At 48.8% G+C, this 119,812-nt stretch overlaps 5 protein-coding genes and 1 pseudogene across 6 annotated transcripts; 4 read left to right on the top strand and 2 right to left on the bottom strand.

The window, feature by feature from the left end:
- Nucleotides 1-15,941: 15,941 nt before the first annotated feature.
- Nucleotides 15,942-23,477, bottom strand: LOC113876127 (cytoplasmic tRNA 2-thiolation protein 1). The gene is made up of 3 exons (XM_027514987.1): nt 23,312-23,477; nt 19,531-20,075; nt 15,942-17,263 (listed from the first exon to the last, which is right to left on the bottom strand). Exons 2-3 carry the CDS (start codon nt 20,036-20,038, stop codon nt 16,728-16,730), a joined length of 1,044 nt encoding a protein of 347 aa, XP_027370788.1. The 5' UTR covers nt 20,039-20,075; nt 23,312-23,477; the 3' UTR covers nt 15,942-16,727.
- Nucleotides 23,478-25,726: 2,249 nt separating this feature from the next.
- On the top strand, nt 25,727-26,099 carry LOC113876113 (annotated as a pseudogene).
- A 7,348-nt stretch (nt 26,100-33,447) lies between these two features.
- On the bottom strand, nt 33,448-41,129 carry CEACAM18 (carcinoembryonic antigen related cell adhesion molecule 18). Its single transcript, XM_027514514.1, has 6 exons — nt 41,078-41,129; nt 39,517-39,873; nt 38,084-38,353; nt 36,166-36,441; nt 34,569-34,704; nt 33,448-33,550 (listed from the first exon to the last, which is right to left on the bottom strand). Exons 1-6 carry the CDS (start codon nt 41,127-41,129, stop codon nt 33,448-33,450), a joined length of 1,194 nt encoding a protein of 397 aa, XP_027370315.1.
- Nucleotides 41,130-58,944: 17,815 nt separating this feature from the next.
- Nucleotides 58,945-61,654, top strand: LOC113875760 (myeloid cell surface antigen CD33-like). Its single transcript, XM_027514447.1, has 3 exons — nt 58,945-59,454; nt 59,661-59,939; nt 60,164-61,654. Exons 1-3 carry the CDS (start codon nt 59,409-59,411, stop codon nt 60,403-60,405), a joined length of 567 nt encoding a protein of 188 aa, XP_027370248.1. The 5' UTR covers nt 58,945-59,408; the 3' UTR covers nt 60,406-61,654.
- Nucleotides 61,655-86,527: 24,873 nt separating this feature from the next.
- LOC113876126 (myeloid cell surface antigen CD33-like) lies at nt 86,528-95,630 on the top strand. The gene is made up of 6 exons (XM_027514985.1): nt 86,528-87,007; nt 87,214-87,492; nt 87,760-87,804; nt 89,430-89,526; nt 91,161-91,242; nt 95,139-95,630. The coding sequence occupies exons 1-6, from the start codon at nt 86,947-86,949 to the stop codon at nt 95,307-95,309; spliced, it is 735 nt and encodes a 244-aa protein (XP_027370786.1). The 5' UTR covers nt 86,528-86,946; the 3' UTR covers nt 95,310-95,630.
- Nucleotides 95,631-100,321: 4,691 nt separating this feature from the next.
- LOC113876125 (sialic acid-binding Ig-like lectin 13) lies at nt 100,322-106,848 on the top strand. Of its 2 annotated transcripts, none has more exons than XM_027514984.1 (8): nt 100,322-100,838; nt 101,027-101,305; nt 101,494-101,541; nt 102,072-102,293; nt 102,378-102,662; nt 102,940-103,027; nt 103,668-103,749; nt 106,380-106,848. In XM_027514984.1, the coding sequence occupies exons 1-8, from the start codon at nt 100,373-100,375 to the stop codon at nt 106,560-106,562; spliced, it is 1,653 nt and encodes a 550-aa protein (XP_027370785.1). In that variant the 5' UTR covers nt 100,322-100,372; the 3' UTR covers nt 106,563-106,848. The 2 variants fall into 2 exon arrangements, with proteins under 2 accessions (XP_027370785.1, XP_027370784.1); XM_027514983.1 differs by having other exon boundaries at nt 100,323-100,838; nt 102,036-102,293.
- Nucleotides 106,849-119,812: the final 12,964 nt, after the last annotated feature.

Genomic DNA, 119,812 nt, shown 5'->3' with positions numbered 1-119,812 from the left:
GGCACCAAGGTTCTGGCTGTCCTGTCTCCCACACGTCCTCATTCTGTGGTCCTTGCGGTCCTGAAAGGTAGGGCAGCGAGAGTCAGGGCAGAATAGGTGCCTCACAACTCAGGCTCTGCAGAGAGGTCAGGGAGAGTGGGATAGAAGGACCCAGAAAGAGTTGGGACTGAGACCCAGGGAGAGGGGGTCAGAGACCCAGGGAGAGCAGGAGAGACAGAGTGATGAGATGGGGAATGGGCTTGGGTTTGGGGCACCCATCCTAACTGTTGGGCAGGGCCCCGCCACCCTCAACTCCTCCCCCAGCCTCTTAAATTCCCTAATGACTGCAATTTGTCTCAAGGCAGTCAGTCCGGGTCTGGACCACCTCACGGTGACTCAGGAGGTCAGCTGTCTGCACTCTCCCCACTGCCCTCCAGTGCCCCCTCTCCCGGGGGTCTGGCTCCCATACCACTTTCCTCCCCTTTCCACCTGGACTGCTGCTCCCCCGCTCCCTTGCAGAGGCGCTCAGCACCCCCTTCAACTGTTTTCCCTTCAACTGGCTTTGCAGAGAAGCCACACTGCTTCAGGCTGAAAACCTTGGTTCAGGCCCTGGTAGACCAGAAGGGTGAAATGCACAAATAGAAGCCTTTCTGCCAAGAAAGAATTCTCTGTGGACAAGGTGGCGGTGGGGAGGGGTGGGGAGGAGTGGGGTGGGGTGGATGGGGTGGGGGTGGAACAGGCAGCTGCTCTGGGAGGGCTCAGATGCTATAGTGCGTTTTGTTTTTGTTTTGGCATGCAGAATCTTAGTTCCTCGACCAGGGATTGAACCCCTGTCCCCCCTGCATCAAGAGCATGGTGGTTTTTTGTTTATAATTTATTTTAATTTTAATTTCATTTGCTGTTTTACATTCCATTTTATAATTTATTTTTAATTGGAGGATAATTGCTTTACAGCATGTTAGTTTCTGCCTGTATAACAACGTGAGTCAGCCTTATGTATAAATATATCCCCTCTCTCTTGAGCTTCCCTCCCGCCCCTGTCCCACCCCTCTAGGTCATCACAGAGCACTGAGCTGAGCTCCCTGTGCTATAAAGCAGCTTCCCACTAGCTCGTGTACACGTGCTCAGTGGTGTCTGACTCTTGGTGGCCCCATGGACTGTAGCTCACCAGGCTCCTTTGTCCTCAGCATTCTTTAGGCAAGAATACTGGAGTGGGTTGCTGTGCCCTCCTTCAGGGAATCTTCCCAACCCAGGGATCGGACCCCTGTCCTCAGCATTGGCAGGCGGATTCTTCATTGCTGTACTGCCAGGGAGGTCCCAGAAGGCTGTAATTTGAAGGACTCACAGGGATCCTCTGCTGAGCTGGAAGATAAACCTGAGATCTCTTCCTAGAAAGAATACTCAGCTTAAGCAGAAGGCCTCAGTGAAACCCAGGGAGCCCAGGACAAAAGTGCTGGGGATGTGGCCACAAATAGGGCTCGTTAACTGGCTCACCCCCCTCCTATCCCAGCCCCTCGCCCCCTCAGCGTTGCTGCCAGGTTATTCTTTCCCTTCCAGCCACACTCCGTTCTTGGCTGCCTTGCTCCCACTCCACCCATTATGGGGGTCCTCAAAAAATATTTGATGAGTGAATGACTGGACATACGGCCACAGTCCTTGCCTTCCGGGAGCTCACAGTCTGGCAGGAAAGGTCAAAGATGCAACGGGAAACTCAGTCCAGTGTGATGTGTGTCCTGATTGGATGGAGAGGACTATTGAAGGTTCTGATGAAGCCCCAGGAGTAGGGAAAGGGCTCCCAGAGGGTGGGCTTTCTAAGTCGGGCACTGCGGATGAGTAGGAGTTCACCAGGGGGATGGACAGAGTGAGGAGAGCAGCTCTGAGTAGAGCTCTTCAGATGGGAGGATGGTGCAGAGCTCAGAGTGCTAGAGGGAGAAGAGATCCCCCAGTGATTCTGAGCAGCGGAGAGAAGAGCCCTTAGGGTCCTCACTGCAGACCTGGGCTGCCTCTTAGGGGAGCTGTCTCGTTAGAGACAGCAGTGGGGGGTCGCTAGCACTGACGGAAGGTGCTGGAAACCAGAGCACTGTCCCACTCACATGGGGAGACTGAATAGAGTGAAAAGACCCGGGGCGTCTGCTCAAGACCCCAAGGAAGATCCTTAGCTTAGGGGGCAAAGGGCCGAGAAGGAGAAATGGAAGAGCTAAGAAGGAAACAAGGAGAGGATGGCGTCAGGGAAGTTGAGATGAATTTTAAGAAGAGAAAAAAAAAAAAAAGAATTTTAAGAAGAGAGTGGCACGAGGGTTGGACCCAGCGAGGTGGCCACTGGGACTGGGAACTTTGTTTCTTGTCTTTTCTTTTGGCCTTTGTGGCATGTGGCATCTTACGTCCCCGGCCAGGGATCGAACCCGGGTGCCCTACACTGCACTCAACCACTGGACCACCGGAAAAGTCGTCATTACATCACTAAGTGTACAGTCCAGTGGCGGAAATCCCTTCACTTGGTTGTGCAACCATTACCATCATCTGTCTCCAAAATCTTTTCATCTTCTCGGACTGCATGTCTGTCCCCATGAAACACCAGCTCCCCATCCTCCCTGCCCCAAGCCCTGGTAGAGTCCATTCTACTTTCTGTCTCTCTGAATTTGACTCTGAAATAGGTATTTCATGTTTCAGTGAGCATAATGTTCTCCAGGTTCACGTGACATGCTGTAACACATCAGAATTTCCTTCCTTTTTTCTTTTTGGCAGTGCTGGGTCTTCAGTGCTGCACGCGGGCTTTCTCTAGTTGTGGCGAGTGGCGGCTCCTCTCTAGTTGCGGTGCGTGGGCTTCTCATTGTGGTGGTTTCTCTTGTTGCCGAGCACGGGTTTCAGGGGTTGTGGTGCATGGGGCTTAGTTGCTCTGTGGCGTGTGGAATCTTCCCGGACCAGGGATCGAACCCGTGTCGCCTACACTGGCAGGTGGATCCTTAACCACTGGACCACCAGGGAAGTCTTCCTTTCTTTTTCTTTTCTCCTTCCTTTTAAAGGCTGGATCATACATCTTTGTATGGATGGGCCACATTTTGTGTATCCAGGTAACTATTTTTTAAGAGTTATTTTGGGCGCAGGTTATTGACATTTTAGGGACAAGTGTTTATTTGTATTTTTTGGCCGTGCTGGGTCTTTTCTGCAGTGCGTGGGCTTCTCATTGCAGTGGCTTCTCTCGTTGCGGAGCACGGGCTCTAGGCACGTGGGCTCAGTAGTTGCAGTTCCCACGGTCTACAGCACAGGCTCAACAGTTGTGGCGCGCGGGCTTAGTTGCTCCGTGGCATGTGGGATTTCCTGGTAGTCCAGTGGTTAAGAATCCACCTTGCAATGCAGGGGACACTGGATCGATCCCTGGTCTGGGAGATCCCAGGTAACTTTCTTAATGTGGGTTAGTTTCTTTCATTCCTCCTTCCCTGCCCCCACCTTCCTATCTCCCTTTCTTCCTCTCCCTCCTTCCCTTCAATAAGTATTTCTTGAGTACCTACTATACATCAGTCACGGTTCTAAGTGCTGGAAAGTGGAAAGTGTGTTCAACTCTTTGCGACCTCAGGGACTATATAGTCCATGGAATTCTCCAGGCCAGAATACTGGAGTGGGTAGCCTTTCCCTTCTCCAGTGGATCTTCCCAACCCAGGGATCGAACCCAGGTCTCCCACGTTTGCGGGTGGATTCTTTACCAGCTGAGCCACAAGGGAAGCCCAAGAATGGAGTGGGTAGCCTATCCCTTCTCCAGTGGATCTTCCCGACTCAGGAATCGAACTGGGGTCTCCTGCATTGCAGGCGAATTCTTTTCCAGCTGAGCTATCAGGGAAGCCTTCTAAGTGCTGAGGATATGGCAATAAACAAAGTAGACAGAGATCTCTGCCTCACTGATACTTAAACCCTGGAAGCAAAAGAAAGTTAAATATAATATATAATATCACAAGTCATGAGTGCTAAGAAGAAGAAAGCAGGGAGGGGACTTCCCTGGTGGTCTAGTGGTTAAGACTTCACCACTATCTGTAGGGAGCAGGGGTTCGATGCCTGGTCGGGGAAGAGCTAAGATCCCACATGCCACACAGGCAAAAAAACAAAAACAGAAAACAGAAACAATATTCTAACAAATTCAATAAAGACTTCAAAAATGGTCCACATCAAAAAAAAAAAAATCTTAAAAAAAGAAAGCAGGGAGGAGGTCAGGGGGAAGGCACTCTTTGAGCAAAGACCTAAAGGTCGGGAGTGACATGGGGGTGGGGAGACCCTGTTGGGGGGGATGGCCTCACCTGCAAAGGTTCTGGGGTGTAAGGGGTCTGATGTGCCTGGGGACCAGCAAGAAGGCCAGTGTAGCTGGAGAAGCTGAGCCAGGGGAGAGAAGAGAAGGGAATGAGTGCAGTGAGGCCGTGGAAAGTCCACCTTCCCTGGGCTAGGTACTATCCTGAGCCGGGTTTACAGCCTGAGGAAGGAGGCTGGGGGAGTGGGGAGTGACCCGTCCAAGGTCAATCAGCGGGTAAGCCCCGGAAGGCGGGCGGCGCACTGGGCTCCCCGACCCTCTGAACCCTCACTATTGTCTCCGTGATTTGAGCGTCAGTTTCATCTGAGCCCTTACTTGTGTGTCCAACGCTGTTTTAACGCATGTTTCGTCAATTACCTCACCGAACCCTTCTCACGGCCTCATGAGAAAGGTGCTCTTATTATCCTCCGCACGCAGGTGGGGAAGGGGAGTCGCCCGTCCACGGTTACGCAAAGCGGAACGGTGGCACCGTCGTCCGAACCCAGGCGGCGGGCTCTTCCCCACCGCAGGGAGCCGGATGCCTGAGAACGCAGGGGCGGAGGGTGAGCCGCCCCGGCGCGGGAATTAGCTCCAGACGGAAGGAAGGACGCCTCTCCCATCGTTCGGGAAGGAAGCAGGAAGGGGTGGGGGTCAGGTGGCCAGGAGGCTAGGGCCTGCTCATCCGGTCTCCAGGGGGCACCTGCTTGGGGAGGTAAGGGTGGCGGGTAGGTTCCCAGGTAAGGTTGGCGACCAGGAATTAAACAGCGGCGTCTTCTGAGCAGCTGGATGGCTCTTGTTCCGTTTGCCTCCAGCAAAGTGCAGGGCTGGGTGATTGGGAGGAGGGATGCTGAGAGAGGGGAGATTAAGACAGTGGAGGGGCGGGGTGGTGGGGGTGGCGTTATGAGGGCCGACTGTGAGTGTAAAGGAGGCGCAGACAGAAGGGGTCGGTTGGTGGAGCGGTCGGGGTCCAGGTCCTGCAGAGCTCTGGAAGCATGGGAGGGAGGCTGTGGTCAGGGAGTGGGATGTGGGATTTTGTGGGTTTTTAGAGGTGGAGCTCCTCTGGATGCAGATAGAGGCCAGGGTGTGACTTTGGGAATAAGTGATGGGGGAGGTAGACTCTGGCCGCCTCCGGGGACTGTGAAACCCCGTGGGGCGGGGGTCCTCTCTCCAGGGGGCTCCTGACTCCCTGTCAGCAAATGCCTGTCTTGACCTCCACTTATAACTACAAATCTGGCAGGTTGTCTAGGACTTTGCCTGTGTTATCGCCTTTAATTCTTGCAGGAGCTGTATGAAGTTGGGGTTAGGGTTAGTGTTAGGATAATGTGAGAGATGAGGAAACCGGGTTCTCAGACAGAAGTCCCTTGTGCAAATGGCGTTAGCTGGGGTCAGAATTTGGGTCATCTGGCTGTTAAACGCTATGACATTCAGTCTCCAAATCTGTCTCCGTGCCGCCATGGGCAAGGAGTTCTCAGCTGCATCCTTATCTCCTGGTATAGCCCCAGAGAGTGCCTGCAGAGAATGGTCTGGAATGTGCAAATCAGCTTTGGGACTTCCCTGGTGGTCCAGTGGTTAGGACTTAACTCTTTGATTTCAGGGGGCATGGGTTTGATCCTGAGTCAGGGAACTAAGATCTTCTTGTTCAGTCACCAAGTCGTGTCCCACTCTTTGTGACCCCATGGACTGCAGCCTGCCAGGCTTCCCTGTCCTTCACCAGCTCCCAGAGTTTACTCAAACTCATGTCCATTGGGTCAGTGATACCATCCAACCATCTCATCCTCTGCTGCTCCCTTTTCCTCCTGCCCTCAATCTTTCCAGCATCAGGGTCTTTTCCAATGAGTTGCCTCTTTGAATCAGGTGGCCAAAGTACTGGAGCTTCAGCATCAATCCTTCTAAGATCTGCAGCTGCCAGACAGACAAACGAGCCAGTCCCTCAGCTTTGCCTTCTGTCCCCCATCAGCTTTTGGTTGACAGTTTCTCTAGTGCCATCCAAGCGCCACATCTCACTTATCCCCTGCACCAGCCCTAGAGGTGCATATAATCACTCCCATTCTACAGATGAGGAAACTGAGAGAAAAGAAGGTCAATTGCCCAACAAGCAAGAGGTGGAGCTGGGACTCGAACCCCAGCCTGTCTGACTCCATAGCCCTCTGCTGCTGACCTCACATGTCCCTAAGATTACCCAAAGTCTCTCTGGATAATCCCTTAGATGGCTCTGAGTCAGCACCTGTATCTGCTACGTGCCAGGCCGCTTCTGTGTGCATGCCTGGGCGCCCCTGATGCTCTGTCAACCACCAAATATCTCTGCCCCGCCTCCCTCTCCTGTCTCCATCATCAAGCACTTGTTTCCATCTGTAGGTGACGACACCACCCTCTCCCCAATTGCTTCCTTCAAAAGCTGGGAGTGGTCCTTGATCCCGCCCTCACTCCCACTTCCCACTTTGGCAATTCCTGTCACCTTAGCACCAAAATAGACATCAAAGCCACCCACTGACTTCCTCTCACTCATCCTCGTCCAGGCTACCCTTATCTCTCACCTGGACGGGTGCCGTAGCCTCCAAACTCGTCTCCCTGCTTCCAAATTTGAACCCTGTTTCCACCTCCCCCCTACGCCCACCCCACACTAAGTCCATTCTCCACTTGGCAGGCAGTGCGTTCTTAAAATATAAAATGGTATCATGTTAGAATCTGCTTAAAACCCATCTGTGATTTCCCACTGCAGTTATAATAAAACCTCAACACTTCCAAGGCACTCTGTTGTCTGGCTTTCTGTCCGTCTCTCCAGCATCAACATTCTACCATGCCCTGTGCCTCAGGGCCCCCTGGGCTTCTTTGATTTTCCTGACACGGTACGGGGCCCCCCACCTCACTGCCTGGCTTTGCTGTTCCCTCCACCTGGGACACACGTCCCATCACTCTGCCCAAGGTCACTTTCTCTGGAGTTGACATTCCCTTCTGGTTTCTGTCTCAGCCCCTTGCTGCTTTCTTTTCCTCATTTTAATCTATGATGGCCTTCTGTGTTTGCTGCCTTATTTATTGTTGCTCTTGTTTTCTTCTCTGTGGCATTTATCACTGTCCAATGTCCCTCATCTTTTATTTACTTCCTTTTCTGTGTAGTCTGTCTCCCACAGTTTGAGTGCCAACTCTGACAGGGAAGGGGGGTTTGCCTGTTTTCTCTGCTTCTTTTCCCTGGCACATAGTATGTGTTCAGCAAACTTTTATGGACTGAAGGAACATTTCTCTCATTCAAACCAAGGCTTCATGAAGGCAGGGACCCTGTCTAACAAGTTCACCGCTGAATTCTTAGAGCCCACTCTGGTCCCTGACATGTGCAGTGGCTCTATGAAAACAGGCTGGATGAGATTAAGGGTATCGAGAGACTTCTCTCCAGAATCTCTGCACCCAATGCCTCTACATCTTCAGACCTGACAGTGGTCTCCAGTTACACAGTCCTGGGAGAACACACACAGTGGGGAAGATGGGGAAGCCCATCTTTCTGAGATTGGGTCCCATCCTTGCAGGAAAGAATGCTTCTGACTCCAGGTGGTGGTACCCTAGGGCATGGGAATTTCTGGCTCACCAACTTGGGTCCTTTCCCAGACATTCAATAAGTATAAAGGACCCCTTGTGTTTATGTAGGAGCTGCCTCTCCAAGGTCTTCCCTGGTAGGCTAGCTGGTAAAGGATCTGCCTGCCATGCAGGAGACCCCAGTTTCATTCCTTGTGAAGATCCTCTGAAGAAGGGTTAGGCTACCCACTCCAGTATTCTTGGGCTTCCCTGGTGGCTCAGACTGTAGGGAATCCACCTGCAATGTGGGAGACCTGGGTTCTATCCCTGGGTTGGGAAGATCCCCTGGAGGAGGGCATGGCAACCCACTCCAGTATTCTTGCCTGGAGAATCCCCATGGACGGAGGAGCCTGGCGGGCTACAGTGCCTGGGGTGGTAGCACACAGCACAGCCTTCTCCAAGGCCATAGACCTCAGAAGCCCCGCTCCACGGTGACTCCGGCTTCTTGTCTCAGCAACACCTGTGCCCCGCCCTCCATGTTTACCACGGCTTTCCCTCTCAGCAAGACTCTCTTGTGATCACCACTGCCATCTGCCTAAGTGGCAAACATCTTTATTTTTGTTTAGGAGAAGCTTCTCTTGTATTTACAGGGTTTGGGGGTTTATTTTGTTTTGTTTTGTTTTTAGTGGGGGGTGTGCATGGAGCGGTTATGCAGGAGCTCTTATGCTTATAAAACAACACCTTAGACTTGAGCAGGATTTCCAGGCTTCTTACATAGCCCTCATATCTGTTCCCACCGTCCCCACCTCCTTATGGTTTTGGCTTCTTCCTGGCCTCCTTGCTTTTAAGTATCTTCCTTCCCCACAGTCCTCCTAGAGGCAGCCACAGAAGGCTTTAAAAAAAAAAAAAAAAAAAAATATATATATATATATATATATATATATATATATACACATATATATATTTTGGTTTTGGCCCTGGCCTGAGGCATGTGGGATTCTGGTTCCCCGACCAGGGAATGAACCTGTGCCCCTCTGCCTAGGAAGCACCGTCTTAACCCACTGGACTGCCAGGGAAGTCCCCAGAAGGCTCTCTTTGAACAAGTCTTGTCAGCTCTAAGCCCTTCTGCCTTGTGCAACGGCATTCTGACCCTAGGGGGTAGGGGCGTCGCCGCCCACCCCCATTGGCCCCTCTCCAGGGGCATCCTGCACCAGAAGCAGCCATTCCTCCGCCGGGGCTCAGGGGTTCATGGTGCGCCCTGGCCTGCAGGCCTTTCCACCAGCTGTTTTCTCCGCCACAGGTGCAGTCGTCCCCCTCCCACCCTTTTCCCGTGCTCATTCTTACTCATCTGGATCCTGGTTTAAACACTACCTCTTTCAGAAAGCATTCCGCGACGCCCCACGCTGAATTAGCTGCCCCACCTCTGGGCTTCCCTGGGCCCTTACTGATCTCCGCCTTGACGCCTATCCCACTCGGTCTTGATTTGCCAGAGTCGGTGCGCACTGCCTCCCCGCATCAGACAGGGAGCCCGTCGAGGGCAGGGATTGGGGCTGACTCAGCTGTATCCCCATGAACCCCCTGCAGGACCCGGCTCCTGCGAGGTGCCTGGGCAGATGTTTGTCTCGTGAATAAAGGATGATCCTTATCACTCCTCTGTTCCCAAATCTCAATGGCTTCCTGCGACCTGGCCCCTCCTTCATCTCTCCTCTGCTCACCCGCCTCCACCACTCTCCTGCCTCCCTTTGGGGGGGGATGTATATAATTTTATATAATGATACATAGAGATATATTCATACCTATATCTAGATATATTCATACCTATCTATACCTATATCTATCCATTAGATCCATTATATCTATATATCCATTGTATCTATGTATGTTTATAGTCAGAGATATAGAAATGGTTCCACTTATATAAAATGCTTAAAACAGTAATTATCATGTAGAAAGTAGTCCATACTGTTGTTGCTGTTCTATTATCAATATCATGTATACACATAGATATATCGACCATCAGTTCAGTTCAGTTGCTCAGTCACGTCTGACTCTTTGTGACCCCATGAACCGCAGCACACCAGGCCTCCCTGTCCATCACCAACTCCCGGAGTTTACCCAAACTCATGTCCATTGAGTCAGTGATGCCATCCAGCCATCTCATCCTTTGTCTTCCCCTTCTCCTCCTGCCCTCAGTCTTTCCCTTGGAGATTGCACGTGTGGTTTCGCAGCCAGCAGAGGTCTTCCCCGTCCACCCTACTTAAATGTTTGACGTGATCGATCGATCAATTTATCACCATCTGAAATGCTACATATTCTACTTATTTTCTTCCCTTTTGGGCCTCTCCCGTGAGGGCAGGCTTTTGTTTTGTTCATTGCTGTCACAAATTGAGTGATCCATAAATATTTACAGAATGAATGGATGGATGGACAGACACATGAGTCTTCGGGTCATGGAATTTTTCCAGTGTTCATATGGGACCTTCAGGTTTCTGCCAGACTGTTTATCTCACCCTTGGATCCAGGCTGGCTGGGGCCAGAGGGACCGGTGTGTGTGTGTGTGTGTGTATGGCGGGGAGGGGGCAGGTGTGTGTGTGTGTGTGGCGGGGAGGGGGCAGGTATGTGTGTGTGTGTGTGTGGCGGGGAGGGGGCAGGGGTGTGGGTGTGTGTATGGCGGGGAGGGGGCAGGGGTGTGGGTGTGTGTATGGCGGGGAGGGGGCAGGGGTGTGTGTGTGTGTGTGGTGGGGAGGGGGCAGGGGTGTGTGTGTGTGTGGGGGGGAGGGGGCAGGGGTGTGTGTGTGTGTGTGGTGGGGAGGGGGCAGGGGTGTGTGTGTGTGTGTGTGTGCGTGTGTGTGTGTGTGTGTGTGGCGGGGAGGGGGCAGGGGTGTGTGTGTGTGTGGCGGGGAGGGGGCAGGCGAGGAGAGGGAGGAGGAGACAGCAGAGTTCACCAAGGCAGGGGTGTGTGTGTGTGTGTGTGTGTGGCGGGGAGGGGGCAGGCGAGGAGAGGGAGGAGGAGACAGCAGAGTTCACCAAGGCAGGGGTGTGTGTGTGTGTGTGTGTGTGTGTGTGTGTGTGTGTGCGTGTGTGTGTGTGTGGCGGGGAGGGGGCAGGCGAGGAGAGGGAGGAGGAGACAGCAGAGTTCACCAAGGCAGGGGTGTGTGTGTGTGTGTGTGTGTGTGTGTGTGTGTGTGTGTGCGTGTGTGTGTGTGTGTGTGTGTGTGCGTGTGTGTGTGTGTGGCGGGGAGGGGGCAGGCGAGGAGAGGGAGGAGGAGACAGCAGAGTTCACCAAGGCGGAGGGGAAGGAAACAGATCTGCTCTAAGGTGCCGGCCACGGACGCACGGTGTGGTCATAGTGACCTCTTGTGGCTGGAGCTGAGAACAGCGTCTTCCTCAGCTCCTCGAGGCTCTCTGGTCCCACTGGCGACAGAACTGTGGTTGAGTCTCAGTGGAGATGGACTGTAAGCATAACATACACACAGGATTTTGAATCCTTAGTATAAAAAAAAAAGGTTAAATTTCTCAAGGTTTAGGGATTAGATTTTATATAGTGCCTGAAGAACTACGGATGGAGGTTCGTGACATTGTACAGGAGGCAGGGATCAAGACCATCCCCAAGAAAAAGAAATGTAAAAAGGCAAAATGGTTGTCTGAGGAGGCCTTACAAATAGCTGTGAAGAGAAGCTAAAGGCACAGGAGAAAAGGAAACATATACCCATTTGTATGCAGAGTTCCAAAGAACAGCAAGGAGAGATAAGAAAGCCTTCCTCAGTGATCAATGCAAAGAAACAGATGAAAACAACAGAACGGGAAAAACTAGAGAGCTCTTCAAGAAAATTGGAGATACCAAGGAAACATTTCATGCAAAGATGGGTACAATAAAGGACAGAAATGGTGTGGACCTAACAGAAGCAGAGGATATTAAGAAGAGGTGGCAAGAATACACAGAAGAACTATACAAAAAAGATCTTCACGACCCAGATAATCACAATGGTATGATTACTCACCTAGAGCCAGACATCCTGGAATGCGAAGTCAAGTGGGCCTTAGGAACTATCGCTACGAACAGAGCTAGTGGAGGTGATGGAATTCCAGTTGAGCTATTTCGAATCTTGTAAAAGTGCTGCACTCAATATGCCAGCAAATTTGGAAAATTCAACAGTGGCCACAGGACTGGAAAAGGTCAGTTTCCATTCAAATCCCAAAGAAAGGCAATACCAAAGAATGCTCAAATTACGGCACAATTGCACTCATTTCACACGCTAGTAAAGTAACACTCAGAATTCTCCCAGCCAGGTGAACTTCCAGATATCAAGCTGGATTTAGAAAAGGAAGAGGAACCAGAGATCAAATTGCCAACATCCGTTGGATCATCGACAAAGCAAGAGAGTTCCATAAAAACATTGACTTCTGCTTTATTGACTATGCCAAAGCCTTTGACTGTGTGGATCACAACAAACTGGAAAATTCTTCAAGAGAAGGGAATACCAGACCACCTGATCTGCCTCCTGAGAAATCTGTGTGCAGGTCAGGAAGCAACAGTTAGAACTGGACATAGAAAAACAGACTGGTTCCAAATAGGAAAAGGAGTACCTCAAGGCTGTATATTGTCACCCTGCTTATTTAACTTATATGCAGGGTACATCATGAGAAACGCTGGGCTGGAAGAAGCAAAAGCTGGAATCAAGATTGCTGGGAGAAATATCAATAACCTCAGATATGCAGATGACACCAACCTTTATGGCAGAAAGAGAAGAAGAACTAAAGAGCCTCTTGATGAAAGTGAAAGAGGACAGTGAAAAAGTTGGTTTAAAACTTAACATTCAGAAAAGTAAGATCATGGCATCTGGTCCTGTCAGGAAGCATTTAACAGGAGGCTTCCTGTGTGCTGTTTTGGATCTGTCAGGAATTCTCTGTTCCTTATTAATTCCTGAATATTCAGGAATTGGGTGGGGGGGGGTGGGGGCTGAGGAATCCAGGCATTTCCTTCGTTAGTTTTTCTATACGGTGATAAGTACACTCTTCCTTTTTATGAACCATATGGTAAAAGTGATTATTTACAACTCTCTCTCTCCTTAATAAGGATTGCCTATGTTTTGTAAGTCTGGAATTTTAATCTTTATCTTTGCTGAGAATAACTACAGTACATATGCCCACACCATGTTGATTAAAACACATTTGCTCCATCAGAACTCTGGTCCCCGTGTCTTTCTTTCTTTCTCTCACTCTCTCTCTCTCTCTCTCTCAGGCTGATCCCCTGGAGCACAGAGGCTCTCTGAGTTCACTTTCCTGCCCGGGCTTCTGAGACCCTCTCGAGAAGGCGCTCTGTGCCTTCACCCCATCGAGAGGGCGCCTGAGGCCTCCATGAACAATAAAGCCCCGTGCAGGGGCTTTATTGGCTTTCTGCGTAAACCAAGGAATATCAGCCTTTTTCTTTCTCCTTTACTTTCTTATCGGTTGACTCCAGACCACCAGGTTCCAGTCCATTAAAGGACCTCAACATGGTCCCATCACTTTATGGCAAATAGATGGGGAAACAGTGGCAGACTTTATTTTTAGGGGCTCCAAAATCACTGCAGATGGTAACTGCAGCCATGAAATTGAAAGATGCTTGCTCCTTGGAAGAAAAGTTATGACTCACCTAGACAGCATATTAAAAAGCAGAGACACTCCTTTGCCAACAAAGGTCCATTTAGTCAAGGCTATGGTTTTTCTAGTAGTCATGAATGGATGTGAGAGTTGGACCATAAAGAAAGCTGAGCACCGAAGAATTAATGCTTTGGAACTGTGGTGTTGGAGAAGAATCTTGAGAGTCCCTTGGACAGTCCTTCCCTTCATTGGAAGGACTGATGCTGAAGGTTAAACTTCAATACTTTGGCCACCTAATGTGAAAAACTGACTCATCTGAAAAGACCCTAATGATGGGAGGAGAAGGGGACGACAGAGGATGAGATGGTTGGATGGCATCACAGACTCCGGGAGCTGGTGATGGACAGTGACGTCTGGCCTATTGCAGTCCATGGGGTCGCAAAGAGTCGGACATGATTGAGTGACTGAACTGACACATTAAAATAGTAATATTTTGGATATCTGTTGTTGTTGTTCAGTTGCTAAGTCGTGTCTGACTCTTTGTGACCGCATGGACTGCATCACACCAGGCCTCCCTGTCCATCACCATCTCCCAGACTTTGCTCAAACTCATGTCCATTGAGTTGGTGATGCCATCCAACCATCTCATCCTCTGTCACCCCCCCTTCTCCTCCTGCCCTCAATCTTTTCCAGCCTCAGGGTCTTTTCCAGTGAGTCAGCTCTTTACATCATGTGGGCATAGTATTGGAGCTTCAGCTTCAGCACCAGACCATCCAATGAATATTCAGGACTGATTTCCTTTAGGATGGGCTGGTTTGATCTTGCAGTCCAAGGGACTCTCAAGAGTCTCCAACACCACAGTTCAAAAATATCAGTTCTTCAGTGCTCAGCCTTCTTTATGGTCCAACTCTCACATCCATACATGACCACTGGAAAAACCATAGTTTTGACTCTATGGACCTATGTCAACAAAGTGATGTCTCTACTTTTTAATACACTGTAATAAAATATATTATTAACATTTCACCTGTTTCCTCCCCTCCTTAAAAATATGGCTACAGAAAATCTTTAAATTACATATATGGCTCATATTATTAATATATTTCTGTTGGTTAGTGTTGTTCTAAACTACAACAGAAGTCTAATCAACCACCCACCTCCTGATGTGAAGGGGGTAACTCGATTAAAGAAAAGTCCCTTGCCCAAAACCACAAGGTGAATCAGTGGCTGATCTGCAGCAAGGGCCCAAGTCCCCTGACTTCCAGCAGGCGGCACGGCAAAAAGGGTGAATAGCCCCAGCTTCTTCACTGATTTACGGCTTTGTGACCTTGGGAAGTCACTTCACATCTCTGAGCCCCAAATTCACCATTTGTAAAATTAGGGATCAAAACAATCTATCGTATCACTGAGCTTAACGCAAGGAAGGAGTGCTCCGCAAGGGCCTGGCAAACTAGAACTGGGAAATGGGCTCCTGCCTGAGCGAGACCTTGCAGGACCCACCCTGGCTACCACCGCATTTCAACTCTTGCTATTCTTCTCCCTGCCCGCTCTGCTCTGGCCACACCACCTGGCTGTTGTTTCCTGGACTTATCAACTCTATTCCCACCCTTGAGCTCTTGTATCAGCAGTTCCTTCTGCCTGGAAAGTTCTTTCCCAAGATGGCTTTATGATTTTTTTTTTTTGGCTGCCTTCAGTCTTAGTTAACTCAGGATCTTTTGTTGCAGCCCAAAGACTCTCTAGTTGGGGTGGGTGGGCTCAGTAGTTGTGGTGCTGTGGTGTGGGTGTGTGGGGGGGTGGTTTAGCTGCCCCCTGACGTGTGAGATCTTAGTTCCCACAAGAGGGATCAAACCTGTGTCTCCTGCATCGCAAGGCAGATTCTTAACCACTGGACCACCAGGACAGTCCCGATAGCTTTATGATTCACTCCTTTGCTTCACTCAGGTCTCTGCTCAAATGTGACCTCCTCAAAGAGGCCATGCCCTGACCCCTATGGACACTGGCACTCACTATCTCTCTCTCTAATCCTGCTTTATTTTTATTTGTTGTGTTAATCACTATCTGACATTATATATTCATTGACTTATTGTCTGTTTCTCCCAGACTGTGAACCTCATGGCAGCCGGGGGTTTTGTCTTTTGCTCACTGCAGTATTCCTAGCCCTTGGCACATGGGCCACAGATGAAGTGCTCAATACGTGTTTGTTGAATGAATAATTAACCTAATGGTCGATTAATTCACAGGGGACTCCAAGCATCTGTTCCCGGCCCTCCAGCCCAATCTAAATAGGAAAAGAGAGACCCAAAGAGTGTGGATGGCCAGAGGCCAGGACCCAGCAGCTGGGGTTTGGGAGACTCCCAATGTCCTGGGCTGGGAAGGGCAGGAGGAGAGATTCAGGAACACTTCCAGGAGGCCCCTGGAGGATGTAAGCAGGAAGATGGGAAAGGAGGGCATTTCTAACAAAGGAGCAGCCCAGCAAAGCTTGGAGGTGGGACTGAGGACATCAAGCCTCCTCAGGAGTCAGGCAGGCAGTTTCTGAGCCTCACACCTATCTGGATTGGCAGGGCAGAAACCCCGAAATCGAGCGCCCCCTGGTGGCCAAACCTTAGTGTGAACAGCCAAGTCTGACATTTATTGAGCGCTTTATCAAACATTCACAACAATGCTTTGGTGGGAGGCCTTGATTCCATTTTCAGCGGAGCAAATGGAAGATTTGAGAGGTTAAGTCACTGACCCAAGCTCACCCAGCTCTGCCTCTAGAATCTGAAGTCTGGAGAGCCGCCCCAGTTGCTCTTCATCCATCAGAGATTCAGGAGGTAGTGGGAATAAGGACTAATTCCACTGTCTTGAAGAGCCTCAGGTGGGGCTCCAGAGAGGTGACCCCAGGCCAGTTATGGGCCTCGGGCTACAGCCAATGAGATCGTGGTGCGGGTGAAATGAGATGGCCCAGCGCCTGCAGTACACCCAGCGCTCACACAGAAACACCATGAGTGCTGTAACTGACATGTCCATCCAGCTGCGTGTTTGTGCTTAGCCCACTACAGGCAAACACGATCATCAGGCGGGCAGTAGGCGATCGAGAGGGGTTAGGGCTATCTGAGCACGTCCAGAACCCCACAGAGGTACAGGCAAGCCTGTACAGCAGCCCCCTAATTCCCACTCACTCAGGAATGGAGGTCGTTTAGTGCTCCCCTCTCTGAGACCTAGGAGTCCCCAGCCCCCAGCCCCAGGAGCCCAGAGCCCCAGCGTCTGCAGGATCGCAGGCAATAGGTTCCGTCTCTCTCCCAGCTGCACACGAAGCCCGGGCTCAGATAACTCGGGTTCATTCCGTGTCATTTATAGGCGGCCCCGTGCCCCCACGGCGCTGGATCCCCGCGGGGAACTGGAGTCTCTAGAAGTCAGGGACCGGCTCGGAAGTCAGCGGTCGGGACGGCTGCGGCTCCCGTGGCGGCCCCTCCTCGTCCAGCCCCCGGCGGCCCTTGCCGATGGCCAGGCGGGGCCGGCCGCGGTTCAGGCCGTCCAGGAGCGCGCAGGCCTGGCAGAGCGCGCGGCTGGCCAGCGCCCCGCAGCGGGAGCAGGCGCCGGGCGGCGGGGGCCGCGCGGTCGGGGCCAGCGCCAGGCGCTCGGCCGAGTGCACCAGGTCCAGCACCGCCGACGGCCGCGCCGCCTCCAGCATCTTGAGCAGGTCGCGCGCGTGGCCGCGGAAGGCCTCGGGTGCGTACACGCACTCCTCGGAGAAGTAGTCCAGGCGGCGGAAGTGCGCGTACAGCACCACCTCCTTCTGCGACGCCAGCTGCAGCGGGCGGCAGCGCGGCAGGGCGCCCCCCTCGCCCGGGGAGCCCAGGCCCCCGCCCCGCGCCAGCCGGCCCGCGTCGCCCCGCAGGAAGTTCATGAGCACCGTCTCCGCCATGTCGTCCGCGTTGTGTCCTGAGGGAGGGGAGACGGGAGCAGTGAGGAGGGGGCCGGGGCCGACGGGGCCTCGGGAGGAGACCCCGGGGCACCGCGGGGTGGCCTGCGGGAGGCTGCTGGGGGACCCGGCGAGAAACGAGAGGGCGACACACCCAGGCTCCCGTGGAGCAACGCGGGGTAACTTACTTACCCCCCACTTATCGCAGACCAAGCCCTCTGCTAGCAGTGAAAGTCCTTTAGGCTACACCTATCATTTCAGAGCTTCCCTGGTGGCACAGAAGGTAAAGAATCTGCATGCAGTGCGGGAGACCTGGGTTTGATCCCTGGGTCGGGAAGACTGTCATTTCAGTCTCAATTAAAAGTGTACTAAAGGGAATTAATTCCCTGGTGGTCCAGTAGTTAGGACCCTGTGCTTTGGATGCTGAGAGACCAGGTTCAATCGTTAGTTGGAGAACCAAAATCCCATAAGGCCAAAATACCACCCCCCCCCCCACCCCCAACCCCCGCCACCACCACCAACAAAAAAATGTACTTCAGACTACACGGAAGTCATTTAATGGAGATGGGAAAGAGGACTGTTGTAGTAAGCAGAATCCCCCACCCCCCCAACCTGAAAATATATTGGGTCCCATGGTGAAAGAGATAAAGATTGCATATAGAATGAGGGTTACTAATCAGCCTAGCTGAGCCAAGTGGGCCCCAGGGTAATGACAGGGGTCCTTAAAGTTAAAGAATCAGGATGGAAGATGTGGGAACACAATCAAGGTCAGACCATGCAAGATGAGGACTCAGCTGCTGGCTTTGAAGCTGGAAGAAGGAGGCCTCCAAGAGGTAGCCTCTAAAAACTGGAAGAGGCAAGAAAATGGACTTTCCAGTAGATTCTTCAGAGGAATGCCAACCAGTGAGACCTCTGCCTGAACTTTAATCTCCAGATCTAACCTAATGCATTTGTGTGTGTGTGTGTGTGTGTTTTCCATTTGTGTTGTTTTAAGCCACTCAATTTGTGGTGATTTGTTACAGCAGCCATAGAAAACTCATAGTAGTTGACAGAAGTGCCTTTGATGGCACAGACTGCAATGTTTTTGTGTTGTCTTTGTTTAGAGGGACCAGGGAGAAAGTAAGGGAATATTTACACAGCATTAAAAAAAAAAAGCACTGGTTCTGACAACCATCGTTGCTCACCTGGACCACCCACAGCTGCCACCCTCCAAGCTCATGTCCTTTGCTCCGCCCTTGCCTCTCCAACCCAGGCGCCTCACCCCTGCTCTACTGTGCTTTTCAGAGCCTTTGTCAGCCATTTCCCCATTGCTCAAAGGATCAGATGTTAACGCCTCACCATCAAAAGGGGAAAGTGGATCTGAACTCCACCCACTGCTCTGGTCTTCCTGGGGCCCCTCAGACTGGCCCGGGCACAGATGGTTCCCTCTGCCTGGAACAACCTCCACCCCCCTCAAACATCACTCCTCTTCACCTCCTCACCCAGAGCCCCCAGATCTCAAAAGCCCTCCCTCATCCCCTCTCTCCACACCATAAGGTCCTCTTTTTGCTCCATGTAATTTTTCCCAGTAGCATTTATGACCGTTTATCATTTTATATTTGTACTGTGCAAAGGTGCGGGCTTAGGTCTGTCCCGGGCATTGCTGTATTCTCAGCCACAGCCCGATGAGGATGTGAGCGTATTTAATATAAATGTGTGTAGTGCCTACTCTATATATTAATAACAGCTTGGAGCTGGCATTTAGTAGAAACCCGGTGGTTGTCTGTTGAAGGAATGGATGAGAGCGAGAGAAGAAAAGAAGAGTTATGGAAAAGAAGAGGTGCCAACAAGAAAAAGAAGTTACGAGGCAGAGAGATACTTTCCAGCGATAGAGATGGATTCTGAAGAGAGACAGCTGGGGGCCATGAGACCAAGAGTATTAGAGACGATTACAGATAAGTAAAGACTCAAAGACCTAATACCCAGAGACTAACTCCTGCCACTCGGTTCTCCCACCTCCCACCCTCCTTGCCAAGCTGTGCAGACCAAGAGAGCGGCCAAGACTCAAAGTCTTTGTGATGCCCAGCCCATCCTGTTTCCTCCTGCCCGCACCACCCTGGCAGTAACCTGTACTTTCAGGCCCCATGCTGGAGCATGCGCACATCCCCTTCTCCGTGTTCGGTGCTTTCCTCTAGGCTATTCATAGTCTCCATTACCACTTGGGCACGCACTGCAGCGCCCTTACAGTGCCCTATCCCGCGCATGCGCCCCTCCCACCATGCCCCCTCTGGGTCGCGCCTGCGCTCACCGGTCACGACGTGCGTGGCTCCCACGAGGCGTGCCCCTTCCTCCAGCGCGCGGCGCCGCAGCACCCCGCAGAAGGTGCAACAGGCGCGGCTGCGGCCAGAGCCGGCCGTGCTGCGGGCCACGGCGTCCATAGTCCAGCCCCCGAAGAGGTCAGCGTAGGCCACGACGGTGAGCGGGAGCTCCCAGCGCGCCGCCTGCCGCCTCACAGCCGCCAGCGCCGCGTCTCGGTAGCCGCCGATGCCCTCGTCCACCGCCACGAGGTGCAGCGAGATGCCCAGGCGCGGGGCCAGCTCACGCAGCACGTGTGCCAGCACCGTGGAGTCCTTGCCGCCCGAGGCGCCCACGGCCACCACGGCGCCAGGCGGCAGCAGGCGGCCCGCGACCACCGTGTGCAGCACCTCGGCCTCGAAGGCGGCGCAGAAGCAGGAGCCGCACAGCGCCTGGCCCGAGCGCGGACGGCGGAGGGCGGCGCGCGCCTTGTGGCAAGAGGCGCACTGCGGGGCGGGCATCGTGGGGTCCTGGAGAGGCGGGAGGGGTCGGCTTCTCCTGGATGGGTGGAGAGGGGAGGCGGGTTACACGTGGATTCCGGATTACGGGTCGTTGCTTACAGAGGGTAGTGTCCCTGCCGAGAATAGTGGGGACCAGGTAGGCTTCTTCCAGAGTAGTTGTAGTACTTAGTAGTTTAGTCGCTAAGTCGTGTCCGACTCTTGCGACCCCTTGGACAGGAGCTGCCAGGCTCCTGTCCATGGGATTCTCCAGGCAAGAATACTGGAGTGGGTTGCCATTTCCTTCTCCATCTTCCAGAGTAAGGGAGGGTTATATGTATACAGTTGACCCTTGAACAACGCGAGGATTGGGAGTACAACCAAATTCCACATAACTTTGCAGTCGGCCTTCCATATCTTCCCTGTTCCAAGTCCAAGGATTCAACTAAACTGCGGATGGTGTAGTATTGTATGTATTTATTGGGAAAAAAAAAAAGTCTGAGTCTCAGTGGAGCAGTTCAAACTCATGTTGTTCAAGGGTCAAATGTTTGACCCTTGAAGGTTTAAGGAGGCTAGTGCCTCCAGGAAGGCTTCTTGGATTACACCCATTACACACCAAGGAGAGAGAAGTAGCTGGTTGGGGGTGAAGGGTGGAGGGGAGAGGGAGAGATAGGCAAGTTAGGTTGGATTCTGTTTGGAGGGATGGAGGTGCATATTAAGGACCCGTTTCACAGTCTCCGGGGAAGCCACCCCTCTTACAACCCTGATCAGAAGGACAGGTCACTGACCTGGGCTTCCAGGGCTGCTCAGAGAGCTTGGGAAGGGTCAGTGATCTAAGAACAGAAGGAGGCAAGGGGACTGCCAGCAGTTCTGTTAGGGGAAGGGGGATAAACAGGAAAGACCAACTGAATTTCACTTTGGTGGGGGTGGGATGCTGTCTCTAGGAATGGGTCCCGACTGTATCCTCTGAAAGGCAGGGCAGTCATCTCAGAATCTCCTGCAAGCTTCTGTGGCCTTATCAAGAGATGGATCAGCCCATCTTTGACTCCTTCTGTTCCCCCCACCTCATTCCTCCCCACCCAGCCACAATTCCCTCCCTTCTTGGACCCACCTGCCAGGGGAACCCATAAGAACCCACCAGACTGAGTCCCTCCCCTCCAGGGCACCATCATCTCCGGGCTGGACTATCATAGTGCAGTAGCTTCTGAGCAGTTCATCCTGTTTCCAGGATTTCCCATAGAGTGTGGAATCATTTTATGTGACTCGCATGCTTACTGTCTATAACACCAGTTAGGTGCCAATGCAACTCAGCTGTCTGACAGGCATCGCAGAACCCAGATTCCTGATCCCCCTTCCCAAACCTGCTTCTCTCAGCTCTGTCCCTCCAGCTACTCAGGGCAGGAGCTTTGTGTCCCAGGACACTGAGCTGCTTTCTCCATCCCTCTTAACTCTCCCTGTAGGTGATTCCAAATTGCAGTGTAAGGTCTCAACCTTTCCTCCAAATGCCCCACTGAGAATGTACCTGGGGCATGTCCTCAAATCTCAAACCCCATACATCCAACTAGAATGGAGCAAATCCTGTTTGTAGCTTCAAAACAGACCCAGAAGCCCAGCACTCCTTAGCATTTCCACAGCTGCGACCCTGGTCTGAACCATGTCTCTCTCCTGGATACTGCAGGAGGCTCCTCCTTGGTCTCCCTCCCCTCCCCTCCCCTCCTCTACACGCAAAATTGTCCACAAAACTGCCCAGGGTCTTCTCTACATCCTCCCATGCATCTCACCTCACCCCTGCCACTCTGGCTTGATTCTCCCTCGCTCTCCTCATTTGCCTCCTGCTCAGCCTCTTTTGGAGAGGCACCTTCGTGGTTCCCAGGTCCTGCCCAACTCGTTTTCCTTGTGGGTGACTGAATCACGATGTCCATCAGGCTCGTCCTTCAAATGTCCCATTGAAGATACCCACCGGTTCTCCAGAATCCTAGGTACCCAAACTGACCAGTCCCCTGCTCCCCACGGAGAAACCTGTTCTTGCCCAGCTGTTCCCTGCTTGCTGAGAGTACCACATCTCCACCCAGCTCCTCCGTAGGACAGGACATAAAGTTACTCTGGACTCATCTCTCTTCTCCCCCTAAATCTACAGTCACTAGGGCCCAGGAACCTGCCTCCTGAATGAGGAAGACTCCACCAGGAAATGAGTCTGCAGATTTTCAGTGGCTCATAGGCCATGAAACAGCTTTAATTTTAATTCTGAGAGAGATGGGAGTCATGGGAGGGTTCTGTGCAAAGGAGGCAAATGATCTGACTTAGGTTTTAAAAGTTTCCCTTTGGCTGCTGTATGGGGAACAGACTGTGGCAGGCAGGGAGGCCAGAGAGGAGGCTATGGTGATCGTCAGTGAGATGATGTTGGCCTGGACTGGGGTGCTGGCAGTGGCGATGACAAGAAAAGGTGGGGTTTTGGATCTATTTTGAAGGTAGGGTCCGTAGGACTTGCACAAGACTTGGATTGGGGTGGGATCATGAGAAAAGAGAGGAATGAAGAATGATTTGGAGGCTTGGGCCTGAGCACCTGGGAGGATGATGGGAACATTTAGTTGTGGAGGAGGCTGACTAGAATTCCATTTGGACACGTCAGATTTGAAACGTGTATTAAGCATCTTCCCCTCGAAAATTTTATAGACCCCAGGCTGGCTCAGGCGCCCCCTCTGGGGTCGCAGAGCCCCTTGTAGGCCTCCATCCCAACCGGATCACGACGCTACCCTTCATGGTGACAGGCCTGTCACCCTTCCCCTGTCCTGTGAGCTCACTACAAGCAGGGAGGGACAGGGTCTGGCTCAGCCACCACTGACCCCCTGCCTTGCAAGGGATTTGGCAAAGGATCGGGGCTCAGTAAAGATCTGTATGCTGAGGGAATAAGCGCCCCCAGAAGGCGGGGCCCAGACCCCAAGTGAGATGCCTCCAGATCGCAGCTTTGTCAGAATGATGGGTAGTGTGTAACATCATTCTATCAAGACGGATTTCAGGACAGTGTAGGGACCTCCTGGAAGTATCCAGTTGGGGGTGAGGGCAGGGAAATGGTCGAATTTCCCCGAGCCCACGCGGGGGAGAGGGGTGGGCGGGCCAGAGACAAGCTGGACCGCAGAGCCCACAGTGAGGATTCCGGTCAGTCGGCCTCTGGGATACAAGCATTGGGACGTCAGAGGCGAATGTTATCACCCCCGGAGAGTTCCTCAACCTTCGCACGGCACCGCAACAAAGAGCGGGCGCTCAGGGGCCGACCAGGTCCGGGAGGAAATAACTCACCTGAGTAGAACGCGGTGCTGGATCGTCCAAACTGCCTAACACGCGGAACTCCTGTACGGAAGTGGCTCCGAGACTACGACTCCCACAAGGGTTTGGGCGCTGTATTGCCTACGGCTCCCATAGCCCCACGCGACGGCTCCACCTGAAGCAGCGGGGGTTATTGAGGCCCTCGGCCTACAACTCCCAGCAGTCCCTGCGGCCCCTTATTTCAATCTGCCTACTACTCCCAAAATCCACTGCGCTGTTTCCTTCTGCGCCTGCGCATGGGCAAGGGACGCGGAGCGCGTACTGTTAACTAGGGTAGTGAGTTGTTACCGTGCCGGACGCTTAAAAGGCGAAGTGGCTGCATTCGATTATCTGCTTTTGTGGGATTACGATAGGCTTTTAGAAAGACTGTAGAGCACATTGGACTTCCTTGGTGGCTCAGACAGTAAAGCGTCTGCCTACAATGCGGGAGACCCGGTTTCAATCCCTGGGTGGGGAAGATGCCCTGGAGAAGGAAATGGCAACCCACTCCAGAACTCTTGCCTGGAAAATCCCATGGACGGAGGAGCCTGGTAGGCTACAGTCCATGGGGTCGCAAAGAGTCGGACACGACTGAGCGACTTCACTTTCACTTTGTTTCATAGAGCACATTATTTTTGCCCTTTGAGTTTGGGTCGCAGCCATGTGAATCTTGTCCTCCACATTTTATTGGTAAAAGCAGTAATGAGCTCAGTCCAGATTCAAGAGGAAGACGTAATAAATTTCGTTGTGTAATAAACGAAGTTTATTACTATTTTGCCTTAAGGAAGTGGTGGGATTGTTTGGAGCTCTTTGGAAACTAGTACCTACAGCTACTTATCTGTCTGTCAACTGCTCCCTCTATTTGATGAGGGGGATTAGCCCTTTCTGTCAGGCATGTTCAGAAAATGAAATGGGATCATATATGTTAAGGGATAGAACAAAGCTTTCACCTTACCCAGTGCTTGGACCAGTGTGTCAACAGCCTAGCGTTTTCCAAAAAACATTCCTGAGGGTGGCCAGAAGGTCAAGGAAGACGAACAGAGATCTTCTTTTCCCTGGAGTCCTTCCTCCCAGGTAGACCTGGCCCTTCCCGGCACGTCTGACATATTGTTGACCCTCCTGAATCCAGACCGAGGGTCCTTGTTCTTTGTGGTCAACCTCCCCTCCCCCTCCCCAAGGCTGCAGACATTCCGAGTCACCAATCAACTCCGAATCAGCACCACGGATAGCGGCATCGCCGTTTCCTAGGGATCCCCAGAAACCAGAGAGAACCCAAGGGGTGCAGAGGTGGGGTTGGTCACAGACAGAGCCCAGAGCTTGGTAGCTGGTGGAGGATCCCCAGCACAGTGGGAGAGTGAATGGGATTGGGAACATGGTACCTGAGCGTCCTGGGTCATCTGCAGAACTCACATCACTTGTGAGACCCTGAAAGTCCCCACTATGTCTGTTTGGCCTATTCCTCTCTGAGAACTCACCCTTTAGTCCAGAGAAGCAAGAGCCCCACCCATCACATGTCTTTGTTTCCCCACCACAGGCACTTTCCCTGTCTCATTGGAATTGTCGGATGATCTGTCTCCCAACCAGATGTCGATATTCTCAAGAGCAAGGGTTGAATCTTTACTAAAAACCTAAAGGTACAGTGTAGTTGGTTGGTGAGTGAATGAAATTTCTTCCCTCACCTCATGGTAAGAGTTGACAATTCTTCCCTCTCATATTAACATACACTTCCTATCACCCAGCCCAATGAACCCTAAGCTGTCAACTGATGAACTGACTTCCTGTGCAATTCACTTGCCCACTCTGGACCTCAGTGTCTTCTTCAGCAAATTGAATAAGTGGGGTTAAAAGTCCTCCTAAACTCTGATGGCTTGTGGTCAAAAGTTCCTCTTTCACCCACCATTGGATTCTCCGTGACTTCCCTCTGTCTCTTCTCCGATTCTTCTGTTTTTGTTTGCAAATTAGGGACCATAGGAAACAGCCCTTCTGAGCACTGAGATACTATAACTACCCCTGCTAGGAGACAGTGAGTCGGTCAGGATAGAGGGGGTCCAAAAAGGGGATGGGGCTGCAAGATGAGATATCAGCTGAAAAGGCAAGAGTTGATGATGGTGTGGGCATGCCCATGTATGCATATACCCTGCACCTTCCCTTCTCAGTGATCACAGCACCGACCCTATCCCAGGTTATGGGTAATGGTTCCACGAGAGGGGTGAGGGGTATAAGATGGGCAGAGGCATGAAGCTGAATGGAAGAAAACATGCATTTTTTTTTTCTCTTTATACCAAGTCTTAAGAAAAACAAGTGCAGGCCCTGAGAGTAAGTGTTTCCAGCCATTCATATGCCCAACCTTGGCTCTCGGTGGTCGGATTTCCTGTACTATCAGGCCAAAAGGGTGGCGGCACCGCTAGGATGAAGCGCGTGAGGTTTTTTATAAAATTGAGTCACGAAACTGTAACCATCGAATTAAAGAATGGAACACAGGTCCATGGAATAATCACAGGTGTAGATGTCAGTATGAATACACATCTTAGAGCAGTGAAAATGACCCTGAAGAACAGAGAACCTGTACAGCTGGAACCACTGAGTATTCGAGGAAATAGCATTCGGTATTTTATTCTGCCAGACAGCTTACCTCTGGATACACTACTCGTGGATGAGGAACCAAAGGTGAAGTCTAAGAAAAGGGAAGCTGTTGCAGGAAGAGGCTGAGGCCGAGGAAGAGGATGTGGCCGAGGCCGAGGCAGAGGAAGAGGGGGTCCTAGGCGATAATGTCTCTCAAGACTACTATTTCAAAGTAGTGGGGCAGGAAGACAGATACATGACAGAGGAAGACTATGAGGCCAAGGCAGAGGAATGAGGAATGTGAAGTCCTAAGCGATAATGTTGCTGGAGCTTGCTGTTTCACAGGGGTGGATGTTCAAGTTTTTTGTACAGGCTTTGTTTGTTTGTAGCAGTTTTTAATAAACATAAATGTAACACACACACACACACAAAGACAAACAAGTGCAAAGCTTAGTACCAAAGGCAGCATGCTCAGATTATAAAACTACAGAGAAAAGCAAGGAACCAGTTGGCATTAAAGTGAGGCTAGGGGCTTATTGGGGCTTTCCTAGTGGCTCAGAAATCAGGTAAAGAATCTGCCTGCAGTGCAGGAGATGTTGGTTCGATCCCTGGGTCGGGAAGAACCCCTGGAAAAGGGCATGGCAACCCACTCCAGTATTCTCGCCTGGAGAATCCCATGGACAGAAGAGCCTGGTGGGCTACAGTCCATGGGGTGGGAAAGAGTTGGACATGGCTGAGCTAACACTTTCCCTTTTTTTCCACTTGGGGCTTATTGAGGGAAGTGGGTGTGCAGTGGGGAGGAGAAACAAGAAGGAGATTCCGAGGGGCCGTCAGCATTCTGTTTCGTGGATGGTACAGTGGTCATGGGGGCAGAGAAGGGGGAGGGACTACTGGGTTCATCCACAAGAGGGTCTCGGATCACTGAGGTGGGGCCCTGGGCTGGAAGCAGCCCTTTCCCACAGCCTGGGAGAGGTCTCCTTCCTACCTGTGCCATTTTCCTGGACAATGGTCACGGTCAAGTTCAGTGGAAAGTCTGTGACAGAGAGACATGGGGGACCCGTGTCAGTAGTGAGGCCTCAGTGGACGTGGGCCCTGTGTCCTCAGGAGCTGCATAAATGGGGAAAGGATGGGGCAGGGATCCTCCTGACCCCCTCCCAGGCCAAATTCTGGGACCTGTGTTCGAGGCCTGTGACCCCCGGTTATGGGTAAGGGCTGCCCTCTGGACCCTGTCAGGGACCCGGGCGTCCTGGCCCAGCTCTCACAGGACACATTGAGGTGGACGATCCTCGCTGCACTCACTTCGGCTCCAGGTGAGGTCACCTGACAGGGGAGCTTGGTGCCATGGGGTGAACACCAATGAGAGGGGGGTCCTGGGGCCCAGGGAGGTGGCAGCAACTGATGTCCAGGAGACGATGGGGGGTGTGCCCACCTCACAGACCCAGGGCATAGAGCAGGTCAGGTTCCCGGGGCAGCCGGGCTCCAGCGTCTCAGAAATAAGAATGTGGGGTGTGTGGTTTAGGGCTGGTGAGGAGATGGGGAGATAGAAGGATTAAAAGCGGGGTTCGAGGTGTGACCCCCAGACAACCTCAGGCTTTGGTCCATCACCTCCCTTGGGCCCCCCTCCTGCTTTACCCCAAGCCCCATTTCTGAAGGAGAGTCTCATTCATACTTTATAATATTGATTTTGTCCCCTACAAATTGGCACTTGCCATCTACCTCGACAAAGATCAAATCCTGAGCCGCTGTAGCTGCTGACCTTTGTTACCCCCTGAAGAGAGTTCAGGGTGGAGATCAGGAATGAGGTATCTGTGTTGTGGGAAAAACTGGCAGGACAGGTCTTCAGACAGTTAGATATTTTCAGGAGATGATTTTATGAGCCCAATTCATGCATCTCCTTATGTCTAGAAAAGCATTCAATTCCTTCCTGGTGATGTCTGCTCCTCGTGACTAGCAGTAACCTTCACAAGGCAAGCAGAAACCTTCTTCAAAAAAATATGTGATTAATTAAAAAAATAAATGAAGTGGCAAAAAAAAAAAAAAAGCTTGCTTGCATGTTCCTAAGTTACATATATACTGACCTTTTGCCCTATCTCTTTGGAGCAGTTTCTTAGACCTAGAAAGGCTGTCTCCAGAGCTATAGTCCTCATTTTGCCCTGAATAAAGCTTAACTCACAACTCTCACGTTGTGAATTTTTTTCAGTTGGCAATGCCATGTTTAAATATTTTTGATATGGTGGGTTAAATATAATACAATTTAAAGTAATTTCGGATTTCCTTGGTGGTCCAGTGGTTAAGAGTCCTCCTGCCAATGCTGGGGACATGGGTTTGATCCCTCGGGAAACTAAGATTTCCACTCGGGAAACCAAGATCCTACATGCCATGGGACAACTAAACCCATGCACCGTAACTCCTGAGTCTCTAGAGCCCTCGAGCCACCACTACAAAAGCCCCTGCACCCTAGAACCCATGCTTTGCAACAAGAGAAGCCACCACAATAAGAATCCTACGCAGAGCAGAGAAGAGTAGCCCCGCTCACCGCAACTAGAAAAAGCCTGCATGCAGCAACGAAGACTCAGTGTAGCCAAAAATAATAAATAAATAAAATTTAAAAGTAATTTCACCAAGTTGTTTTTCTATGGTGGCTATTAAGACTTTTAAAATTACATACATGGCTTGCATTCTATTTCTTTTGGACAGCATTACTCTAGAAGAAAACTTAGAAAAATATCTATGGATGTGCAAAGAATTCTTAAAGGACATCCAAAATACTAAGCATAAAAATACATAAATTAGACTTCATTAAACACTTCTGTTCATCAAAGACAGAATTAATAATATAAAAGGGAAGCTATAAGGTAGGAGAAAATCATATCTATCTATCTATATCTTCTATCTATCAAGAGATCCCTGAAAGACAGGTTGAACTTATATATAAAGAATTCTTACTAGTTGATGAACCAATGTTTTCAAAAAAGAAGTTGGGCCCCAAATGGAGTCATACTTGCTAAGCCCCATATCAGCAAACAACACTTATTACCTAACCTAATTGCGATTTCAGCCTCCCAAGGATGTGACCTTTAACCAGTCCGTTTGTAATTTTCTGGTCAGCACTAGTGAGATGATGTTCCATATAGATCTCTATCTCCCAAAGAAAGATGAAGTAATTCATTCTTCCCTGGTCCCTGCACCCTTCCGATATAAAAGACTTCCATTTTGTACATCTTTCTACTTGTTCAGTGAGATGTTGCCTGATTCATGAATAAGCAAATATCTAATTAGATATTTAAATCTGCTCAGTTGAATTTTACTTTTTACACTGATGACAACCTAATTTTTAAATTGGGAAAATATATATATATATATTTTTGTAAGAGAAGAGATCCAAATGACACATGAAAAAGTGCTGAAAAGATGCCAGAGAAATGAAAATTGTAATCACAATAGATGTTCTATCACAACTGTTATAGTGGCTAAAGTTTTAAAACCTAAGCATACCAAATGTTAGAGGGGATGTGGAGGAGCTGGAACTCTTGTACATTTCTGAGTGTGCTCAGACTCTCAGTCGTGTCAGACTCTCTGTGACCCCATGGACTGTAGCCCACAAGGTTCCTCTGGCTGTGGAATTTTCCAAGCAAGAACATTGGAGTAGGTTGCCATTTCCTACTCCTGAGATCTTCCCAAACCAGGGATTGAACCCGCATTTCCTGCCTTGGCAGGAGGGTTCTTGACAACTGCACCACCTGGAAGCCACACATTTCTGGGGTGGAATGTAAATAGTGCAACTGCTTTGGAAGATGATGTGGCAGTTTTGTGTACAGTTACGCATAATGCATCCATCCTGTGACCCAGCAATTCTACTCCTAGAAATTTACTCTGGAAGAATAAAAGCAAATATCCACACAAACACTTATATGTGACTGTGTATAGCAGCGTTATTTATAACGGCCTAAATGTGGAAATAACCCAAATACTAGAAGAGAATGGATAACCAAAGTATGGTATATCCATACAATGGAATACTAGTCCTCAAAAACAACAACAACAACACATGTAACGAGAATGAATTTTGAATACATGTTGAATGAAAGAAACCAGATGCAAAAGAATACATACCTTATAATTCCATTGATATGAAGCTCAGGAATAGGTAAAATTAATGTGCAGTATCAGAAATTCCTCCTTCATGGATCACAGCCTTGTCCTGGTGAAGGGGCTTGCATAACTCAATGAAGCTTTGAGCCATAGCTCAGGGCCACCCGAGACGGATGAGTCATAGTGAAGAGTTCTAACAAAACGGGATCCACTGGAGAAGGAAATGCCAACCCCCTCCAGTATTCTTGCCTGGAAAATTCCGTGGACAGAGGAGCCTGGTGGACTACTGTCCTCGGGGCTACAAAGAGTCGGACACAACTGAGCACACACAATTGACTTCCAATCTTATATCAGTTTCAAGTGTACAATAGAGTGATTTGACTTTTTTTATGGAGATATAGGTTTAGATACAGACGTAGAACACGTGCCCATCTCTGTCAATGGGAATACGCAATGGTTAACTTGGGATGTGTTTGTGTTAGTCGCTCAGTTGTGTCCAACTCTTTGTGACCTCACAGACTCTGTAGCTCACCAGGTTTCTCTGTCCATGGAACTCTCCAAGCAAGAATACTGGAATGGATTACCATTCCCTTCTCCAGAGGAATTTCCCAACCCAGGGAACAAATCCCGGTCTTCTGCATTGCAGGCAGATTCTTTACTGTTTGAGCTACAGGGAAGTCTGTATCGTGAAAGTGAAAGTCGCTCAGTCGTGCCCGACTCTTTGCGACCCCATGGACTGTATAGTCCATGGAATTCTCCAGGCCAGAATACTGAAGTGGGTAGCCTTTTCCTTCTCCAGCGGATCTTCCCAACCCAAAAATCGAACCAGGGTCTCATGCATCGCACACAGGCAGATTCTTTACCGACTGAGCTATGAGGGAAGCCTATGAGGGATGTGTTTAGTTTTTTATTATTCACATCAAGCAATTTTTGGAAATACTTGCGAATCTAATGCATCTTAATGCATAGATATGACAGGCTGCGGTCCATGGGGGTGCAAAAGTGTTGGACACGACTTAGTGACTAAACAACAACAATGGTGGTTAAATAATCGAGCACAGAGGCCACAAAAAAGGGTTTGGGATGTGTAGGGAGAGCATACAGACATAGCACCAAGATGCAATAGCAGGCACTTCTTTCCAATAGGACTCCACAGGGGAGGGAGCTGGGAGCCTGGCACAGGGGAAGAGGTTTCCATCTCAAAGCTTGACAATTTACATCCGGAAGAATTTCTCATGGCAGCTCACAGTCCCAATTCTCTCCTAACAAGGACTGGGATCCCTGTTGCCTCCTCCTCCTGAATCACTCTTCATAACAACCCTCCCAGCTTTTTCTGAGCCGCTCAGCTGCAATCCTGGAATGACCTGTGCCCGGTGGGTGGATCCAGGCAGTGACAGACAGAAAGCCCCACTCACTCTTTTCCTTCTCCCTTCCTGCACTCAGGATGAAAAAAAAAACCTCATCGCTCCTCCCAGAGGAAGGTCCCTGTTTACCTGACGTGGCTTGGCCACTGTCCAGCCCCACCCAGGATGCCTTCTGGGTTTGAACAGCAGAATTTATAACTACCTCCCACTCCCCAGTTGAGACCAGGCATTAATTCAAAGTTCCCAGAAGCATTGTCACTTCTGAATCAAGCTGGGGAATGAACTGGGGTGTGGAAGGTCGTCTGTGCCCTTGCTGGGTCCCAGCTGGGTGGTGGAGTCTGACAGTAGCTTTCTTCTAAAAAACGATCAGATACACATATGGCTTCCTGGGACCTTTGCCAAGCACCTGGCTGGTGTGAGGCTCTGTGCCAGGTGTGCTGAAGGATCCTAAGGAATGCAAAGTGTCTCTCAGGTTATGGAGATGAGGAACCAGGCTCAGAGAGGTTAGGCAGCTGCCTCGGGGTCACCCAGCTACTCAGGGCAGCATTGGGACTCACGCCCCTCCAGGGTTCTGAGGGTCTCTTCCTCATGGGCTGTTGTTGGGTCAGGCAACCAGCAGACCCCTTGGCCATGTGTTTGCACAAAATAATCTCCCATGAGGACTTTTGATTTTTACTGAAGAAACAGCAGTGAATGACCTAGTGACTTGGGGACAGGCAGATGCAGATGAGGAGACGAAGGCTAGAGGACCCCAAGACGGAACAAGAGGTCTTAAGCAATGGGCCCAGGAGACTGCCTTGTGTCCAGAAATGGCCCTAACTGCTTCATATTTCACTGTTTGAAATACCTTCAAACAGTCAGGTATTTCCTGAGAGCAGCGACAACCACAAAGGCTTGGCTGGGCCTCCACACTCCCATAGATATGGCCAGGAGATCTTTTTCTTTCCCCTCCCTCCCTTCTTTCTATTCTGTTATGGGAATGAGCAAATTTGCTTCGATATTTTTGGACACGTGCATGAAGAGAGCTCAAGAAGAAGTTCCAGAAATGGCATTATGAGGTCTCAATAAACCGTATGTTGTTTTAATTTTATTGGTTCTTATGTTAAATATGAAAACAACGTATACACTTTGAGAAGGAAAAAAAAAAAAAAACCACTTCAGAGCATACGGTAAAGTGCAAAAAGGGAAATTTAGATAGCACCATTAAGAGTTAACAGTTTCTACAATTTGTGCACAGATATTTTTATATATATGGAGATACATATGGTATATCTATATGTGGATATTGTCATCGTTGTTCACTTGCTAAGTCATGTCCCACTCTTTGCGCCATGGACTGCAGCACACCAGGGTCCCGTCTTTCACTATCTCTCGGAGTTTGTGCAAACTCATGTCCATTGAGTCGACGATGCCATCCAACCATCTCACTGGATATATATAGCATATGTGTGTGTGTGTGTACACATACTGTAATATTGTACCTATATCAGTTAACTAATCTATACTTTTCACAACATGGTCTTATCAGATGCAGGTCTGTACTGTGCGTTTCTAACTCGGCATCAAGTTGTGAACATTTCGCACACCAGTGAGTCTCGTTGCCCAGCAGTTTCTAACCATGACATTCATCCGACATGCGCTGTGGTTCCAACTCTCTGTCACTGGCGATGCTGAGATGGGGCATCTTTGCAGCCTCTCTAATGATCCCACCGGGTCTGGTTAAGGGAGTAGAGAAGTTGAAATCCAATTTACTGGCGGGGAAGAGGCGTGGGAATTAGAACTCCGAGCTCCGCGCATGCCCCGCCCCAGTCTGCATCCCATTGGCTGGTTCTGATTGGCAGATGGAATGGTCAGTGTCCATGTGCTCCTGGGGTTCCCCAGCATCCCACCACCCAGTCCTAGGAGCAGACTGTAGACGTTCTCTGGGAGCCTCCACCTCCAGTCCCAGCGGGACTGGCCCGAGTCCCTTGCTTGACTGTCCCCTCCAGGAAGTCCCTGGGCCCCTTCCAGCCTAGCCCATCCCTATGGGGACTCTCACTCCCGCCTCACCTCCTTGCTTGTCCGGTTTTATTCTCCAGGTCTGAGGCAGACAGTCATATAGACCAATTTGCCCTATGGAGAGAAATTAGGGAAGAAGTCAGATCTGGGATTCATAGGAAACTGAGAGTCCTGGGTAGATGAGGGGTCAGCTTCTTCTTTCCAAGGCCCCGTACTCCTAAGAGAGATAAGGAATCTGGGGGCTTACCCCTTACAATGAGTGTCTCCAACATTTACACAGTTTAATATTTCTGAGGTCTTAAGGTCGCTAGAGAGCAATGCTGTGGGGCAGGGGAGAGGGAAAACAGACAGGGTGTTCCTGGAAAAGATATAGGTACTACCTGGCTTGATTATTGATGATGATGAATTTCACACCTGTTTTATGCCAGGCACTATGGTAGATCATGTATAGAAATTGTCCTGAACTCACCAAACAGATACATAAGACATATTTTGTGGCTGAAAGAACAGGTGTTTGCAGAGGTTCCTGGGCAGTCACTTGCCCAAAGTCACACAACTTCCTAGGTTCAAGTCTAAACTGCCTCTTTTTATGAAGCCCCTAGAGTCCTAAGATCAGAGTTGGGGTAAATTCCGGGGCAATAAGGAGAGCTCACATTTTCTGAGCACTTCCTCCATGCCAGCGCCAAGCACTGTAACCTGGGTGACACTACCAGTCTCCGCACAGAGTAAGTGATTGTTATCAGCATCACCTCCACTTTGTTGTTATTGTTGCTGTTTAGTCGCTACGTTGTGTCTGACTCTTTGCGATCCCATGGACTGCAGCACGCCAGGCCCCCCTGTCCTTCACTATATCCTGGAGTTTACTCAAACTCATGTCCACCTAGTTGGTGATGCTATGCAACCACCTCATCCTCTGTCTCCCCCTTCTCCTCCTGCCCTCAATCTTCCCCAGCATCAGGGTCTTTTCCAATGAGTCGGCTCTTTGCCTCAGGAGACCAAAGTATTGGAGCTTCAGCTTTAGCATCAGTCCTTTCATCATCTCTACTTTACCGGTGAGCAGATGGAGCCTCATGTCCTTGTTATCTATTTGTTTGCCCAGATGATCCCTGAATACTCAGTTCCTGGTTGGTCCCTTCCCCATTCTGGCTCTGCCTTCCCTCTCAAGGATGTACTGTCCCTTGAGTTTGAGCCCCCGGCCAGTGTCCCACCCTGGGTCCAATGCAATAGGTACCTACCTGGTAGAGTAATGTCTGAACAGGGCACGGATCAGGACCATAAGGAAGTGGGTGAAGCCCAGAACTGTGAATATGATGAGAAACACCAACAAGGAGCCTGAGATGGTGAAACTTCTGCTGACAACAGGCCGGCGCCCTAGGAGGAGAAGATGCATAGAGGTCAAGAGCACCATTCGCTCATCCCTTTGTATGCTCACACATCTGCTCTTTGATGATTTCTCAGCACCTTCTTCTATGTGCGAAGCACTGTTCCATGTGTTTAGGGGCTCAGCAGTGAACAAAAGAAACTTCTTGATTTGATGGGGCTGACATTCTAGCTGGGAAGTGGAGCAGTCAGCAATTAAGCAAAGAAACATCCCACTTCATCACAGGTAGTGAGAAGTGCTCTGGAAAAGCATGAGCCCAAGTAAGGGGACGGAGGGCAGCAGGGCAGGGTGTGCTGGATACAAAGGGTCATAAACTCATTCCACAGGGATTCATTCACTGAGCTCCAACTGTATGCCAGGTACCGTGTTAAAAATTGGGGACAAATGATTATCAAAGTGCTTGTCCAGCCTCTCTCTGACCTTCTGAAGTTTAATAGTCCAATGGATGTCAAATGGCATGAATTGAAGCATCATTCATACACAAAAGTTGTGTCTGTTCGATCCTTAGTAAATAGTGAGAGGTAACTGAAATAAATGTCTCCAGCCCCTACTCGATGTCCACTCATGTCATTCTGAGCCAGGCTGACGGCTTCTCGTGCCGACTGATTTCTCTTATGCAGCAACCCCATCGACTAGAACCCTCACTACCAAACTGCAAAGGGGAAAACTGGGGCTCAGAGAGGTGACGCTGCTGCCCCTGTTCATGCAGAGGGACAGTGGCAGAGCTGGGATTTGATCTCAGGTCACTAGGCTCCAGAGCTCCTGCTCTTCACGGCCCTGCATGCCTACTCTCTCCCCAAGCCTGTCCATCTCTCTCCATAGTGTAGAGGGTTGGACATGGGGTTCCTGAATAGGTGCCTCCCCTACGTGCAGACTCCTTCCTAACCTGCTCCAGAGGCCACACCATGGACAGCTCCCCACGTCCCCCGTACCACCTCCCCTGGCGTGTTCCCACTTCCTTATCTCAGAGCAGCCCCGCGGATCTGTGGAGGGCAGAGGCTGTGAGGTCAGACGGCTAGGGTTTGAATCCTGCATCCTCTGCCCATGAGAACTGGAGCCTTGAACAAAGTGCCCAAACTCTCTGTGGCTCGATTTGCTCACTGGTAGAGTGAAGGTGATGCTAATAATGGTCACTTTCTCTGTAAGGAGACTGGAGGGTCACCCAGCTTAGAATCACCCAGGTTAGAAAGGTAGCTGCTAGAGTAAATGCTTAGTCAGTGTTGGCTGATCCCACATCCCTGGAATTCACTCCAACTCTAACCTGAGGACTCTGGGGGCTTCATAAAGGAGGCAGTTTGGACTTGGACTTGGGAGGTTGAGGGGACTTCATCTGACTATTGTGAGCATGGCAACACACGGTGAAGAGGACATTTCTGATGACAGGCATCCCCCAGGCAGAGGCATAGAAGTGGGGAGATTTGGAGAGAGCGACAGGCCTCTCCTGCACTCACAGAGTGCCTGGATGTGGACTTCATCGTACAAGGTCAGCTGGGTGGCGGAGTTCTCTGCGATGCACCTGTATCTGCCCATCTGGTCCCAGGTCAGACTTGGGAGGGTGATGTTCTTCTCTGAGAAGCTCAGGAGGGAGCCATTGTGGATCCAGCGGTACTTGGATTCTGGTCTGGAATAGGAGATGCACTCCATCTCCACCTGGGAGCCAATCTCAGCAGACAGGATGCCACTGAAGTCAGTGGGACTGCTCCTGAGCTGCAGACTGTAGGGCCCATCTGCAGAGACAGAGCAGGACCCCTGGAACCATGCTTCTGACACCCGAGGGTCCCGACTCCTTCTCTCAGTCCACACGAAGTCCTCCCCAGCCCCCAGATGCCCCCACTCTGTACCCCAAGCAGACTCCCAGACCCATCCCAGCCAGAGCAGCTGAGCCAACGACAATGACAGTAACCGTAGCATCTTCTGTTGCCAAGAGGTACTGCAGCCCAGCTCCCTGGCTGCCCTTCACTTCATAATAAAATAGAAAAGTAAAAGTAGAAGCAGGCATCACACCTACTGCACTCCCGGCACTGTTTTAAACATGTCACACATTCACACACTCACTTAATTCCCACCCAACCCATGTGACCACAGCCACTCTTGATCCATTTCATGCCTGAGGATAACGAGGCTCAGAGGAGAGGTTTAGGGATTCACGAGTCCCCTGTTGACCTACAAAAGGACCAGGCAAGTACCCTTATGACCTGGGAGGAATTTCCCTGAACACTTGCAGCCCCCGTGTCTTTGGCTTTGGTTCCGAACCTCTGGCCAGTGAGCAGTGTGGGAAGGTCAGAAATGATGACCCCTTTGTCCACAGCTCTCGGTTTAGGGAATCTGAGACACTGCAAGAGTGGTTCCAGATTTAAATGTGATGATGACGCTAGACTTAGAGATGAAAGAGTTGAATCAGTGTGAACAGTCCTGGAAGGTTTCAAAGAATCTGAGTTTCACTGCCTTTCTAAGTTCAGTGTCTTGGATTTACAAGACTTGTTTGAGAATTTGAGCAGGTCTTAGTGGGATACCAACTTGCATTGATGGGCAGCAGAGGACTTTAACAGAGTGTCTATAAAATGCATAATTTAGCTTGAAAACCAAACTCTTTAAAGGAGTATGATCAGTCCCATCCCAGTAACAGCAAAAGTGAACATGATTTTATTAAATTTAGAAGAACTGAATAAAATGATCAGTGGGCTGAATTTGAAGACTCGTGAACAGTTGGGTTTTGAAAAATTAAGAAATGAAATGTCGTTTTAAGAAATGGTTGTAGGGGCTTCCCTGGTGGCTCAGTGGTAAAGAATCCACCTGCCAATGCAGGAGACGTGGGGTCCATCCCCGATCAGGGAGGATCCCACAAGCCTCAGAGCAATTAAGCCCGAGCCCATAACTCTTGAGCCTGCACTCTAGAGCCCGGGAGCAGCAACTACTGATGCCCACCCACCCTAGAGCTCGTGTTCAGCAACAGGAGAAGCTACCACAGCAAAGAGCAGCGCCTGCTCGATGCAACTACAGAAAAGCCTGCACGAAGCAGTGAAGACCCAGCACAGCCAAAAACAAATCAATAAAATGATGTTTCAAACAATTGGTTGTAAGCAGTCCCCTCATGACACAAGGGACAGGTGTCACAAATTGACACTATTTCTAATCTGAGAGGTAGGGATTAGGGCCCCCATTTTAAACTGAGTGGAGACCAGGGTTCTGAGCAGCCAGTAGGGTTCTGAAGCCTAAGGGTTAAATAGTCAAACCTGGGATTTGAACCCAGGGCAGCTGTCTGCAAGGCAGCTCATGTTGCTCTCTCCAGTTCTGCCGGTTTTATTGCTATGCTGTGGGAAAACCCAGAGCCCCACCACAGCTTCACTCTCATGACCCCAGAACACTCACAGGCCACTGTCACATAGACGAGGTCACTTTTCTGAATGAGCTCTGGGAGAATTTCTATCCCGCACTGAAGTGGTGAGTCGAAGCGGCTGAACATTCGGATGATGAGGGTCTTGTTGTCCGGGGAGATGGTCATCCGGTAATTGCTGGACACCGGTGCATGATTCACATACCACTGGACGTGGCTGTCATTGGTGTAGCAAGTGGCAGCCACCGCATCCTCGCCATCTACGACGGAGGTGGTGTTGACCGAGATTTGCGGGATTTCCAACTCTGGGTGAAGCAGGGAGGAGAAGGTTAGGGGTTGGATCTGTCTCCCCACACTCTGCTCCTCTTCAACGGGGGTTTCAGGCTATGTTGAGGGGAGAAGCCCAGAATTCTAAGATAGGATCTAGGATCCTGGCAAGAGAGCATCCCTGGGGCTGAGAGGGACAGAGAAGCAGGAGTGGGCACGAGGCAGTCGAAATGAGGGTTCTCTACTGACCTGTCTTCCAATGCTCTGAGCCATCTCTATGGCTCCATTACAATAACCGTGAATTCTTACTATTTTCCAGTGGCCTGATGGTTGCTTCTGAACCCCCAAACCAGGACACCCCCATCAAAGGAAGTGCAGATAGAACTCAAAGTAACTGACAGTGTTTGTTCTCCATAACGATTCCTCCCATTAACTTTTCCCATTCTTTTTACAAATTTCTGCCTCTAACCTTAAGACAGACCACAGCGATGGATAATACTGCCATTTTACACATGAGAAAACCAAAGCTCAAAAAGTGACATGGTATATAAAGAGTCAGAGGGGAACTAAGTTCTCCCAGCCTTCAAAATCCACACTGTCCTGCCCTAGCCCTGTGGAGCACCAGGATCTCACTGGAGTAGACAGAATTCCAAGATGGCCCCATGATCTCCACTCCATGGTATAACGCCTCTATAATCCCATCCCCTCAATGTGAGTGGAGCTCCTGACTTTGTTGTAGCCTATTGAATATGGCTAAGGTGATGAGCTGTCTGTTACTTCCAGCATAAGCTTTGTTGTATTAGACTCCTCTCTAGACAGAGAAATTTTTGTTGGCCTTGAAGAGGCAAAGAGCCAGGATGTGAAATCCTGTAGACAGAGTCACATGTGAGAACACAGCCCCAGCCAACACCCTGGAAATGGCTGAGCCACATCAGAACTTCTGACTCACAGAAGCGGTGTTCTTTTAAGCTACTAAGCTTGAGGCTATTTGTCACACAGCAGGAGATAACTAATACACTGAGAGGGAACCTGGAGCCCTTGAAGGTAGTGAGGGTCCCATTTCTGGGGAGAAGCTGGGCTACCATCCACCAAGGTTCCCAGTGTCATCTGGAGGTGGGTGGAGACAGGACAGTGTGAGCTTCAAGGGACACCGTTCCCTAAACTCAGCTGCAGTTGGGTGGTGGGGCCACTGCTAACTCACCTAGAATCTCGAGCCAGCCAGTTGCTCTCTGGGTGTCATTGATGGTGTCCACCCTCACTGTGTAGTTCCCCGTGTCATTTAACTGTGACCTCCAGATCCTCAGGGTACCTCTAATGGACACACTTTCCCGGCCGCTGTACATGGGCCCATCCCGCCTGGAATGAGATGTGGCGTTGTAGCTGATAATCAGATTTTCCTCAGTGTCATTTGCACCTCGGTGCCAGCTGTATTCCTGAACATCTTCAGGGGCGTTCTCGATGGCCAGTGAGCTCGAATATCTTTCCACTCCGATGAGTGAATCCGGGGTGATGTAGATTTGGCTGGAGGCCTGGCGGATCCCACAGGCCAGCAGACTGGCTGAGGAAGACAAACAGAAAAAGGCACACACACATACATACATGCACACAGGTTTACACCGCAGATCATGATCCACAGAGACCTTGGAAAATGGGTCAAGGGCTTCTAGCTCCTGAAGGACTTGGCAGTCTGTTCCCCCGCTCTCCGTCACCTCAGCCCCTGCCCTGGTCCATTCTTTTATCGTCCTGTTCCAGGCTGGCCTCCTCCCTGAACTCCAGCCCATCCTCACAGGTCAGTTTTGTGGATCCTTGTGAAGCCTCATAGGTGACCCTGCTCTCCCTCTGTTCATGTATCTTCCATGGCTCCCCAGTGCTCTCACTATAGGTTCAACCCTTAGCATAGCTTGTGAAACATGTAGAGAGAACTGGTCTCTAGGACCCAAGGTAGGCTCTTTTTGAGTCACAGCTACCCTACTTTACCACCTTTGTTCATTCATCAGAAGACACAGCATCCAGACTGTGTGCCCCAGTCACACACATAGCTCTTCTTGACCCACCACACATACTCTTCCTCACTTCTAGCACCCTGATCTCTGCTTTCTCCTCCCCATGTCCATCTTCCTTGTTGACTCACCTCTGTGTCCCCAGCTCCCCAGAGATCAGGGTGGAGCCCAGCAGGAGGGCTCAGAATGGTTATCTGGGGGGATTAAACTCCCCCAAGAGGATCTACACTGTCTTTAATTTACCACTTAGGATTAGTGGTGCAAACACCAATGGGGGTGTGTATCTGTTATCTCCTAAGTGGGGGGACAGGTGTCTGCTGCTATAGGAACCCTAGGCCTTGCCTCCACGGAGGAGGCAAAGACAGCTGAGACCCCCTGCTCCAGGGCTCCAGGTGTGGGCCCTAGAGGTTTTGAAGGACAGTATATGTGGCCACCAGGGCAACATGAGAGTGGTCAGTATCAGGAGGAAGCACAGTGTTTTGGGGGAAAGTGAAGGATTGGGAGGGGTCCTGCCAGAGAGGCAGTGAGGGGATCAGGGCAGAGGAGGTGAACCCAGAGGAAGTGCTTGCTGGGAATTGTGTGTTGGGGTTCAATTTCATCATGCCTTGTGGTGGGTAGAGAGGAATGCTACCTCTGTGTGTGCATGTGTGTGTGTGTCTTGGGCAAGCTGTGCCCGGGTGTGTGAGTTCATGAGAGTTCTGCTGAGGGTCCTGGGTCACTCCCTTCTACCCCACCTGCATCCTGCTAGCCCCACTGTCTTACCCACAAGGACCAGTTCCCTCCAGAGTCTGCACCTGGGTCTGGAAAGGTCCATGAGCTGCTCCGGTCCTCCTGCTGGAGGGATCTTTCCAGGGACCCAGTCACCTCCTGTACCCTTTTACAGACCTGTGTCCTCTCAGGCCCCAGATGTGGTCTCCACCCACTTCCTGCTCAGGGATGGACTCTGAACTGCAAGGTGGGAGGAGCTGGGGAAAAGACACTCTGCTGGGTGGCTGATTATCTTTAGGACTTGATACCCACAAGGAAGGACCTTGGACCCATGGCAATTTAGAATGTCAATAATCATTATGAGGAATTTTTGATATCCCCAACTGACTTTTCTTAAAACTGAATTGGACCACCTGAGAACAAAAAGAGAACAAACAGCTCACTCATCACCTGGTTGTACAAGGGTTCAGTCACTACCTGCTTCAATCTCCCAGCAACAGTGAACCCTGAGAGGATTTCGGGATGAAAAAACAGGATGAAGCACTCTGTGATTTGGATAATCGGGCCCCCATATGCATGACTCAGGAAGAATTTCATGAATTCTTCTGGTGATGAATTTCATAAATTCTGACTGATGACTTCTGCATCTGCTGCTGCTAAGTTGCTTCAGTCGTGTCCCACCCTGTGCTACCCCATAAGATGGCAGCCCGCCAGGCTCCCCTGTCCCTGGGACTCTCCAGGAAAGAACACTGGAGTGGGTTGCCATTTCCTTCTCCGATGCATGAAAGGGAAAAGTGAAAGTGAAGTTGCTCAGCTGTGTCCGACCCTCAGTGACACCATGGACTGAAGCCTTCCAGGCTCCTCCATCCATGGGATTCTCCAGGCAAGAGGAATTCTGCATCAGTCATATGCAAAAAAAAAAAAAAAAGCACTAAAATCATTAACTTGGTATATCTGTTCTTTGTGATGAGCTGTGATCAGTTACCAAGATGTATGCTTGATGACACATTTTTCCCAGCTCCCAAATTCAAATACACACTGGCTTCTCCCCTTCCTTTTTGGAGCCATTCCTCAGAGCTGTCTCCCAGGCTACAGTCCTCAGGAAGACCCTGAATAAAACTTAGATGCTCTGTGTTTTGCTTTAAGTGGACACCCTTTAATAGAGTCAGACTAACTTATCACCCTGGTTTCTCCAACTTATCAGTTAGTTCATATGCTTATCAGTGAAGACTTGCCAGTGACTCCAGCACCAGAGTGAAAGCCACTAACTGGGAAACGCCTGAGAGGTCTCTAGGAACCCAGAGACCAGCCAACTGATTTATTGTACAATCAGGGTTGGGCAATCACTAGATGACTTTATCATGTGCTTTCTAGGGTTTTTCCAAAGCCTGTTCATTGGACAAAATTCAGGCTTGCACAGAAAAACCTGATGAACCTATTCAGGACTATCACAATCAGCCTCAGATTTGAAAGAAGATTCTGATCTTCCTTCAAATGTTGCTTCCAGCCAGGTAGCTTGTAACTCCATGGTTGTTAAAGGCTGAACTGGAACCTCTCTGTCTCATAAGAAGGACCAGGATGGGCTGGGAAACTCTGTTGGAGATTTAGCTAATCTCTTTCTTCCTCCCTCCCTCCTTGTTCCCCTTTCCTTCCTTTCATTCTAACTGCCATGGTGATGAACAAATTTGCTTATATATTTTTGGACACACCCATGAAGAAAGTTCAGAAAAAAGTTTCAGAAATGGCATTATGGGGTCTGAACTAACTTCATGATGTTTTAAATTTATTGGGTTATATTTTCTCTTTTTTTCAGATTTTTTTTTAATATTTTTTTTAACTGAAGGATAATTGCTTTGCAGAATTGTGTTGGTTTCTGCCAAAGTATTGGGTTGTCTTTTCTAACTATGAGAACAAATTATACACTTTGTGATGAAAAAAACTGCACTCAGAATATACAGTAAAGTGCAAAGAAGGAAACTGAGACAGAACTGCTGATAATTATCATTTTACTCAATTTTTGCACAGATCTGCATATTTACTATATGTACATCATGCATACATACGTATGTAAAACGTGGAGACAGTCATACAAACTGTAAAATTTTATCCATATCCATCAGCTAATACATGGTCTGTATTGTGCGTTTCTAACTCGGCATCAAGTTTGAACATTTTGCACACCAGTGAGTCTCGTTGCCCAGCGAAGTTTCTAACCATGACAGATTCACGTGACATGCGCTGTGCCCCGTTTAAGCAATTCTCGACTGTTGGACATGTGCAGATGGTTCCGTCTCTCTGTTACTGGCGATGCTGAGATGGGGCATATTTGCAGCCTCTCTGATGGTCCCACAGGGTCAGGTTAAGGAAGTGGAGAAGTTGGAATCCTATTCACTGTGGGGAGGAGGCGTGGGAACTAGAGCCCGCCCCAGTCTACATCCCATTGGCTGGTTCTGATTGGCAGATGGAGTGGTCAGTAGCCATGTGCTCCTGGGCTTCCCCACCCTCTCACCGCCACCCCCCCCCCCCCCCCCCCGGTCCTAGGAGCAGACTGTAGACTTTCTATAGGAGCCTCCACCTCCAATGCCAGAGTGACTGGCCTGAGTCCTTTGCTTTACTGTCGGTTCCAGCCAGTCCCTGGGCCACTTCCAGCCCAGCTCGTCTCTATGGGGTCTCTCACCTCCTTGCCCATCAGGTCGTGTCCTCCATGTCTGAGGTGGACAGTCGTACAGACCGATTTGCCCTATGGAGAGGAATTAGGGAAGAAGTCAAATCTGGGATCCACAGGAAACTGTAAGAATATAGGAGAGTCGTGGGTAGATGAGAGGTCACTGCTTCTTTCCAAGCCCGCACATCCTGAAGGAACCCCAGGAGTAGGAGGTGATGAATCTAGAGGCTTGACTTCTACACCAAAAGTCCCCACACTTTTATTGATTTTTTTGCCTTTGTGATTAGATAGCTTTCCCCCCATACTTTTAATATATCTGAGGTCTTAAGTTCTTGGAGGAAGACGTCATGGGTCATGGGATGGTGGACTGTATGGTCAGGCCACTCAGAATGGCTGTTCTCTTGCTCTCAGTCCATCCCCTGCCTGATCAGTGCCCGCTTCACCTACAGCCGACTCACATCACTGACCTGCCTACGCCTGCCACAGAACCCATGCTAAGCTGCTTCAGTCATGTCTGACTCTTTGCAACACTATGGACTGTAGCCCACCAGGCTCCTCCATCCTTGGGACTTCCCAGGCAAGAGCACTGGAGTGGGCTGCCAGTTCCTTCTTCAGGGGATCTTCCCAACCCAAGGATCGAACCTGAGTTTCCTGCATTGCCAGGCAGATTCTTTACTGCTGAGCCACCAGGGAAGCCCCACTGAAATGATTGACCCCAAATGTTTATAGCGCTGAGAATGGAAATCTTCGCTCCACTCTGTTTGTATAACTAATGCCAGTCCCTTCATCCTCCACAATGTGTGTCTAATCCCCACATTACCCTCCAGGGCAGTGTGACTCTTCATATCCTCCAGTAGGGGCCGGGAGGACGTGAGAGGAGGAATGCTCTGCTCAAGGTCACCCATCCAGCTGGCAGCAAAGCTGAGTTTCAAACCTAGATTTTAATCATCTCTCCACCCAATCTCTTCCCCTGCACCACTGACCTCTGCCACCCGTTTCCCCAACTTCTCTTGGTAACTAGTGACTACCATGACCAGATACATGCAGGATACTTGGCACGCACCCCTGTTATTCTCACACCTGCCCTTCTAGGTTGACCTTCAATATCTACACTGTAAACACAAACAAACTGGGCTGAAAAGATGTCACTGGACGAAACCTCACTGCTGTTTAGAGGCATGGCTGACCCCAGACCCTTATTCTCCCCTACAAGCCTCTGCTCCTTGAGAACTATTTGTTTGCCCAGATGACCCCTGACAGCCCTGTTCCTGGCTGATCACTTCCCCTTCTGGTTCTGCCTCCCCTTCTCAAGGGTGTGCTGGTCTTAGAGTCCCAGTCCCCAGTTGGTGTCCCACCCTGGGCCCAGAGTGATGGGTACCTGGTGGAATAACATCTGATGAGGCCCAGAAGGATGAGTGTAAAGAGGAGGACATAGCCCAAGATTGACCACGTCATGAGGAAGTTCAGGAGCAGTGTTGACATGGTGACATCTTGGCTAATCTCTAGAAGAAGAGGCATGGAGGTCATGACCGGCCATTCGCTCATCCCTTCATCCACCCACACATCGGTTCCTCGGAGACTCACGAGCCCCTACCACGTGCGAGCACTGTTTCGGGTACTAGGGGCTCAGCAGTGAACAAAGCAAACTTCCTGCCCTAATGGGACTGGCATTCTAGCTGTGAGTTAACTGGGAATTCTAACTGGTGGACAGTTGAGAATTAAACATAGAGACATCCAGATTCACAACAGGCAGCAATAACTGCTCTGGCAAAGCTTCAACCCCCGTCAGGGGAGAGAAAGTGCCAGGGTAGGGTGGGCTGCATGCACAGGGTCATGAACTCTTTCCAGGGGGATTCATTCACTGAGCTCCAACTGTGTGCCAGGTGCTATGTTAAAAACACATTGGTGATCAAAGAACTTGCCCAGCCTCTGTCCTCCTGAAGTTTAACAGTGCAGCATGTGTCAAATGTCATGAAATGAGGCATCATACATACACAAAAATTGTATCATTCGATGCTTAGTAAATAGTGCAGAGTGACTGAAATAAATGTCTCCAGCCCCCATTCAGCGTCCACTCATGTCATTCTGAGCCAGGCTGACAGCTCCTCGTGCCTGCAACCCCATCGACTAGAACCCTCACTACCAAACTGCAAAGGGGGAAACTGGGGCTCACAGAGGTGACGCTGCGGCCCCTGTTCACGCAGAGGGGCAGCAGCAGAGCTGGGATTTGATCTTAGGTCACTGGACTCCAGAGCTCCTGCTCTTCACGGCCCTGCATGCCTGCTCTCTCCCAAGCCTGTCCATCCTTCTCCGTGGTGTAGAGGATCAGACGTGAGGTCCCTGAATAGGTGCCTCCCCCACGTGCAGACTCCTTCCTAACCTGCTCCAGAGGCCACACCATGGACAGCTCCCAACGTCCCCTGCACCACCTCCCCTGGCGTGTTCCCACTTCCTCATCTCAGAGCAGCCCCGCGGATCTGTGGAGGGCAGAGGCTGTGGAGGGCAGAGGCTGTGAGGTCAGACGGCCAGGGTTTGAATCCTGAGTCCTCTACCTATTAGAACTGGAGCCTTGAACAAAGCATCCAAAGTTTTTGAAGCTCCATTTGCTCACTTGTACAGTGGAGGTGATGGTAATAATGGCCACTTACACTGTAGGGAGACTGGAGGGTCACCCAGGTTAGAATGGTGGCTGCTAGTGTAAATGCTCAGTCAGTGTTGGCTGATCCTGCATCCCTGGAATTCACTCCAACTCTGACCTGAGGACTCCGGGGGCCTCATAAAGGAAGCAATCTGGACTTGGATCTGGGAGGTTGGGGGGGCTTCATCTGACCATCGTGAGGATGGTAACACACAATGAAGAGGGCATTTCTGATGACAAGCACTGCCTAGGCAGAGGCATGAGAATGGCAGGATTTGGAGAGAGCAAGGGGCAGCTGCTGCACTCACTGGGCATGTGGGCCTGGACCTGGACTTCATCGTACAAGATCTCGTGGGTGGCAGAGTTCTCCGGGATGCACCTGTATCTGCCCATCTGGTCCCAGGTCAGACTTAGGAGGGTGATGTTCTTCTCTGAGAAGCTCAGGACAGAGATATTGTGGATCCAGTGGTACTTGATTTGCGGTCTGCCATCAGAAAGATACTCCATCTTCACTTGGGAGCTGACCTCAGCAGGCAGGATGCCCTGGTAGTTAACAGGCATGCTGAAGATTATTGCATAGGAGGGTCCATCTGCAGAGACAGGGCAGGACACCCGGACTATGCTTCTGACCTCTGGGGGTCCTGTCTCCTCTCAATCCACAGGAAGTCTCCCTCTTACCAAGGGTATCCCCACTCTGCCCCAAGTGGATCCCCAGACCCACCCCATGAAGGCAGGTGGGCCAGCATAATGAGAGTCATCACAGTGTCTTCTGTTATGGAGACTTACTACAGGCCAGCTATCTGGCTGCCCTTCATGTCACAATAAAATAGGTGTAGAGTAGAAGCAGACAGGCTTCTTTGGTGGTTCAGAATGTAAAGAATCCACCTGCAATGCAGGATACCCAAGTTCAATCCCTGGGTTGGGAAGATCCCCTGGAGAAGGGAATGATAAACCACTCCAGTCTTGCCTGGAGAATCCCATGGATTCCATGGGGTCGCAAAGAGTATGACGAGACTGAGCATGCACTCAGTCCCTTCTTTACACAAAAGCTAGATGTGCGTGCATTCATAGTATTTCTTGTCTGAGAAGTAGGGATTAGGGCCCTCAGTTTAAATTGAGTGGACCGGGGTTGTGAGCAGTGAGGATAATTCTGAAGTCCAAAGCTTCAAACAGCCAGAACTGGGATCTGAAGCCAGGACAGCTGTCTTCACGGTGTCTCATGCCACACTCTCTGCCTGTTTTGTCATGATGTCCCTGGGAGACCCTGAGCACTGCAGCAGTGAGTCGTTGCTCCTGATCCTTTTGATGATGAGGGTCTTAGTGTCTGGAGAGATGGTCACGCGTTCAGAGCTGGACACCTGTGTGTAGCCTACAAACCAGTAGACATTCGTGTCGTTCGTCTGGCAGATGGCAGCCACGGAGTCTACATTCAGTCCTGCGTAGCTGGTGTTGACTGAGATGCCTGGGATTTCAAACACTGGGTGAAGCAGGAAGGAGAAGATTAGGGGTTGGATCTGCCTCTCCAAGCTCTGTTCCTCTCCATAGGGGCTTTCAGAGCAGGCTGGGAAGAAGCCCAGAATTATAAGATGGGATCTAGGATCTCGGGGCTGAGACAGACAGGGAAGCAAGGAGTGGGCGCAGGTAGTCGAGATGCAGGCGATCCCCTGAGCCTGTGGTCCTATGGGCGGAGCCATCCCTATAGCCGTTCATTGCAAAAATGGTGAGTTCTTCCCATAGGCATGTTGTCATGTGGTTCTTTCTATAAAACTTGGATCCTCCATCCATGGAACCACGGGGTCGTATGGACTGAGAAATGGTCTGTGCTCTCCATAACAATTCCTCCTACTCTCTGAGTCCCATTCCCTTTACAAATACTTCCTCTAACCTTACAACAGACCACACTATCTCAGATTCTACTGACAAGAGGATCAGAGAGGGAAGACTACGGCGATTTGTTATATACAGAGTCAGAGGTAAGCAAAAGTCTTTCAGTCTTCAAAATCCACACTGTCCTGCCCTAGCCCTGTGGAGCCCCCTGGAGGTCGGTGGAGTAGACAGAATTCCAAGATGACTCCATGATCTCCACTCCCTACTATAACCCCTGTATAATCCCATCCCCTCAATGCCGGTAGAACTTGTGACTTTCTTGTAGCCTATAGAAGATGGCGAAGGGGGTGGGCTGTCACTCCCATCATTGTGTGCCTGTGAGTGCTCAGTCACTGAATCCAACTCTAGCCTGCCAGGGTCCTCTGTCCACAGGACTTCCCAGGTAAGACTCCCCAGGCAAGAATACTGGTGTAGGTTGCCATACCCTCACCCAGGGGATATTCCTGACCCAGGGATTGAACCCACATCTCCTGAATTTCCTGGATTGCAGGTGTATTCTTTACCCATTGTTATATAAGGTTCCTTCTCACCACTCTAGAGAGAGATACTGTTTTTGACCTTGAAGAGACGAAGAGCCATGATGTGAAATCCTATGGACAGAGTCACCCATAAGAACATACCCCTGGCTGACACTTTGTGAGTCTCAGCACTGGAAATGGCTGAGCCATGCCTGGACTTCTGACTCACAGAAATGAGTGTTCTTTTAAGCTACTAAGCTTGAGGCTATTTGTCCTATTTGTCACGCAGCAGGAGATAACTAATACACTGAGAGGGAACTTGGAGCCCTTGAACATGGTGAGGGTCCTGTCTCTGGGGAGAAGCTAGACTATGATCTACCAAGACTCCGAATGTCATCTGAGGGCAGGTGGAGACTAGACACTGTGAGCTCCAAGGAACACCACTCCCCAAACCTCCAGATTCAACTCAGTGCAGTCGGGCAGTGGGGCAGCTGCGCACTCACCTCGAATCTTGAGCCAGACATTTGCTCTCTGGGTGTCATTGATAGCGTCCACCCGCACGGTGTAGTTCCCTGTATCATTTAATCAAGACTCCTTGATCAGCAGGGCACCTGTAGGGGACACTCTTTCCCGGCCACTGTACCTAGGCCCATTCTGCTGGGAATGAGATGTGGTGTTGTAGCTGATAATAAGATTTTCCTCAGTGTCATTTGTACCCTGGTGCCAACTATACTCCTGAACATTTTTATGGGCATTGTTGAAAATCAGGAGGCTCCGGTATCCCTTCAAACCTGTGAATGGGTCTGGGCTGATGTACATTTGGCTGGAGGCCTGGGTGATCTCACAGGCCAGCAGACTGGCTGAGGAAGACAAACAGAAAAAGACACACACACAGAGGTTTATACCCACAGGTGACGATCCACAGAGACACTGGTGAATGGGTTTCTAGCTCCGAAGGACCCCCGACCCTTCTCCTTCTCCCCGTCACCTCAGCCCCTGCCCTGGTCCATTCTTTCATCATCCTTTTCCAGGCTGGCCGCCTCTCGGGATACTCAGCCTCCAGCCCATCCTCACAAGTCAGTTTTGTGAATCCTTACAAAGCCCCACAGGTGATCCTGCTCTCCCTCTGCTTATGTATCTTCCATGGCTCCCCAGTGCTCTCACACTCTTAGAGAGTGAACTGGTCTGTAGGACCCAATGTAGGCTCTTTTTGAGTCACATCTACCCTACTTTACCACCTCTATTCATTCACTCATGTATTCATTCATTCATCAGAAGACACAGCATCCAGGCTGTGTGTCCCAGTCAGACATACAGATCTCTCTTGACCAACTTCACTTTCTTCTGACTTGGGTTTTTGCACATGCTCTTCCCCATTTCTAGATCCCTGGTGCGGGGAGCGAGCTCCGCCCCTGGCAAAGGTCATGAGGAAGGAGGCTTGGCATACGCAAAGGCGGGATCAAGCCTCAGGAGTCTCCCTGGAAATTCTCGAGCAATCTACCCCCCAAACCAGAGTCTGCCTACTTTCTGCTTTGTGCTTTCACCTACACCTCTGACTTTACGGGGGGCTGTCCCCCACTACCTCTCTGAAAAAAGAGTTAGCTTACAGCTCCAGTAAATAATTCTTGGGTGTGACAGTGTTTCAACCTACAAACTCCTTTGGAAATCCTCTAGCCTGCCTGAATAGGTTTTTCCGGCCACATGTGACTGTTCAGAGCCTCCCAACTGTGAGAGGCAGGAGATGTTCTAAACTGTCTAAATACAGATTCCTTTGAGCAGTTAAAAGATTGATAAGAAATTGTATTGGTGAAGGGATTTTCACTTGTTGGGCCAATGTTTGCTGCTAAGTTTCCGTATCCCTTACCTGCTGTGTCCCTGGCAGTGTATTGATTAATATAATTGGTGTAAGTAGTAGCTTTAATGTTTGTAACCTGTTAATTCTTTTTCTTGTTATAGCCCACCACACCTTTGCTCTGTAGGAATGCAACTTTATCTAATGCTTTTGGAGGGTGGCTCCTGACCAATCACCTTTAGAGAAAAATAAGTTTTCTGAAGAAAGGGTCTTAAAATGTTAACAAGCCTCCGGGCCAGAAGATGATGCAAATCACCTAAGCTTTTGCATATGATAAGTTTGCAGGAAGAAAGCCTGGCTTGCTGCAAGACTCTACCCCTTCCCCCATTATCCTCTATGCATAACTTAAGGTATAAAAACTACTTTGGAAAATAAAGTGCGGGCCTTGTTCACCGAAACTTGGTCTCACCATGTCGTTCTTTCTCTTACCTTCTGGCTGAATTATTCAGCCTCTTTTCTCCACTGAATTTCCTCACTGAGCTATCCTTATTCTATTACTCTTTATATCCTTAATTAACATTTAATTAAGCAGTTGTTTCCTGATCCTCGCCGACGCCGTCCCCGCTTCGAATTCCCTGGATCCACCGGGGCTGGATCCCGGCACCCTGGCACCCTAGCTCTCTCCTCCCCATGTCCATCTTCCTTGTTGACTCACTTCTGTGTCCCCAGCTCCCCAGAGGTCAGGGTGGAACCCAGCAGGAGGGCTCAGAATGGTTATCTGGGTGGATTAAACTCCCCCAAGAGGATTTACACTGTCTTGATTTACCATATAGGTTCAGTGGCATGAAAATGAATGGTGGTGGGGATCTGTTATCTGGGCAGGCATCTGATGCTTTGGGAACCTCTTCCATGGAGGAGGCAAAGATAGTGAAGACCCCCTCCCCTAGAGCTCCAGGTGTGAACTTTAGAGGTTTTGGAGGACAGTGTACATGGCCACCAGGGAAACATGAGAGTGGTCAGTATCAGGAGGAAGCAGAGTGTTTTGGGGGAAAGTGAAGGATTGGGAGGGGTCCTGCCAGAGAGGTGGTGGAGGGGATCAGGGCAGAGGAAGTCAACCCAGAGGAAGTGATTGCTGGGATTCAATTTCATCATGCTTTGTGGTGGGTAGAGATGAATGCTATCTGTGTGTGTGTGTGTGTGTGTGTTGGGCAAGCTGTGCCCAAGTGTGTGAGTTCATGAAAGTTCTACTGAGGGTCCTGGGTCACTCCCTTCTCCCCCTGCACCCCATATCATACTAGCCTGACTCTCTTACCCACAAGGACTAGTTTTCTCCAGAGTCTGCACCTGGGTCTAGAAAGGTCCATGAGTCACTCTGGTCCTCCTGCTGGAGGGATCTCTCCAGGGTCCCAGCTGCTTCCTGTGCCGTTTTACAGACCTGTGTCTTCTCAGGCCCTGAAGTGTGGTCTCCACCCCCTTCCTGCTCAGAGATGGACTCTAAATCACATGGTGGGAGGGGCTGGGGAGGAGACACTCTTCTGAGTGGCCGATTATCTTTAGGACTTGATACCCACAAGGAAGGACCTGGGACATGTGGCAATTTACAATATCAATGACCATTATGTGGAATTTTTGATATCCCAACCTACTTTTCTTAAAACAGGATTGGACCACCTGTGACCAAAAAGAGAACAAACAGCATCACTCATCACTTGACTTTACAAGGGTTTTCAGTCACTACGTGCTGCAGTCTCCCACCAACAGTGCACCCTGAGAGGAATTCAGGATGAGGTACTCTGTGCTTTGGATAATCAGGCCCAAGATGCATAGCTCAGGAAGAATTTCAATGACCCAGACTTCAGCATCAGTCATACTCAAAAAAAGCTCTAAATGCATTAACTTGGTATATCTGTTCTTTGTAATGAGCAGTGATCAGTTACTAAGATGTGTGCTTGATGATATATTTTCCCCACCCACCAAATGCAAATACACACTGGCTCCTCCCCTTTCTCTTTGGAGCCATTCCTCAGAGCTGTCTCCCAGGCTACAGTCCTCAGGAAGATCCTGAATAAAACTTAGATACTCTGTGTTTTGCTTTAAGTGGACAGCCTTCAATACAGTCAGCCTAACTTTTCACCCTGGTTTCACCAACTCATCAGTTAGTTCATATGCTTATAAGTGAAGGCTTGCCAGTGACTCCACCACTGAGTGAAAGCCACTAATTGGGGAAAGCCTGAAAGGTCTCTAGGATTACTATGGGGAGGCCAGCCTGCTAATTTAATATGTGGTCAGGCTTGGGCAATCACTGGGCCACTTCATGTGATTCCTAGGGGTTTTCCAAAGCCTGTTGATTGGACAAAATTCAGGCTTGCATGCAAAAATCTAACAAACCTGTTTATTGATGGGGCCCACATGGGGTCTCACTGATAAGATGGCTCGTTATGTCAACCTCGCAAACAAAGAATAAAATCACAGCGATCTGTGAGACTGACCAAGTTGCCCAAATGGCATCCTGTTATCTCGCTGGTGCCCATCTTCTCAAAGCTGCAAGACCACCAGATTCCAGACCTCCAGCTACAGACCATCCCTTCAGAGAATTTTTCATTAGTGGGGTATAAGAAGGACTCCATCAGAAAGGGAGGACGCTGGTTCTCCTTAAGAGCCACTCACCCTCTCTTTTCCCTCTAATAAATTTCCCTTTTCTTGCCTGACTGCCCGGCTTGGTCTCTTTTTCTCTGCACTTGCCTTACATTTATGACTATCACAATCAGCTTCAGGGTATTTTAAAGGATATTCTGATCTTTCTTCAGATGTTGATTCCAACCAGGTAGCTTTTAATTCTATGTTTGCTAATGGGCTGAACTGGGACCTCTCTTTCTCATAAAAAGGACCAGGTGGTAAGCGCTGTCGAAGATTTAGCTAACCTGGAAAAACAGCTCTCTCACTCTCTAGAGGAGCTCCCTAAAAGGAAGACCCCCCAAATTCTTCATCTTTAACTCCAGTCATTGAAGATCCCTCAGTGAATGCAAGACCTTCTTTGTTTCTGCTCTTATTGCAAAACAAAAACAAAGACAGGACATTGGAAAGGACTATCATAAAGTAAAGGTCTTAAGGCGCTTTTTTCCTCCCAGTTCTCAATGATGGAGTTCTGAGGAGCTATAGGACCTCTTTCCCCTTTCTCCTTCTTCACTGGTTTGAGAAACATTTCTCTAGATTGGGAGTAAATCTCTCTGGTCCCAATTCACGCAGTAGACACACTTCTGGTGCTCGACCCACTACCATAAAACCTCCCCTGCCTTGAGCACTAAAATCATCCAAACAGTGGGGATCTCCAGTGAACCCCAAGAGATTCTTGCCTCTGAACCTGCTCCCTCTGTTTAGACCTCTGAGGTGCTCATCCTTTCTCCTTTGATCCTTCACCCTTCTGGATTTATCAGGTTGAGACTCCTTAAAGAAGTATCATGCTGTCTTATCTTTCTCCCAAAGGGGAAAATAATTCTAGAATTTGACAGCAGCCAACCAAGCGAATTAAATGACCCTCTGACATCTTTTCTTTGTTCCATCCCTGACAAAGCTAAAGCTGAACCTGGAAACACTGATCAATTATCTCTACGGAATCAGCTACCCTCCTTACGGGCAAAATCTCCAACTGGTAAGTCACAGTACACCTCCCACCAAAATCCAATGAACTTCCCTGGTAGTCCAGTGGTTAAGACTTCACCTTCCAATGCAGGACATGCAGCTTTAATCCCCAGTCAGGGAGCTGGAATCCCACACGCCTCGACAGTCAAAAAAATAAACCATGAAACGGAAGCAATGTTGTAACAAATTCATTAAAGACTTTTAGGGCCTCCCTGGTGGCTCAGGGGTAAAGAATCCACCTGCCAATGTAGGAGACACTGATTCGATCTGTGATCTGGGAAGATCCCACATGCTGGGGAGCAATGAAGCACAAGAGTCACAAGCACTGAGCCTGTGTTCTGCAACAAGAGAAGGCCGCTCAATGAGAAGCCAGTGCCCCACAGCTAGAGAAGCCCCCACTTACCACAACTGAAGAAAAGCCCATGCAGCAGTGAAAACCCAGCACAGCCAAATAAATAAAGTTTAAAAATATATAAAGACTTTAAAAACTCAAATAGATCTCTCAAAATCGCTTTTCAGAATTAATATCCTATAAGAAGATCTTCAGTGTTTCCCAGGTGGCACGTTCGATCCCTAGGTTGGGAAGATTCCCCAGGAGGAGGGCACGGCAACCCACTCCAGTATTCTTGCCTGGAGAATCCCTTGGACACAGGAGCCTGGTGGGCTATGGCGCATAAAGTTGCAGAGAGTTGGACACAACTCAAGAACCTTGGCACGCACGCACAAGAAGTCCTTCAAGGCTTAAAGACCATCATAGAAGATTACAAAGCTCAAAGCCCTTGTAACAGTCCCTGTTAACACTGCCATTTTGGCACTGAGGATGAAGGTCTGTCCCGCGTCTTCAAGGGATAAACAGAACTGCTGAACTTTGACACTGTTATTCCTAACGCTCATATGTTGTGGGCATCCCTTCCAACCATAAGTAAATTCTTTACTGTAATTGATTTATGAGTATAATCTTTAGTGGGCTTTCCTGGTGGCTCAGCTAGAACTGGTTTCATTCAGAGCCCAATTCCAGTTCACTACAGGAGCTAAGGGGCTTCCCAGGTGGCGCTAATGGCAAAAAACCTGCCTGCTGATGCAGGAGATATAAGAGATGCGAGTTCGATCCCTAGGTCTGGAAGATCCCCTGGAGGAGGAAAGGGCAACCCACTCCAGTACTCTTGACAGAAAATCCTATGGACAGAGGAGCCTGGTGGGCTTCAGTCCATGGGGTCCCAAAGAGTCAGACATGACTGAAGTTGGACAGCATGCACGCATGCAAGAACCTAAGAGTTAAAAGCAATGAGACCCTCAAAAGGCCCCTTCCACTTGGGAGGTGCCTACAGGTTTGGAATTCATTCCAGCCTCCAGAGACTCACTCTCTTGCCCTCAAGCAGACCCGGAGCTGGACTGATCCATTCTGTCCTGGATTCCTTATAATTTGGAGCATCTTGTTTGAACCCTAGCCAGGAGCCTGAGGTTTCCTACCTCATCAGACTCTGAATCAGAGACATCTGATGATACTGGGGAAATGATTCCCTCCAGAAAGACCTACTAATACTACTACTGAGTCCAAGCTCGCTCTGCTCACCACATGAGAGGCCAGTGAATTGGAGACAAACCTGCAGAGGCAAGGGATACAGCTTTATTCAGAAAGCCCGCTGACCAAGAGGATGGCAGACTTAAGTGTAAAAATAACCCTCTTATTGGAGTCTGGAAGCCAGGATCTTTTACAGATCAGAGACTGGGGCAGGGGGAGGTGAGGAGACAAAGTAAAAAGGTCATTAATCTTCCAAATATCTCCTAGAATGGCAAGCCTCGGGCAGGGGATGTGTTAATTTCTTCCTTCCTGTAGCCATCCACAAGTGGACAGAGTCCTGAACAAGGGCTCTTCAGTTTTAACAGTTAGGCAGAGGGGCAAGTTCTCTGAGGCAGGCCATTATGTATGATCATAATAACAAAAGTAACGAAAGCAAGTCAAAGAGACAGTCCCAACCTGGAATCAGAATTAGCTTTTCCCTGCGACAATATTGGATATGGCTCCCCTTAGCCAGTCCCAGAGCTCACCTGGGGGCAGGTGGCAGCCAGGGAAGCTGTCTCATAGAGTCCTTAATCTCTTTCTAGAGCTCAGCTTTGTTCTTTCTTATCGGAAGAGCAAAATGTCACAGCCCCTCCCAGGGAAAATTTCTACCAGGTGCAATAAGCATGTGTGCGTGCTAAGTCACTACAATCTTGTCCGACTCTTTGCGACCCCATGGACTGTAGCCCACGAGGCTTTTCTGTCCATGGGATTTTTCAGGCAAGGATACTGGAGTGGGTTGCCATGCCCTTCTCCAGGGGATCCTCCCGATCCAGGGATCAAATCCAGGTCTCCTGCATTGAGGACAGATTCTTTATTGATTGAGCCACAGATGTTAATAAATTTTCATCTCCACCTATTTTTTAGGCCTGGAGAGCACCAGGAATATTAACCTGGGCCCTTTGTGCAACTGCAAACAGGCGGAGCCCTAATAACTCCCAGCCGCTGTCCTCCTAGACCTGCTAGGCAAAGCCCCATCACCCCAAGTGCATCAGACTAGCAGGGGGAGCCGTGGAGTTGGGAAACTCGGCCACCCTGATCTTGGTCAACATGGTAACCCACTCCAGTATTCTTGCCTGGGAAATGCCATGGACAGAGAAGCCTCACGGGTTACAGTCCATGGGGTCGCAGAGAGTCGAACACGACTGAAGTGACTGAGCACGCAGGCAAGCGATGAAGAGTAGTAACTCTGATACATGCCCCGGAGTGCCTTGCTCCCTGGTATGCAGGGTGTTGTGGTTTAGTCGCTAAGTCATGTCCGACTCTTGTTGAAGGAGGAAACAGAACAGGTTCTATCTTGAAAGCGGGACTCCATCTTGGGCCAGACTGTGGACTTTGAGCTATATGCCCCCTATCTATGGAAACAACATACCAACTAGAAAACCAGGCCCCGGGAAGGAAGAGCCCCAGGGCTCCCGGTCCCCTAAAAGAATACCCTAATTATCTGTATAACCGAATAGAATCATACATTCTATTATGCTTGTTGGGGTATGACCACTATTGATAATTGTCCACTGTTAACTACCTAGGCTTAAGGCATATGAATCAAGAGTAAACTTTGATTGTATCTTTCTTTTCCTTTGTTCAGACTAGTTTCAGGGAATTTGGGGAGGTGGCTTTAGGCATGTACACTTAGAGTATATAAGGTTTTCACAAAAACTGGTTGGGGTCCTTGGCTAAGAGGAGACTCTGCCTTGCACCCGCCGGTGTAATAAACTGCACTCCACTATCTGCGATGTCCTTCTAAGTGAGTTTGTTTCTCGAACACGTGGCTACAACATTGCGACCCCATGGACTGTAGCCCACTAGTCTCCTCTGTCCATGGGATTCTCCAGGCAAGATACTGGAGTGGGTTGCCATTTCCTTCTCCAGGGGATCTTCCCGACCCAGGAATCAAACCCAGATTTCCTGCATTGCAGGCAGATTCTTTACCTACTGAACTATGAGGGAACTCCCTGGTACCAGAGCAGGTTCCAAAGGACAGGATGCAGAGCCAGGAGAGGCGGCAGCAGGTCCCAGCTTCCCAAGTGCCTTGGGTTGTTCGTTGCCCTCTCTGGACTGCAGCATCTCTCTGAAAGATGGGTAAATGAGCACCATCTCCCAAGACTGCCAAGCTGCCATAAGAGAAGGTCTGAGGTTCCTCTTCTGCATGCATGCACGCATGCACACACACACACTTCTGTCAGGACTTCCTCTTGCTTCACAGGGCTATTGGTTCCTTGAAAGAGGGAACCTAGATATCAGACAATCCCAGAAAAGAGCTTGGCCCTTCCCATTGCCTCTACTGTGCCCACCTGATGAAAAGAACTGACTCCTTGGAAAAGACCCTGATGCTGGGAAAGACTGAGGGCAGGAGGAGAAGGGGACGACAGAGGATGAGATGGTTGGATGGCATCACTGACTCGATGGCCATGAGTTTGAGCAACCTCAAAGAGATGGTGAAGGACAGGGAAGCCTGGCGTGCTACAGTCCATGGGGTGCAAAATCAGACACGACTGAGTGACTAACAGTTTCACGTTCACTTTAGGAGGCTAAAGCTTTCTTTTACAAACAAGAGGCATGGGATGTGGGGCGGTCTGTCTCTGGGAAAGGCCCTTAGGGTCTTGGTCAATGTCAGCTCCACACCTGGAAGAACTGAGGACCTCTAGGGTCTGGACTAAGTCCCAGTCACTGGATTCTTAGTCGCAGCACTGTTGACTTTGGGGCTGGATGATTTCTGTTGCAGGAGTAGGGGCTGGGGGTGGAGTATAGCATGTTAAGAAGCTTCCCTGGCCTCTGCCCACACCCATCAGATGCTAGTTTCACCCAATATCCAAATGTCCCTTGGAGTGTTGGGGCAGGGATAAGAATAGTCTGCACAACAAGGTGACCCTCCCTGGCCAGGGCAGCAGGACCCAGCCATCCAGACATCTACCACATCCCCCACCCCACATGCCTCTGAGGTCTGCAGATGCCCCTGGCAAACTCATTACAGGTCAGGAGGCGCCTCCACCAAGGTCCAGAGGTCTGGAGGTTCATAAGCCACATTCCTTGTCTCCACTGCACTACTGGATGGATGAGCCCCAGATGGGGTCAGGACAGGGGTCCCCTGCTTGTCTGCTCCTCTCTGGGCAGGTCTCTGAGGTCTCTGGGCCCAGTGGTGTCCTGTCTGCTGTGTGTGGAGCGGGGGGAGCTCTGGCTCTGAAGTTCCTCTTCTATGAACAGAGTCTCTTGCTCCTCCCCAGCTTCCCATGGGTCTCCCCACAGCCCTACCTCCCTCTCCCTTCACTTCTCTTTTCACACAAAGACGCCCAGACACCCTCCGGCTCAGACATGCCGCCGCAGCTGCTACCGCTGCTGTGGGCGGGTGAGTGGACGGTGGGGCAGGGGTGGGTGGGGCTCGGGCTCGGCTGATCCTTGATTTCCCCCAGGGTCCTTGGCTCTGGGTCCGAATTACTGGCTGAAAGCACCGCGGTCCGTGTCGGTGCAGGAGGGCTTGTGTGTCCGAGTGCCCTGCTCCGTCTACTATCCCAGCGACTTCCACAGTGGTTCTACCCCTGTTCACGGCTTCTGGTTCCGGGAAGGGGCCGAAATATTCGTGGATGCCCCCGTGGCCACAAACAAATTAGATCGTGAAGTTCAGGAGGAGACCCAGGGCCGATTCCACCTCCTCGGGGACCCCAGGGACAACAACTGCTCCCTGGAGATCAGAGATGCCAGGAAGAGTGACAGAGGTTCCTACTTTTTTCGTGTGGAAAGAGGAAGTATGAAATGGAGTTACCTGTCTGAACTGTTCTTCTTGAATGTGACAGGTAAGCAGTGGATCTAGGAGAGGTCACAGTGGGGGTCATGGGGGCCCCAGGGCAGGGCTGGGGTGGGGGCCCCTCCTGGGAGGCGCTGAGGGTAAAGCAGGTGGGAGCTCAGAGGTAGGGGCTGCCCTGAAGCCTGACGCTTCTCTTGGGGGGGTCACACCTCAAAGCCTCCTCCGGATCCACCGTCTCCCCCCTCCTCTCACCAGCCCTCACCCACCAGCCCCACGTCCTCAGCCCCGGGGACCTGGAGCCTGGCCACCCCGGGAACATGACCTGCTCTGTGCCCTGGGCCTGTGAGCGGGCCACGCCGCCCATCTTCTCCTGGACGTCAGCTGCCCCCAGCTCCCTGGGCCCCAGGACCCCCTTCTCGTCGGTGCTCACTCTCACCCCACGGCCCCAGGACCACGGCACCAGGCTCACCTGTCAGGTGAAGCTCCTCACAAGCGGGGCGATGGTGGAGCAGACCATCCTGCTCAATGTCACCTGTGAGTGAGGGGTGAGGATGCCGGGGGCCTGAGGGTGTGTCGGGCAGGGGGGCGAGGCTGCGGATTTGTGGTACTCTTGTCCTGGAGGCCCGGCTGGGGAGGGGGCTAGAGGGACACAAGGCCTGTCCCGCCTGGGTTCTGCAGATCTGGGTGGGGCGGGGAGGGGATGACTACACTTCCATCATCCCGGTCCTCCCACTGAGGAAGGAGATCCTCTCTTCCAGTCCAGGGTGCTCCACAGAGCCCAGTGACCAGAGACTTCCAAGGAAACAGCACAGGTAGGAAGAAGGTCCCCTCCTGGGCTGTCAGGAGCGAGGCTGCTTCTGGCTCAGGGCTGGGCTGGTCTCTGCTGGTCCCTGCCTCACTCTGGACCCACCCCAGTGACCAGAGCCCCCTAGTGGGTGAACCCAGTGGTCCCTGCCCCTCCTCTGTCTCCATGGCCACTGTGCCCAGCTGTCCACACTAGCCCCTCACTCCCCTGGGACTTGTCCACTTCCTCCTCTGCTCCCCAAAAGCAGGGCGACATCCACAGGGCAGAGCCCACCCCTCAAAGCCCCTCACCACCCATGACCTGACTCCTTCAGCTCTGCAGTTTTTTTTTCCTCCCAATAGCTTGTGACTTATGCATGTTTTGATGGATCATATATTTTGAAAGCGTTTTGTTTTCACCAAGGCCCTATATGGTGAAACCTTTTGATCTTTGCCCGTACCAAATGAAAACTGGCATCTCTACATGGCATTGCTTATTTAAATGCATTATTTTTATTGAGGAAAAATCAGAGAAAATAAAATCGACCGTTTTAGCCAGTTTAAAATAGACAATAGTTGGCTTCGAGAACATTCACGATGTTGTACAAGTCTCACTACTCCCTAAACCCACCCATCTCAGATCTTCATCATCCCAGAGAGAAGCCTGGTGCCCGTGAAGTAGTCACTCACCACACTGTCCTCCCCAGCCCTGGGCAACCACTGACCTGCTGTCCGTGTCTATGGATCTGCCTATGGGGGACATTTCATACAAGTGGAGTGTTACAAGACTGTGGCCTTTTCCATGTGGCTCCTTTCGCATAAAAAACCACTTTCCAGGATCATTCATTCATTGTGTATCAGTATCAATTTCTTTTTGTCTGAATAATATTTCATTGCATGGATGGACCAGCTTCTGTTTATCTGTTTAGCAGTGGTTGGACCTCTGCGTTGTTTCTACTGTGGGGCTATTACAACGCTGCTATGAATGTTGCTATAGTTTTTTGGGTTTTGATCACTGACTGCAGTTTTCTCAGCCATTTACCTCGGAGTGAGATTTCTGGGTCAAATGGTAGATTCTACATTTAAATTTCTGAGGAAATGTCAGCTGTTTTCCACACTGACAGGACCATTTTACGTTCCCACCGTCAATATATGTGGGTTCCAATTTCTCCAGATCCTTGTTGATGTTGTTATTTTCCTTTAAAACTGCAAAAGAAATTTGGGTGTGAAGAAATATCTCATCATGATTTCAATTATGTTTATGGAGTGAGTAATGATGTCATTCCTTTTTTAAAAGGAAATTATTGGTCATTTGGAGAAATCTTTTTATCCATTGTTCCATTTTTTTAAATTGCAATGTTTGTCTTTTTGTGGTTGAATTGTAAGTTTTTTAAAATATAGGCTGGATACTACATACATATCGGATCTATGATGTGCAAATATTTTCTCCCTTTAAATGGGTTGGCTTTTCACTTTCTTAGTAGTGTCAATTGATAAGCAGAATTTTTCATTTTCATGAAGTCCAACTCATGCATTTTCCACGCTTTGCGCCCCCCACCCACCCCCCCCCCCCCATTCAACTGCTGGAAGGTAAGGGCATGGGGATGGGGTGAGGCGCAGGCACATGGGGTCTGGCATCCAGTGAGTCAGGAAGGCCTGGAGTCCTCGTGGGAGAGGAAGGACCCAAGATGAGGTCCAGCTGGTGAATTTGTCCTCATCCCACCTTCCTGCAGGGCAGTCAGGGCACGTGGCAAGGTGGTGCTGAAATCACTAAGTGGCCTCTTGAGGGGGCTCCAGTGAGCTCTGGTTCTTTATGACTCAGCACAGAAAGGATTCATCAAGAGGCAAAGTCACAGATAAGAAATGATTTATTAGAATAGGACGCTGAGGAGGCTTACAGGCCAATTTTCCAGAGGGTGCCATGGCCCAAGATCTCAGTGGTTTACAGTCTCATAAAGAAAGGAAAGGTGGAAACAGGGAAAAGATCACCTCCTTCTTCATTCTTGAGTAGATGTCACATTTCCTCACTAGCTCCCCTTCCACATCATGCTGGGGAGTCTGCTTGTCCCCACATGGTCCAGCTGGGGCTGCCGTGGCATCATGGAAAATTCACATCTCAGTACACTGAGGGTCTTTCACTTTTAAGGGTCCTCTCTCCATAAATTATTATTTTTTTATGTGTGCAGACAGCACGTCCTAGGGCTCATTAACTCACCGAGCTCACCGGGCAGGGTGTGGGGTCTCATGCCACAGTCATTGTATCGTTTGGGGCCACGTCTCATGCTTCACCTGCATGGTTTTGTTGCTAAGCAAGACTGCTCTCTTGAGTCACCATTAACTTGCAGGGTCTCTCATACTTTTTTCTTTACCTACGATCCTCTAGTGGGCTTAACGATTTAATCACCTACTTTGTTCATTTACTCTGTCCCTGCCAGTCCTGGTGGCCATCTGGGAAGCAGCTGTCAAGATCCCACTTCTCTTCCTCTGCCTTCTGGCCCTCCTGTGAGCACTGCCCCGGGAGAGAGGAGGGGTGGGCAGGGCAGGGCACAGGGGGCTGCACCTTGAACCAGCACCACCGGGGGTGGGGCAGGGCCAGCAGGGGGCTGATGGGAAGGGGGGGGGTGTGGAGTTGGCAGTGCTTAGGGTTCCCCTGGGGTATGGGCTGTCCTCTGTCTGGCATCAAGGTTGGAGATACCTGCTGTGCTCTGGAAGGTCTGTGGGGTCAAATGACGTTTTCCACCTGTCACCCCTCCTGCCCCTGAACAAGGAATGGGGGATGGGTGAGTCTGCAGCCCAGTTGCACCCTGTTCTGGCCAGAGTGAAACAGCCTGGTCTCTTCTTCTCTCAGCGTGAAGTCCTTCAGGAGGAAGACAGCCAGGCCGGCAGGGGGCACTTCAGATGCAACCGCCATCCCAGGTTAACCCTTCAGGTGAGCGATGCAGGCATCTCACTGCCCAAGATCACACTGCACACCTCTCCCAGGATGGCCTTCAGGATTGCCCGGCTCAGCGTGGCCAAAGAAGAGCTGCCATCTTCCTCTCCAAACTCACTTCTCTGCTTGGCTCCCTGTCGCACTGATGACAAGGCAGCCTCTAAGGCCAGAGGTTGGGGAGGGGACAGGCCTTCCCTCCTCTGGGATCCAACAATTCACTAAATGCTGTCCATTCTTCCTCCTAAGCACAGCTCATCTTGAAGTCCGTCTCCTCCCTGTCCTGACCCTGGTCCTTCCAGCAGCCTCATCTCTTCATTGAGTCACTGAACCGATGCATCTTCTGCTTCCTCTCCCTGGGAGACACAGCCCTCCGGTCAGAGGACTCACCAGAGAGTTCTCGTCCCCTTCCCGCACAGTCAGAGCAGCTTAGCTTTGTTTCCTCCCCACGCAGGGGATGGTGGGGCCCACACTGCAGGCTGGATTCAAAGCCCTGGTGGGCTCTCACCTGCTGACTCTCCACCCAGATTACCCCTCTGTCTGCATCTCCCAACATCTCCACACCCAGCCTGGTCAGAATCAGGGACTCTGAGACTGTATGTGCAGTTCCTTCTCTTGAAACACCCTTTCCTCTCCATCCCTGCCTCTCTGAGTCCTCAGCAACCTTCAGGCTCAGTCTTCAACATCACTGTGTGTGTGTGTGTGTATGTGTGCGCTTCATTGTCTGGTTTTGGTTGGAAGAGCGACATACATTTAATTATAGATTATTCATAAAGTATTACTGCATATCTACTCTAAGCCATCTAGTTGTAGGTGCCCAGCGGGCATCAGTGAATACAACATCAAAATTCCGTGTCATTGGGACTTCCCTGGTGGTTCAGTGGCTAAGACTGCCCTCCCAATGCAGGTCAGCTGGGTTCGATCATGGGTCAGGGAGCTATATCCCACATGCTGAAACTAAGAGTCCACATGCTGCAACCAGAGATCCTGCATGGGGCAACTAAGACAGCTAGATAAAAAAAAGTAAATAAATATATATATATTTTAAAATCTGTCATCAAGCATAGGGCACAGATTTGTGGTTGCCTAGGGGAAGGCTGGTGGGGGAGGGATGGACTGGGATTTTGTGGTTAGCAGATGCAAACTGTGATATATAGAATGGATAAACAGCAAGACCCTCATTCTACTGCGTAGCACAGGGAATTGTATTCAACATACTGTGATAAACTATTATGGAAAAGAATATGAAAAGGAATATATATGTATATATAACTGTTAGGTAGTTAGAATAGGAAAAAGGAGTCCAGAATGGCGGTGACTAAAAGACAAGGAAGGGAAAAGCCCGTGAAAATAGAACAAAGGAAGGTCTGAGGCCCAGAGTGAGGATCTCAGGTAGCACAAACAGCACTCTTGGCTAGCCCAATTTACATAAGGCAGGCCCAGGGGGAGGAAAAAACATATAAAAAAAGGAGCCAAAGGGCCTGGGGGGCGGGGTTCTCTTCTGCACACGCGCATGTGTTCGTTCTCTCTCTCTCTCTCTCTCTCTCTCTCTCTCTCTCACTCGCTCTTCTCTTCGCATCTTTTGGGGTTGGCATGTGCTCACGCCTCAAGGATGTATTTTCCTTTATTTTCTAAATAAAGATGAGCTGTAACACGGAGCTGTAACACTGATCTGTCCGAGAGCTAAGACACGGTCTGTCTGAGGGCTTTAACGTCCATCGCTTCAAATTTTTGTGGTGATGAGACAGAACCGAGGAAATTACACACTCCCCTGACATAACTGAATCACTTTGCTGGACAGCAGAAATTAACACAACATTTTGTAAATTGCAAATCAACTATGGTGTGGATTGGCATGCATGCTCCATCGTTTCCAACTCTTTTGTGACCCCATGGACTGTAGCCCGCCAGACTCCTCTGTCCATGGGATTTCCCAAGCAAGAATACTGGAGTGGGTTGCCATGGCCTCCTCCAGCGGATCTTCCTGACACAGGGGTCAAACACGTCAATAAAAAAGTTTATTTTTTACAGCTCTATCATGAAGAAGCTGTCCTTCTGGAAACAAAGATACAAACAAAAGGAAAGAAGGAAAAAAAATGAGAGTGTTTGATGGTAATATGTGTTTAGAGAAGCATGACCCAGGGAAAGACCACATGACATTTAGGGGGACAGTTTTGTACATTCGAGAGGTGAAGACTGAGCCAAGACTTGATGATGGTAAGAAAGCAGGTTCTGTGTTCACCTGAGAGAGTTATCCCAAGACGGTGGGTGTGAGGGAGGGAAGAAGGAGCGTTAAAGCTCTAATGCAGCTGTGTTGTGCTGCGGAAGCAGCCAGAGGCTGGTGTGTGACAGCACAGGGAAGAAGGGACGTGGGGAGAAGCTGGGGGGATGCTACAGACCCCGAGGCGGTACAGACTTTGGGAGGGCTTCAGGCCAAGGCAGTATCCAGAAGTCTTTGAGGGGAGCAGTCATATGATCGAACTTTCATTTGACAAGGATCTTCATGAAAAAGCAAATGAAAACCACAATGAGGTATCAATGGCCACCAGTCAAACTCACCAAAAAGTCTACAAGTGGTAAATGCTGGAGAGGGTGTGGAGAAAAGGGACCCTTCCTACACTATTGATGGGAATGTAAACCAGTGCAGCCACTATGGAGAACACAATGGAGGTTCCTTAAAAAAAGAAAAATAGAGTCACCATATGATCCAGCAATCCCACTCCTGGGCATTTATCCGGAGAAAGCTCTAATTCAAAAAGATACACGTAGCCCCATGTTCATAGCAACACTATTCACAATAACCAAGATGTGGAAGCAACCTAAGCATCTATCAATAGATAAAGGGATAAAAAAGATAATAGTCTATGTATATAATGGAATATCACTCAGAAATATTACTAAAATGTAAAGAAATAATGCCATTTGCAGCAACATGGATGAGCCCAGAGATTATCACATTAAAGTAAGTCAAAGACAAACATTACATAAATCACTTATATGTGGAATCTAAAAAATAATACAAATGAATGTATTTACAAGACAGACACAGACTCACAGACATAGACAACAAATTTATGGTTACCAAAGGGGAAAGAGGGTGGGGAGAGGGATAAATTAGGGGTTTGGGTTTAACTTAGGAGTTTGGTGTCTGACTCTGTGTGACCCTATGGATGATAGCCCTCCAGGCTTCCCTGTCCATGGGATCCTCCAGGCAAGATACTGGAGTGGGTTGCCATTTCCTTCTCCAGGGGATCTTCCTGACCCAGGAATCAAACCCAGATCTCCTGCATTGCAGGCAGATTCTTTACCTACTGAGCTATGAGGGAAGCCCCTGGTACCAGAGCAGGTTCCAAAGGACAGGATGCAGAGCCAGGAGAGGCGGCAGCAGGTCCCGGCTTCCCAAGTGCCTTGGGTTGTTCGTTGCCCTCTCTGGACTGCAGCATCTCTCTGAAAGATGGGTAAATGAGCACCATCTCCCAAGACTGTCAAGCTGCCATAAGAGAAGGTCTGAGGTTCCTCTTCTGCACTCACGCACGCGAACACACACACACACACTTCTGTCAGGACTTCCTCTTGCTTCACAGGGCTATTGGTTCCTTGAAAGAGGGAACCTAGATATCAGACAATCCCAGAAAAGAGCCTGGCCCTTCCCAATGCCTCTACTGTGCCCACCTGATGAAAAGAATTGACTCCTTGGAAAAGACCCTGATGCTGGGAAAGACTGAGGGCAGGAGGAGAAGGGGACGACAGAAGATGAGATGGTTGGATGGCATCACCGACTTGATGGCTATGAGTTTGAACAACCTCAAAGAGATGGTGAAGGACAGGGAGGCCTGGCTTGCTACAGTCCATGGGGTGCAAAATCGGACACTACTGAGTGACTAAGAGTTTCATGTTCACTTTAGGAGGCTAAAGCTTTCTTTTACAAACGAGAGGCAGGGGACGTGGGGCGGTCTGTCTCTGGGAAAGGCCCTTAGGGTCTTGGTCAATGTCAGCTCCACACCTGGAAGAACTGAGGACCTCTAGGGTCTGGACTAAGTCCCAGTCACTGGTTTCTTAGTCCCAGCACTGTAGACTTTGGGGCTGGATGATTTCTGTTGCAGGAGTAGGGGCTGGGGGTGGAGTATAGCATGTTAAGAAGCTTCCCTGGCCTCTGCCCACACCCATCAGATGCCAGTTTCACCCAATATCCAAATATCCCTTGGCGCGTTGGAGCAGGGGGAAGAACCACCAGTCTGCACAACAAGGTGACCCTCCCTGGCCAGGGCAGCAGGACCCAGCCATCCAGACATCTATCACATCCCCCCACCCCACATGCCTCTGAGGTCTGCAGACCCCCCTGGTGCACCCATGACAGGTCAGGAGGTGCCTCCACCAAGGTCCAGAGGCCTGAAGGTTCATAAGCCACATTCCTCATACCCACTGCACTGCTGGATGGATGGGCCCCAGATGGGATCAGGACAGGGGGCCCCTGCTGGTAGTTAGAATAGGAAAAAGGAGACCAAATGGCGGTGAGTAAAAGACAAGGAAGGGAAAAGCCCGTGAAAATAGAACAAAGGAAGGTCTGAGGCCCGGAGTGAGGATCTCAGGTAGAACAAACAGCACTCTTGGCTAGCCCAATTTACATAAGGCAGGCCCAGGGGGAGGAAAAAAACATATAAAAAGAGGAGCCAAAGGGCCTGGGGGGCAGGGTTCTCTTCTGCACATGCGCATGTGTGAGTGTTTTCTCTCTCTCTCTCTCTCTCTCTCACTTCTCTTTGGGTCTTTTGGGTCGGCATGCCCTCATGCCTTGAGGATGTATTTTCCTTTATTTTCTAAATAAAGCTGAGCTGTAACACGGAGCTGTAACGTTGATCTGTCCGAGAGCTAAGACACGGTCTGTCTGAGGGCTTTAACGTCCTTCGCTTCAAATTTTTGTGGTGACGAGACAGAACCGAGGAAAATACACACTCCCCTGACATAACTGAATCACTTTGCTGGACAGCAGAAATTAACACAACATTTTGTAAATTGCAAATCAACTATGGTGTGGCGTGGCATGCATGCTCCATTGTTTCCAACTCTTTTGTGACCCCATGGACTGTAGCCCGCCAGGCTCCTCTGTCCATGGGATTTCCCAAGCAAGAATACTGGAGTGGGTTGCCATGGCCTCCTCCAGAGGATCTGCCCGACTCAGGGGTCGTACACATCAATAAAAAAGTTTATTTTTTACAGCTGTATCATGATATTTATGTATCTTCTGGAAACAAAGATACAAACAAAAGGAAATAAGGAAAAAAATTGAGTGTTTGATGGTAATATGTGTTTAGAGAAGCATTACTCGGGGAAAGACCACGTGACATTTAGGGGGACAATTTTGTATATTTGAGAGGTGAGGATTGAGCCAAGACTTGATGATGGTGAAAAGCAGGTTCTGTGTTTACCTGAGAGTTATCCCAAGTGGTGGGCGTGGGGGAGGGGAGGCACAGAGGACTGAAGCTCTGATGCCGCTGTGTTGTGCTGCGGAAGCAACCAGAGGCTGGTGTGTGACGGCACAGGGAAGCAAAGGGACGTGGGGAGAAGCTGGGGGATGCTACAGACCCCGAGGCGGTACAGACTTCGGGAGGGCTTCAGGCCAAGGCAGTATCCAGAAGTCTTTGAGAGGAGCAGTCATATGATCGAACTTTCATTTGACAAGGATCTTTGTGAAGAAGCAAATGAAAACCACAATGAGGTATCAATGGCCACCAGTCAAACTCACCAAAAAGTCTACAAGTGGTAAATGCTGGAGAGGGTGTGGAGAAAAGGGACCCTTTCTACAATGTTGATGGGAATGTAAACCAGTGCAGCCACTGTGGAGAACACAATGGAGGTTCCTTAAAAAAAGAAAAATAGAGTCACCATATGATCCAGCAATCCCACTCCTGGGCATTTATCTGGAGAAAGCTCTAATTCAAAAAGATTCACACAGCTCCATGTTCATAGCAACACTATTCACAATAGCCAAGATGTGGAAGCAACCTAAGCATCTGTCAATAGATCAGTTCAGTTCAATTCAGTTCAATCGCTCAGTTGTGTCCAAGTCTTTGCGATCCCATGAACTGCAGCAAGCCAGGTCTCCCTGTCCATCACCAACTCCCAGAATTCACTCAAACTCATGTCCATCGAGTCAGTGATGCCATCCAGCCATCTCATCCCCTGTCGTCCCCTTCTCCTCTTGCCCCCAATCCCTCCCAGCATCAGAGTCTTTTCCAATGAGTCAACTCTTTGCATGAGGTGGCTAAAGTATTGGAGTTTCAGCTTCAACATCAGTCCTTCCAAAGAAATCCCAGGGCTGATCTCCTTTAGGATGGACTGATTGGATCTCCTTGCAGTCCAAGGGACTCTCAAGAGTCTTCTCCAACACCACAGTTCAAAAGCATCAATTCTTCTGCGCTCAGCTTTCTTCACAGTCCAACTTTCACATCCATACATGACCACTGGAAAAACCATAGCCTTGACTAGACGGACTTTTGTTGGCAAAGTAATGTCTCTGCTTTTGGATATGCTATCTAGGTTGGTCATAACTTTCCTTCCAAGGAGTAAGCGTCTTTTAATTTCATGGCTGCAGTCACCATCTGCAGTGATTTTGGAGTCCCCCAAAATAAAGTCTGACACTGTTTCCACTGTTTCCCCATCTATTTCCCATGAAGTGATGGGACCAGATGCCATGATCTTCGTTTTCTGAATGTTGAGCTTTAAGCCAACTTTTTCACTCTCCTCTTTCACTTTCATCAAGAGGCATTTTAGTTCCTCTTCAATTTCTGCCATAAGGGTGGTGTCATCTGCATATCTGAGGTTATTGAGATTTCTCCCGGCAATCTTGATTCCAGCGTGTGCTTCTTCCAGCTCAGTATTTCTCATGATGTACTCTGCATATAAGTTAAATAAGCAGAGTGACAATATGCAGCCTTGACGTACGCCTTTTCCTATTTGGAACCAGTCTTTTGTTCCATGTCCAGTTCTAACTGTTGCTTCCTGACGTGCATACAGGTTTCTCAAGAGGCTGGTCAGGTGGTCTGGTATTCCCATCTCTTTCAGAATTTTCCACAGTTTATTGTGATCCACACAGTCAAAGGCTTTGGCATAGTCAATAAAGCAGAAATAGATGATTTTCTGGAACTCTCTTGCTTTTTCCATGATCCAGCAGATGTTGGCAATTTGATCTCTGGTTCCTCTGCCTTTTCTAAATCCACCTTGAACATCTGGAATTTCATGGTTCATGTATTGCTGAAGCCTGGCTTGGAGAATTTTGAGTATTGCTTTACTAGCGTGTGGGATGAGTACAATTGTGCGGTAGTTTGAGCATTCTTCGGCATTGCCTTTCTTTGGGATTGGAATGAAAACTGACCTTTTCCAGTCCTGTGGCCACTGCTGAGTTTTCCAAATTTGCTGGCATATTGAGTGCAGCACTTTCACAGCATCATCTTCCAGAATTTGAAATAGCTCCACTGGAATTCCATGCCCTCCACTAGCTTTGTTCGTAGTGATGCTTTCTAAGGCCCACTTGACTTCACATTGCAGGATGTCTGGCTCTAGGTCAGTGATTACACCATTGTGATTATCTGGGTCGTGAAGATCTTTTTTGTACAGTTCTTCTGTGTATTCTTGCCATCTTTTCTTAATATCTTCTGCTTCTGTTAGGTCCATACCATTTCTGTCCTTTATCGAGCCCATTTTGCATGAAATGTTCCTTTGGTAGCTCTGATTTTCTTGAAGAGATCTCTAGTCTTTCCCATTCTGTTGTTTTCCTCTATTTCTTTGCATTGATGGCTGAAGAAGCCTTTCTTATCTCTTCTTGCTATTCTTTGGAACTCTGCATTCAGATGTTTATATCTTTCCTTTTCTCCTTTGCTTTTCGCTTCTCTTCTTTTCACAGCTATTTGTAAAGCCTCCCCAGACAGCCATATATAATATACATATATATATAATATATATATATATATATAATAGCCATATATATAAATAAATATATATATTTTTAAATCTGTCATCAAGCATAGGGCACAGATTTGTGGTTGCCTAGGGGAAGGGATGGTGGGGGAGGGATGGACTGGGATTTTGTGGTTAGCAGATGCAAACTGTGATATATAGAATGGATAAACAGCAAGACCCTCATTCTACTGCGTAGCACAGGGAATTATATTCAACATACTGTGATAAACTATTATGGAAAAGAATATGAAAAAGAATATATATGTATGTATAACTGTTAGGTAGTTAGAATAGGAAAAAGGAGTCCAGAATGGCGGTGACTAAAAGACAAGGAAGGGAAAAGCCCGTGAAAATAGAACAAAGGAAGGTCTGAGGCCCAGAGTGAGGATCTCAGGTAGCACAAACAGCACTCTTGGCTAGCCCAATTTACATAAGGCAGGCCCAGAGGGAGGAAAAAACATATAAAAAGAGGAGCCAAAGGGCCTGGGGGGCGGGGTTCTCTTCTGCACACGTGCATGTGTGCCCGAGCTCTCTCTCTCTCTCACTCGCTCTTCGCTTTGCGTCTTTTGGGTCGGCATGCCCTCATGCCTTGAGGATGTATTTTCCTTTATTTTCTAAATAAAGCTGAGCTGTAACACGGAGCTGTAACACTGATCTGTCCGAGAGCTAAGACACGGTCTGTCTGAAGGCTTTAATGTCCTTCACTTCAAAATTTTGTGATGACGAGACAGAACTGAGGAAATCACACACTCCCCTGACATAACTGAATCACTTTGCTGGACAGCAGAAATTAACACAGCATTTTGTAAATTGCAAATCAACTATGGTGTGGCGTTGCATGCATGCTCCATCGTTGCCAACTCTTTTGTGACCCCATGGACGGTAGCCCGCCAGGCTCCTCTGTCCATGGGATTTCCCAAGCAAGAATACTGGAGTGGGTTGCCAGGGCCTCCTCCAGCAGATCTTCCTGACACAGGGGTCAAATATGTCAATAAAAAAGTTTCTTTTTTACAGCTGTATCATGAAGTAGCTGTTCTTCTGGAAACAAAGATACAAACAAAAGGAAATAAGGAAAAAAATGAGAGTGTTTGATGGTAATATGTGTTTAGAGAAGCATGACCCAGGGAAAGACCACATGACATTTAGGGGGACAATTTTGTATATTCGAGAGGTGAGGATTGAGCCAAGACTTGATGATGGTAAGAAAGCAGGTTCTGTGTTCACCTGAGAGAGTTATCCCAAGACAGTGGGTGTGAGGGAGGGGAGAAGGAGCGTTAAAGCTCTAATGCAACTGTGTTGTGCTGCGGAAGCAGCCAGAGGCTGGTGTGTGACAGCATAGGGAAGAAGGGACGTGGGGAGAAGCTGGGGGGATGCTACAGACCCCGAGGCAGTACAGACTTGGGGAGGGCTTCAGGCCAAGGCAGTATCCAGAAGTCTTTGAGAGGAGCAGTCATATGATTGAAATTTCATTTGACAAGGATCTTCATGAAAATGCAAATGAAAACCACAGTGAGGTTCAATGGCCACCGATCAGACTCACCAAAAAGTCTACAAGTGGTAAATGCTGGAGAGGGTGTGGAAAAAAGGGACCCTTCCTACAGTGTTGATGGGAATGTAAACCAGTGCAGCCACTATGGAGAACACAATGGAGGTTCCTTAAAAAAAGAAAAACAGAGTCACCATATGATCCAGCAATCCCACTCCTGGGCATTTATCTGGAGAAAGCTCTAATTCAAAAAGATACATGCAGCCCCATGTTCATAGCAACACTATTCACAATAACCAAGATGTGGAAGCAACCTAAGTGTCTATCAATTGATAAAGGGATAAAAAAGATAATGGTCTATGTATATAATGGAATATCACTCAGAAATATTACTAAAATGTAAAGAAATAATGCCATTTGCAGCAACATGGATGGGCCCAGAGATTATCACATTAAAGTAAGTCAAAGACAAACATTACATAAATCACTTATATGTGGAATCTAAAAAATAATACAAATGAATGTATTTACAAGACAGACACAGACTCACAGACATAGACAACAAATTTATGGTTACCAAAGGGGAAAGGGGGTGGGGAGAGGGATAAATTAGGGGTTTGGGTTTAACTTAGGAGTTTGGTGTCTGACTCTGTGTGACCCTATGGATGATAGCCCTCCAGGCTTCCCTGTCCATGGGATCCTCCAGGCAAGATACTGGAGTGGGTTGCCATTTCCTTCTCCAGGGGATCTTCCCGACCCAGGAATCAAACCCAGATCTCCTGCATTGCAGGCAGATTCTTTACCTACTGAGCTATGAGGGAAGCCCCTGGTACCAGAGCAGGTTCCAAAGGACAGGATGCAGAGCCAGGAGAGGCGGCAGCAGGTCCCGGCTTCCCAAGTGCCTTGGGTTGTTCATTGCCCTCTCTGGACTGCAGCATCTCTCTGAAAGATGGGTAAATGAGCACCATCTCCCAAGACTGTCAAGCTGCGATAAGAGAAGGTCTGAGGTTCCTCTTGTGCACGCACGCACGCACGCACGCACACACACACACACACTTCTGTCAGGACTTCCTCTTGCTTCACAGGGCTATTGGTTCCTTGAAAGAGGGAACCTAGATATCAGACAATCCCAGAAAAGAGCCTGGCCCTTCCCAATGCCTCTACTGTGCCCACCTGATGAAAAGAATTGACTCCTTGGAAAAGACCTTGATGCTGGGAAAGACTGAGGGCAGGAGGAGAAGGGGATGACAGAAGATTAGATGGTTGGATGGCATCACTGACTCGATGGTCTTGAGTTTGAGCAACCTCAAAGAGATGGTGAAGGACAGGGAAGCCTGGCTTGCTACAGTCCATGGGGTGCAAAATCAGACACTACTGAGTGACTAACAGTTTCACATTCGCTTTAGGAGGCTAAAGCTTTCTTTTACAAACGAGAGGCAGGGCACATGGGGTGGTCTGTCTCTGGAAAGGCCCTTAGGGTCTTGCTCAATGTCAGCTCCACACCTGGAAGAACTGAGGACCTCTAGGGTCTGGACTAGGTCCCAGTCACTGGGTTTTCAGTCCCAGCACTGTTGACTTTGGGGCTGGATGATTTCTGTTGCAGGAGTAGGGGCTGGGGGTGGAGTATAGCATGTTAAGAAGCTTCCCTGGCCTCAGCCCACACCCATCAGATGCCAGTTTCACCCAATATCCAAATATCCCTTGGCGTGTTGGAGCAGGGGTAAGAACCACCAGTCTGGACAACAAGGTGACCCTCCCTGGCCAGGGCAGCAGGACCCAGCCATCAGACATCTACCACATCCCCCACCTCACATGCCTCTGAGGACTGCAGACCCCCCTGGCGCACCCATGACAGGTCAGGACGTGCCTCCACCAAGGTCCAGAGGCCTGAAGGTTCATAAGCCACATTCCTCATACCCACTGCACTGCTGGATGGATGGGCCCCAGATGGGATCAGGACAGGGGGCCCCTGCTGGTAGTTAGAATAGGAAAAAGGAGACCAGAATGGTGGTGACTAAAACACAAGGAAGGGAAAAGCCCGTGAAAATAGAACAAAGGAAGGTCTGAGGCCCGGAGTGAGGATCTCGGGTAGAACAAACAGCACTCTTGGCTAGCCCAATTTACATAAGGCAGGTCCAGGGGGAGGAAAAAACATATAAAAAGAGGAGCCAAAGGGCCTGGGGGGCAGGGTTCTCTTCTGCACACGCGCATGTGTGCCCGAGCTCTCTCTCACTCTCTCTTCTCTTTGGGTCTTTTGGGTCGGAATGCCCTCATGCCTGGAGGATGTATTTTCCTTTATTTTCTAAATAAAGCTGAGCTGTAACACGGAGCTGTAACACTGATCTGTCCGAGAGCTAAGACACGGTCTGTCTGAGGGCTTTAACGTCCGTCGCTTCAAATTTTTGTGGTGACGAGACAGAACCGAGGAAAATACACACTCCCCTGACATAACTGAATCACTTTGCTGGACAGCAGAAATTAACACAACATTCTGTAAATTGCAAATCAACTATGGTGTGGCGTGGCATGCATGCTCCATTGTTTCCAACTCTTTTGTGACCCCATGGACTGTAGCCCGCCAGGCTCCTCTGTCCATGGGATTTCCCAAGCAAGAATACTGGAGTGGGTTGCCATGGCCTCCTCCAGAGGATCTGCCCGACTCAGGGGTCGTACACATCAATAAAAAAGTTTATTTTTTACAGCTGTATCATGATATTTATGTATCTTCTGGAAACAAAGATACAAACAAAAGGAAATAAGGAAAAAAATTGAGTGTTTGATGGTAATATGTGTTTAGAGAAGCATTACTCGGGGAAAGACCACGTGACATTTAGGGGGACAATTTTGTATATTTGAGAGGTGAGGATTGAGCCAAGACTTGATGATGGTGAAAAGCAGGTTCTGTGTTTACCTGAGAGTTATCCCAAGTGGTGGGCGTGGGGGAGGGGAGGCACAGAGGACTGAAGCTCTGATGCCGCTGTGTTGTGCTGCGGAAGCAACCAGAGGCTGGTGTGTGACGGCACAGGGAAGCAAAGGGACGTGGGGAGAAGCTGGGGGATGCTACAGACCCCGAGGCGGTACAGACTTCGGGAGGGCTTCAGGCCAAGGCAGTATCCAGAAGTCTTTGAGAGGAGCAGTCATATGATCGAACTTTCATTTGACAAGGATCTTTGTGAAGAAGCAAATGAAAACCACAATGAGGTATCAATGGCCACCAGTCAAACTCACCAAAAAGTCTACAAGTGGTAAATGCTGGAGAGGGTGTGGAGAAAAGGGACCCTTTCTACAATGTTGATGGGAATGTAAACCAGTGCAGCCACTGTGGAGAACACAATGGAGGTTCCTTAAAAAAAGAAAAATAGAGTCACCATATGATCCAGCAATCCCACTCCTGGGCATTTATCTGGAGAAAGCTCTAATTCAAAAAGATTCACACAGCTCCATGTTCATAGCAACACTATTCACAATAGCCAAGATGTGGAAGCAACCTAAGCATCTGTCAATAGATCAGTTCAGTTCAATTCAGTTCAATCGCTCAGTTGTGTCCAAGTCTTTGCGATCCCATGAACTGCAGCAAGCCAGGTCTCCCTGTCCATCACCAACTCCCAGAATTCACTCAAACTCATGTCCATCGAGTCAGTGATGCCATCCAGCCATCTCATCCCCTGTCGTCCCCTTCTCCTCTTGCCCCCAATCCCTCCCAGCATCAGAGTCTTTTCCAATGAGTCAACTCTTTGCATGAGGTGGCCAAAGTATTGGAGTTTCAGCTTCAACATCAGTCCTTCCAAAGAAATCCCAGGGCTGATCTCCTTTAGGATGGACTGATTGGATCTCCTTGCAGTCCAAGGGACTCTCAAGAGTCTTCTCCAACACCACAGTTCAAAAGCATCAATTCTTCTGCGCTCAGCTTTCTTCACAGTCCAACTTTCACATCCATACATGACCACTGGAAAAACCATAGCCTTGACTAGACGGACTTTTGTTGGCAAAGTAATGTCTCTGCTTTTGGATATGCTATCTAGGTTGGTCATAACTTTCCTTCCAAGGAGTAAGCGTCTTTTAATTTCATGGCTGCAGTCACCATCTGCAGTGATTTTGGAGTCCCCCAAAATAAAGTCTGACACTGTTTCCACTGTTTCCCCATCTATTTCCCATGAAGTGATGGGACCAGATGCCATGATCTTCGTTTTCTGAATGTTGAGCTTTAAGCCAACTTTTTCACTCTCCTCTTTCACTTTCATCAAGAGGCATTTTAGTTCCTCTTCAATTTCTGCCATAAGGGTGGTGTCATCTGCATATCTGAGGTTATTGAGATTTCTCCCGGCAATCTTGATTCCAGCTTGTGCTTCTTCCAGCTCAGTATTTCTCATGATGTACTCTGCATATAAGTTAAATAAGCAGAGTGACAATATGCAGCCTTGACGTACGCCTTTTCCTATTTGGAACCAGTCTTTTGTTCCATGTCCAGTTCTAACTGTTGCTTCCTGACGTGCATACAGGTTTCTCAAGAGGCTGGTCAGGTGGTCTGGTATTCCCATCTCTTTCAGAATTTTCCACAGTTTATTGTGATCCACACAGTCAAAGGCTTTGGCATAGTCAATAAAGCAGAAATAGATGATTTTCTGGAACTCTCTTGCTTTTTCCATGATCCAGCAGATGTTGGCAATTTGATCTCTGGTTCCTCTGCCTTTTCTAAATCCACCTTGAACATCTGGAATTTCATGGTTCATGTATTGCTGAAGCCTGGCTTGGAGAATTTTGAGTATTGCTTTACTAGCGTGTGGGATGAGTACAATTGTGCGGTAGTTTGAGCATTCTTCGGCATTGCCTTTCTTTGGGATTGGAATGAAAACTGACCTTTTCCAGTCCTGTGGCCACTGCTGAGTTTTCCAAATTTGCTGGCATATTGAGTGCAGCACTTTCACAGCATCATCTTCCAGAATTTGAAATAGCTCCACTGGAATTCCATGCCCTCCACTAGCTTTGTTCGTAGTGATGCTTTCTAAGGCCCACTTGACTTCACATTGCAGGATGTCTGGCTCTAGGTCAGTGATTACACCATTGTGATTATCTGGGTCGTGAAGATCTTTTTTGTACAGTTCTTCTGTGTATTCTTGCCATCTTTTCTTAATATCTTCTGCTTCTGTTAGGTCCATACCATTTCTGTCCTTTATCGAGCCCATTTTGCATGAAATGTTCCTTTGGTAGCTCTGATTTTCTTGAAGAGATCTCTAGTCTTTCCCATTCTGTTGTTTTCCTCTATTTCTTTGCATTGATGGCTGAAGAAGCCTTTCTTATCTCTTCTTGCTATTCTTTGGAACTCTGCATTCAGATGTTTATATCTTTCCTTTTCTCCTTTGCTTTTCGCTTCTCTTCTTTTCACAGCTATTTGTAAAGCCTCCCCAGACAGCCATATATAATATATATATATATAATATATATATATATATATATGTAATAGCCATATATATAAATAAATATATATATTTTTAAATCTGTCATCAAGCATAGGGCACAGATTTGTGGTTGCCTAGGGGAAGGGATGGTGGGGGAGGGATGGACTGGGATTTTGTGGTTAGCAGATGCAAACTGTGATATATAGAATGGATAAACAGCAAGACCCTCATTCTACTGCATAGCACAGGGAATTATATTCAACATACTGTGATAAACTATTATGGAAAAGAATATGAAAAAGAATATATATGTATGTATAACTGTTAGGTAGTTAGAATAGGAAAAAGGAGTCCAGAATGGCGGTGACTAAAAGACAAGGAAGGGAAAAGCCCGTGAAAATAGAACAAAGGAAGGTCTGAGGCCCAGAGTGAGGATCTCAGGTAGCACAAACAGCACTCTTGGCTAGCCCAATTTACATAAGGCAGGCCCAGAGGGAGGAAAAAACATATAAAAAGAGGAGCCAAAGGGCCTGGGGGGCGGGGTTCTCTTCTGCACACGTGCATGTGGGTGCCCTCTCTCTCTCTCTCTCTCACTCGCTCTTCGCTTTGCGTCTTTTGGGTCGGCATGCCCTCATGCCTTAAGGATGTATTTTCCTTTATTTTCTAAATAAAGCTGAGCTGTAACACGGAGCTGTAACACTGATCTGTCCGAGAGCTAAGACACGGTCTGTCTGAAGGCTTTAATGTCCTTCACTTCAAATTTTTGTGATGACGAGACAGAACTGAGGAAATCACACACTCCCCTGACATAACTGAATCACTTTGCTGGACAGCAGAAATTAACACAGCATTTTGTAAATTGCAAATCAACTATGGTGTGGCGTTGCATGCATGCTCCATCGTTGCCAACTCTTTTGTGACCCCATGGACGGTAGCCCGCCAGGCTCCTCTGTCCATGGGATTTCCCAAGCAAGAATACTGGAGTGGGTTGCCAGGGCCTCCTCCAGCAGATCTTCCTGACACAGGGGTCAAATATGTCAATAAAAAAGTTTCTTTTTTACAGCTGTATCATGAAGTAGCTGTTCTTCTGGAAACAAAGATACAAACAAAAGGAAATAAGGAAAAAAAATGAGAGTGTTTGATGGTAATATGTGTTTAGAGAAGCATGACCCAGGGAAAGACCACATGACATTTAGGGGGACAATTTTGTATATTCGAGAGGTGAGGATTGAGCCAAGACTTGATGATGGTAAGAAAGCAGGTTCTGTGTTCACCTGAGAGAGTTATCCCAAGACAGTGGGTGTGAGGGAGGGGAGAAGGAGCGTTAAAGCTCTAATGCAACTGTGTTGTGCTGCGGAAGCAGCCAGAGGCTGGTGTGTGACAGCATAGGGAAGAAGGGACGTGGGGAGAAGCTGGGGGGATGCTACAGACCCCGAGGCAGTACAGACTTGGGGAGGGCTTCAGGCCAAGGCAGTATCCAGAAGTCTTTGAGAGGAGCAGTCATATGATTGAAATTTCATTTGACAAGGATCTTCATGAAAATGCAAATGAAAACCACAGTGAGGTTCAATGGCCACCGATCAGACTCACCAAAAAGTCTACAAGTGGTAAATGCTGGAGAGGGTGTGGAGAAAAGGGACCCTTCCTACAGTGTTGATGGGAATGTAAACCAGTGCGGCCACTGTGGAGAACACAATGGAGGTTCCTTAAAAAAAGAAAAACAGAGTCACCATATGATCCAGCAATCCCACTCCTGGGCATTTATCTGGAGAAAGCTCTAATTCAAAAAGATACATGCAGCCCCATGTTCATAGCAACACTATTCACAATAACCAAGATGTGGAAGCAACCTAAGTGTCTATCAATTGATAAAGGGATAAAAAAGATAATGGTCTATGTATATAATGGAATATCACTCAGAAATATTACTAAAATGTAAAGAAATAATGCCATTTGCAGCAACATGGATGGGCCCAGAGATTATCACATTAAAGTAAGTCAAAGACAAACATTACATAAATCACTTATATGTGGAATCTAAAAAATAATACAAATGAATGTATTTACAAGACAGACACAGACTCACAGACATAGACAACAAATTTATGGTTACCAAAGGGGAAAGGGGGTGGGGAGAGGGATAAATTAGGGGTTTGGGTTTAACTTAGGAGTTTGGTGTCTGACTCTGTGTGACCCTATGGATGATAGCCCTCCAGGCTTCCCTGTCCATGGGATCCTCCAGGCAAGATACTGGAGTGGGTTGCCATTTCCTTCTCCAGGGGATCTTCCCGACCCAGGAATCAAACCCAGATCTCCTGCATTGCAGGCAGATTCTTTACCTACTGAGCTATGAGGGAAGCCCCTGGTACCAGAGCAGGTTCCAAAGGACAGGATGCAGAGCCAGGAGAGGCGGCAGCAGGTCCCGGCTTCCCAAGTGCCTTGGGTTGTTCATTGCCCTCTCTGGACTGCAGCATCTCTCTGAAAGATGGGTAAATGAGCACCATCTCCCAAGACTGTCAAGCTGCGATAAGAGAAGGTCTGAGGTTCCTCTTGTGCACGCACGCACGCACGCACGCACGCACGCACACACACACACACTTCTGTCAGGACTTCCTCTTGCTTCACAGGGCTATTGGTTCCTTGAAAGAGGGAACCTAGATATCAGACAATCCCAGAAAAGAGCCTGGCCCTTCCCAATGCCTCTACTGTGCCCACCTGATGAAAAGAATTGACTCCTTGGAAAAGACCTTGATGCTGGGAAAGACTGAGGGCAGGAGGAGAAGGGGATGACAGAAGATTAGATGGTTGGATGGCATCACTGACTCGATGGTCATGAGTTTGAGCAACCTCAAAGAGATGGTGAAGGACAGGGAAGCCTGGCTTGCTACAGTCCATGGGGTGCAAAATCAGACACTACTGAGTGACTAACAGTTTCACATTCGCTTTAGGAGGCTAAAGCTTTCTTTTACAAACGAGAGGCAGGGCACATGGGGTGGTCTGTCTCTGGAAAGGCCCTTAGGGTCTTGCTCAATGTCAGCTCCACACCTGGAAGAACTGAGGACCTCTAGGGTCTGGACTAGGTCCCAGTCACTGGGTTTTCAGTCCCAGCACTGTTGACTTTGGGGCTGGATGATTTCTGTTGCAGGAGTAGGGGCTGGGGGTGGAGTATAGCATGTTAAGAAGCTTCCCTGGCCTCAGCCCACACCCATCAGATGCCAGTTTCACCCAATATCCAAATATCCCTTGGCGTGTTGGAGCAGGGGTAAGAACCACCAGTCTGGACAACAAGGTGACCCTCCCTGGCCAGGGCAGCAGGACCCAGCCATCAGACATCTACCACATCCCCCACCTCACATGCCTCTGAGGACTGCAGACCCCCCTGGCGCACCCATGACAGGTCAGGACGTGCCTCCACCAAGGTCCAGAGGCCTGAAGGTTCATAAGCCACATTCCTCATACCCACTGCGCTGCTGGATGGATGGGCCCCAGATGGGATCAGGACAGGGGGCCCCTGCTGGTAGTTAGAATAGGAAAAAGGAGACCAGAATGGTGGTGACTAAAACACAAGGAAGGGAAAAGCCCGTGAAAATAGAACAAAGGAAGGTCTGAGGCCCGGAGTGAGGATCTCGGGTAGAACAAACAGCACTCTTGGCTAGCCCAATTTACATAAGGCAGGTCCAGGGGGAGGAAAAAACATATAAAAAGAGGAGCCAAAGGGCCTGGGGGGCAGGGTTCTCTTCTGCACACGCGCATGTGTGCCCGAGCTCTCTCTCACTCTCTCTTCTCTTTGGGTCTTTTGGGTCGGAATGCCCTCATGCCTGGAGGATGTATTTTCCTTTATTTTCTAAATAAAGCTGAGCTGTAACACGGAGCTGTAACACTGATCTGTCCGAGAGCTAAGACACGGTCTGTCTGAGGGCTTTAACGTCCGTCGCTTCAAATTTTTGTGGTGACGAGACAGAACCGAGGAAAATACACACTCCCCTGACATAACTGAATCACTTTGCTGGACAGCAGAAATTAACACAACATTTTGTAAATTGCAAATCAACTATGGTGTGGCGTGGCATGCATGCTCCATTGTTTCCAACTCTTTTGTGACCCCATGGACTGTAGCCCGCCAGGCTCCTCTGTCCATGGGATTTCCCAAGCAAGAATACTGGAGTGGGTTGCCATGGCCTCCTCCAGAGGATCTGCCCGACTCAGGGGTCGTACACATCAATAAAAAAGTTTATTTTTTACAGCTGTATCATGATATTTATGTATCTTCTGGAAACAAAGATACAAACAAAAGGAAATAAGGAAAAAAATTGAGTGTTTGATGGTAATATGTGTTTAGAGAAGCATTACTCGGGGAAAGACCACGTGACATTTAGGGGGACAATTTTGTATATTTGAGAGGTGAGGATTGAGCCAAGACTTGATGATGGTGAAAAGCAGGTTCTGTGTTTACCTGAGAGTTATCCCAAGTGGTGGGCGTGGGGGAGGGGAGGCACAGAGGACTGAAGCTCTGATGCCGCTGTGTTGTGCTGCGGAAGCAACCAGAGGCTGGTGTGTGACGGCACAGGGAAGCAAAGGGACGTGGGGAGAAGCTGGGGGATGCTACAGACCCCGAGGCGGTACAGACTTCGGGAGGGCTTCAGGCCAAGGCAGTATCCAGAAGTCTTTGAGAGGAGCAGTCATATGATCGAACTTTCATTTGACAAGGATCTTTGTGAAGAAGCAAATGAAAACCACAATGAGGTATCAATGGCCACCAGTCAAACTCACCAAAAAGTCTACAAGTGGTAAATGCTGGAGAGGGTGTGGAGAAAAGGGACCCTTTCTACAATGTTGATGGGAATGTAAACCAGTGCAGCCACTGTGGAGAACACAATGGAGGTTCCTTAAAAAAAGAAAAATAGAGTCACCATATGATCCAGCAATCCCACTCCTGGGCATTTATCTGGAGAAAGCTCTAATTCAAAAAGATTCACACAGCTCCATGTTCATAGCAACACTATTCACAATAGCCAAGATGTGGAAGCAACCTAAGCATCTATCAATAGATCAGTTCAGTTCAGTTCAGTTCAATCGCTCAGTTGTGTCCAACTCTTTGCGATCCCATGAATTGCAGCACGCCAGGCCTCCCTGTCCATCACCAACTCCCAGTGTTCACTCAAACTCATGTCCATCGAGTCGGTGATGCCATCCAGCCATCTCATCCCCTGTCGTCCCCTTCTCCTCTTGCCCCCAATCCCTCCCAGCATCAGAGTCTTTTCCAATGAGTCAACTCTTTGCATGAGGTGGCCAAAGTATTGGAGTTTCAGCTTCAACATCAGTCCTTCCAAATAACACCCAGGACTGATCTCCTTTAGGATGGACTGATTGGATCTCCTTGCAGTCCAAGGGACTCTCAAGAGTCTTCTCCAACACCACAGTTCAAAAGCATCAATTCTTCTGCGCTCAGCCTTCTTCACAGTCCAACTTTCACATCCATACATGACCACTGGAAAAACCATAGCCTTGACTAGACGGACTTTTGTTGGCAAAGTAATGTCTCTGCTTTTGGATATGCTATCTAGGTTGGTCATAACTTTCCTTCCAAGGAGTAAGCGTCTTTTAATTTCATGGCTGCAGTCACCATCTGCAGTGATTTTGGAGTCCCCCAAAATAAAGTCTGACACTGTTTCCACTGTTTCCCCATCTATTTCCCATGAAGTGATGGGACCAGATGCTATGATCTTCGTTTTCTGAATGTTGAGCTTTAAGCCAACTTTTTCACTCTCCTCTTTCACTTTCATCAAGAGGCATTTTAGTTCCTCTTCAATTTCTGCCATAAGGGTGGTGTCATCTGCATATCTGAGGTTATTGAGATTTCTCCCGGCAATCTTGATTCCAGCTTGTGCTTCTTCCAGCTCAGTATTTCTCATGATGTACTCTGCATATAAGTTAAATAAGCAGAGTGACAATATGCAGCCTTGACGTACGCCTTTTCCTATTTGGAACCAGTCTGTTGTTCCACGTCCAGTTCTAACTGTTGCTTCCTGACGTGCATACAGGTTTCTCAAGAGGCAGGTCAGGTGGTCTGGTATTCCCATCTCTTTCAGAATTTTCCACAGTTTATTGTGATCCACACAGTCAAAGGCTTTGGCACAGTCAATAAAGCAGAAATAGATGATTTTCTGGAACTCTTTTGCTTTTTCCATGATCCAGCGGATGTTGGCAATTTGATCTCTGGTTCCTCTGCCTTTCCTAAATCCACCTTGAACATCTGGAATTTCATGGTTCATGTATTGCTGAAGCCTGGCTTGGAGAATTTTGAGTATTACTTTACTAGCGTGTGGGATGAGTACAACTGTGCGGTAGTTTGAGCATTCTTTGGCATTGCCTTTCTTTGGGATTGGAATGAAAACTGACCTTTTCCAGTCCTGTGGCCACTGCTGAGTTTTCCAAATTTGCTGGCATATTGAGTGCAGCACTTTCACAGCATCATCTTCCAGGATTTGAAATAGCTCCACTGGAATTACATCCCCTCCACTAGCTTTGTTTGTAGTGATGCTTTCTAAGGCCCACTTGACTTCACATTCCAGGATGTCTGGCTCTAGGTCAGTGATCACACCATCGTGATTATCTTGGTTGTGAAGATCTTTTTTGTACAGTTCTTCTGTGTATTCTTGCCACCTCTTCTTAATATCTTCTGCTTCTGTTAGGTCCATACCATTTCTGTCCTTTATCGAGCCCATCTTTTCATGAAATGTTCCCTTGGTATCTCCAATTTTCTTGAAGAGATCTCTGGTCTTTCCCATTCTGTTGTTTTCCTCTATTTCTTTGCATTGATCGCTGAGGAAGGCTTTCTTATCTCTCCTATCAATAGATAAAGGGATGAAAAAGATGATGGTCTACGTATATAATGGAATATTACTCAAGCATAAAATGGAAGGAGATAATGCCATTTGCAGCAACATGGATGGACCCAGAGACTATCACATTGAAGTAAGTCAAAGACAAACGTTATATAAATCACTTATATGTGGAAACTACAAAAAAAAAAAAAAAAAAACAAATGAATGTATTTACAAGACAGAAACAGGCTCACAGACATAGAAAACAAATGTATGGCTACCAAAGGGGAAAGGGGATGGGGGGAGGGATAAATTAGGGGTTTGGGACTAACTTAGGAGTTTGGTGTCTGACTCTGTGTGACCCTATGGACGATAGCCCACCAGGCTTCCGTGTTCATGGGATTCTCCAGGCAAGAATACTGGAGTGGGTTGCCATGCTCTCCTCCAGGGGATCTTTCAGACCCAGGGATGGAAGCCAGGTCTCCTGCATTGCAGGTAGTCTCTTTACTGACTGAGCCACCAGGGAAGCCTCATATACATACTACTATATATAAAAGAGATAATCAATGAGGACTTCATGTATAGCAGAAGGAATTCTACTCAGTATTCTGTAATAACCTATATGGAAAAAAAATCTAAACAAGAATGGATATATGTATGTGTATAACTAGATCTTGTTGCTGTACAACTGAAACTAACGCAGTCTTATAAGTCAGCTATATTCTAATACAAAAGAAAAACTATATTAAATTGAAAAATAAATCCTTTGGATAATAAAAAATATCCTATTATCCTATTATCCCTCTATCTACATTAAATTTAAAAATAAAAGAAGTTTTGTCTGCACTGACTCACAGAACATGTGTTTGCCCTTTTTGTTTTATGTGAAGCAGGATGCTATACAGTCTTATTTTGAAAATGCAATTGAAAGTTTGTGAATCAGCATAGAAGTTTTTTTCTTTAAAAAATTCCATGTCATAATTCCAGAAAACCCCCAGAATGCTGCCAGGAGACTAATTCTAGAAAACCCCAGAATGCTGCCAGGACACATGGCAGTCTCACCAGTGACACAGCTCTAGCCCCGGCCGTGCTGTGTGTCAGGGGAGGAAGTGAGGGCCCCGGGCGGGGAGAATCTCTCGGGTGAGGACCAGGTGAGTTGTATCCCTTCTGGTCTCCAGGTCACCACCCAGAGACGCTCACTGCTGGGGGGATGCGTGAATGGGTGGCTGGCTGCTGCCTTCACTCCACCCAGGAGCCCCTTCTTGTCTTCTGCTCCAGACACTCCCACAGACAGTAAAGAGCCCTGCATCTCGCAGGAATGACCACCCGAGGGTCTCCGTGAGGCTGTGACTCTCCAGGTCAAGAGTGGAGTTGAGCAGTGCCCTGGTGTAGACAGCAGAGCTCGGATGGAAGAACCTTAGGAGGCCGTCTGAGTCCTAGCCCTCAGTGTCCTCACAGGTCCGAGCTCTGGTGCTGCAGGGACGAGCCCCAGATGGGGGTCAGGACAGGGGGCCCCTGCTTTTCTGCTCCTCTCTGGGCAGGTCTCCGGGGTCTCTGGGCCCAGGGGTGTCCTGTCTGCTGTGTGTGGAGGGGGAGGAGCTCCGGCTCTGAAGTTCCTGTTCTGTGAACCGAGTTTCTTGCTCCTCCCCAGCTTCCCACGGGTCTCCCCGCAGCCCTACCTCCCTCTCCCTTCCCTTCTCTTTTCACACACAGGAGGCCCAGACACTCTCCGGCTCAGACATGCTGCCGCTGCTGCTGCCGCTGCTGCTGCCGCTGCTGTGGGCGGGTGAGTGGACGGCGGGGCAGAGGTCGGCGGGGCGGGGGCTTGGCTGATCCTTGATTTTCCTCAGCGACCCTGGCTCAGGATCCGAATTACTGGCTGAAAGCACCGTGGTCCGTGTCGGTGCAGGAGGGCTTGTGTGTCCGCGTGCCCTGCTCCGTCTACTATCCCAGCGACTTCCGCAGTGGTTCTACCCCTGTTCACGGCTTCTGGTTCCGCGAAGGGGCCGAAGTACTCAAGGATGCCCCCGTGGCCACAAACAAATTAGACCGTGAAGCTCAGAAGGAGACCCAGGGCCGATTCCACCTCCTCGGGGACCCCAGGGACAACAACTGCTCCCTGGAGATCAGAGATGCCAGAAAGAGCGACAGAGGTTCCTACTTTTTTCGTATGGAAAAAGGAAGTATGAAATGGAGTTACCTGTCTGAACTGTTCTTCTTGAATGTGACAGGTAAGCAGTGGATCTAGGAGAGGTCACAGTGGGGGTCATGGGGGCCCCAGGGCAGGGCTGGGGTGGGGGCCCCTCCTGGGAGGCGCTGAGGGTAAAGCAGGTGGGGGCTCAGAGGTAGGGGCTGCCCTGAAGCCTGACGCTTCTCTTGGGGGGGTCACACCTCAAAGCCTCCTCCGGATCCCCCGTCTCCCCCCTCCTCTCACCAGCCTTCACCCACCAGCCCCACCTCCTCAGCCCCGGGGACCTGGAGCCCGGCCACCCCGGGAACATGACCTGCTCTGTGCCCTGGGCCTGTGAGCGGGCCATGCCGCCCATCTTCTCCTGGACGTCAGCTGCCCCCAGCTCCCTGGGCCCCAGGACCCCCTTCTCGTCGGTGCTCACCCTCACCCCACGGCCCCAGGACCACGGCACCAGGCTCACCTGTCAGGTGAAGTTCCCCAGAAGTGGGGTGATGGTGGAGCGGACCATCCTGCTCAATGTCACCTGTGAGTGAGGGGTGAGGACGCTGGGGGGGCCTGAGGGTGTTCCGGCAGGGGGAGCTGAGGTGGGGATGGGAGGTGCTTTTGTCCTGGAGGCCCGGCTGGGGAGGAGGCTAGAGGGACATAAGGCCTATCCTGCCTGGATTTTTGTGGCTTCTGGGTTTGTGTGTCGGGGGAGGGGATGTCTACACTTGTCTCTCTCCATCCCCCGCCCCCCACCCCCTCCCGGCTCTCTGGCAAACTGAGGAGGGAAATGCTCTCTTCCGGTCCTAGATGCTTCACGGAACCCAGGCAATATCTGCACAGGGGATGGCACAGGTAGGAAGGAGCCCCCTCCCCTTCCCCCATGGGGCATTGACTGGAGTGGGGTCTCTGCCAGCTTGGCTCAGAGCTGTACTTTCAAATGATGTACCCACATTCAAATCATGGGGCTTGAGCGGGGTCCCGCATTGAGACAGAAGCCCCCATTAGGTCTCATCCCCAATATCCTCCAACTTTGGTCTTGCCAAGTGACCCACATCTTCGTCCCCGCCCATTCTAAACATGCTCTTTGCCCTTCACCAATCACTGAAGTCCTCAGCTGGCATTTTTAAAAATTAGACTTTATTTTGAGGAACAGATTGAGACTAAACATGCTCTTTATCCTTCACCAATCACTGAAGTCCTAGGTGAGCTTTTTTTTTTTTATGAATTAGAATTTATTTTGAGGAACACATTGAGGTTCACAGCAGAACTGATCAGAAGATAAAGAGACTTCCCCTGCCCTTCCTGCACTTTCTTACACACACACAGCCTCTCCCTCACCAACATCCCCCCACTCCTAGGGTACATGTTGCAGTGAACTTCCACGGACACATCCTTTTCAACCAAAGTCCGTGACTGATGTTAGAGTTCACTCTTGGCATTGCATGTTTCATGTGTGCGTGTGTGCTCAGTCACGTCTAGCACTTTGCCACCCCCTGGACTGTAGCTGCCCAGGCCCTTCTGGCCATAGAATTTTCCAGGCGAGGATACTGGAGTGGGTTGCCATTTCCTACTCCAGGGGCTCTTCCTGATCCAGGGATGGGACCTGCGTCTGTTCTGTCTTCTGCATGGATAGTCTGATTCTTTACCATTGTACCACCTGGGGTACATTTCATGGGTTTGGACAAAGATGTAATGACACGTATCCACCATTAGAGTGTCACTCAGAGTGGTTTCATTGCCCCCCAGTGTCACTTGGGGCCATGTTTTGACTGTCAGCACCACCCCCCACCCCAGCCCTCATGCTGACCCCTCTCTGGAGCCCAGCGCTCCCCTCGTTGCTCTAGTCCCATGGGTCATGACAACTGGACAGTGAGCCCCATCAGCAATCTCGCAGCAGTGCCCATCCAATCATTGACACGTAATGTCCACATGTACCTCATCTTGAGTGTTGGGGTCCCAGGAGGCTTGGCCAGGCAGGGCCAGGAACACCGTCTGGATCTGATATGAAGGTCTGAGAAGGTTCTTTCTTCCACGTATTTCTGGAGGCTCAAAACACCACCGTGAGCTCTGAGTGACAGTGTCAACAGAGGCCGAGAGAGCAGATTTAGACACCCTCCCTGGAAGGAAGGAGGGGCAAGGCCTTTCAGCATCCCCCAGAGACTCGCTGTCTGTCTGTCTGGAATGTCGACAGGGCTCAAAGCCTCATGGCTCTGCTGTGGCCGGGTCTGGGGTCTGTTACATAGAGACCCTGGATGGAGAAGTAGTTGACTCCAAGGAGAGCTGAAGTTTGTTGGAAGAGTGTGGGCTGGAGAGGCAAATGCCGCTTAGACTGTGCCCTTCTGCAAAAGGCTGAGGTTCTGAGAGGGGAGGGGGAACCCAGCGGCTGGACCCTGCATGTGAGGGGCAGGATACCCCTCTGCATGCTGAGGAGAGGAGTCAAGGTTGGAATTCTCTCCAAGTGTCTCTCTCGTCTGCAGGGGAATCAGGGACAGGGGCAGGAGTGACTGAGGGGGCCATCGCGGGAGCTGGCGTCACCATGCTGCTTGTTCTCTGCTTCGGCCTCATCTTCTTCGTGTGAGCTGGGCTGGGTGTGGGCCAGTGGAGGAGAAGAGGGGCCTGGAGGGATTTCGAGGACCCAGAGCATGGGCGGGGTTGCAGGGGTAATGAGAATCCAGCTAGTAGCCACCTAGCCAGGCGTGACAGTGCTCCCAGCCCTGATCCTAGAGATTCAGGACCTGGTGGGGTGGGGGGGTGGGGGCCTTGATACAGTTTTGTGATAAAGGCTCCTGGACTTACTCTACCCTTTTAAAATTTTTATTGGAGTATAGTTGGTTTATAGTGTTGTGTTAATTTCAGGTATACAGCAAAGTGAATCATTATGCATATACCTATATCCACTCTTTTTTAGATCCTTTTCCCTTATAAGTCATTACAGAGTATTGAGCACAGGTCCCTGTGCTGTACAGCAGGTTCTTATTACTTATCTATTTTATGCATCTTGCTCGTGCTCAGTCTCTAAGTCATATCCGACTCCTTGGGGCCCCATGGACTGTAGCCCACCAGGCTCCTCTGTCCATGGGATTCTCCAGGCAAGAACACTGGAGCGGGTTACCATTTCCTTCTCCAGGGAATCTTCCCAACCCAAGGATTGAAGCTGCATCTCCTTCATTGGCAGGCAGATTCTTTACCACTGAGCCACCAGGGAAGCCCATTAATGCATAGTAGTGTGTATATGTCAATCCCAATCTCACAACCTATCCCTCCCCCTGTTTTCTGCCCTGGTAGCCATTAGTTTGCTTTCTACATCTGTGACTTTATTTCTGTTTTGTGAATAAGTCCATCTGTACCTTTTTTTTTTTTTTTTTTTAGATTTCACATTTAAGTGATATCATATGATATTTGTCTTTCTCTGTCTGACTTCAGGCTTCCCTAGTGGCTCAGATGGTAAATAATCTGCCTACAATGCAGGAGACCTGGATTTGATCCTTGGGTCAGGGAAATCCACTGGAGAAGGAAATGGCAACCCACTCCAATATTCTTTCCTGGAGAACTCCATGGACAGAGGAGCCTAATGATTTACAATCCAAGGGGCTGCAAAAAGTTAGACATGAATGAGCAACCGATAATTGTCTGACTTACTTCACTTAGTGTGATAATCTCTAGGTCCATCCATGCTGCTGCAAAATGGCATTTCATTCTTTTTTATGGCCAGTAATATTCCAGTGTAGGGCTTCCCAGGTGGTGCTACTGGTAAAGAACCCACTTTCCAATGCAGAAGACGTAAGATACATGGATTCAGTCCCTGGGTCTGAGGGAAGATCCCCTGGAGGAGGGCACGGCAACCCACTCCAGTATTCTTGCCTGGAGAATCCTATGGAAGCAGAGCCAGGCGGGCTACAGTCCAGAGGGTCGCAAACAGTTGGACACGACTGAAGTGACTTAGCATGCATGCATGCAATATTCCATAGTATACAAGTACCACATCTTCTTTATCCATTCCTCTGTCAAGGCACATTTAAGTTGCTTCCATGCCCTGGCTATTTTAAATAATGCTTCAATGAACATTGGGGTGCATGCATCTTTTTGAATTATGGTTTTCTTTGGATATATTTGTCTTTGGATATATTGGCCCTACACTTGACCTGCATTAAGCACTCACTCCAGCCTCAAAAGAGTGACCCTGTGTCACAAACCCTCTCTCTCATCAGAGTGAAGATCTACAGGAAGAAGGTAGCCAAGACCGCAGTGGACATGGAGGACATCTACTCTGCCGCAGAGCCAGCTTCCCTGGTGAGTGACATGGGGACCCTGGCAATGCAGCCTGCCCTGTGTATCCCCCCAGTGCGTGGGGTGGCCCATGGCCATGCTCCTTTCAGCATGTCCAGAAATGAGCTCTTTCTCTTCCCCTTCTTGCTTGTTTGAAACTGTAGGATTCATTATTATTCAAATATGTGAGGCAGACAAATCAGGAGATGATTTCCATGGAAAAGACAGTTATTATAGTTCCTAAGAGGAGGGTTCATGCCACACCACACAATCACACCATTGTTTTATTGTTTGAGGGACAGGTCATGGGCTTCTTTTGCATGGTTTTGTTGCTAAGCAAGCCTGCTTGGTTTGTGGTTAAGCAGGAGAAGGGAATGGCAATCCACTTCAGTATTCTTGCCTTGAGAACCCCATGAACAGCATGAAAAGGCAAAAAGATAGGACACTGAAAGATGAACTCCCCAGGTCAGTGGATGCCCAATATGCTACTGGAAATCAGTGGAAAACTAACTCCAGAAAGAATGAAGAGACGGAGCCAAAGCAAAAACAATTCCCAGTTGTGGATGTGACTGCTGATGGAAGCAAGGTCTGATACTGTAAAGAGCAATATTGCATAGGAACCTGGAATGTGAGGTCCATGAATCAAGGCAAATTGGAAGTGGTCTAACAGGAGCTGGCAAGAGTGAACATGGACATTTTAGGAATCAGTGAACTAAAATGCACTGGAATGGGTGAATTTAACTTGGATGACCACTATATATCTACTACTGTGGGCAAGAATCCCTTAGAAGAAATGGAGTAGCCATCATAGTCAACAAAAGAGTCTGAAATGAAGTACTTGGATGCAATCTCAAAAACTGCAGAGACAGAATGATCTCTGTTCATTTCCAAGGCAAACCATTCAATATCACAGTAATCCAAGCCTATGCCCCAACCAGTAATGTTGAAGAAGCTGAAGTTGAACGGTTCTATGAAGACCTACAAGACCTTATAGAACTAACACCCAAAAAAGATGTCCTTTTCATTATAGGGGACTGGAATGCAAAAGTAGGAAGACAAGAAATACCTGGAGTAACAGGCAAATTTGGCCTTGGAGTACAGAATGAAGCAGGGCAAAGGCTAATAGAGTTTTGCCAAGAGAATGCATTGGTTATAGCAAACACCCTCTTCCAGCAACACAAGAGAAGACTCTACACATGGACATCACCAGATGGTCAATACCAAAATCAGACTGATTATATTCTTTGCAGCCAAAAACGGAGAAGTTCTATACAGTCAGCAAAAACAAGACGGGTAGCTGACTGTGGCACAGGCCATGAACACCTTATTGCCAAATTCAGACTTAAATTGAAGAAAGTAAGGAAAACCACTAGACCATTCAGGTATGACCTAAATCAAATCCCTTACGATTATACAGTGGAAGTGACAAATAGATTCAAGGGATTAGATTTGATAGACAGAGTGCTTGAAGAACTATGGACGGAGGTTCCTAACATTGTACAGAAAGCAGGGATCAACACCATCCCCAAGGAAAAGAAATGCAAAAAGGCAAATGGTTGTCTGAGGAGACTTTACAAGTAGCTGTGAATTGAAGAGAAGTTAAAGGCAAAGGAGAAAAGGAAACATATACCCATTTGAATGCAGAGTTCCAAAGAATAGCAAGGAGAGATAAGAAAACCTTCCTCAGTGATCAGTGCAAAGAAATAGAGGAAAGCAATAGAATGGGAAAGTCTAAAGATCTCTTCAAGAAAATTATGAGATACCAAGGGAACATTTCATGCAAAGATGGGCACAATAAAGGACAGAAATGGTACAGACCTAACAGAAGCAGAAGATATTAAGAAGAGGTGGCAAGAATACACAGAAGAACTGTACAAAAAAGATCTTCACAACCAACATAATCACGATGATGTGATCACCAACCTAGAGCCAGACATCCTGGAATGTGAAGTCAAGTGGTCCTTAGGAAGCATCACTACGGACAAAGCTAGTGGAGGTGATGGAATTCCAGTTGAGCTATTTCAAATCTTAAAAGATGATGCTGTGAAAGTGCTACACTCAATATGCCAGCAAATTTGGAAAACTTAGCAGTGGCCACAGAACTGGAAAAGGTCAGTTTTCATTCCAATCTCAAAGAAAGACAATTCCAAAGAATGTTCACACTACTGCACAATTGCACTCATCTCACACACTAGCAAAGTAATGCTCAAAATTCTCCAAGCCAGGCCTCAACAGTATGTGAACCGTGAACTTCAGATGTTCAAGGTGGATTTAGAAAAGGCAGAGGAACCAGAGATCAAATTGCCAACATCCGTTGGATCATTGAAAAAGCAAGAGAGTTCCAGAAAAACACCTATTTCTGCTTTATTGACTATGCCAAAGCCTTTGACTGTGTGGACCACAACAAACTGTGGAAAATTCTTAAAAAGATGGGAATACCAGACCTGCCTCTTGAGAAATCTGTATGTAGGTCAGGAAGCAACAGTTAGAACTAGACATGGAACAAATAGACTGGTTCCAAGTAGGAAAAGGAGTACGTCAAGGCTGTATATTGTCACCCTGCTTATTTAACTTATATGCAGAGTACATCATGAGAAACACTGGGTTGGATGATGCACAAGCTGGAATCAAGATTGCCGGGAGAAATATCAATAACCTCAGATATGCAGATGACACCACTCTTATGGCAGAAAATGAAGAAGAACTAAAGAGCCTCTTGATGAAAGTGAAAGAGGAGAGTAAAAAAGTTCGCTTAAAGCTCAACATTCAGAAAACGAAGATCATGGCATCTGGTCCCATCACTTCATGGCAAATAGATGGGGAAACAGTGGAAACAGTGTCAGACTTTATTTTGGGGGCTCCAAAATCACTGCAGATGGTGACTGCAGCCGTGAAATTAAAAGACGCTTGCTCCTTGGAAGAAAAGTTATGACCAACCTAGCCAGCATATTAAAAAGCAGAGACTTTACTTTGCCAGCAAAGGTCCATCTAGTCAAAGCTATGGTTTTTCCAATAGTCATGTATGGATGTGAGAGTTGGACTATAAAGAAGCTGAGTGCCGAAGAATTGATGCTTTTGAACTGTGGTGTTGGAGAAGACTCTTGAGAGTCCCTTGAACTGCAAGGAGATCCAACCAGTCCATCCTAAAGGAAATCAGTCCTGAATATTCATTGGAAGGACTGATGCTGAAGCTGAAACTCCAATACTTTGGCCACCTTATGGGAAGAACTGACTCATTTGAAAAGTCCTTGATGCTGGGAAAGATAGAAGGCAGGAGGAGAAGGGGACAACAGAGGATGAGATGGTTGGATGACTCAATGGACGTGAATTTAAGTAAACTCCGAGAGTTGGTGATGGACAGGGAGGCCTGGTGTGCTTCAGTCCATGGGGTTGCAGAGTCGGACATGACTGACTGAACCAAACTGAAATCTGTTTTCTCGAGTAATCATTAACTTACAGGGGTCTCCCATATTTTTCTACTTACAATCCTCTAGTGGGATTAACTGTTTAATCACCTGTTCTGTCCTTCATTCTGTCCCTATCATTGGGAAGTAGCTACCTTCTTTGAGAGTTTCCCTGTTGTTACATAATAATATTTTCTACATAGGGCTTCCCAGGTGGCTCAGTGGTAAAGAATCTGCCTACAGTGCTGGAGAGGCAGACGTGGATTCAATCCCTGAGCCAGTAACATAATATTATTTTCTACATAGGTCTATGTGAGTGTTCTGTAGAGTTGGAAAACAATCTGTAGCCTTACATCTGTTGGATGATTGCATAAACAGAACCTTGAGAAATGTTTAATAACAGAATGGAAGAATGAATAAATGCTTGTCCCAAAGTCAAATTCACTTCATGGGCCCTCTCTGCCTTCTCATCCCCAAACTACCTTTATGTGACCCCTTTCTTTGCTCTCTGCACAGGATCACCAGCAGGAGTCCAAGTCAGAGGAATCTTCTGACCCCACAAATTATGCAGGGACCACCCCCTCTTTGGAGTTGGAGCAGGAGTTGCATTATTCCTCCATCATCTTCCGTGGGGAGAAGCCTCAGGAGAGCCCTCACTCAGAATACGCAGAGATCAGGATCAAGTGAGGCACCGAAGGCAGTATGAGCCTCAGCGTCAGGACGTCACTTCCTGTGGGAAGGAGGACCCACAGGCTGATTCTTGGAGACCTAACATCCCCATCAGCAGTGGGTTCATGAACTACTGCCTGCAAGTTTCCTGCTATATGTCTTAGGCTTTGCAATCACAGAGACCTGGGATCACATCCATGCTCTTTCATTTATTAAGAAAGTAGCATCTTGTGACCCACCTACCCTGACCCCCATCCACCATGCTTTGTTGAAACAAACATGAGAAGTCCAGCCTCACAGGGCTGTTGTAAGGATTAAATGGAAGTATGAAATATGCAACAGAAGTCTTGATACATTGTGACTTTTGGCTGAAAAAACACACACACACACACACAAAAACACACACAACCTGAAAGTTGTGAGTTATGCTTTATTTGGGGATCTTACCTAGGACTATAGCTTGGGAGACAGCCTTTCAGATAGCTCTGAGGAACTGCTCTGTAGAGGTAGGGAGGAGCCAGGATATATAGGCAAACGTTTTTGCTGAAAACAAACGTGTAACTGAACATCAAAAATATCACTGCTAATCACAAAAATCAGATACCTCAATGTAATGATTTTAGTGCTTTTCTATGTATGGGAGGATGCAAAAGTCTGAGTCCATTGGAAATTATTCCTTAGATATGCATTTTAATAATCTAGGGCAAGTACTGTGTTTTTCTCCATCCTGAGTTCTCCTCAGGGCACAGCAGTGGGGCAGGCTTCTGTGGCTGATGGCTTGATGGTGGGCAACATTATTATTTTGTCTGCACATTTCACCCTGAGCTGGGTCGGTCCTGTCCCTGGGTACCACATTGGTTACATTTGTCAGCCTCTCTCTTACTCAAAACTCTCCCTTGGATCCCTTACCTGACTTGACCTCCAGCATCATCTCTCTCCATTCCTGAATTTTCCTTTTCCATCCTCTCTACCTCCTACTACTCCTGCTATAGGCAAAATCAAATAATGCCATTTAGAGAATTTCCTAAAGCTTAGAGCTGACCATAAGCAAAAGACGGTTCTCTCTCCTTAATCCAACAGAAGAATTTGCAAGCTTCTCAACCTGATATTCCAGGTCAGCAGTCAGGAGACTTTTTGGTAAAGAGACAAATAGTAAGTATTTAGGCTTTTCAAGCTGTATGGTTCCTGTTGCATTTCCCAGCTTCTGCCCTCTGTTCACAACTATAAATCCCCCAAATGGTGCAAGAGACAACCAAGGAGAATTCTGGAAGGTGGTAAGAAGAAGGCAAGTGGGCTTCAGTTCAATTCAGTTGCTCAGTCATGTCTGACTCTTTGTGATCCCATGGTCTGCAGCATGCCAGGCTTCCCTGTCCATCACCAACTCCAGGCGCTTGCTCAAACTCATGTCCATCTAGTTGTTGATGCCATTCAACCATCTCATCCTCTGTCATCCCCTTCTCCTCCTGGCTTCAATCTTTCCCAGCATCAGAGTCTTTTCCAGTGAGTCAGCCCTTCGCATCAGGTAGCCAAAGTATTGGAGCTTCAGCTTCAGCATCAGTCCTTCCAATGAATATTCAGGACTGATTTCTTTTAGGTTTGACTAGTTGGATCTCCTTGCAGTTCAAGGGACTCTCAAGAGTCTTCTCCAACACCACAGTTCAAAAGCATCAATTCTTCAGCACTCAGCTTTCTTTAGTAAATATTTAGGCTTTTCAAGCTGTATGGTTCCTGTTGCCTTTCCCAGCTTTTGCCCTCTGTTCACAACTATAAACCCTAAGAATGATGCAAGAGACAACCAAGGAGAATTCTGGAAGGTGATAAGAAGAAGGCAAGTGGGCTTAGGACCCCAGGAATGGAGGAACAATACAGAGTCAGGGCATCTCAGCCCCTACAACACAACCCACTCAGACCCACCGTCTCTCGAACCTGACTGAGAGACAGTCAGGGGTCTTCGCCATATTGTCAGGGATGCACACACCCCTCCCATCCTCCAGGTACATCCTCTCTCCCTCCTCCTAGGGGCTCCCACAGCCCGGTCCTCCCGGTTGGATCAGCCCTGGCCACGCCCGACCCTGCAGCCCCTCCCCCACCCAGCTGGTGCTTCCCCAGTGTCAGCCCCACCCCCACCCCACCCCCAGGACACTCTGCTGGACAGATGGCTGCAGGGGCAGCAACTGGCTCAACCATCAGAGGGACAACCCGAGCAGAGGCCAGGTCAGCACCGCCTGGTGAAGTAAGAGCCCGCTGGGATCAGAGCCAGGGCAAAGAGGAGAAGCAGAGGTTTCCTGGGGTTGCCACACCGTTCCTTCCCTTTTCCCCTCCCAGCCTCAGAGGGCTCCCATCCTGCCGGCTGACCCCTGGCCACTGTGTACACTGAGCACTCCATGGGTTGATTCTTCCTGGAGACCCCGTGGGTTCACTCACTATGGCTGCTTCAAGGAAGTTCCACCAGCTGGCAGGTTTGAACAGCAGAAATTCATTTGCTTATGAACCTGGAGGCTGGAAGTCTGAGATCAAGGTGTCCACGGGGTTGGGTCCTTATTTTTTCTTCATTTTTACATTAAAAAAAATTAACTTATTTTCAACTGCGCTGGGTCTTTGTTGCTGCCCATCTCGGTTTTCTCTAGTTGCAGCGGGTGGGGCCTACTGTTCACTGCAGTGCACAGGTTTCTCTTGTTGAGGTGCACGGGCTCAAGGCCCACGGGCTTTGGTAGCTGCAGCTCCCGGGCTCTAGAGCTCAGGTTCAGTAGTTGTGGCGCATGGACTTAGTTGCTTGCAGCATGCGGGATCTTCCCGAACCAGAAATTGAACCCGTGTCCCCTGCGTTGGCAAGTGGATTCTTAACCACTGGACCATCAGGGAAGTCCTTAAGTTTTAAAACAATTTTTGATTAACATATAGTTGCTTTACAATGTTGTATTAATCACTGCTGTACAGCAAAGTGATTCAGTTATACATATGTATACAGTCTTCTGTGGCCTCTCTTCTTGGCTTGTAGACAGTCGTCTTCTCTCCCTGTCTCCACGTGGTAGCTTCTCAGTGTGTGTCTGTGTCCTAACCGCTTCTACTTACATGGACACGGGCCCTATGAGGGCCAACCTCAATGACCTCATTTTACCTTAATTACCTCACACGTACAGTTGTGAGAGCTGGACTGAGTGCCAAAGAATTGATGCCTTTGCATTGTGGTGCTGGAGAAGACTGCTGAAAGTCCTTTGGATAGCAAAAATATCAAACCAGTCTATCTTAAGGAAAATCAACCCTGAACACTCATTGGAAGGACTGATGCTGAAGCTGAAGCTCCAGTATTTTGGTCATCTGATTCGAACATTGGAAAAGTCCCTGATGCTGGGAAATATTGAGGGCAGAAAGAGAAGAGGGTGTCAGAGGATGAGAGGGTTGAATGGTATTGCCAATGCAATGGGCATGAACTCAGGCAAACTTTGGGAGGTGGTGAAGGACAGAGAGGCCTGGCCTGCAGTCCATGGGGTTGCAAAAGGTCGGACACGACTGGGCGACTAAATGACAACACAACCTCTTTAAAGGCCCTGTCTCCAAATGCAATCACATTTAGAGGCACTAGGGGTTAGGACTTGCACATATAAATTTTTTTGGGGTGGGTAATACAATTCAGCCCCAACACCCCATGAACAACAGGGATGCAATTCTGCACAGAATGATTAAGCCACTTCCCAAGGTGGCACAGCATGCATTAGGGAGCAAGGCTCGGCCCAGAGCCATCTGACTGCAGAGTCTGTGCCCTGGATCCCCTCTTCGGAGGCCTCAGATGAGGCTTTGGTATCTATCAAAGATACCACTGAGGCTTTGGTATCTATCAAAGATACCACTGACCACCAGGAGCTTCTCGCTGAAGGAGGGACTCAGAGGAATGGGCAGGGCCAGACATGTGACCTGCAAGACGGCCACACCAGAGACTGTAGAAAATGCCCAGGACAAGGGTTGAACATTATTATTCCTACATGTACAGATGAAAACGAGAAGGCAATGGCACCCCACTCCAGTACTCCTGCCTGGAAAATCCCATGGATGGAGGAGCCTGGTGGGCTGCAGTCCATGGGGTCGCTAAGAGTCGGACGTGACTGAGCGACTTCACGTTCACTTTTCACTTTCATGCACTGGAGAAAGAAATGGCAACCCACTCCAGTGTTCTTGCCTGGAGAATCCCAGAGACGAGGGTCCCTGGTGGGCTGCCGTCTATGGGGTTGCACAGAGTCGGACACGACTGAAGTGACTTAGCAGCAGCAGCAGCAGCACAGATGAAAAAGCTGAGGCTTGGAGGGGAAGAAGAGCAGGCCCACCTGCCCCCAAAGGCTGTCATCTTGCTCTCAGTGCCCGGCTCCCAGGCCTGGCGTGCGCAGTCAACACCAGGGGGGCCAGGGCAGGCTGCTGTTACTAGATCAAGAAGCCCCATGCTCCCCTGGGATCATGTTCTCATAGCACCTTCATTCTGGTCCCACCCACTCTGGCCATTTACACCCGGGAACTCACCTTCTAACTGCACAGAGCAATCGAGTTTTTCCTCTAAACTCCGAGCTGGCCACTCCCAGCTCACTGTATCAACGGGACCTGGGGTGTCAGAGAAGTTCTCCAGGATGACACAAAGTCTGTCCCATTCTTCCTGGGGCTCCAGTTCCGAAAACAGAGATGCACATGTGTGCCGTTGTCATATCATCTCAGTAACTAATCACCACCTCCTTTATCCGGGGGGGGGGTGGGTACCCATCCCCATCTTTCATGCCTAGAGCTTCCCCGGCTGCCCTTCCTGCCTCCCACACCCGGCGGGGACTGACCGGCCTGATTTCCAGCTGTGGACAGAGGTGCAGAGGGGTCAGGTGGAGGACAGGGAGCCGGGAGCCTCCCCTGGGCAGTGCTCGCTGCTTGTGACCCTCAGCGGGGCCTCATCTAGACGGTTCCTCTTCAGGATTCGCGCGGCTCTGGCAGCCTGTGGATGCTGAGTTCTTCTTTTGTGGTCTGTCACTTTCTGACCTCAGCCCTGGGCTTCCTGTTGGGGCTTGCTCTCAATCCTGTGACACCAAGGCTCCAAGAGTGTCACCCCAAAGATGCTGCTGCTGCCACTGCTGCTGTCGCTGCTGTGGGTAGGTGAGTGGGGCTGGGGCTCGACTAATCCTCATTTCCCCAAGGGGTCCCTGGCTCAGGATCTGAGATACCAGCTGGACGTGCCGCGGTCCGTGTCAGTGCAGGAGGGCCTGTGTGTCCATGTGGCCTGCTCTGTCTATTATCCCCGGGAAGGCTGGAAAGACTCTGACCCAGCTCACAGCTACTGGTTCCGGGAAAGGACAGATTCCCCTGGAGATCCCGCAGTGGCCACAAACAACCCAGAGCGTGAGGTGCTCAGTGAGACCCAGGGCCGATTCCTCCTCGTTGGAGACCCCTGGACCAAAGACTGCTCCCTGGACATCAGAGACGCCCAGAGGACGGATACGGGGACATACATCTTTAGGGTGGAGAGAGGGCCTACTGTGAGATATAGTTATAAATGGCATCCGCTTTCGGTCCGTGTGATGGGTAAGGATGGGGCCAAGTGGAGGGCATACATACAGGGGTCCTGAGGGTCCCCAGGGCAGGGTGGGAGGGGAACCCTGTCTTCTCATCCTGGGGGGTACCCAGGGGTACAGGATGCTGGGGAACAACTGCTCTGAGGGGCACACAGGGGTCCCCCCTCCAGTCCTGGGTCCGTGTCTCCGCCTCTCCAGCTCTGACAGACACACCTGACATCCACGTCCAGGGGACCCTAGCATCCGGCCGCCCCACCAACCTCACCTGTGCGGTGCCATGGGCCTGTGAGAGGGGGACGCCCCCCACCTTCTCCTGGACCGGTGTCGCCCTCACCTCCCCTAACCCCGAGAGTCCCCACTCCTCAGTGCTCACCCTCACCCCGAGTCCCCAGGACCACGGCACCAACCTCACGTGTCGTGTGACCTTCCCCGGAGCTGGTGTGAGCACAGAGGCGACCATCAGGCTCAATGTGTCCTGTGAGTGGGGGTGGAGGGGCAAGAGGCTGGGTCCCCAACAGTGTTGGGGAGAGGGAGGCAGGGCCTGGGCTGCTGGAACTGGGGAGGATGGATGAGGATACCCCACTCCACTTGCTTCCCACTTCTGATGTTTCTGGGAGGCCTATGTTCCTGCCCCTGAAAAGGGACAGTTATATCTGTCTGTCCAGATGCACCCCAGGAGCTGACCATCAGAGTGTACCAGAAAGAAGGCACAGGTATACGTCAAAACCTCTCTTCTTGGGGCAGTGACGGAAATGGGGTCTGTCTCTGACCTTCCGAGCTGATCTGGGGTTCAGGACTCAGATGGACGGTGTGGGAACAGCAGGGGTGGGAAGCCCCCCACACTGGCTTGTGGGCTTACAAACCAGCCTCCCCCTTCCACCGACCCTGTTCTCATGGATGTCACCTGGCCTCTTCCTTGCCAAATGGATGTAACTGTCCCCACTGCCTGGGTTCTATCTTCCTCCCAAATCCTGCCTTCTCTCTCCTTAGGGGTTGGCTCTCACTGGTTGGCAAGAGCCAGTTGTGCAACTGTGTCCATCTTTTCCCACTTCTGGGTTCAGTGGCTTCAAATGAGGCATTTGAAATTGGCCACGATGGGAGTTTTTACGCAGAGGAAATCGACAATGCTCCGAACCAGGACAATATGAGCCACTAAGCAATGGAAGAGATAGGCAGAGTGAGGCTAGCTTTCTCTCTGTCTTGCCAGGACCTGAAACTCTGGGCAAAAGCCAGTCTCTTTCAGTCCAGGAGGGCCAGTCCCTGCGCCTGGACTGTGTTCCTGACAGCAACCCTCCTGCCATGATCAGCTGGACCCGAGAGAGCCTGACCCTGAGCCCCTCGAATTCCTTGAACCCTGGGGTCCTCGAGCTGCCCCGGGTGGAACTGAGGGACCAGGGGTTATACGTCTGCCAAGCTCAGCATCCACTGGGCTCCAAGAAAGCGTTTCTGAACCTCGTTGTGAGAAGTGAGTTGGAACACACCTGGGGGAAGGAGGCTGGGGTTCCAGGGAGGGGAAAGCTCCCCTGATCCCTCCCATATCTCCCCACAGCTCCCCCGCAGCTGCTGGGCCCCTCCTGCTCCCAGGAGGACGAGGGTCTGAGCTGCAGCTGCTCCACGAGAGCCTGGCCGGCCCCCTCCCTGCACTGGCGGCTGGGCGAGGGGCTGCTGGAGGGGAACTTCAGTAACGCCTCCTTTGAGATCGCCTCCAGCTCCGCCGGGCCCTGGGCTAATAGCTCCCTGAGCCTCCGCGAGGGGCTCAGCTCCGACCTCAGACTCAGCTGTGAGGCCCAGAACGCCCATGGGAAACAGATCGTGAAGATCCTGCTGCTGCCAGGTCTGGGGAAAGGGGAAGTCGCGCATCTGGGTCCTAGAAAACGTGGAGAGGAAGAGAAATGGGCATGATTCTGGGCTAAAGGGGACTAGCATTCAAGGTCCTCTGTGGTACCAGGGGAGGGGGGCACAGGAGGATGCAGTTGTATCAAGGATGGTGGACACAGCACCGAGTCCTGGGGAAAAGTGGGCACACTCGTGGGTCATGGATGTGAGAAGGCTGGGGGCCCAGGTGCCCGCTTGAAGGGGGCTGGAAGTCACCCCAGGTCTCATATCTGCAGGGAAACCAGGACCCAGGACTGGCGTGGTTCAGGGGGCCATCGGAGGAGCCGGTATCACAGCCCTGCTTGCTCTCTGTCTCATCTTTGTGTGAGTGGGGGCCTCAGCTGGGGACCACTATGGGGGTGGGTGCAATGGGAGGAGGACGGGGGCGAAGACTCAAAGAATCTTCAAAACCCAAAGCTCAGGACTTCCCTGGTGGTCCAGTGGTTAAGAATCCGCCTGCCAGTGCAGGGGACACGGGTTCGATACCTGGTCCGGGAAGATCCCACATGGGCGTGGGACAACTAACCCCGTGTGCCACAACTACTGAAGCTTGCTCGCCTAGAGCCCCGTGCTCTTCGACTAGAGAAGGCACTGCAGTAAGAAGTCCACGCAGGGCACCTAGAGAGTAGCCCCCACTGGCCCCAACTAGAGAAAGCCACTAGGCAGCAAGGAAGACCACCACAGCCAAAAATAAACTAATTGTTTTTTTTAAAAAAAACACTTCAAGCCCAGAGTTGAGGGCACGGGTGGACTGATGACGCTGAAAAGGAGGTGGCTCGCTGAAGTGGCATCAAGAATGCAGCCTCCTGACATCTTGGCCCAGTGTGGACCCTGGCACTGGCCGTGCGGGAGGAGGGCGCTTGCTTTCTGGTCACGGTCTCTGCAGCTGGACACCGGCCTGCGTTCAGGAAGTCCCTCTGGACTCCCTAGAGGAGCCCTCTTAAAGGCCTTGGTCTCTTTTCAGGGTGAAGATCTACAGGAAGAAGTCTGTGGAGAGAGCGTCGAGCCAAGATGGCGACTGCCCAGCGTCGCGTCCCGCGTCCCGGGTGAGTGACGTGGGCGGCTTGCCGTCCAGTGTCCCCACCGGACCCCTCTGCCTACACAGGGGCCGCGGCAGCCTACTTAGCACCTAAGAAAAACGTGATCTCCCCCACCCCGCCCCCGCCTCCAAGTTTGCTTTTCCTCTGGAGTTTCTTGTTGCACTCAAATCACCCTCTCGTCTTTCTGCACTCGCCGGAGCCTAGAATTCACCGAGTCCTGTCCATCTTCCGTTTAGCAAAGTTCTTCTCCTTTTGGCCCCTTTCCTGCTGAGCCCTCACTCTCTTCTGGGTCAGTGGCTCTCTCTCTCCTCCCCCACTAAGCTCTCAGCAAGAAGTTCCCCAAACAGCTTTTCTTTACAGTCACCCTGTGCTTGCCCCGCCCCCGAGTCTAAATCCAACAGAAATAGGATGTGAGCCATGAGTACAACTTAAAACCTAGCCATGTTTAAAAAAAAAAAAAAAGGAGAAAGGAACGTGAGATCGGTTTTTATATAATATTTTATTTAACCGAATGTAGCCAAAGTATCATCTCAAACATCATGTCATCAATAGTCAACATAAATGTACAAATTATTAATAGGATATTTTCTTTCTCTTTCTTTCTCTTCTCTCTTCCTTCCTTCCTTTTTCTTTCGTTGTTTCTCTTTGTCTCTTCCTTTCCTTCCTTCCCCTTTCTTTCCGTATCTCTTTCTCCCTTCCTTCTTTCCTTCCTCTGTTCCCCTCCCTTTCTTTCTCTCTCTTTTTCTTTTTTAATACAAAAACTTTGACCTCCAGTATTCATTTTTGACTGATTCACTACATTTCTTGGGTTCAAGAGCCACGCATGGCTAGGGGCTCCTGTATTGGACAGCACAGGCCTAAGGAATCAAGCCCAGATTCTTCAGTCTGGTATTCTATAATCTGTCCCCTGCCAAGTTCTCCCGCCAGCATCCTGTCCCTCCCCACAAATGAGCTTATTGTATTCTATGATATTATGATCTATAAAAAGAAATATATATTTGATCTTTATCCCCTATTCCTGACACAGAGCTCCTAGAACACTTGAAGTGATGGGAGTATTAAAGGGGTCTCTTGTTATTTTCATGGGATGACTTTTGGAAAGTACCTAAGGATAGGGCCTGGTTGTCAGGAGAACCAAGCAGAGGGGACTGGAACCTTCAGTCCCACCCCCTGACCTCCAGGGATGGGAGAGGCGCTGGAGGATTTCAGTCGCCAAAGGCCAGTGGTTTAGTCAATCATGTCTGTGGTGTGAAGCCTCCCTAAAACCCTCAAAGGATGGGGTTTAGAGAGCTTTCGGGTTGGTGAACAAGTGGAGATTTGAGCAGGACAAAGCAATTGGAGAAGGCATGGAAACTGTGTCCTTTCCCTATACCTTGCCCTCAGCATCTCTTCCATCTGGCTGTTTCTAAGTTAATATTGTCCAGTCGCTCAGTCGTGTTCAACTCTTTGGACTCCGTGGACGGCAGCACGCCAGGCTTCCCTGTCCTTCACTATCTCCCTGAGTTTGCTCAAACTCATGTCCATTGAGTCAATGATGCCATCCAACCATCTCACCCTCTGTTGCCCGCTTCTCCTCCTGCCCTCAATCCTTCCCAGCATTGGGGTCTAAATAAGTTCATTTGTATCATTTTTTTAGATTTCACATATAAGCGATATCATGTAATTGTCTGTCTTTGTTCGACTTACTTCACTTAGTATGATAACCTCTAGATCCATCCATGTTGCCACAAATAGCTTTATTTCATCCTTTTTTTAAAATAATGTATTTTGTTGAAGTATAGTTGATTTACAATGCTAATTTCTGCTGTACAGCAAAGTGATTCAGTTATGTATATATATATATATGAATATATATACATTCTTTATCCCATTATTTCTTCCCATTCTGGTTTATCAAGGTAATTGAAAATAGTTCTCTGTAGGACCTTGTTGTTTATCCATCCTATATATAATAGTTTGCCTCCGCTGATCCCAAATTCCCAATCCATCCCTCCCTCACCCCACCCCACTCCTTGGCAATCATAAATCTGTTCTCTATGTCTGTGAGTCTGTTTCTGTTTTATTTCATTCTTTTTTAAGTGTCATGCCAATTGATGTCATTCAAATATTCCCCTGCCCTACACCAGGCAGACTGTTGTCACACTTCCCTATAATAACCACAGGCCTGTTCCCCCAACACCGTGAGCTCCTGGAGGGCAGTGCAGGTCTCCTGCAGACCTCTGTGACTCTCGCCCACAGCACCCTGCTTCTGTCCATCAAAACACAATTTGCAATTTGATAAGTTTTGAGTGTGTGACAAGTTCATACTGTCTCCTTGTCCTGATAGACAGTGCAAGGTCAGGGACCTTGTCTGTGGAAGAATCACTTCACTTTGCTCCCTCTATTTTCCTATCTGTAAAATGGTGATAACATTTATATCACCCATGGAGGGAGGTTGTAAGGATTCAGTGAGATGAGTAATAAGAAGAACAGACCATTCTGATTAAAGGTATGGATGAATGAAGGAGTGACTGAATGAGTGAATCCTCAGGAAATGAGTGTGAAAATGGATAAGTGAATAAATACCCTCCTCAAGCTCTGGGTTCCCTTCTCCAGACCTCAAAGGCCAGCTCAAGTCGTTCTCTCTTCCCACTCAGGGTCACTACAATGAATCCTGGTCAGACAGCCCCTCTGACTACCAGACCCCAGCTTCGGCTGCTTCCACCTCAGAGAAGGAACAAGAACTCTATTATGCAAACCTCAGTTTCCACAGACCGAGGACCCACAACTTTCAGGTCTGGGACACCACCGAGTACTCAGAGATCAAGATTGGGAAGTGATAGGACCCTGTCTCCACCCCCAGAAAATGCACCTCTGAGGGACGTGTGTGTCAGATACTGATTCTTGAAGACTTGGCTGCCTGCTGAGCCAAAGCCTGTAAGTGAGAAGGTGAGGTTCCTTGGAGTGGCTGAAGGTCACAGTTAGAGAGTCCTGGGTTCAAATCCAGGCTTGGGTAATGCTAAGGGTGTTATGTCAAGCAAGTCAAAGGAGTTTACCTCTCTGTGCCTCAGTTTCCTCCTCTGTAAAGTGAGGATAATATTCCTCAGTTCAGTTCAGTTCAGTCATTTAGACGTGTCTGGTTCTTTTTAACCCCATGGACTGCAGCACGCCAGGCTTCCCTCACCATCACCAACTCTCGGAGTTTACTCAAACTCATGTCCATTGAGTCGGTGATGCCATCCAAGCATCTCATCCTCTGTCGTCCCCTTCTCCTCCCACCTTCAGTCATTTCCAGCATCAGGGTCTTTTCCAGTGAGTCAGTTCTTCGCATCAGGTGGCCAAAGTATTGGAGTTTCACCTTCAACATCAGTCCTTCCAATGAATACTCAGGACTGATTTCCTTTAGGATGGACTGGTTGGATTTCCTTGCAGTCCAAGGGCCTCGCAAGAGTCTTCTCCAACACCACAGTTCAAAAGCATCAATTCTTCAGCGCTCAGCTTTCTTCATGCGAGCATGCACTGTGGAACATGACTGACGTGACTTAACGCACACACACGTGCACTGTGGGTGTTGTTACATGTTTGTGATATGTTACCTCAGAATGGAGGGAGATGTCAGCTTTTGATTCTACCACATACTTCTATTTTGCCTGACTAGTTTTTGACTATTCTTAACAACATATATTATTTTAGTTTTTTGTTTTTCTTTTCTGGTGGGGTGTGACATGTATTATTTTTTTTTTAAGTAAATCTAAATGTAATTCTCTGGGTGGAGAAGATACTTCCCAATACATGTATCTAACAAAGGACACCCAGAGAATATAAAGAATATGTATTTTAAAATAATTAAAAAATTAAACAATAAATTTTTAAAAATGTAAAGGAATATATAAAGAGCTTCCACAAATCAATAAGAAAAAGACAAGCAAATAGAAAGGCAAGATAGTCAAATGGCCAAGAAGCATACAGAAATGTATTCAACTTTTGTAGCTGCCGAGGAAATACAAATGAAAATTGCAGTGGTATGCCAGTTGCATAGTGACATTGGCTAAGATAATAAAAATAATATCAAGGAAATTGAGTGTTGAGGATATTACATGAAGTGAAATAAGCCAGTTGTACAGAAAGACAAATACTGCGTGATTCCAGCTATAGGAAGTATTCAAAGAAATTAAACTGTGAAACAGAAGGTAGAGGGGTCCCCGGGGGATACTCAGAGGTTGGGGAGATAGGAAGTTACTATTCAATAGGTGTAGAGTTTCATTTTTGCAAGATGAAAACATTCTTAGAGATTTGATGGCCAACAAGATGCATATAATAAACACTACTGTATCATGCACTTATAAATGGTTAAGATGGTAAATTTTATATCATTTTTTTTTAACCACAGTTTTTAAAGAAAAGCATTATAAAGTGGATACCAGGGGCTGGGGACTGGAGGAGTCAGTGGACAGTTAATGTTTAATGGATACAGAATTTCAGTTTCAGATGATGAAAAAGTTCTAGAAATGGACGATGCTGATGGTTACACAACTTGAACATGTTTAACACCATTTAATTGCACACTTGAAAATAGTTACATTGGTAAATTTTATATCATGGGTACTTCATCCAATAAAAAATGCTTTCTTAAAGAATATCCAGTGTTGGGACTTCCCTGGTGGTCCAGTGTTTAAAACTTTGTTTCCCATACAGGGGGCACAGTTTCGATCCTAGTTGGGGAACTAAGATTCCACATGTCTCAAGGCATGGCCAAAAAATAAATAGCATTTCAAAGAAAAAAAGAATATCAAGTGTCGGTGATGATGTGGAGCAATTGGAACTCTTCCAAAGTGCTGGTAGGAGTGAGAATAGGTACAACCAACTTTGGAAAATGCCTGTCACTCTAACACTGAGCACACGAGACAACCATTCAACTCCCAGGTATGCATTCAACAGAAGCGTGTATGCATGTTCACCAAATGTATCCAAAGTTTTCACAACAGTGCATGTTGTAATGGCTGAAAAAACAGAACCTGCCCAAATGCCCATCAACAGTAAGACAGTTGAGAGACAACGAGTTTCCTCTGGATAGCACAGGGGACTGTATTCAGTGTCCTGGGGTGAGTCCTTATGGAAAAGAATGTAAAAAAGAATGTACAGAGATGTATAACCGAGTCACTTTACCATACCAGAAATGATCACAACATTGTAAATCAATTGTATTTCGAAAAAAGAAAAAACATTAAGACAGGAGACAAGGTCGTATTCTATAGCATAGGGAACCATATTCAGTTTCTTGTAATAAACCACAGTGGAAAAGAATATGGAAAATACTATGAAAAAGAATGTTGTCATTGTTTAGCTGCTCAGTCGTGTCTGACTCTTTTGTGGCCCTGTGGACTGTAGCACGCCAAGCTCCTCAGTACATGGGGATTCTCTAGGCGAGAATACTGGAGTGGGTTGCCGTTTCCTTTTCCAGGGGATATTCCTGACCCAGGGATCGAACCCAGGACTCCTGCATTGGCAGGCAGATTCCTTACCACTGAGCCCAGGGAAGACATTAAAAAGAATATATGGCTGAATCACTGCAGAAACAGACTCAGATATAGAGACCGGATCTGTGGTTTTCAAGAGAGTGCAGGGAGAGGGATGGATTGGGAGTTTGGGATTAGCAGATGCAAACTATTATATATAGAATGGATAAACATGCTACTGTGTAGCATGGGGAACTATACTCAATATCTTGTAATAAACCATAATGGAAAACAAAAAAATTGTAAGTGCCTTCCCAATAGCCAAAATAGAAATCCATATGTCTATTGGTGGATGAATGGATAAACAAAATATGATCCATCCATACAGTGGCACCAACCCACTCCAGTGTTCTTGCCTGGAGAATCCCATGGACTGAGGAGCCTCACAGGCTACACTTCATGGGGCTGCAAAGAGTCAGACACAACTGAGTGACTAGGCAGTACAATGGCGCATCATTCAGCAGTAGAAGCACAGATACACACTGCATCATGGATGAACCCAAACATATGCTAAATGAAAGACACCAGACACAAATGGTCACATAGTGTATGATTCCCATTTATACGAAACATCCAAGATATTTACCTCCACAGAGACAGGAAGCTGATGAGGGGCTGCCAGGAGCTTTGGGAAAGAGAAGACTCTTGAAGAGTCCCTTGGACTTCAAGGAGACCCAACAAGTCCATCCTAAAGGAAATCAACTCTGAATATTCATTAGAAGGACTGATGCTGAAGCTGAAGCTCCAATACCTTGGCCACCCAATGCAAAGAGCCAACTCATTGGAAAAGACCCTGATGCTGGGAAAGATTGAGGGGAGGGGGAGAAGGGGGCGACAGAGGATGAGATGGTTGAATGGCATCACCAACTCATTGAACATGAGTTTGAGCAAACTCAGGGAGATAGTGAAGGACAGGGGAGCCTGGAGTACTTCAGTCCATGGGGTTGCAAAGAGTGTGATATGGCTGAGCGGCTGAATAACAAACAACGAGGGGTTTGGGCAAGGAGGAAATAGAGAGTAACTGTTTAATGGGTACAGAGCTTCTTTTTGGGGTGAGGAAAAATGTTTTGAAACTAGAGGTACTGGTTACACAACATTGTGCATATACTAAATGCAACTAAACTGTTCACTTAAAAATGGTTAATTTGATAAAAATTAGATAAAAAACAAGGGGATTTCCCTGGTGGTCCAGTGCGTGAAACTGTCACAGCCAAGGCAGGGATGAGGGTTCCATCCCTGGTTGGGGACTAAGATCCCGCACAGTATGCAGCAAAGCCAAAAGATAAAAAAGTAATCTATTGGTTAATTTTATGTCATGAAGATTTCCTCTTCATTAAAATCATAATAATTTAAGCTCAAAGTCGTTCTGCCAGGATTCAGGCACCTGTTTCGCCACTTAAGCTCTTGCTACTGCCGCTTGCTTCTGCATCAAATGGGGATGACAGCATTTCTTGGTTCGTTTGGTTGTTTTGAGGATTCAGTGAATTCGAGTCCACAGGCACGGTGCAGTGCTCTGCGCTCAGTCAGCCCCCAGTGGCCGATCAGAGTGCACCATACAGCCAAACACTGCCCAGGTAACCATTAGACTTACTAAAGACTTACTAAAGACCGCCAGACTCGAGGCTATAAAGCCGGGGCACCCTAATCAGGTGTTTGTATGGTTATGGGGAAAGGATGTTGACATACAAGTTAGCAAAGGAGAAGTATGAGGCTTATCTCAACTCTTCATGGCCAGGCTTCTGTTTCAGTTCCCTCCTCCCTCATTGCCAGTTTCCACTGAGTCACCAACTCCCAGATGCTTTGTCTCTATCCCAGTGTGACCTCTCTCCCCTGAGCCTTAAAACACCCCCTCTCCTCAAAACCTGGGCTCCGGTCTCACTCCCTCCAGCCCATCCCCACCACCAGCAGCAGAGGGAGCAAACATGCAGCTCCAACCCTGTCCCTCCCCTCCTCAGTGTCCTTCCACGCCGGCCTCGTTCCCTCAAGACGAAGCCTCAACCTCAGGGACAGTTATTCAAGAACGTTCACACTCTCACCATCATCTGCCTTTCCCCCGCCTTCAGCCACCCCCTCACATGCCTCAGCCACATCGCTGCCACTTCCTAAGGACCTTGCGCCTCTTCCTGTCTCTCCAACCCTGGTTTACCTGGTTCCACCCCACTATAGTATTGCCCCCTCTCTCCATCTTTGCGATGCATGCTTATCCTTTGAGACTGGGTCTACATTTCCTCAGACAAGCTACGTTCCCTGCCTTACCCTGTCCCCACCCCTGCAGTTGCCCACGTGTGGATAAGAGCTTGGTTTGTCAGCCTCCGCACTGTTGATACGTGGGCATTTGGGGCTGGACGATTCTTTGTTGATGGGGTGGGTCTTGTGCACAGCAGGACATCAGCGAACATCTCTGCTCTCTACCCATGAGATGTCAGGAGCTTTCGATGTCCGGTTTCGACAACCAAAAATGCCCATTAACAAATGCCCCTGGGAGACTGGAAAGCCCCCACCCCCAGCTGAGCCCCACTGGGTTACAGTCTCTCTTCTCTGTCTTCACAATGGAACGGCAAACTTTCCCCAGTTCTCTTTTTTAAAGTCACCGCAAGCACTATTTCTTTACTTCTGGTCAGTTTCAAAACCATTAAGTGTATTTCAGTTCCTTTGCCTCGTGTTCAGGAGGGGAGTCTTGGGAAGTTTTTACACTGCCTCCTCATTCCTTTGTTCCCCAAACTTTTTTTGGTTGCTGTCTTTCCCACTGTGCCTGAAATGCTAAGAATAACTGAGAGGAGAAAGATACAGTTTCTGCCCCAAAGGAGTTCAAGTTCACGGGGAAAGGGTTGGAGAAGGAACAGAAATATGTAACCTGTTTAAAACACAGTGTAATGAGCCTCTTATCCAGATGGACATTGGGGATTAAGGGAAAAACAGGACTTGGCTAAGCAGAGTGAGAGGTGAGAGGGTGGTGGTTTGGGCCAGGGTGGCAGTAGGTCAGCTGGTTAGAAGTGGCCAGGCTTTGAATATATTTTGGAAAACGGCACCAACAGGATTTTCTGACATATAGAAGACTAGTCAAGGTGGACTCTTGTAGGGGGAATTCCTAACAAGGTACTTTCACAGCCTTGAGAAATTTCATAGAAATAGCACTTGGAGGAACAGCATATATAAAGAAACTGTATTGATGATTTTTTTTCATGGTTTTCTTAGAATAATAGCCTTGTTACAGACCCCAAGGCCAGACCCAGAAGGGAGTGTGACTGGGATCATGAAAGCATGGACCTTGGAACACCGCGTCGCCGTTAGGTAGGAACACTGCCTCCGCACTTGCTGATTGCTCCCGAGACTATCCCAGAAGGGAACGGCCTGGGGTAAAAGCAAGGAGATCTGGACTGTGTCAGTATAGTGTCTTAGGACAGATAGATCAAAGAAAGTCTTGTAGTCTGCAACCAGGAATAAAAGCTGGACTCAGAGTGGACTCTGCACCCCAGTCCAATAGAGGCTGCAGGTCCCCTGACCCATTGCACCAGATTTCACGTTCTATTTTCATTCTCTTCACTGGCTCCCAGACCTTTAGGGCAACAAACTCTGAGGTCTTGATTCTTGATTTCCTCCTGAACGTGATTTTATTTGATTTAGAGACATGTTTCCTAAGTTTTAAGTGATTCACTTCTTCCTTTTTTGAGCGAGATGGGAGCTGCGTTGCTGCGTGCACACTCAGTCTTGTCCAACTCTTTGTGACCCTATGAACTGTAGCCCACCAGGCCCCTCTGTCCATGGGATTATCCCAGCAAGAATACTGGAGTGGGTTGCCATTTTCCTCTCCAGGAGAGCTTCCTGACCCAGGGATCGAACCCATGTCTCCTACATCTGCAGGCAGATTCTTTACCACTGAGCCACATGGGAAGTCCTGAGTTGAGGGTGAGCCTGTATAAACATTTAATAGTAATTTGTACAGTACCCATAGTTCCAGTTGGCCAAAGAATGTGGGGAGTTTATATAATTTCTATACTCTCGAAAGTTGATGTGGAGAAAGAGAAACTTGAGTTTTAAATCCATCTCTAACTGTATTGGGGTTTCCATGATGGCTCAGATGGTAAAGAATCTGCCTCCAATGCAGGAGACCTGGGTTCAGTCCCTGGGTTGGGAAGATCCCCTGGAGAAGGGAACGGCTACCTACTGCAGTATTCTTGCCTGGAGAATCCCATGGACAGAGGAGCCTGGTGGGCTACAGTCCACGGGGTTGCAAATGAGAACAAACAGGTTATTGATTCAGAGCTTGCTGTAGTGAGAGAGCCAGCAACCACCATTTGCATTTGGCAGACACAAAGGCAGGTAGGGCAGTGGGAGTCCTTTAGAGAGGAAAAAGTGAGGGAGTGTCAGCAGTGATGGGAGATGATTGTAATCACGAGAAAGCTGGAGGTTAGCACCTTCTGTAGATGTATTAAGAAGCATATTTGGTTTTCTTTGGTTGGTTTTGAGCTGGATGCAGGGGCAAATAATAAGGAACCTGATATTTGTGGACCAAACTCTGACTGTTCTGGGCTGTCACGCAGCTGTGGTTTGGATTCTTGGACTAGTTGCTGGTAATTGAGGATCAGAGTCATATATGTCATGTGGCTGAGACTTGAGGGTCGTATACGGTCTGGCTATTGTTTCTGTATATTCAGTCTCTCGGGTTGTTGGCGGGGGTGTAAACGAGACGTGTATGTGAAACTGACAGACATACGTGCTAAGTCACTTCAGTCATGTCCAACTCTTTGCAACCCCATGGACTGTAGCCCACCAGGCTCCTCTCTCTATGGGATTCTCCAGGGAAGAGTACTGAAGGGGGCTGCTGAAGGCAGGACAGGGTGATCAGACAGCAGGTGGAGGGCTGGTGGAGGATGAGGAAGTCCATCAGATATTGAGGGTAAGGGATTTTGGTTAAACTGACTTCCCTGGTGGTCTAGTGCTTAAGAATCCACCTGCCAACGCAGGGGACACAGGTTCCATCACTGGTCCCAGAAGATTCCACATGCCAGAGGGGCAACTCAGCCTGTGTGCCGTAAGTACTGAAGCCCATGCGCCTAGATCCTGTGTTCCACAACAGAGAAGTCACTGCAATGAGAAGTCGCATGCTGCAACTAGAGAAAGCCCATGTGCATCAACGAAGACCCAGTGCAGCCAAAAATTAACTAATTAATGAAACTTAAAAAAAGAATTGGGATAAAGGGGACATTGATGGGGTCAAAATAAAGGTCTCAGTGCAGCACTCTGGGAGACTGGGTGGACCAGGGGGAACCCTGGATCGTCCCCTAGCACTGAAGGACCTCAATCAAGTCTGCTCTATCTACCCTTGTTTGGGGGAATTTAAAAAGCCACAAGACAGATAGGACAATGGGAAATCTGATTGCAAGTCACCTGATGGTGATGGTCCCATAACCTAATCAAGATAAAGATTCATTAAAGGGCCTGGGTTCCTAGGCCCCACTTCCAGTAGGGCACTCAAAGCCATATGCACATTAGCAATAAAACAGAGAAGGCATGTTTCTGGGACTCCTTAACGTAGGAGCCTCACTCTGTGATTCTAAAACTTGTTGTTCAGTCAGTCAGTGTCTGTCTCTTTGTGACCCCCATGAACTGCAGCATGCCAGGCTCCCCTGTTCTTCACTATCTCTCAGAGTTTGCTCAAATTCATGTCCATTGACTCAATGATGCTATCTAATCATCTCATCCTCTGCTCCCCCTTTCTCCTCCCACCTTCAGTCTTTCCCAGCATCAGGGTCTTTTCCAATGAGTCAGCTCTTCACATCAGGTGACCAAAATATTGGAGCTTCAGTTTCAGCATCAGTTCTTCTAATGAATATTCAGGGTTGATTTCCTTTAGGATTGGCTGATTTGATCTCCTAGAAGTCCAAGGGACTCTGAAGAGTCTTCCCCAGCACCATAATGTAAAAAGCAAAATTCTTCATTGCTCAGCCTTCTTTATGGTCCAATTCTCACATCCATACATGACTAGTAGAAAAGCCATAGCTGTGTCTAGTCTGACCTTTGCCGGCAGAGTGATGTCTCTGCTTTTTTAATACATTGTCTAGGTTTGTCACAACTTTCCTTCCAAGGAGCAAATGTCTTTTAATTTCATGGCTGCAGTCACCATTCACAGTGGTTTTGTGAATAAAATAAAATCTGTCACTGCTTCCACTTTTTCCTCTCCTATTTGCCATGAAGTAGTGGGACTGAATGCCTGGTCAGCCCTAATGGGAGTTATAGTTGGGTGGGGAAACCATGGAAATGCAAGAATGATGAAATTAAGGTGAGAGTTTGGATGAAGATTGGAATGTTTGAACAAATTTCTTGGGAAGTCATTGTGTCTCCTCCTTTACCTCAATGTATTAATAAATAGATACCCTGTATGACTGGGGAACATTTCCCCTTTCTAGTATTATTAAACAGGAGACAGGTAAATCCTCCCTTCAACCAAAATTGATTGGACATAATAAATGGGAACCAGTAAAACTGCCCAAACCCACACAGGTTGTTAATATGAAAAGTACAGGGTGTTTGGAGGAAAAAAGAAGTTAGAAGCCCAGTGTCTGATTGGCTTATTTGGATTTTGGAGGACACACACATATTCTACATCAGGGATTGTTGCTAGCCCCTGTCTATAAAATTACTGGAAAGAAGTCTTGGAATCCTTATGCAGACCGGAGTTTATGGCAAAAGCCAACGAGCTCCACAGTGGCGGCTGCTGGAATATTTTACCAGAAATCAATTGAGACCAACCCAATGTCTGAGGACATAAAATAACCTTGGAACCTGAAATACCCATGATGTCTTTGGTAATGCTTGATTAAAATGCTAATAAGGAAGGTCATGCCCAGACGTATTTCTTCATTCTGCCTCTTTCCCAGGAATTATTGCAGAATTATCACAGAAATGGCCCAGAGAGGAAAAGCAGTTGTCTGTGGTTTCCCAATGAATCAGTGTCATAGCTGACATAATCAGCACTCAAACCCTGGGCTCCTGCTCTGAAGTTGGTGCTTTTCAAAAAAAAACCAAGTGTGTGTAGGGGGAATAGTTTCAGGGAAGGTGAGATAGATGTGAACATTGTATCAATGAATATCAAACAAGTTCATTTCTAAGCTCTGCAGAGGGCACAGGAATCTGCTTGATATAGGATTGGATGTCAAGGGAGAGCTGGGGGGGGAGGGATGCATTGGGAGTTTGGGGATTCACAGATGCAAACTATTACAATACAGAATGGATAAACAACAAGGCCCTACTGTGTAGCACAGGGAACTATTTTCAGTATCTTGTGATAAACCATAAAGGAAAAGAATATGAAAGAGAATATATATACATATATACATGTATAAATGAATCTCTTTGCTGTATAGCAGAAACTAACATTAAATCAGCTATACGTCAATTAAAGAAAAAAAGATGTGCAGATCTAGGCTGTGCAGGGTTGGCATAGCAGCTCTCCAAGGCCGTCAGGGAACTAGGCTTCTTGAATTGTTCTGCTAAAGCATCCTTAAGTGAACAATCACCATGAGTGGCTTTCTTCTTTATGGTTACCTCATGGTTGCCAAATTGCTGCTCCACCTCCAGTATCACATCCATATTCTAGGAGGAAGAAGAAGGAAGAGACGGGAAGGAGGAAAGGACAGTATCAGGAAAGCAAAAACTTCCCCCAGGATCCCCAGCTCACTTCCACTAAAGCAATGTCACACGGTCCCCTCTTAACTGCAAAGGAGGCCAAAGTGGTGCTTGAGCGGGCAATATTGCATCCCTAAACAGGTTGAATTTGTTGAGTAATGAAGAGCAGGGTAGGTTACTATCTGGCATCTACACAAAAACAAATCACTCTGTCATGAGGAAAAAATCACTTCTCCAGAAAAGAACAAATAACATCACTTGATAGGGGCTTCCCTGGTGGTCCAGTGGTTAAGACTCCGTGTCCCAGTGTAGGCAACACAGGTTCCATCCCTGGTTGGGGAACTGAGATCCCACCTGCTGCCGAGCAACTCCATGCCCTGTAGCCCGCCTTCTGCAACTGAGACACAACGTAGCCAAATAAATAAATTAAAAAGGAAATCACTTGATAATTCTGGGAAGGGAGAGATTACCCACTTCTGATTGGGTAGGGCAATCAGGAAAGGCTGCGTGGAGGAAGCTGCATTGAACGCAGCTGTGAAATTGAAGAAGGATTTGAATGTGGACAGAGGAGAGTTACAAGATGAAAAGCTGGAGGCTCCAGAGCAGGGGGTGGCTCGGGCTACAGTGATGTGAAAAAAGAGGACTTAAGGGTGTAGGGTGGGCTTCCCTGATGGCTCAGCAGTACAGAATCCACCTGGAAGGCAGGAGATTCAGGTTACTTCCCTGGGCCAGGAAGATCCCTCGGAGGAGGAAATTGCAACCACTCCAGTATTCTTGCCTGGAGAATCCCAGGGACAGAGGAGCCTGGTGGGCTACAGTCCAAAGGATGGCAAAGAATCAGACACAACGCAGCAGCCACACGAGGGTGTAGGGCACCAAGGAGTCAATGTGGGTTAAGCATCTGCGGGCCAGATTCTGGCCGGGCTGGGGAGGTAAGGGGTGTGGGCAAGGATAGGAGCTCATCAGGGGGATCTGAAGAGCTTCGAGCACAGGAGCCATCTGAATAGAGCTAGCACACTGGAGTTCCAAGATTAGTCAGTGTTTCAGCATCTGTCGATCACTCTCCATGGCCTGTCTCCCCAGGTGCTGAGAATGAATCATCTGGAGGTCAGCGGTGGAGGAGAGACAGGCAAATTCTTCATTCCCCCCAAGTAACCCAGATGGAAAGTCCAAGATCAAGGGCAACTCTTCAGGGGGAAATGACCCCTTTCCTCCAGTAACCCCAAACAATTCCAATGGCAAAGTACGTGGAAATGCTAAGGACTGATTCCTCATTATTGGAGACCTTGAAGAGCGTGACTATCCTTTATCAACCCACAATCTCATTGGATGGACCACGTGTCCGACCTGTTCTATGGAGAGTGAGGCAGTTTCATGGTGTTCTCACTCAGAAATCAGCATAGCAGTCTTTGCTTAAGATGAATGCCCAGTCCACGTCCACTGGGATGGGGAAGAGGAAAATCTAAAAATGTTCATTGAATGGGTGGTACGTGGTCCTGAATTGAGGCAGGAACACAGTAAACCTCAGGCATTCATTGTATGCCTTTTCCAGCAATGATAGTGTGAGACGGGCTCAGGGAGTCTCTCTGTTTTCCAGACTAGGGAAGAGTAGAAGGGGAAGTGACTTGCCAGGAGCATCCAGACAGTGATGGAGGGAAAACTCTGACCACAGGTGGGGCTGGAAGGGCCAGAGCTGGGGACGCAAGGAAGGGAGGAGCTGAGGGTGGGAAGTCTAGCCTGGGTGGGGGTGGATGAGGGATTGCAGGCAATGCAGATCCTCAGGAGACTCCTTTGCTATCCGTCTGGAAAGTTGAGTGTTCCGGTTCAGGCCAGATGAGGAGAAAGGGTGAAGGGCAACTGGTCTGTGAGGCCTGACTCCTCTGGACGTCCGAACAACATTTTTTTTAATATATAATTTTGTTTATTTATTTATCTTTGGCTGTGCTGAGTCTTTATAGCTGTGCGGGCTTTTCTCTAGTTGCAGTGAGCAGGCTTCTCACTGCGGTGGCTCCTCTGGCTGCAGAGCACAGCACCTAGGGTGCCTGGCCTTCAGTAGTTCTGGCTCATGGGCTCAGTTGTGGTTCTCGGGCTCTAGAGCACAGGCCCAGTGGTTGTGGCACACGGGCTTAGTTGCTCAGCAGCCTGGGATTTTGGTTTTGGTTCCTCAGGGTTTTAGTTCCTGCATTTCTAGAATGTCTTCTAGATTCTTCTGCTTCTTATAATAGAGTTTCAGATCCCTGCTTTCTAGGAGTAATGGGAATACATGAGTTGAGAAAGACAGACTTCGTGATGATTCATTATGATTTTTAACCTTCCTCTCCACTGAGATAATCTTCATCCTTCATACTGCTGCTGCTACTAAGTCACTTCTGTCGTGTCTGACTCTGTGCAACCCCATAGACGGCAGCCCACTGGGCTCCTCTGTCCCTGGGATTCTCCAGGCAAGAACACTGGAGTGGGGTGCCATTTCCTTCTCCATATAGTGTGTGTGATATTCATACATATTCATCAATAAAACTGAATGGTTTCTGGTGATACAGTTGATGTGTGATGAATGGTTTACCTACCACGGACATTAACCTCTCCCACCTTACTTAAGGTTGCAGGGAAGAATACATGACAGTGAACTATTAGGTAGCACAGTGGGATGACATCTGTTACTGCCCTTAAGCCTCATATAATTTGATCATATATTTCCCACCATTTGTCCATTGTACTTTTCCCCCTCTCTGTAACTGCAGGGACATGGTGACGGTTCTAATAAGAAGGATCATACAGAGTACTGTTGAGAGCTTCCCTGACTGCTCCATGCTGTTGCTGCCTCAGCGTCTGTCTGGGGAGCAAGCAGCCTGCAGGTCCTTGAACTCACACCAGCCAGTCCTGTGAGCACGTCCACTAGGTGACCCCCTTCCTTGAGACCAGCAGTCTTGCTGAACCCCAGGGTCTAC

The sequence above is a fragment of the Bos indicus x Bos taurus genome, chromosome 18, assembly GCF_003369695.1.
Source record: "Bos indicus x Bos taurus breed Angus x Brahman F1 hybrid chromosome 18, Bos_hybrid_MaternalHap_v2.0, whole genome shotgun sequence".
Taxonomy (NCBI): Eukaryota; Metazoa; Chordata; class Mammalia; order Artiodactyla; family Bovidae; genus Bos; species Bos indicus x Bos taurus.
This window is presented reverse-complemented; position numbering and strand designations above follow the sequence as displayed.

What these genes read in the sequence shown, in the direction of transcription:
- LOC113875760 (XM_027514447.1), top strand. Translation starts at nt 59,409, where the DNA reads ATGAAATGGAGTTACCTGTCTGAACTGTTCTTCTTGAATGTGACAG. An exon ending in GTTCTTCTTGAATGTGACAG is followed by an intron (nt 59,455 to 59,660) that starts GTAAGCAGTGGA and finishes TCCTCTCACCAG; the next exon opens with CCCTCACCCACCAGCCCCAC. An exon ending in CATCCTGCTCAATGTCACCT is followed by an intron (nt 59,940 to 60,163) that starts GTGAGTGAGGGG and finishes CCTCTCTTCCAG; the next exon opens with TCCAGGGTGCTCCACAGAGC.
- LOC113876126 (XM_027514985.1), top strand. Translation starts at nt 86,947, where the DNA reads ATGGAAAAAGGAAGTATGAAATGGAGTTACCTGTCTGAACTGTTCTTC. An exon ending in GTTCTTCTTGAATGTGACAG is followed by an intron (nt 87,008 to 87,213) that starts GTAAGCAGTGGA and finishes TCCTCTCACCAG; the next exon opens with CCTTCACCCACCAGCCCCAC. An exon ending in TTCGGCCTCATCTTCTTCGT is followed by an intron (nt 89,527 to 91,160) that starts GTGAGCTGGGCT and finishes CTCTCTCATCAG; the next exon opens with AGTGAAGATCTACAGGAAGA.
- LOC113876125 (XM_027514983.1), top strand. Translation starts at nt 100,373, where the DNA reads ATGCTGCTGCTGCCACTGCTGCTGTCGCTGCTGTGGGTAGGTGAGTGG. An exon ending in GAAGATCCTGCTGCTGCCAG is followed by an intron (nt 102,663 to 102,939) that starts GTCTGGGGAAAG and finishes TCATATCTGCAG; the next exon opens with GGAAACCAGGACCCAGGACT. An exon ending in CGTCGCGTCCCGCGTCCCGG is followed by an intron (nt 103,750 to 106,379) that starts GTGAGTGACGTG and finishes CTTCCCACTCAG; the next exon opens with GGTCACTACAATGAATCCTG.
- LOC113876127 (XM_027514987.1), bottom strand. Translation starts at nt 20,038, where the DNA reads ATGCCCGCCCCGCAGTGCGCCTCTTGCCACAAGGCGCGCGCCGCCCTC. An exon ending in AGCCACGCACGTCGTGACCG is followed by an intron (nt 17,264 to 19,530) that starts GTGAGCGCAGGC and finishes CCCCTCCCTCAG; the next exon opens with GACACAACGCGGACGACATG.
- CEACAM18 (XM_027514514.1), bottom strand. Translation starts at nt 41,129, where the DNA reads ATGGACCTTTCCAGACCCAGGTGCAGACTCTGGAGGGAACTGGTCCTT. An exon ending in CGTCTATGTGACAGTGGCCT is followed by an intron (nt 36,442 to 38,083) that starts GTGAGTGTTCTG and finishes CTGTCTCTGCAG; the next exon opens with ATGGGCCCTACAGTCTGCAG. An exon ending in TTCAGACATTACTCTACCAG is followed by an intron (nt 33,551 to 34,568) that starts GTAGGTACCTAT and finishes TATCTCTCTTAG; the next exon opens with GAGTACGGGGCCTTGGAAAG.